General features: G+C 43.4%; 1 long non-coding RNA gene across 1 annotated transcript; it reads right to left on the reverse strand.

Annotated features, from left to right (window-relative positions):
• Positions 1 to 40,862: 40,862 nt before the first annotated feature.
• Positions 40,863 to 97,199, reverse strand: LOC103540277 (uncharacterized). The gene is made up of 5 exons (XR_542226.2): positions 97,089 to 97,199; positions 46,939 to 47,079; positions 45,511 to 45,782; positions 44,934 to 45,112; positions 40,863 to 44,752 (listed from the first exon to the last, which is right to left on the reverse strand). It is a non-coding gene; the product is annotated as an uncharacterized lncRNA (long non-coding RNA).
• Between the last annotated feature and the right edge of the window lie 46,980 nt (positions 97,200 to 144,179).

A 144,179-nucleotide genomic window follows, 5' to 3' on the forward strand; every position in this document is an offset into this window, starting at 1 on the left:
CTTAGTATATCTGATGTGTGGCCAGTGCATCAATGAGGATGTGACCTCAGCACTTATTTCCAGCCAAGAAAAGAAAACTGTTGTCCTGCACACTTCAAGGTAGAGTCCTCCTGAAACCCAGCCTCCTCTGACCCTATCCCTGGGTCTTGGATCCTGGAAACCCTGTTCCCAAGGAGCCTGTGAGTGACATGGCCATTATGGGCATGGCGTGGGCACTCGGGGCTTTCAGCATCACGACTGCAGTCAACGGCAGCAGTTATCTTCCCCATTAGAGAAAAGACCAAGCTCTACTGAACAGCCTGAGTCCATTACAAAGAAACCTAGGTCACCTCTGATTTTAACAGACAATGTGATTCTGGGTGATGAAAGAACAAAAATGACCTCTACGGAGAAATGCATCCCCAGTCCCTCCCTGCCTGTGGCTAATGGCGGGTGAGGTCTGTCACCGTACCTTCCTAAGCTTCAGTAGGAAAACATTTCTGGTACCTACTTTGTTAGTCACCGTTCTAGGCTCTGTTGGGGAGCAAAGAAGCATGAACTTGCTCCCTGGCCCGGAGGAGCTTACAGAATGAATGAAGATTGGATACAAGGCAGCACTTCCTTTTGGAGGAAGCATAAAGAGTAGGTGGGAGCAAGAGGAATGAGGGAAGAGAAGTAAGAGCTGTTCGTAAGAAACCTGATTGGTACCAAGGACCCAAGTGTCATCCTGAAGGCATGATAGGGAGCTACTGTGGGTTTTATGCAGAGACCTTGATTGAGCATGTCTGTGTTGTATGCACATTATATTCTCATATACATATGAATGATATTTATGAGTCCTGCTGCTTCTAGCTGAGTTTATGCTTTGTCAGGTCCTTAAAGGATCCCACATACCTGTGGGTGCACCTGACCCACGAGTGAAGGTCCTCATGGGGCAAAGGTGTCCACCAAATCCCTCAGCAGAACAGTAGGTCCCTGCCCATCTGTCACTTAAGAATCACCCAACACCATCTTCTGAACTTTAAGGAATCTCTTTCTTACCCAAACCGAGGCTTGGTCTAAGCGTGGCTGGACTTGAAGGTGCACCTTCTCTAGCGTAGCATCTGGTCAAGAGTTGCAGGACTCCAAGGTCAGTGCCCCATTCCCTTCCATATGCTGCAGCTTGGTTCCTCCTGTAGTGTCCGCCACAAGTTCCAGCTACACCATTAACTGACATTGGCCTTGGCATTGCCATCTTGGAGGAAGGGCACCTGTATGGAGGCAGGAAAATAACTGCCCTTGACCAGCTCAACCACTGGAAAGTTGTTCTTAACCGTGAGCTGAAATCCACCTGCTGGTAACTTGCATCCACTAGTCTTAGTTTTCCCTTTAGAGTCATACAGCACATGCCAGCTTCCTCTTCAGGGGGGCGTATTTATTTATCTGATTCTCCCTGAAATTGGAAGTCCTTACGGATGGAGATGTGCCTGATTCATGTGGAATCCCCAGAGTCGAGCACAACGCCTGATGTATAAGTGCTCAGCAAGTGCTGGCTAAATTGATGGATGTACCCATGATAAATGAGATTAATAAATGTATGCCTTGTAAATTATGCTTCATGAATGTAAAAACAATATTTGTGGGTTGTAGTCATGTCCTAACTTCTCATAGTCCTCTCTTCTCATGACTGTTAATTGTAGGTCAAAAATTCTCAAAAATAAGTTTTGGGTCTTCAAGCTAAGACCTTTCCTTAGTAGCGCCAATTCAGACCAAAATATTCCATTTGAGTGGGAGAACAGGCGATACTCTCAGAGCCCATTTTCCTTTATAACGTGGTCAGGGTCTCCAATTAGCACTTTCTCACCTGGGGAGAAAACTAGAGTCAGGAAATGCAAGAGAGGGCAAATCCATTTGGCTGAGATAGATGGAGGCTAGAGGCGTCAGAGAGGGTGACCTTGCTTAATGAGCTTCTTTGTCACGCCTTTCCTGTGCTCCCCAGAGAGCAGAATTCTCCATTCTCTGTGCCAACAAGGCATCTCCCAGCTTCCTCCTTCCGCTGTTGCACTCACACCGCATGGGAACGATCTGCCACGAGTCGGCCTGCAGCCGCAGAGGAGTGAGCTCCACAGGCGCAGGCAGCTCTGTGTGTCTGATTTATCTCTACGTCCTTAGCCCGACACAGGGCCTGGCATACTAAAGAGCAAACTGAATGCTCCCAGTGCGTGCACCCAGAATTAACTCATGCCCTGCCAACGCAAACCACCATGGGTGTACGTCTGCCCTTCAGACATGGGATTGTGTTGTCGGATGCCTCTGAGGGAAAGTTCCCACTTCCCTGTAATATTTCTACAAAGGAAGAACATTTTCATTCCCAATAATACATGCATCCCAATTTTCTGCCAGAGTCTGCAGTTTTGTTCTCTGCCTTTCTGAACCTGTACATCCACTACTTGATTCAGGGGGCCTGGCAGACGCTAGCTCAGCCCTTTGCACATCTCCAGCAAAGCCGTGACAATTGCATCATGTCACTTTGCTGCTTTGCTCCTTAGACTTGGAATAACATCCCAACTCCTGACTGGGCCTGCAGGACCCAGCACAAGCTGCCCCTGCCTCCTTGCCAGCTCGTCTCCTGCCACCCCACCCTCTGCTCACTAAGCTCTGGGCACACTTGGCCCTCTGCTAGTTTCTAGAACATGCCAAGCTCCATCCTGCAGCAAAGGCTTTATGCTTGCTGGTCCCTCAGGTGGGAATCATGCTCCCTGGCGCTTCTAATGGCTGACTGTTCTCATATGTCAAATGGGAATTTAAATGCCATCTTTCCAGAGAGGGCTTTTTCTAAAGTGAGTCTGCCCTGTTGTTCTCGCTCGTAGCGTTATGCCTATTTCTCTTGCAGTGCTAATTTCAAGAGTAATTACTTTGTTTAGTTACTTGTTTATTATTTGCTGTCCCTTGACGGTGTGAAGCCTGTCTACCTGGTATTTTGCCTTGTCTCCAACACAACAGAAGAGAAGGGATTGCCCTTGGAGTAATCCAGCTGATGATGATGAAGGATTCGTTAAAGAACATGGTCTTTACATTTTCGCTACAAATATAAGAGCATCCTAAGGGTAATGGATAAAAACAATAATTTGGAAGGTGCTCTTTAGGTTGTGCAAATTCTCTGTCATCTCTTCCGCAAGTCACCAGACAAAACCAGAGATGAATAAGACAGACTTCCTAATATCAAGGAATTCACAGGCCAGGGCTGACCTAAGAACATCTGTGGTCCTGTGGGAGGAAAAGGAAAGGCGAAGTGAACACAATCCTAGGCTGTCGTCGAGGACACCTGAGTTCTAGTCCCGCCTCGGAATCCTTCCGCAGCCTGCCCAGGGTCTGCAGCTAGGGCCCCACAAGGTACTCGGAACGTGGAGCTCAGGTTCCAAGCCCTGGGCTCTTTACATTACGAATAAATCAGCTTGTCAGCGAGCCACTCCATCCCCCACCTCGGAGGCCCACAAGCACATCTGAAGCAGTTATCCTTATTAATAATTGTTCCTGGGCAAGCCTCAAGGCTTGGAAGCGGACTGCCTGCAGCTCCAGGAGCGGAACCGTCAGACAGCTTCACATTTTCTTTCTCATGAACTCTCGTTACTAAATGAAAACATTTGGAAGCTTGTATAGCAAATGGATTGGTATTCAGAGTGCCCAGACACTAGAGTGTGGAAACTTCCACCATCCTCTCCCGCTCCTTCTCTGTCTCCCTCGCCGTCCCTATTCCTCTCTCTCTCTGTTTGTGCAAACCATCTGTGAAGATTTCTACACTTGACCAGAAAAAGAATATGAGAAGTCGTTTTCTTCATTATAACTAATGACCTGGTTTTCGTCTCATTATGAATCCAATGCACATTAAAAAGCTGTGGCGTCGGCCTCCGTTTTTCCTCACATAAAATAATTTCTAAGTTCTCCTCCAGCTCTGCCATTGTGCACTTCTCCCTAGCCTGAATCTTGAGCTGCAGAGGTCATTACTGCTCCCATGATCTGAGATGTTTTAAAAGTCTTGAGCCGAGATCAACATTCTGAATAACCGTACTCAATTCTTTCACTACGCTTTTCAGTTTGTACCTACACCGTGGGAAGCAAGGATGGAGGTCATGGTTTGGTTTCCACCCTCAAGATACAAGAATAATGAGGTCCTCACAGACCTGCAGCGACTCTTATCATTTCAGATTCAGCAGAAGCACCCTCCCCTCATCCCAAATCAGAGGGATGCACACGTCCACAGGTGCATTCGCATTATTAAGAGGTCGCTCTGATTACAGACCTTACAGGACTCACATTTCATCCTGAAGAATGTAGGGCTTTCATAATTTCTAATGTCCAGGCAGAGAAAAGGATATTTAAGGACTCTGAAATAACGTGGCAGGAAATTGAGATTCGCTTACTGCATACAAAGTGACCGAAAAATCTCCTCTTTCACTATCTCTTTTCCCCTAGGGTCTGTGGTTCACAAACTGCAGAGCATAAATCGTGGAGCAAACCATGCTGGAATATCAATAAACCCACATCGACTCGAGGCAGGAACTCAGCATGCAGCATGGGGATGTTTTTTCTTTTTAGACATTGGTTGGCAGCCAGGTTGATGAAAGGAGAAACCAGAGAGAATAACAGCTTTGCAGCAGCAAAAAGAGACGTTAGAATGCAGGAACTGTTATCCATGTGCCTCTCTGTAACGTCATTAGAACGAGGTTGGGGTCAAGGGGGTGTGTGGTAAATAATGAAAGTGCCAACACTGTGCCGGAGGCCACAGGACCCCAGGTCTGGGTAGGCCCCAAGTGTTATAAGTTGAACTATGCCCCTCTCAAAATTTACTTGTTGAAGTCCTAACCTTCAGTACCCCAAAATGTACTTGTTTGGAGATGGGGTCTTTACTGAGGAAACTAAGTTAACGTGAGATCGTTAGAGTGAGTCCTAATCCAACATGACTGGTAATCTTATGAAAAGGGGAAATTTACACACAGACACTCACAGGGAGGCGTCGATGTGAAGACACGTAGGGATAAGACGGACGTCTACAACTCAAAGAAAGACCTGGAACAGATCCTTCCCTCACAGCCCTCAGAAGGAATCAACCTATCCGACACCTGGATCTCAGACTTCCAGCCTCCAAAACTGTGAGACAATAAATTCACACTGTTTCAACCATTCGGTTTGTGGTACTTTGTTGTGGAATCCCTAGCAAACGAACATACCAAGATTCCAGAAAGGCCAGAAAAGGAACGAGAGAGCTGCCATCTTCTTCTGTAGGCACCCTCTACTTTTAACTCCCAAATGGATTATTTACTGAATTCCCCCCACTCTCTGTCACTTTTCAAATAATTTTGCCCCCCCCGAAAAAGGGCCTGTATAAAATAATAACTAATTTGTGTTATCATTCTATAATAATCAAAGACAAAGCTAACTGTCCTCAGAACGTCTGGTGAACATGAAGAGCAGGTGTGACCACCATGAAATAATACGATGTCACCTGAAGGCGAAGAAATACGAGATTGACTTAGTTTAGACAGATTCTTCATGGAGAAGGGTCGCAATTCCATCAGGCTTTCAGAAATGCGGGAAATACTTCAAGACTCTCCTTCCCCCTCCCCCATATGACCTTCATGGACGCCAAGGTGGAAATCAGAACCTAGGCCATGTTTCTCAAGGGCTATGATGGGCACATGCAGAACTAAAAGCCCAATAAGTTATTTTCATAAGCTGCTGTCATGACTCCCACACCCCAGCCCACGAACACCAGTTTCTTCCCATTTTTCTTTGACAGATGAGAAAACTAAGGCTCTTCTATTCAGCCAACATTTCAGCAAGCGTTTATGAAGCTCATACTGTGCGGTCAGGATGTGCCAGACGTCAGACGCTTTAAGAAGATCCAATCTTTTTCCCGCGTAGCTCCCCCTCTTGTGAAAGATTCAGACATTAAAACAGGCCATGATGGTGCTGGGTTGTGTGTGAAATGAATGCCGGGGAAGGTCTTCTCATCAGACTCAGGGAGTCAGCAAGCCCTTCTGAGAAGTGGTTCTAAGCAGAGGCGTTAGCTGGGCCAGCAGGAGGCGAAGAGGACAGCCTGTGCAAAGACACAAGGTGAGGGGGAGCTGTATGCGTGTCTGTGTGTTTGTGTGTACATGCACACGCATGCCCACAGTGGTACGAGCAGTGCTGGGAGTGAGGAGAGAGTAGACTGTGGCAGGGGAAATAGTAATAGACCATTAACAGCTTGAGTTGCTGCAGAACCAGGTGTGATGTAGAGAGTGGCATGAACCGGACCTGCAGGCAGAGTCCAGGTTGTGGAGGCCTTTTTAGGGCCAGCGAGGTTAAGAGACTTACCCAAGGCCATGTGGCTGGTTAGCAGAGATGAGACTTCGATCTTCTTTCTCCCAGTGCAGCGCTAGCTCCATTAAGTAAGTGTAACAACTAACACATATTAGTAATTACGATAAGACATTATGTGCTTTAAATCACTTCATCTTTACAACAATCCAATAAAATAGTTATTGGTATTACTAACCCCACTTTTCCAATGAAACCACTGAGGCATAGGAGTTTAATTATTGCTCAAAGTCTCTCAGCCATCAAGCAATTATCAGTTTTCTTAACCATTATTTCATGATTCCTCTGTATAGTTTTCTATGGAATAGTATGTACAGAAAAAGATCAGTTTTTATATGTCAGTTTATATATATATCAGTTTATATCTGAGATCAGGGGAAAATATATGTAAACGCAATTGTGCAGGATATGAGGTTATCTTCATTGAGGAGAACAGTCTCGTTTTATCCATTTAATTCTCAACATGGTGAGAATTTACGCTAATTTCAGGGATGTTGAACATTTGGCTTCAGCGGAACAAGCAAAACAGAACGCCAGCCAATTTCTCTCCTGCTGAGCTTTCCACGTCCCACAGTAGGGCGTCCTGAGGAGCACGGTGGCCGGATGTGATTTACATGCTTATGTATTTATCTTTCAGTACCTCGAATATGTCTAGTGTGAGATCAGATAGAAAAGGAGGCTCTTAAGAAGGAAGTGATTGTGAAGAAGAAGACTAACCTGCAACTCCTTTCTGGACTGATAAGCATCATTTGTCGGCAGTCAGGGCTGGGCGAGAGGATTGCACGTTAAACGCTATGAGCTCTGATTCCCTGCTGTTCTCTGTCAGTGATGTGGTAGAATGCATGAATATACCCCATCAGAATAATGACTTACCAAGAATTAATAAGAATAAAATATGGCCATCATTGTTTTTAACACAATGCCGAATGTGTATGTATCCCATGCTTGATGCTCTGGGAGGCAGAGGGAACAGAAAACGGCATTCTCCTCTCTTGATGTCGAGCCATGATGAGGAAAGGAAAAGCTGAGAAAACGAGTAAGATGTTGGATCGGCCGAGATGAGACACAGTGGAACAGAAGAAACAGGCCAGTGACCGAAGACTGGGGAATTCAAAGTGGAAAGAAGTGATACAAGCAGAGATTGTTTCTAGAAGACTGACCTGGCATTGGAACTTAACGTATTATTGCAAGTTCTGAGCTTGGAGCCACAGCAAAGACTAAAGAGGCTATGGAGTCGCCTGAGAGTAGGCAGATTAAGAGGGGGCCAGGGCAGGGGCTGGGTCTCTTTTTTCTCTCTCTTTTCTTTTTGAGATATAAGTGACATAATATTATATTAATTTCAAGTGTACAAGATTTGGTATTTGTATATATTGCAAAAGGATCACCACAATAAGTCAAGTTAACATCCATCACTATATATAGTTACAAAATTTTTTTCTTGTCATGAGAACTTTCAAGATCCAGGGCAGGTGCTGGGTCTGAATCAAGGGGAGAGCTGGTCTGTCTGGAGTCACAGGCCTCAGTGTGTCTTCACCGCTGAAGCCCTGATGAAGTCAAGCCTCCTGCATTCAGATCTATGAAGCCACTTAATATTTGAGCTGAGGCAATTACGTCACCTCTGTAGGTTTTAGCTTCCTCATCTGTAAATTTATGATAAATAAGAGTCCTGATCTGATGGAGACTTGTGAACAGCAAGTGACGTAATTTCTGTAAAACACTTAGCATGGCCCTGTCCCCGGGTTAATACTCTTCAGATATTAACTATGACGTTGATGATTCGAAGAGCTGATATGTGAGCTGAGCTGTGAAAGATGGAGAGTATTTTGCTAGGTGGAAAAGGGTGGGGGAGGACATTCCAAGGAGCAAGATTAACATCAAAATTGATTTTCCAGGCCAAGAAGAAAAATACCTCTTTTGTGAAAAGTTCCTTTTTTAGCTTGACTGTTGGAAAAAGCCAGCCAAGAATTTCACATGGGAAATGGGATCTGCAACTCCACCTTTCATTCTGAAATTCAAGAGATATAAGTTTGCATTTTATTATTCTCAATTGGTTAGTCTTTTCTTTTCCTTAACCTCCTTTCCACCCTCCCACCAAGTGCTCTGCTAAAGCATTTCACTCTCAAGCCAAGAAATGCATAAATTATTTTGGAACATAAAGGGTTGATACAGCGATGCTGATAAATGAAAACAGAAGCCATTCAGGTTGATCAGGCCTTTAGTCATTTCATTTGTCAAACATGTCTTGGGTTTCTACTCTGTGCCAAGCATTATGCTCAGTGCAGCGGGTATAAAGGTACTTACATCATCATCCCTGCCCTTGAGGGGCTCTGACTAGTGAGGGAAAAGGACAGGTAACCAGAAAATTTTAATATCAAAGGACAGAGAGACAAAGCAAGGTGCCTGGGAACAATAAGCCCAGGCTGGGGGACCTATGGAAAAGTCACATGACATTTAAAATCAATATTAACATCCTTTTAAATCCTGCTCTTGAAAGAATGTTGGGGTTACAACCGACTATGGAAGACGAAGGATGTTCTCCGGGTATCAGCTGGAGTGCATTATGAAGGATGCGTAACTCAGCCCTACGTATAAGCCGTAAAGAGCTTCTTTCCAATTGATAACCACATTTTTTAGAACCTTTTCCTCCCAACCTGTGTTTCATACTTTCCATTTCCTCCTTCTGAAAGAAAAACTTTAATCAGGGCTGAATTAAATTAGAAATGTTAATACTGGGATAATTACCACTGCTTTCAGAAGAATTATCTTTAATAACGCATTTCATTCATCAGCCCTAAATGCAGTTTTGATCCTACCATCTCCTGATGTGGCGGAAGCAGTTGGATTTCCATACCGAACTGTAGCTCTGAGGCATTCATCACACACCACAGGCTTGTATCCGGCATAGACGGTGGTGTCCAGTCACCGCTCATTGGAGTGTTAAAATTCAATGTACAGTCGCACAGCTGCTCAGGGATTCTTTGAATTTAATGAAGATGACTCACAGAGCTGGGAGGCAGCAAGGACAGACTCAGGCTGTTGCAGCAGTTGGGGAAATCAGGGGAAGAAAGTTTAATCAAGCGTCTTGGGCCACCTCCATGGGGGCAAGTCATCTGAGATAACGTTTTCTATTCTAGTCCTACTGACTCTTTTCCAAGCTGGAATGTAGTGCACACAAGCACACGAGGCAGAATCAGACAGCCTTGCCCCAACCTGTTACCCGACCAGCTCTCACACTATATGTATGTTGCCTAAATTCGCTAAAACCACGGTTCTTTCATCTGTAAAATGGGTTAATTAAATCTACCCTATAGGGTTGTCATGATGATAATATAAAGAAATACTGCCTTGACTGCCAAAAACACTAAAAAAGAAAATAATAGGTGGTGAGTAAACATTGCTGTTACTTACTTATTTGTTCCTAGGATAGATAGAGAGCGGGACCCATGCTTCATTCTCTTGGGTGCCCCATGTTCTAACACAGCGGGGGCCTGGGGGATATTTGATGAAAAGTTGTGTTGTAGGGATATCTATGTAGGAGGCTTGGGTGTATGAATCTCTGTTACGTCATTTTTATTCTTACTGCTACCACCATAGACTTTGCCTTCTACTCTAGCTAAGAAAATTGGCATCTGAGAAGGGTGGAGAATATAACTTAAAGTTTACAGAACTGGAGGCAGGAGTTCCAGATCTCCAAGTCATTTCACCTCCTTGGGCCTCAATTTTCCCTTTATACAATGGGGAGTTTGGACTTGGGGATATATTGAAGACCTGGCAGCCCTCCCCTCTCTCAGGAAGGAAGGAAGCCAATAGCTGGTGAATGCCTATTACATGCCAAATCCTGTAACGAGCATCTAGACATGTTATAGCATTTAGTACATTTCAATAGCACTGTTTTGGAAATCATAATGATTTTTACAGGTAAAAGAACAATGATTAAAAGTATACGTTAGTCAGAGAGTTGTTTCCATTGCAAGGATAGAAACCTACTCACGCTAACATAAGGAAAATCTGGGGTTTATTATCAGGGTCACCAAGAAGTCATACAAAATCAGGGGGGAAGCAGGGCTATCCACCAACTATGGTGGCTGAAGTCCAGGGCTTCGCCCTCTGAATCCCTGTTACAGGACACACTGACTGTGTTCTTCAAACTCCTGACTTTGGTAGGAGGGTTAAAAATTTTTCTGTGTTTGCTGACCTTGTCTGTCTCTCTAGGGAATACTTTTGATGATTTCCTTTTGATTTTGCAGGTTTAAATATATCAGATACTTGAGAATGAAGTTTTGGTCGTTGAATATCATGACCCAACAGAGTTCTTATCACTCCATTTTTGGAGAGTGATGAAGAAACTCTTATAGAGGGTCCAACACATTTGGTCAAGGATGCTATCTAGAAAACACATAACACAAATAAGATAAAATTTTTAAAGGGCTCTGAGGAGAGTATTCTGAGTTGACAGTTTTTTTCTTTGAGCGTGTTGAATAGATCGTCCCACTCTCTCCTGGCTTACAAGGTTTCTGCTGAGAAATTTACTCACAGACTTGTCTGGAATCCTCTGTATGTGATGAGCGCTTTTCCTCCTGCTGCTTTCAAAATTCTCTCTGATTTTTGAGAGCTTGATTATAATGTGTCTCAGTAAAGATCTGTGTTTGGGGTCTTTAAATTTCATGTACATGGGTGGCCCTATCTTTCCTCAGATTTGGGGAGTTTTTAGCCATTATTTCTTTGAATAAATTTTCTACCCCTTTCTCTTTCTCTTCTCCTCTGGGACTCCTGTAATTCAGATATTGTTTCACTTTATGATGTCCCATAATACACGTCTGCTTTCTTCACTCTTTTTTTATTCTAATTTCTTTTTTCTCCTCTAACTGGATAATATCAACAGATCCATCTTCAAGTTTGCAGATTCTTCTGCCTGATTGAGCCTGATGTTGAAAATTTCCATTGTATTTTTCATTTCATTCACTATATTCTTCAGCTCCAAAATTTCTATTTGATTTTTTTGTTATGATTTATATCTCTCTGTTGAAGTTCTTATTTTTTTCATGTGTTATTTTCCTGAGTACATTGAGTTCTCTATCTTTTTTCTCTTGAATCTTGCTGAGCCTCCTTAAAATAATTATTTTGAAATTTTTTTCAGGTAATCTGTGGATCCCCATTTCTTTGGGGTCAGTTACTGGAAAATTATTATGTTTCTTTGTTGGTGTCACGTTTCTTTGCTTTTCCATGTTTCTGATGGCTTTACGTTGATGTCTGCCCATCTGAGGGTACAGTCACCTTTTCCAGCCTTTTCAGACTGGCTTTAGTGGGAAAGAAGGTGGCTGCAAGGTCACCAACTGGAAGGAATTCAGCATCCTTGGTTCCTAAGAAGGCTAAGAAACCTAGTCTCCATGCAGCTCCATCAGCTGAGGTCAATGTCAGTGCAGCTAAACTCAAGATATATGGCATGAGATAGATAAATAATTATAATTCCCTGAAATGAATAATAGAGCAATATAGGCAGTGATGTGGAAACATAAAGGAAAGAGTTAATAACTATGTATCAGAGGCTTTTCAGACAAGATAGCTTTTGAGAACATTTTTGAAACCTAAATAGATAATTCTACATCAATTAAAATATAATCATCTATTTAAGTCTTTAATTGTACCCAAAGCAGGAAGCTTTCGATGAGTGTGAAAAAATATTTTTGATTTGTAGTTTATATACACACACATTCATTCCTCAAACATGTTCTAATTGTTCCTTATTTGCCATGTACAAGACCATAAGTCGTGGTCCCTGCCTCCAAGGAGTTCATATTCTAGGAAGGGAGACAGAGAAGTAAGTTAGTTGAACAACAGAACAGTATGGTGTATGCTAAGAAAGATGTACGCACAAAATGTATGTAACAGAGGAGAAAATCTGTTCAGACTAGGGAAATCAAGATAACACAACCTTCTAAACACATTGAAATATGGGCAATATGCTCATTAATGTTTTACTGAATTCCAATACACTGTAGGATAGTGAAATAGGAGTTACATTCATACAGACCTAGGTTCCAATCCCAGCTCTAGCACTTACTAGCTGTATGATTTTAACCAAGATATTGAACCTCTCTTAGGCCCAATCTCTTCACCTGTAAACTAGGAAACAATAAACCTGCTTCATAGAATTAATTGAGCTAGTGGACATGAAGTACAACTTGTTAGAAAGCACTCAATAGATTTTAGGTATTGTTTTTAATGTTGTTATCAATAACAATACATTCACCAATTAATTTCTTTCAAAATGAAAAGAAATATTGACTCACTGGCAACCATCCAATGTGCTGTCTTCTGTCATCGTGATAGCTACATGAAGGGTCAGTGTTGGGTCCTTTGAAATCCTGAGGGACATCTTTGTTTCATTCTCATGCTACTCAGCCAGGTTACAGATATGATCAGAGTAAATCTGACAGTGGTTTTAGCCCAGAGACGTAGTTGGCACCCAAAGGAATCCTTGTTTACCAAAGTGAACCTACCTGTCAAAGCACCTGACACGTTACCCCTCCACAGAAATCCTCGATAAATTCTTGCCAAATGGATGAATGAATAAACAAATGAAGAAGGGAGTTCAAGAATGAACAAGAGTATGAATAAGTCTTTTCCTTTTGGGCAAGCTTCCCAAACTGAACAAATCATTCAGTGTGAAGTCATCACCACTGTTCAGAATTAGATCCACCAGCGCATTCAAAGTCCTGTCATCCGAAGTTTTCATGTAGATTGTCTTCATTCCCTTTCTCAACAACCCTTTGGATTAGGATGGCATTTGCCCCCATTTTATGAGGTTGGAAATTGAAGTCCAGAAAGGTGAAAAGTCTTATCCAAGAATTACACTGCTGGTTTGGCAGAGTTTGCGTCCAGCTAAGTACATTCTCTGTTTAGAGATGCAACTCTGAGGAAAACTGTGAACTCAGTGCCTTTCCATGTTTCACTTTTCTCACTTAAGGCTTAACTATCTACAGTCCTCTATTCTAGCGACCTGGACATCAACTGAGACTCCACGTTTCCCCCACTGCCTTTCATTGCCAATGAATTACCGATATCCACCAATTCCTTCTCCTAAAAATCTCACATATCTCCCCCATTCCCCTATCCTGCATGCTTCTTTGTTCAGCCCACTGTCTTCTTTCTCCTCATCTAATTTAAGTGCCCTCTAACTGATGTTGAGCCCCTTAGCCCTGTCATCTTAACGCCATCCTCCATACAGCAGTCACAATGGTCTTTATGGAACACATGGATGATCACCTCACTCTCCTGCTTTCATTCTTCAGTCAATCCTCTTTCCTCATAAGGAAAACATCTCACATGAAGTTCATCATGGTCTGATTCCTCCCACTTTGTCCATCCCCTGCTATTGCCCTGCCCCCACCATCACACATGGCTTACTGTATGTCAGTACTGTGTATCAAGAACTATTCTAAGTGCTTTACAGCTAATAACTCCTTAAGTCTCATAACAAATTGATGAAATAGTGAAATCTCTAGGAGAAGAAACCCTGTGGCCATGTCTTATTCAACTACTCATTCCCAATGCCTAGCACAGGACCCAGTCCGTAGTAGGCACTCAGAGAACATCTACTAGATGGGTGGATGGATGGATAAATATAATATGACATAAACGTGTCTAATTCTGATGCTAAAAATAATCTAAAATTAGCTGCTACAGCAACACTGGGCACAGCTAATCAGAACTCTGTACTCTCCCTTATCCAGTTTGAAATCTGTAAATCAATCATATTTTCAACATACCAGAAATATAGATGCATAAAAACTCCAGAAGTTAAAGATGATAAACTGATGGTGAATGGATGTAAAATATTGCTTGTTCTCTCCTTTCCCAAAATCTTGTGAAGTCTTGCCAAGCAACCCAATGAGAAGAGCACAGTCACTCATGAAGTCTGTGTGTCCAACCATCTGCATTCAACCAAGACCAGGGAAAGCAGATTTACTCTGAAGAATAGCTGTTTCTAGAATCTTTCAGTAATTGAGCTGATTTGCATTTTCCCTTCAACATGAACTGATTTTAAGTGGGAGAAAAATCAACTTCTGTTTTGTACTCTAATGAGAGGATGAAAGTTATACAACCACGAATTCCACTGTTTAGAGGTGCCTGCTCATTTTCTGCTGCCTGCTAGCCATTTGGGAGCATTTTAATTTAACTTTCCACTTGCATGTTCTCCATTAATATTTATGAAATGATTACTAGCTGCGGCTCAGTCTTTAAAAACTGGATTTGAAGCATTCTGCAAAATACATTTGCTAGTAGTTGTGAACAAATAATGCTATAACAACCTGTTACGAAACTTCCATTCCTTCATGTACCCCTTTTTTCCTGAAGCTAAGATAATTAAAAAGCAGTGTGGGCCTAATCAGCAGGTAGTAATTTTAATAATTACACTAAACATTGTTTATTACAGGAATCCTTAGACCAAGTCCAATTCCTGACTTTGAGCAGAATCTGTGGAGTCTTAAATGCCCATTAAATAAACACAAAGCTTTATTCCCAAGACCTACGTTAACATCATACTAATAACTAGGATGCATTATGCTCTTTATAGTTGAAAAGTTCTTTTTCACATTTTTTCAAATTTTATCCTTACAATTACTCTATGAGATGGGTGTTATTATTCCTATTTCACAAATTAGAGTTTCTAGGCCAAGAAAGTAATGTCATTCATGTAATAACCACTGTCTGAACAGCCGCCATGTGCCAGACTCCAAACCCAGCTCTTTCATCTAGAGGGTACACATCACAGCCTGTCCATCGGAGAGCTCGCGATCTCTGCAGAAGTGGGGCACGCAAGTAAACAGATCACTGCAGTGGAGTGAGGGAAATGACTGACAACAGGGGAGGGCTGCACACGGTAAAGCACAAAATCAAAGCTGAAGCAGGGAACAGGAAGAGGGGTCCTGGAAAGCTAAGAAAGTTTTAAAGCTGAATCCTAAGGACAAGTAAGCAAACACAACTCAGAGGCACGAAGCCCCCTAATTTTCAGGCATCTGCTTATGGCCTGATGCAACAGCAGACAGCGAGATGGGAGGGGCTGCTGGAGAAGCAGGCATGAACCAGATCACAAAGGGCCTTCTGCTGGGTTCAAGTTTCATTTTTTTAGCTGATGAAGAATCATTTGAAAAAATGGAAGCAGGGCAGTTCAATGATGAAATATGTGGACTGTGTAGGTTGTTCAGCAACAAGGACTGATTAAATCAGAGAGTGAGAGACCAGAAGCAAGGGGACTAGGTAGAAGTTCAGGAAAGGAGTGACAAAGGCTTGAAATTGGCCATGGGGCAGGGACAGTGGGGATGAAGGTTAAGGTGCCAGAAAGTGGCAGAACCCATTATTGGACCAAATCTGTGTCTCCAAATAGCGTGCTCTACACACTACAGCACACTAACGTTATAAGACAGGCTTTAAAAAGCATCTCCTGTAGACACGAAGAAACCAGTAAAATGGCATCAAAGAATGATGAGACACCCCCCCCCCCCACTGGATATCAAAGCTGAATGGACTGCTTCCTATAATAAGGCAGAGTTACATTGATCAGGCGCAGTCTACAAGTCCTCTGTGTGCAAGGCTGGCTCGTGCCAAAGTCAGAGGAGAAGAGCTCTTTGGCCTTCTCATCTCTTCTTCCATGTCTAATGATAACACTTTCATCAAAAGCATCTTCAAACGTAACCTCACTCCAAGGTGGACTGTCATGAAGAGCACTTGACTACTCAGGTCCAAGACATTTCATCTCTGTTGGTGGAAATTCTGGAGCATTAAGAGATACTGGGAAGATCGGAGGCCACACCGGGGAGTCAAGTTTGCAGGCATTGTTGAGGTGGCACTGTTTGAGAAAAGACAGACTATCTCATTTGTACACACACGTGTACAAAGATGCACATGCTTGCACACACACACACACACATGTTTCTTCAGGCAGGAAGGACTTGGATGAATCACCTGTCTGCTGATGACTTTCTATCACGAGACTGTTGTCTGATGGTGACCACCTTTTTCAAACCAAAATCAAAACTCACATTCTAGAACGCTTTCCCTTTTATAATTTCTCTTAAGTAAAATAATATGTTTAATAAAGTCTGAGTGATTTTCATGGTTTATTTCACCTGATGCCCAGATGAACAGTGGTTTTTGCCAACTCCAGTCGCCTCCTCCCACGCCCCTAGCCCTCCCCCTCACCCTTAACAGGACTTGCCTTCCATTTGGTATAAACACTTATTCTCTCTTTCTTCTCAAATTATTTGTTTCTACTCTACTCCACCTCCTTTTAGGACAGTGAAATGGTATAATGGATCGGGAGTCTGATGGATCTGAGACTGAATTCCAGCCCTGACAGTGACAAACTGTGAGCCAAAGCAAGTTCTTCCACATTTTTGAGCCTTGGGTTTCTCATCTGAGAAGTGTGGCTAACAGCCCCCCTTCAGCTCCGGATACATGAGAAGTGCTCAATAAATACTGGCTCCCATATCCCCGCTTTGCCTTCATTTTCACAGCCCTGGAAGTCTCAGTACCATTGTTTTCAACTCCAGTGTCTTCCTAACATTGCTGCTGCCCTTTGTGCTGCTGCTTCATCAATGGCATTTACTGAACACACATCAAGATCCAGCTCCAACATGGCCACGGTCCTGTAAGAGATGGCATGTGAATTTCTCTTTTTAATGTAAGCAAACATAACGCTGATATTCCACATGCTTTTTCACATTAAAAGACAGTACTTTACAGGAGGCAAGAGCTTCTTTTATTTGGTCGTGTTTTCATTTTTGTTTTTTTAAATCTCAATGTTTTTACATTTCTGTAGTTTCTCTGAAATCAATAAAGCAAAACCCATTATTTTCAGTGCTCATTTTAGCCCTTATAAAGGAGAAATGAGTACATTAATGCTGGAATTTAAAATGTTCACAGTAAGGAAGGAAGCACTGATCATTTTTCATTTATGCACTTTGAAACCGTAAGCCTGAAGCGGTAATATATTTATGAGCTGCTCTGAGAATGAATGCAATTATTAACTGAGCGCCATGAAAGAGAACTGATTAACTGAAGAGTTCTTTTCTGTGCTTCAGATGCCACACACCACCTTGTAAACACTTTAAAAAACGCTTATGGCTTAAAGGCGCCTCAATTCAGTTCAACTAACACGGACTAAACTAGCACAAGATACTTTGTGTGTTGCTTATTAGAAAAATCACGTGTTCCCCTCCCCTCCTTATTTCCCAAGCTTTTTATTCTTCAGGAGCTGGTTCAGATGTCTAGCTGCCATCTCCTCCAACATTCTTTCTCTGATCTTGGTAGCTGGGTTAAATGCTGCTGCTCTCTCATCCAGGGGGCTGTGTGCTAGCGGTCGTCACAGCCCTGCTGCATTGCGTTGTCATGCTCTATTTCCTCATTTGTCACCCTCAGTAACTGTGAGCACCTAGCCCAGGGGCTGGCCCTCATAGGCATTCACTAAATGTTTGTTTAACAAACCAATAACTGGATGAGTCAATGAATGAATCAAAGAATGAGTTGAAGAGTCCATTTAATCAAGCATTTTAGTGAAAGATACACAGAAGGCGTGCACTGAACTCGAGCCAGTGAATGGCTAACCAACTAGGACAAGATGCCGAACTCCAGAGAGGTTAGAAATCCTTTTGAGATTATTTTCAGTGGTATCTGTGAGTCTCTATGTTTCCATTAGCAGCTGCTATAATGTGCTTCTTGCACTTTAAAAAAATCATATTTTAACGTAAGATTAAATATGATTCAATCATTTTAGTAATAATAATGTATTGTAATATTCCTGTACACCTGTCCAAAGCTTTACATTTAAAAATGTTTCAAATGTGTCATCTCATGCAATTTTCTCCATTTCACAGAAAAGGAACAGAACTCTGAGAAGCTATGGAACTCCCCCCAAAATGAGTCCTGTGGCCTCCCAGACTGTTTATGACACTGGTTCTACATTGGTCTCATACCCCACTGGAGGGTGACAGTGCCATTAGTGATTACTATGAGACTGAGTTATGTGGGAAGACACACATGTTTCTCTGAAGTCAATGACAATTAAAGAATGAGTTGCCAAAAATAAATTGACCAAAACAATCAGTATTCAGTCAAAGCCTTCTTGAAATAATGGCAATTTTTGTACACAATGGGCCAATATTCAAACTTTTTTATGAATCTTTTAAATATTTGAATCCATTCCTCAGAATATACTTTACTTTTTCAATAATTATGAGTATCTTTATATTGTTATAGAATTATTTTTCACACTTTACTTTCTTATTTCTAATTTATCTTTAGACAATTATCCCAACTTCTACTTTTCTAAGAACTGTATGACATTTCTAGTTTTCATCTAAAAGAAAATATTTCAAAAGTAGATGCTGAAAATCACAACTTCAAATGTTGATAATTTCTTAGCTCTCTACATTGATTTTTTAAATCAATTTTAAAATAATTTGTCCATTCTCCAAGCTCTTTAACTAAAATGTATTTTGATTTTAAAGTTATCAGATAGTTATTCTTATTTTTCTTCTTTTGTTTTCACCATATTACACAATAAATTTATTCCAATTACTTTTACCTAATGTGAGCATAAATGTGGTTACCTCATGACGTTATACTGCCAGCATTTGACAGGACTTCTGAAGTCAGAATTAAAGATCTCATGAAAGTTGTGTATGAGGTAGATTTAAGGACAGAGCCTAACCACAGGCTTAGAAAAATAAACTAAAAGGAATGCTACCAATGAAAACTTGTGCAAAGATTCATAAATGATTAAAAAGAACGTGCAAAATAGAATGAATGCTTGAAGATAGGTAGAAATTTACAAAATTTCTCCATGGTGCACCAAATTACCAATACATAAAAATGTTTGATTTTTGCTCAATTTGCTCTTTCAAAGTCATAGTGTAGGTTTATTTGTGGGACATCTGAATCTATAGCCTAATGAATGAGTCTCATGATATTGTAGTAGAAAACTTTAGTGACAGATTATTGAGACCCTGATAGGTTTTATTTATTTGTTCTTTTGTTGTTGTTGTTGTTGTTTTGGTGAGGAAGATTGGCCCTGAGTTAATATCTGTTGCCAATCTTCCTCTTTTTGCTTGAGGAAGATTGTCGCTGAGCTAACATCTGTGCCAGTCTTCCTCTATTTTATATGTGGGATGCCGCCACAGCATGGCTTGATGAGTGGTGTGTAGGTCCACACCCAAGATCCGAACTTAACCACTACACCACTGGGGCCAGCCCCATTTGTTCATTTTTTACAAGGAGCATTTCCTCCCTGAAGGACGTGTCAACAATCCTTGCCAAGAAATGTTGGGGAGAAGATACTGTTATTATCTCCTTTTTACAGATGAGGAACATGGTCTGATGATTACTGTGTATATAACTAGTGATAACATAAAGCAGACTAAGTAAGTACTAAAGAGAGACAAATAATGTAGCTGGGAAAGAAAAAGAACAATTAATTCTGGCAGGAAGGACAAACCCAAGAAGATGTAATAGAAAAGGTATATTTTGGCTGAGACTCAAAAAATGACAAAAAAATTTACCAGCTGTAAATAGTTACCTGTAAAGCCACATTGCAATAATAGCACCAATATCAGGTCAACTCCAGTGTCGGATAATCAATAAAGGTTTGTCTACTTGACCCGAGCAAACTTTTCTTGTGTACTTGATAGGCTCCAGAGGGGACAACAGGTAATAAAACGATTTCTCATTTAACCCGTAATTTTTGTCTACCTTGTACTTACACATTATGTTTCCGGATGTGTAGATGCTGTGCATGTGAGTGAACAAAGAGCAGAAGACAGCATTCTCCTTGCATTCCAACACAAGTCCATTCATTGCTGGCGTTACCCTTGGAGAGAGCGTCAAGGAATTGGATCCAGGAAGCTCAGCTGAAGAGGGGAGACGGTTTCCCAGAACAGAGGGAAATCAAATCATAGCTGATAAGGGAAAGAAGCTGTAGCCAGAGTTAGTGCCAAACATCAGGCCTGAAGGATAAGACTACACTCAATATGAGAAAATGAATCATGAGGGCAAATCTAAAGACGGTCAAGATGCGGAGAAAAAGGTAGAGATAGAAAAACTATGAACATGACAGAGATGTAGATTCTCATCTGTGTGGGGCTTTTCTGAGCATCGGATCTTATCTCTCTGATGATCTGACTGAGATGGGGACCAAGGACATGGCACAGCTTATTCACAGCTGTGAAGCAAGACATGGCTGCCTAAGCCGAGAGACTTCCAGAATTGGAACCTAGACTGAACACAGAACGAGTTAAGAACTAAGAGGTTTAGTCTGGAATCTCAGTCACTAAATTCAAATAAGATAAATCCAAAAAGAGTTGAGGTCAGATGCATAAAAGGTAAAGACCTCAAGGAGACAAGGAAAATATAGCTCAGGTCCAGAGTATTAATCAAATTGGCCATCGACGTATTGCATCAGGGTAAGCAGCCCCCATAATTTGGAAGGGGGTTAGGGAGGTCCCATTCCAGATGTTCTATGGGAAATGGACACCGAGCTTGTAAAGAAGGTGTGCCCCATGCCCAGTGACCCTCACTAAGGGTTAACAATTTGGTTGTCAGTATCACATGCAGTTAATCTACTTTAAGTACTTAACTATTTATAATTTTCCATGCGTATTCTTTACTGGCATCTCATTTGCTTTGAAACCACCTTGTGGGGAGGAGAGAGTGAGTATGATTGGTTCCATATACCAGGTATGACTGTGCCAACCTCCTTGAGATTCCAACCAGTAAGGATCTTTCAATTGTTCTCTTTTCTTTGCAAACGTAAAGAACCCTATCGCTAAGGAAAGCAAACATACTGTGCGCCCACTCCCCTATCTACACTGCTACAGAATCTTCAAAGTAAAATTATTGATTCCTTTTCTGCTTCTTACCCTCAGAAGGATGATTATGCCCACGTCATGTGAATGGGCAGCAGGATGTTGGAATTCTCTTTCAGGATGCTAGCATCCTCTTTCTGCTTCCTTCTCCAATATTATTTTCCACTTTTTGAAAGCTCTTGGCTTTGTGAACTCACAGCAGCAAACCATGAATGATAGATGAGAAGAAAAATTCTATCCTTTCCAATATTAAACTGTGAGAGTCCAGACAATGCTTCCATTCTCTCCGACAAACCCAGTTATTCACGGGAATAGCAGTAACATAAAGAACAACCAAAATGCTAGTTTGGAAAATAAAATTATTTCAACAGGGGTGGAGAAAGGAAATAAAAAGAAAAGGGAGAGTTAGAAAAAGAGGTAAACAATTTATATTGCAAAGGGGATAATTTATTTTCCTTTAATATTTCCAACACTTTGGAATGAAATGGACTTGGAATAAAAATTGTTTACACACCCCAACTGCCCTGTTTAAATTGATCTTCTTTACCTGCTGTGTGACTTTTTAAAAACAGGTCTATTTTATTTTCCATTGTGGTCATTTCAATTCAAACCAGTGTTATGATGGGATAATAACTTTGTCCTCGTCGAGGTAAGCACCACACAGCTCAGCCGTCCTGACTCGCCCTGCAGTGCTGGCCTCGTGAGACTGACGCTGACTCGGGCAGCACTGAGCCTTCCAGGTGGCTCTTGTCCCGGGCTGTGATGATGAGATGGATGTAGGGGGGTGTGGAATGAGGGCCCAGGGTGCTGTAGGGGAGCTGGACCACTGGGCACCACAACCAGACCCCTCCCCTCCACACAGAGAGCTCAGAGTTTTGTTTTAATTCCCATTTGGCCATTTACCAGTTTTATGATCACAGACAAATTACTTAAATTCTGTGAGCCTAGTTATTGTTTCCCACCAATAAATGGAGGAAAGTAATACCAGCTTAAAGTCTCGATTTGAGGATTAGCTATGACATAGGCAAAGCATATGGTATCTGAAATATAATGGGCATTAAATAAATATTAGATATTAAATCAGTTTTTTTAATATTAAAAATCAGAGATTCAATCTTCCTTGATTAGGGAAATCAGTTATTATTTCATTTATTCCTATAAGTGCCTTTTCTTGGTTATTACACTTCATTTTTTTTCTTTAAAAGGAATATTGTAACTCCAGTATCCGAAGATGAAGTAATCGGTTAGCCAACAGTAAAAAAAGAGGGAATATTCTCATTTCTTTTTTAATATTATCAATCAACATTATATCTTTAATGGAAAGTGAATTATAGACATCTGCTCGTGTTGTATTCTGAAGGTGAGCGAGCACTGAGGAGAGAGTCCTTGAGTTGAAGCCAGGAGGACCTGACTTTGACTCTAGAACTTGTCTCTTAATTGCTGTTTGCACTTAGATAAGTCACTCAGACTCATTTTAGTTTGATGCAAAAAAGTATCGATAGTGATCCCAGACCTGTGTTGAAGGCTAGAGATACTGTGATGATGGGGTAAAGTCTAAGAGCTTCAGTTTCTTCGTCTGTTTTATTGAAAACGTACAAGCCCCCATCATCTCTTGCCTGGACAACTGAAAGAGCCTTTCACAGCTTTCTGTTTTCACTCCTGCTCCTGTTCCGCACCTGCCCAGCTGCCCATCTATTCTCTCCTCAAGATCTAGACAATCAGGTGAAACCCGTAAATGGCAAATCAGGGCCCTCCTCTGCTCAGACCCCGCCAGTAGCCTCTTAGCTCAGGTAGAGAGAACTCTGGACTCCTGAGCACAGCCCCGAGGCCCCCTGGCCTGCCCTGCTGCCTCCAACACACCTCCCCTCACTGTCCCTTTGCTCAGCGTGCTCCAGACACACTGATCTTCCCTCTTCAAACAAGCTGACCTATGTTCTACTCCAGGACCTTTGCACATGCTGTTCTCTGTGTTTTTCCCCTTGGACCATGTATGGTTTGTTCCCTCCCTTCAGTCAGCTTTCCCTTCAAATGTAACGTCTCAGAGACCCCTTCTTTAGCTTTTTTATCTAGAAGAGCCCGCCACATTCTGTCCACCTCCTTGTCACCCTCCTTACTCTTAACCTGCTTTATTTTTATTCATAACACTCACCATTACCCTGAATTATGTCACACATCTGTGTATTTCATTATTTGTGGTCTGTTTCTCCCACAAGGCTGTCAGCTTCACAAGGGCGGGATCTTGATGACGTGTTCATTACGTTATTTTCAGTACTTAGAACAAAATGGGTGCTCAATACAACTCTGTCGCCTGCCTGCACAAACAAATGTCCCCAAGGCTGCCTGATGATTAATGAGATAAGATATGCAAAGTGACAGCAGTGAGCTTGGCCCCAAGTGGATGCTTAATGAATGAACTAGAAAGAGAAGATTCTTGTACGGATTCCAGCAAACCATGATCCTTCACGTGGGATTTATAGGGACACCCTAATTGTCTTATAATCTTCATATGCCCCATTACGGTTGTCCACACACAGCAAGGGAGAATGGGAAGTCCTTCTCTTAGGAAATAATGAGATTAATAATACTATATTGCCTATTTGAAAGTTGCTAAGAGGGTAGATCTTAAAAGTTCTCATCTTAAGAAAAAAATTTTGTAACTGTGTCTGGTGACAGATGTTAACTGGACTTATTGTGATGATCATTTTGCAATATACACAAATATTAAATCATTGTGTTGTACACCTGAAACTAATATAATGTTATATGTCAATTATATCACAATTTTTTAAATTAAATTATGTTCATTCCAGGATGAAGCACAGACTGCAAGGGCCAGGATGAGGATGAGCTGGAGCAGGCCAGAGTGGAAGGACATCCGAGGCCAGGGACTAGGAAGTTGGTGGGACAGAGGCTAAGAAATGGCCACTGTTTCACAGCAGGCTGGCCTGGGAAAAAGAGGTCTTCACCAGAAAGAGTTAGACAGCGATTCCTTGGGAGACGACCATCCAGGCTTTGGGGACATTCGAGGCCCAGCCCTGTGTATGAAATTCCTCAAGGAGATGGGAAATTCCTTTTACTGTTCTCCACATGAACTTTTTTCTTCTTGGAGACTCTCTGTCTCCCTACCTTCTTACATCAGTCACCTGGCCAATTGCAATGGCTTCTAAACACACCCAGCCATCAGTCCACTCCCCACCCGCTGAAAATCTCTACTCCCCAGTCCAACCTCCAAAATGGATGCCTCTCCCCATCACTCTTGGAAGGAGATAAAATTCAAACTCCTGAGTATGCCTTTTATAGGCTGGTTCCTGACTTTCTCTCCTGCCTCACAGTCTACTGTTTCCCCCAACAAATCATATCCTCCAGCCTGACAAAATTACTCATTATTTCCTGAACACGCTACACCTTTTTTTTTTTTTTTTTTGGTGAGGAAGATTCACTCTGAGCTAACATCCATTGCCAATCTTCCTCTTTTTTTTTTTTGCTTGAGGAAGATTAGCCCTGAGCTAACATCTGTGCTAATCTTCCTCTATCTTTTTTTTGTATGTAGGTCACCACCACAACATGGCTTGATGAGTGGTATAGGTCTGCACCAGGGATCTGAACCTGCAAACTCAGGCCACCAAAGCAGAGTGTGCCAGACTTAACCACCATGCCATAGAGTTGGCCCCCACACTACGCTTTTTTCTTCTGCCTTCAATTCTACTCCCATCTTTTTGCATATGATACATGCCTCTCCTGGTGCTTTCCTAGTGACCTCCCTGTACCACACATGGGAGTGAGAGGCATCCACATTTTTATCACCACCTCCCTCTCATAGAAAATGGTGGTAGCTCTAGTTTTGTCTAATATGATTATCAATTTCCCTTCTCTATTAATCATGTCAACCAGTGCATGTCCTTCTCAGAGCAGGGCTGAGCACAAGACCTAGATTAACAGGTGAAAATACTCCATCCATTGACCACAGAGAATTTTTCCAGGATGGGCACAATTTCCAAGCAAGGTTAGTCAGTTCTTCCCAGGGGACTGATATACAAGCACGGGAAAGATAAACATCTTGTGTTTGGCTGTTAAGATAACAGGATGCAGGTCCAAGAGCAGTGATGGTCACCTGGCCTCCCTGAGGTCAGACCTTGTTTACAGAATGAAGCCACACAAAGACATGCAGAGCTGAGGTGGGGAGACACAAGGCCCTGAGGACGTCTGGCAGAGAAATCGACCCTGAGTGTGGATTCAATAAGTACAATGAACATCAAAGTGTTGATTGAATAATGGACAGATGGATGTGGATGTATGGACAAATAGAATGACCATGGATGGACAGACAGATGGATGAGGAGGCATACACCTGTGCCATAACTGGGGCCAGATGAAGAAAATAGAACCATACATGACGCAGAGTTCTCTTCTTTCCTGGGTGTAATACACCCTTCTAAACAGCTCAGCACCTTCCTGTTTGCTTTGCAAAATTGTGTTGAACTCCATGTTGTGTGTTGCTGGGAGTGTTTGTGCTTTTCCTACAGCTGCCATTGTTGAATCGGATGAAAGATTTTGCGAAATGTCTCATCTGTGCATGTTTCTAACAGCTTTTTATGATTCATCATTGATCATCTCAAGATCACTCTGCATGGCTCTAATTGACACTATATTTAGATTTATCACCATGGCTGACTTTATTTTTTACACTTTTAATTATATTGTCTTCTGATGGGAAAATATTAGAGCTTGAGTAGAATTATATGAAGTCCAAAAATCTACAGCAAAAGATTTCAAAGATTGATGATACTCAATATTGTCATGGGGGTGTAGAGAAGGGAACCCACATAATCTGCTGATGGAAGTTGTATTTTAGCAAAACTTTACTGGAGGACAACTTGGCGATATGTGTCAAAACCTGAAATGCCCTAGCAATGCCGGAAAGGGGAATTTTTGGCTAAGGAAGTAACTGAATAATTGTTCAAATATATATAAAGTATATTCATTGCATCATTATTTTTAATAGTGAAACACTGAAAACATCCAAACCGTCTATCAATACAGGATTAGTTAAACAAATTATAGCACATCTAGGTTATGTAATATTATATATACTTTAAAAAGATAAGATATAGACAAGCATATATATGGATACAGAGATGTAGATATAAAGATAGAGAAATATATGTGTATGGATATATAGACAGACACATAGAGATGAGAAGATTTTCCTGATATATTGTTAAATTTAAAAATTAAGTCACAGACAAGAGTGTATAACTCCACTTCTTTTGAAAATAATATAATATTCATACATATATATTTATACACATCAAAAAATCCAAAAGCCAAAAGCATATTTGCCAAACTATTACCAACAGTTCTTTCAGAGGAGTAGATTATAAGGGGTTTTTATTTTATTTTTTATACATTTCTGTATTGTTTGACTTTTAATGGTTAGTAGGTACACTTTAATAATAAGATAAATGGTAAAAAGATTTCCGTTTGGGGAAAAATAGCTCCCATATGTTACTCTTCATTCTTTGGGGTGTTTACTGATTATAGTTCTGTCTATATTTTATGAAGTGGACCTGTGCAAATACGAGGCTATTCTGTGCTCACATCTGTAATGCATCCAGCTGTTTAGGAGCCTGAGTGTGACCTCACTTAGAGTTTGCTCTGATGCTTGGTTTGGGACAGATACCAGTATAAGACTGTTAGAAAACATAAATTTATTTCTTAATACATTCATCCCTTGATATTGTAGGGATAAAACCAGATGGACTCTAAAATCCAATATGAGAACGTATGTAAAGATTAAACCCTGGAATCAGACAAGCTTGCGTGTCTGGGAATGAAAGAGAGAAATCAGGGGTAGGTTCATCATTTTTAGCACAAATGATGAAAATAAAAACTCCGAAGAAAAGCCAACATCAGTATGAGGCTGGAGGAAGTCGAAGGAGGGTGGCCAGAGAGTAGAAGAAGTTTCTGAGTGATTCTACACCCAGTTAAGACTGTCGCATTTCTTGTTTCGATTTTAGTTTCTGGTTTTTTAAAATCTGTTAAAACTTCTCTTGTCCTTCCATACTTGCCTAAGGCAATTGACCTTATTTGAGAGGAGCGTGGTTTAATAGAGCGCAATGTCTAAAGTCACAGGGCTGAGCTACGTGTTAACGTCACGATCCTGACTCTGCTACCGAGTCCCTGAGACTCAGTTTCTTCATTTGCAAAACAATCGGAAGCGGCGCCTCCACAAAATTCCATCCAAGGTGTGTATGTATAGGGTTTTGTAAACTGTAAAGTCCTTGTGGAGATGTGAGCCCTCTTTATTTTTGTCATCATGTCCCTCTAAACCTCCAGAGGCCACCATGGCCCCTGATTCTCAGGAGATTAAGAAAAAAAATCTCATTGTTTGCATCCAAGTGGACAAGATAAAGAGTTTAGAGAGACACGGGCGCTTGTCTCACTTACACAGCTTACTTGACGAATGTCCACAGGCAAGCCCACATGGACGTAGAGACACGCACCCTCTTCTAAAAAGCTGGATTTCTAATCCCTGCTGCACAGTGTGGCTGTGTGGCTCCAATCAGACAATGGTTATGGAAATGCTTTATCAACTGTTACATGACAGACGATGTCAGCTGTCATCATAACATCGGTATTGACAATTGTTAAAGAAAACCAGAGCAGGACCGTAGTTACAGTGGTAAACACAGATTTTATTGAAGAACTATTGCAATAGAAGAAAAGAGACCTCAGTGTGGAACTGGGCTCAATGCCAAACACAAGAAGGAAAAGGCGGGATTTATACCCATGGTTCAGGTCGGGGGGTTGGTGGATAGAAAATGACTGAGAGGAGACAGCAAAAGGAGGGGGGTTCTTCCTAGACGGACCGCAGGTCTCTCGCTGGAGGCAGGCCAGGGCATCAGACATTTCCTGGGTGGACACCGGGGGATGTGGAATTTGATCAGCTATGGAGGGTGATGGGATATTGAGAGTTGGGGATTCTGGGTAAACTGACTCAGCAGGATTTTCGCTACCGCTGGGCTCTTGACCATAAAGCCCAAGGATAGCCCCTCATCAGAAAAGGGCCCAGAGAAGCCTGTCTAGAGTTTAGTCATGGAGAGAGTCTCTGTCACAATATATGCTAGTTGTTGATTATCTTAATATTATGTTAATGATATCAGTTAATACTGCTTATAAGTATTATAGAGTAATAATGGAACTCAGGGTCCTGTTCTAATAACCTAGAAGCTTCAGACTCAAGGTTCTCAGGAGATATATTTTGATACCTGAAGCACATTGAAGCTTTACCAGGTACCTTTGAGGGTTCAGCTTTTTCTAGGAAATGCAGTGTATATAGGAAGGACAAATGCTCACCAGGCTGGAGTGTTTTAGTAAGCACAGAGAAGGCCTCGCTCTCACTGCTGGGATCTGCACCATGAAGGCCTGTGACACAGAACCAACGCGAGACCTCCCAACTTGAGCCAAGAGATACGAGTTTGGACAAGGCAGAGCCAGGATGCTCATCCCAGTGTCTCCCAGGCCAAAATCTGTGTTGGCCCTTCCTGACTTACTTCTCCTTTTTAGACAAGATGTGAGCCCTTAGACAGAAAGGGCATCTAATAAGATAAAATGATGTACATAAAAGCACTTCAGCGTATAAAGAGCTTATACTGATGTTGGCTTTCTGCAAAGATTTTATTTTCACCATTTCTGCTAAAAGCTTTACTGGGAGCAGACTGAGCCCCCCCCCCCCCCAGCAGTCTGCAGAGCAGGCTCCTCACACTGCTCACTTCTCATGCTGCCCTGGGAATTTTCGTACGCGGCTTTAGCAGCAGCAAAGCCAGCATTGTGACTCTTATCATCAGGATGCGAACTTGGCTTTATCCTTTTGTCCAAAACATCTGCCTGAAAGATTGTAGCCCGGAAGCAACTGGTAAAACGTAAGAATCTAGCTCAGCCTGTCACTGGCTTGCTCAAATTAAAGCCATTTGCATTTCTAAAATGTATTAGTTCCATTCAAAGCCAGCCATAGAAATGGAAATGGTCTTGGGGGAACAGCCTGTTCCTAATCAGTGATCCTGGGCAACGAGGCAGGCGCTGACTTTAAACCGCAGCCTCGATTCTCTGCAGGAGACCCCAGATGCCAGTTTCCAAAGGTGAGCGGGTGTGAACGCCACTCGCCTCCTCAGTGTGACTGATTCCCGGGGCTGTGGCACCAGGAGCTGTCAGCGCTGATTAGAGAGCCAGAGGGCATGACTTTGCTCTGGAGGATGCGAAACAAAAGTTACAAAACAATAACCGCAGAGCAAAAAGCCGTTCTTAAATCTTCGGGGAACTCACTGGGGATGGGAAGGGCAGACGCAAACCACTGGTCAGAAGTTGAATGGTTTCTAAAATTCAAGTCCATAAGGAAAAAGAATAATGGACAGTGAAACCCAGAACACAGTCAGTAGGGGAAAGAATAAAAGTATTTCAAAAAGCGAACCACTAAGAAGTGCTACTGGGAATCTGTATCTCCCAAACCAGCAGTGACCCATGAGAGCATCATCAATCCCTTGACACCTGTCTATGGACAGCGCCGCCCCGAGTGTCACCCCAAGACATTAGTCATCACCCCAGGTCCAGACAAATACCCCCCACCGTTCGTTGATGCCTGAGGGAGTCTCTAAACCTTAATCTGTGTTTCTCAGAGCCAGATTGCTCTAGGCTCACAAGAATAAATTACTGCCATCGATTCATGATTTAACACCATAATTTCTTCCATACCCCAAAAAGTCCAAAAACCCATAATGACTATTCATTGCCGCTTTGCTGAGCATCACGGAGACTGTGGACCTGCCAAGTCTCCAGGATCATGAGTGAGCTGAGCTGGCTCCCCAGCAGCCCCATGTCCATGTGGCTTTGGGATTTGCCATCCATCACTGTATCCACAACAAATTTTGTGAAAGAAAAAACGTTTCTGTATGAAAAACAGCGCTCACATGGAAAAATATGGCATTAATAAAATTTAGGAGATTTCTCACCTAAAGATATACCCAGGAAATACGTGCTTGTGTATTGAAATGTGATTTAGGATAAAGTCAACAATCTAGTCCAGCATTTTCTTATTCATGGATTTAGATATTTAGGAAAATTCTCAGGATTGCCTCACTGTAACTGCTGAGGACCTGCACTATTTATGCCACCTGTTGTTTTGGGAATTCCAAGCTCTCTTTAAAGTTTCTTCTGAATATTTCAAGGAGCCTACAGGAAATGCCACAAAATACCATCAAGAACTAATTATTGTGCACCTACTGTGTGCCATACACTGTGTCAGGAAATGGGAGTGCAGTGGTAAATAAAACAGAAGTGGGCCTTTCTCCCACAGAGGGCTCAGGTGGCATCATAATTTCTTTCCCTCCTGTTTCAGCTCCCACTGGGGCCAAGTGTCTGATTCTCCGGAAATCTCAAACATTGCTGATGGTCATGAAAAATGCCATCATTGTTATATTCATTTCCTATTGCTACTGTGACAAATTAGCACAGACTTCGTGTCTTAAAGCAACATATCTATTATCTTACAGTTCTGGAGAACAGAAATCTGAAATGGGTCTCATGCAGCTGAAGCCAAGGTGCCAGCAGAACTTCGTTCCTTCTGGAGCCTCCAGGGGGGGATCCACTCCTTGTGTTTTCCGTCTCCGACAGGCTGCCCACATCCCTTGGCTCCTGGCTGCATCACGCAAACCTCTGCTTCCATCATCACTTCTTCTCTGACTCTGGCCCTCTTGTCGCTCTCTTACATGGAGCCCTGTGACTACAACGGGCTCACCAGATAATCCAGGATAAACTGCCCGTCTCAGGATCCCTGGCTTAATCACATCTGTGGAGTCCCTTTGCCATTATCTGTCTCCCACAAGTGCTAGCTCTGCTAAGACTAATGAGAAACCCTACTGTGACCTCTAGTGCATGGGATAAGAGTATCACTTTTTGTTGCTAGGAAAAATACGCTTTCACAATCAGTCAGTTTCTTCTTCCTGAAAGTATTTGTTAACTACCTGTTACGTGCCAGCATTATTCTGAGCGCAGCTTAGTGATCAACAAACAAGGCAATGCTCCTGCCCTCAAATGGCCCATAGTTCTCATCTGAGGGGGGACTAGCATTAATCAAGGAAACCATAAGCAACATAATTTAAGTATAGGTAAATTCTGTGAAGGAAAAAAGCAGAGTGACATTACGGAGTGTTACAGGGGAGGTGCTGACCTTTGGAAACATCTCTGAGGAGGTGGTGTTGAAGCTGAGACCTGGGTGACATAAGGAAGCAGAAGGGAGCAAGGGCAGGAGTGCCCCCGACAGAGGGCACGCTGATGCACAGGCTTGGGGTAGGAGGGAACTTGGCACGTTGGGAAAGACCAGTGTGGCCAGAGGGTAAGGAGCTCAGGGGAGGGTGGAGCAAGATGGAGATTAGCAATGCAGGCTGAAGCCAGATCACAGAAAGACATGGTTCAGAATTTTGTTTTTGTCCTGGGAGCACTGGGATGCCAAGAGAGGGACTTCAAGAGAAAAGTGACCCATTCTAAATCATTAAACGAACCCTCCAGCTACTGTATGGAGGCAAAAGTGGAAATAAGGATATGGGTTTCAATATGAGTTCAGCAGTCCAGGCAAGAGACAATGGCCATTTGATTATGTGTAATGGAAGCTATGGGTAGATTCAGGATATTTTTTTTTATATAATTAATAGATCCTTCTGGTGGATGAGGATGCAGAAAACAGACTCAAGAATAATACTTGGCTTTTTTCTCAAGAAGGTAGGTGGAGGTGGCACCATTTACCTGAGGGAGAATGGAAAGACAGGAACACAATTAGATTGCAGATTGGGGTTGGAGGGCAGTGGGAGTCAAGTCCCATTTTGAATAAGTCAGGTGAGAGGCTTATTAGACTTCAAAGAGGAGATTCAAATCAGCAGTTAGATATCTGAGTCTGGAACGCAGAAGAGCGGCCAGGGAGAGGAAGATTGACGGGAGTCATCAGAGATGCTCAGGCATCTGCATCATCCTCGGCAGGGGGCACTCTGCTGGCACCACCCGATGCTGCAGAGACACTTTGAGAAAGAGGAGAAGCCCCTGGGCATGGGGAGGCAGCCGTGGCCTAGATGGCAACCCCTCTTGGCGACCATCAGCTGCAGCTGAGACATCCTCTCTCGTGTCAGCACCGTGCTCCCTCAGAGTGACATTAACCCCTGCACCTTAAATAAATAAAAAGCCAGATTGTGCAGAGTGAGAAAGTATCACTGCTCCTTCCATCAGGCTCAGAGAATCACCTGCCAAAGATTGCCACTCTGCAGTATTGCTTTACTCCACTAAACAGGGAGTAAGATCTGCTGGCTTTGAAGACCTAGTCCTCCACGAGGCAGCTTGCTAGCCCTTCGAGATTCAGGGACGTGGTTCTAAACGGAAATGAAAAAAGCATCCAGCACTTCTCCCACAATTTTCTAGTATAAAAGAATTTTTTTGTGTGTGCAGAAATGTGGTTCAAATGATGCCTTGGTAGCAGCTTCTAATGCACTCTCTCCCACTCCCCCCGGCCCCAGTGCCTGCAAAAAAGAAGAAAAGGGTGAAAATGCAGAACTCACTAGGGAATCAGCCTGACAGGCAACTGCATGCCACAACCTGGTTAGAATTTCCCACTAGTTAGAACTGATTTTAAGGAGAAAAAAGCCAAAGTTCAGTAAATGGTAAACCCCCATTTCTCTAAATGAACATGTATGAAGCCATTTCATAAATCTGCAATATCATCCTTTGGTCCAGAGACCCCAGGCTTATACTAACCATGTGCAGCCATCTCCCACCTTAACCTATCACATAGTGATCTCTTCCTTCAATCAAAGCTATAGCCTTAACTTCCCAAACTGAGTCTAGAAGATGAAACAATAACTAGACACGGAGATTATGCAGAAGAGCACTGGGACATTTGTCTCCTAGGTTAGTTCCATCAAGATTACCTGAATGTCGGGGCTGGCCCCGTGGCCGAGTGGTTAAGTTCGCGCGCTCGGCTGCAGGCGGCCCAGTGTTTCGTTGGTTCGAATCCTGGGCGCGGACATGGCACTGCTCATCAAACCACGCTGAGGCAGCATCCCACATGCCGCAACTAGAAGGACCCACAAGGAGGAATACACAACTATGTACCGGGGAGCTTTGGGGAGAAAAAGGAAAAAATAAAATAAAAAATCTAAAAAAAAGAAAAAAAGATTACCTGAATGTCAGAAGGGAGTCTCTTGCTTTTTGAATATCTGGTTAAAATTAATTCAACCTCGCCTTCCATGGCCTGGATATGCCAGAGCTCTTCCTACCATCTCTATGCACTCCATGTCTGCTCTCATTCTCTAGATCATCCTTTTCCTTCTGGCTCAACCTGTGTTATTTCAGCAGTGCATCAACCCAGAACCAAAATGCATCCCTTTCCTTGATTCAACAGCAAAAATCACTCATACAAAGTACTTGTGAGCAGAGTGGAATTTGCTAGAGATTTGCTTGGTTGGAGACATAGAGAATGAGGAAGAATTTATAAAACAGAACCGAGCAGAATCAATCAGGTAAGACTAAATTAACAGATAACTTCCAAATCTTAGGGGCTTCCAATAATAAAGTTTTACTGTCTATTCACTCTCCATGTTCATCACGGTTTGACTCTGGCTCTGTTCCCATTTTCTTCTTTGTGGATGGAGGCTGACAGAGCATTTGCTATCTGGAACACGGCCAGGCATCAGGGAAGAAGGGATCACTCACTGACTCTTAAAGCTTTTGCTTGGAAAATGACACACATCCATTTCACTCGTGATTTATTGACCAAAGCAAGTCACGTGGCCAAGCCAGAGTTCTGAGACTGTGGGGCTGCAGAATCCTCCCACAGGAAGTGGCACCAAATATAGATGAACAGTGATACTATCTATCACATCAGCATTTTTAAACGCAATTGTGGATGTCATCATCTTAAAGCGCACTCCCTTCTGCTCATCTGGCCCACTCTCAAGAGCCAAAGAGTTCCTCCCTTGATCTCATGCAAACCTCCTTAAATTCTAGTTCTGATCAACAAACAACCCCTCTACACCAACCACCTGTCAAACTATTTCTTTCAAACAAAGGAATGCGAGTGTCAGCTGTTAAAATAATAATATTTTCTCTGCCGAATTATACAAGAAACCTCTGTAAGTAAGATTGGAGAAAAGAAGAACCCATCACCCTGAAAATGGCACTTTTACATCCTAATTTGTAACAGTTCCAAATACCCAGAAACCCACAAGTAGGCTGAAGAGAAGGTGCCATTTTGGTAGCTCAGAACAGTGTCAGCTGGGAATGGGGTTGAGAGCTGCTCATGCCCACCTATTTTCCGGCTGTGGCTCCAGCTCAAAAAGGATTTCCATAATCATGCTAGTAATAGAGAACAAGACCACGGCAATCAGGGGCAAAGATTTATTCAAGACATATCTTCATTTGTTTCTTGAGGTTGATTAAAGAAAAGAGTGTCGTTTCATGAGTTTATGGGCCCGCATAACTTCTTTGGTGGAATGTCTATTCAAACAATTTGCCCAGTAAGAAAAAAATCAAATAATTCTATTTGTAAAAAGGACAAGAGATTTGAACAGGCACTTTGCAAAATCGGATGCTTAAGTTTCTAACAGGCAAATGGAAAGATACCAACACTCATCTAAGAAAATAAACTAAAATTAATGAAAAATACTGTAGTACTAGCTTTTGGTGAGGATGTAGTGCAACTCAAATATTGACATTCATGGAAACACATTGGATATCTGCTTGGTTGTATCTACTAACCCTAAACATAGACCTACCCTATAAATTGCCAATGCCACCTACAGCTTTATCCCCAAGAGCAATGAGTACAATTGTCCTTCAAAAATTATGAACAATATTATTTATAGCAGGTTCATTCACAATTGCCAAAAGCTTGAAACAAACAATTACCGGCAGAAGAATGGACACATAAATCGTGATACAGTCAAATAATGGACAACTACATAGTAATAAAAAAATAACCAGCCACTGATATAACACGGATGAATCTAAAAAACACCATTTTGAACAAAAGAATCCAAAGTGCATATTGCATTTATAAGAAGTTCACACATAGGAAAATCTAATTGGTGGTTATGTCACGGGTGGGGTATTGATGATCAAGGGGCAGAAAAGAACCTTCATGGGGCTTAGAAATACTCTCCATTTCAATCTGCTTGGTGGTTACACAGATGTGTATAAAATTTCACCGAGCTCTACTTGAGGTAATTTCTCTTTATACATCAATTTTAAAAATTCAGTTCAGGCTTCTTATTTCACCAAAGAATGGAAACTCTGCCAACTCCTATGAGAAAATAAATTTTCCCATTTGAAAAATAATCTTGGAGTTGGAAGGTTTAAAAAAACTTGCGGTGCATCTTGAAAGATTAGTAAGAATTGGTCAGGTGAAAAAGGAAAAGAAGTTTCAATGACAGAGAAACAAGAGAGAATAAGAACCATTAAGAGGATTACAAGCAGGATGGATCCCACATCAAAAACACATGAAAAAATCTGGATGACTAACACCTTTAGAAGCATGCTCTTGGGTTTCCAGAAAATGGGAATCATTAAGAAAATGAGAAGTTGTCTAACAGACCTAGTTCAATGATTCATTGACATGAATTAGTATTTTACTTTGGAAAATAAACAAAGAAACTGGTGCTCTCTTATTTCTGAAGACGGGATCCAGCAGTTTCCAAAGGAAACCAGATGAGTCTGGCTTGAATTTTAGCATCTATATCCTCATCCCAAATGCACTGGGCAGAGGATTAATAAAAACACACTTCAGATTGTTTTCTCTGTAGCCACCAGCAGTGTTCGTAGATTGTAAGAATGAAGTCTTGGCTTCCCTTATTATCATTCTTCTCACCCTCCTCAGTGGTCCCTGGGCAGAATGCCTGTGGGATATAGACTAGTGATGAAAAATTTCCTATTCCTCGCCATGAATGTCAGCCTTTCAACTCAGACCAAGAAACCCTGAGCTATGTATGCAGGGGACAGACAAAGCACAGGCATTCCACAGCTAATAGTAAGCTATTGCTTCAATGGATTACGGCAGCACCTTGGCCTCCCAAATAGTGACTGACAGAGGCAGGCTTGGGAATGCTTATCTGGTAGGAACAGACTAGATGCCATCCGGTCCTGCTGTATAACATCTCTGGGTAACATCTCTTCTTTTGGCCAGAGAAAGTAGGTCAGAGGGGGAGGGCCTGGGTGAGCCACAGAGGCTGAGTGGGAGGCTCACATGCCTGGTCACATCATCTCTGTGACACTGCCATTTTCCACTCTGGTTTTCCCGTTTCCCATCACTGGTTATAACGTGGGGCCCACCTGTGGTTTCAGCTTAAATTAGGAAGGAAAGATTCATCACTTCAACTGCCTGCTTGATCTGAAGATACTGTGGGTCTTTATCTCCCAACTGCAAAAACCTGATAAGAAAGCAGAGGTGATGTGAGAATTTGTAACTGATTATAGAAATTTTTCAGCTAAACAAATGAAGAGGGGAGAGAGAGAGAGAAAGGAGAGAGAAGGATAGCTGGTTACAGCTATGGTATATATCTCTTTATTCTTTCATGTCTTTGGATTTTGCCATGAAAAAGGAGAAAAGCCCCATTATGCCTTTTGGGTTTAACTCTGGAAGACATGGGAATCAGGACTGACTTTAACGTTCTCTGAATGTGGGTCTTCGGGAGAGTCTCTCCAACTAAGGATCATCTGTGTAAGAAGATCCTCGACAAGAGGCCCCTGTGGGTCCCTCTCATCTCTGAATTCTCTGATCTGTGAATTCTAGAATTCTGTGAGCTTGTTTTTGCTTTTCAGAATAAAATATACAGGAGTCAAATCCAGTAACTGAAACAGAGCAGCGCCCTGCACCCACAGTCCGCTGTGGCATTGTCATCCTCACGCTGCCGGACAAGTGCGGCGGCTTGCCTCTGCTCTCACTTCCTGGTGGTGTGAATTGGGCTCTCTCCTTAAGGTCCTTACCTTTGTGTCTTTACTTGTGAAAGGCAGCTAATAATCCCTGCCTCTCAGAGTTGTTATATTTCCTATAAAGCTATGTAAGGTGCCTGACTTAGGATAGTAGCTATTATGACTATTCAACGTGTACTGGAGGACAGACTCTGAAGCCATAATTCTTAGGTTCAAATTTGAGCTCTGCCAGTTTCTAGCTGTCTAAACTTGGGCAGGTTAGCTAACCTCTCTGCCTCAGTTTCCTCATCTGTAAAATGAAGATAATAATACCACCTACCTCACTGGGTTGTTGTGAGGATTAAATGAATTAATGCATATAATGTCCTTAAATAGTGTTTGTCACATAGTAAGTTCTATGTAGGTATTCTGTAAACTAAATGAAATATATATATATATATATATATATATATATTCAAACACATATATACATATAAATGTGCTGGTATAAAATGTGCTTAATAAATATTGGGTGTGATCATAATGATGATGATGATGACAACAGAAACCATTTTTTTAGGATGACGAATGAAGCTTTAGAAACTGGTTCCTGTTGTGGCACTGTTGGCAGAGGGGATGGAGAAATGGGGACATGTTGCAGGAAAAGCTATGAGGCAGGTCAGCAGAACTGATAGCCGAGTGTGCTCGTGCTGGGGGATCGAGGTAAGGCAGAAGGCTGAATCAGATAATCACTCTAGATTTCTCTCTGGGCAACATGGTAGATGGTGATGCCATTAACCGAAAGAAAACTCTCGAGAAGGATAAGATTTGAGGTGAAATAAAATAAAGTCATGTTTAGATATGTTGCGTTTGAGATGCCTGCAAGACATTCAAAGGCAAAAAGAAAAAAACCTTTATCCAAATAAGACCTGAATGAAGAATGAATCCTCATAGAATCCTGGCCAAGATGAATTCCAACAACCACGAGAGCCATTCCCTTTTACCTGTAACAACTTAGCCTCAGTTTTCAAAAATACTGACGAAAATCAGTGTTAGCACTCATCCCCTGTCACCTGCCTGGAAGGCACTTTGGAGGTAGCAGGTCCAACTTCCTCATTAGATCGATGACCTTTGACATCGTTCAGCCATTGGTCATTTACACAGCATTTTCACATCTCTGATCTTATCTGAGCTTGTGACAAGATCACACTCCATTTTATCGACAGGAACTGGAGCTGGAGCTAGATCCTGGTCCCCTTTGTCCAGAGCTCTCTTTGCCACCACTTAATTAGTGTCAGTTGGTCCTGCAGCTCTCTCACATACCAGATTTAACCCAGATTATCTAATTTACTCCTCAGATCAACCCTGGAGATGGATGCTATCAACTCCATTTTCAAATGACCTAAAGGAATTTGCACAAGGCCACATACATGTTAAATGACAAATTAGGGGTAAGTGAGGCCAAATTTGTGTTATATTTTGGTGCTTTTTCAGGGATTTTATCATAGTAATATTTAGATGGTAATGCAAGTTTCTTCAAGACAAACTATTCTTCCTAGATTCAAATCCTGGCTCCGTCTCTTACTTGCTGTGGGACTTCTCTGTGCCTCAGGATCCTTACCTGTAAAATTGGGACTCAAAGGTCTTAAGAAAAACAGTATAAACAGATTAAAAAGGAAGGAAGGAAGGAAGGAAGGAAGGAAATCAAGACAAGAAAATCAAGGCAGTACTTGAAGCATCATTGTCTGTTAAACTATGTCGTACAATGTTGTATATTTACAAGGTTTGGGTCACAAATTCAACTCTGAATTCCTAGCAGTCACTGCCAAGAGGGACATATGACCAGAGAACCCAAAAGATGAAAGAAATGCTCAGGAGAGGCACAGCTAGTCTTTATGGTAGTCAGAGAGGACCTGCTCCCGTTGCTCATAACTCAATGAACACTGGGCAAGGTGCTCATAAGTGTCCCAGTGTAGAATCCAGCCTGGCCAACAGGTAGCGATCTCTTTGGAAGTCACTGGCCCAGAAGATTCCACGAGAAAGCAGTCACGATGGATCCACAGCTCTGTCATGAGAATGGTTTTGTTTTGACCAGAACTCTGAACCCCTTTGCTCCACAAGAAGGCCCTCCTTTCACTTCTGCATTTGTTTGGTTTAGGGGTTTAGCTGTAAAAAGTAACAATGCCAACAACTGAATCAGCCTCAGATACCAGTTGTGTAGGGTTGGGGTCCCCTGGACTTCTCTGAGGTCGCTGATGTGTTGCCTTCATTGTTCTTGAGAGGCCTGTGGAACAAGAAAGAGCAGAGACTTCGGGGTCCAGCAGACCCCAGGAGTCTGGGTCTCCTCATGTCTCAGGACACCAGAGAGGCAGGCAGCTCTCCGCACACTCATTGTTTTGCCCCAGAGGCATTAACCCCCTCCCTATTTCAACTTCTGGAATTTCTAGAAATGCTGGGTCCCTCAGAGTAGTCTCAGACGGATAACACGCGCGTTTATTTCTCTCGAGATCCTAGTCCTTTTAGTATTCAACTGGAGTTGGTTTCTCCTGAGATGGGCGATGCTCTTCCTCTCCCCAGCTGCCCTCCCTTCTGATCATGTCCTCAGCTTTACCATCACTAGCAGGCAGAACCCCAGCACCAGGTTCCCCAAATAACCCACACACTTCTTTCCCTGTGGCCCTTCCCTTATCAGTAACAGCAGTTTATACAACTCCATCGAACCCCTGAAAGGATGTAAATAGCTGATGCGGAAGATGTTAATTTTTAAAAAGTCATAACACTATTAAATTAAACCTTCCATATCTCTGCCGTAGACACAATCTCTCCCATCTCTGAACTCCTTAAGCATCTTCATTCCTTTAAACTACTCGTCACACTTTGCCTGGTTTTGTAGTTATTCAGATTCATAACTTAACTCTCCCTTCCACACTATGCTTTTCCTGAGGCTAAACCCATACAAAATCCATGCAAGTGCTCCTTAAATATCTAACGAATGAATAAATAAATACTTGTAAGTCGTCTTTGGGGGATAGGGCAGTGAGTGGGGCATTATTCTGAAGGAGTTTCTCATACGATGGGGGAGACAGATCCAGGAGCATAGTTATAATTCACTCTGATAGACACAGTGCTAGACTAAGTTAAGTATCTATGAAAGCATGGAGAAGGGATGCCCAAAACAGCTTAGGCAAATGAATTATTTATAGCAAACATAATAAAAAGGACATGAACAAGCAATGACAGGGGGCTAATGGGAGACACTGACAATTAACGTAATACTTGATACTGAACATCCCAGCAACCAAGTTGAAAAGGGAAATAGAGTGCCCTTTACAGCTCTGGGTGTCAAATCAAACACCCTAGTTTACAGAGAACCCAAACTTTTTTCCTTGTTTGGTCTGACTTCTGACAACACTTTACCTAAAGGGACACTGAGCTACATAATGGAGAGCATCACAGAAATAATAGTTTTAAATGGTAGAAATGACAAATTCGAGGGCGTATTGTCGATCCCTTTGGGGAAAGTAAATCTCCATGAGAAACTGGAGAAATAAAAAGCTGGGGAGGATGTGGAGAAACTGAATCATTCATATTGCTGGTGGGAATAGAAAATGGTGCAGCCAGGCTGGAAAATCATTTACAGTTTCCTACAAGGCTAAACAGGCAACTATCACATGACCTGTCAATTGCATCCCGGATATTTACCCCGGAGAATAAATGCTTGTGTTCACACAAAGCCAGTACACGAATGTTTATGGCAACTTTATTCGTAATAGCCTAAAACTGGAAACAACTCTGACGTCCTTCAACTGATGAATGGTTAAACTGTGGCCTGTGGCACTCAGGCCACGGATTACTATTCAGAAATAAAATGGAACCAACTACTGGTGTATGTAACAACCTGAATGAGTCTCCAGAGAACGATGGCCAGCGAAAAAACCCAATCCGTAAAAGGTTACACTCCGCATGATTCCATTTATGTAACAGCCTTGAAGTAACAAAATTATAGAAATGGACAACTGATTACTGGTTGCCAGAAGTTAAGGAAGGGCTGGGGTGGGGGGAGGGGGGGTGGCTGTAAAAGGGCCACATAAGGAATCCTGTGGTGGTGGGAATGTCCTGCACCTTGACAGTAACATTGTCACTATCCTGGTTGTGGTATTGTACTGTAGTTCTGTGAGACGTTACCACCGGGGAAAACTGGGTACGGGATTCAGGGGCCCTCAGGATCTCTCTGCATTATTTATTACAACTGCATATAAATCTACAATTATCTCAAAATAGAAGTTTAATTTTTAAACAGTGAAATCGCTGAAACCACACAGCCATTTTGAAAAACAGTTTGGCAGAACAGTCTGTCACAACTACTCCACTCCGTGTTGCAGTGTCAAAGCAGCCACTGCCAACATGTAAACAAGGGCCATAGATATGTTCCAATAAAACTTTATTTACAAAAAAAAAAAAACCCAGGCCTTAGCTTACTGACTTGTGGTATAGACACCATGATCCAGGAAGGGTATACAAGTTTAAAGTCGTATAAAAAGCATCTTCATTCAATCCTGTCAATGTGTCAACTGTACAACCTCAATTAGAAATATTACTGATGTTTAAATTTGAGGCCCTTCCTGGAGGTAAGCCCAGGCCCGAAGATCTGAATCCTGTCCCCACCCAGTGATAAGTCTGACAGGTTGGTTAAAAAAAAAGATAGTTTGGCAGTTTCTTATAAACCTAAGCACAGATGTACCATAAGACCCACACATAGGTATCTGCCCAGAGAAATGAAAACATTGATCCACACAAAAGCCTGTGTACAAATATTTGCGGCAACTTTTCTCAGTCCCCAAAAACCCAATGTCCATCAACTGGTGAAACGATAAACCAGCTGCGAAACATCCACACAATGGAATAATACTCAGCAATAGAAAGAAGCTGCTGATAGGTGCAGCAACGTGGATGAATCTCACACGTGTCACACACGTGAAAGAAGTCAGACTCGAGCTATTACCCACTGCGTAATTTCATGACATTCACAAATTTCATACTTATGTGACTTTCCGGAAAAAAGAAAAACGATAGGATAGAAAACAGGTAGCCAGGGGCTGCAAGTCGGGGAAGGTATTGACTACCAAAGGGGCATGAGGGGACATTTCGGGATGATGGAAATGTTCTCTGTCTTGATTGTGGTGGTGGTTACAGGACTATCAGCATTTTTTTCAAAACTCATAGAACTGTACACCTAATAAGGTGGAAATTTACTGTATATAAATTAAGCCTCGAAAAACTTGACTATAAAATAAAAAGGTGCATTATTAAGCTTGCCGTTGTTGTGAAGCTGGAGCTCAGAGAAGTTGGAGGAGACTGCGACACACATGCCTCTTTGCTCGTGAAGTGTGGACTAAGTGGGACACTGTGAAACGCACATAACATGACATCTGTGTGATATTCACACCTCCTCTGTGCTGTTCACTTGATTACTGAGGTAGAGAGATTGTGAGACACCTATGCAAGGCCTCACCAACAATAAGATGCGACAGACCTGGAATTTCAAGCCAGATTTCCCCTCTATGACACAGCACCGTGCGATGTTGCTGGGGAGAGACTGGAGTGTATGAATTTTAAACCATTAATTGCAGAGTAATTGTTGAGTTGCTGATGGTGTGTGCATTTAGCTGTGAAACTGAAGAATCCAACTTGGACTTGAAATCCTGATATGGCCCCTCCCGTGGACTCGGAGATAAACGGGCCACAGGCCTATACGCTGGGCCTGGGTCTGCCTAGGAAAGGAGCTTCAGATCAGTCCTACTGAGCAAGGAGGACTCGCACTTTCCAATCCGTACTGGCCTGGGGTCCCAGCCAGCCTGCTGAGTTGATGCAGGACTCAGGCAGCCAGGATTCCACACCGAGATAACGAGAACACAGACCGAGGCCTGCTGCAGATGAGAGATGCTGGTGGGAGGGGAACAGAGAGCTACCCTGCCACGTTCACCTCCTCTTAGCTTGTGGTCAGGGCACAGAAGCCCCAGGAGGAAACGCTAAGGACGATTTGGAGGGACAAAGGATGCGATGGTTACAAAGGATACAACTGGGAGGGTGATGAGCCATAAGACCGGCTCAAAATAGCCTGACAGCACTCATTTTGGCTTCCTGCAGGAATGTCATTTCCAGCATCCGTTCATTCAACACATGTTTATAGAGAGCCTGGAATGCCCAGTTGTGAAATCGGGCAGTTCCCAGGTCATTCGTGGGGTATGACAATCATTTCCACACAGAGAGAAGCCTCTGCTTTAGAGGAAATTAGAAAAGGTGGCCCCCCAGGTTTCCCATCCTGACCTGGGAAGGCCCCACACCCTTCCTCATCCCCAATGCCCACTCCCCGCCATTGCCTGTTGGAGCTGTTCCCAACCATCTCTTGAATTCCATCCCTTCTTTTCCACCTGTACTGTCTCTAAATTCTCCTTATCACTCAGCCAGATTTTAAAGGAGGTCTTGATCCATCTCCCTGATCCCACTACCCTCTCGAATCTCTTCCCCGGCAGCTTCTATCACATGCCTTTGGCCAATTTCACACCCCTGTCTCCCGCCCTGTTGCCAGCAGGGTGAAGTCCAAACGCCTTGTAAGGCATATGAGGTCTGTGGCTGTCCAGTCCCCACTGACCCCTGAGCTCTCACCTCCCCGTGCCCCCACTGCACCCAGCCTCCCCACTCCTCTCTGGTCCCGGAGCACTCTGGCGTCTCTCGGGCCTCTGTGGTCAGTCAGCACTTACGGCTCCCTCTTCCTGGAGGGGCGCCACCATGACTCTCTGCGTAACTCCTCCCAGTGTTCGGGAAGATGCCCTCCCCTGTAGGAAAGCTCACCTGCCTCGTGCTTCCTCTCCCACCTCCCCCGACCCAGACAGAGTTCGTGGCTCCCTCTTTTGTGTCTCTTCCACAAGACTGTGACCTTCTCAGGGGCCAAGACTAATTCTTCCTGACCTCATAACCTTTACTTCTAACCCAGTGTCTGGACTATAATAGAACGTTAATATATATTCTCAAGTGAATGAGGGAAGTAAGGAAGGGAGAAATCAAAGAGGGAGGGAGAGGACATCACTCTCAACTCCCATGATAAGGGCCAGCACAGGTAAAGAAGATGAAGTTGATTGCTTGAAACATGAGGCCTAGGAGGCCACAGTGGAATGAAACTATCTTAGGTAACTATAGATTCCCAAAGTACACTGAAAATTGGGGAGTGATCCACAGACAAGTCAGAAATAATAATGTTTTCAAGTTATCAATCATTCATTCCATAACTATTTACCAATGGCTTCCTCTGCACCAGGCAAAGCTACATACATTATCCCATTACTCATCCCAAAAAGCAAATTAGTAGGTATAAGCATATTGATTCTATTGGTAAAGAAACTGAGGTTCAGAGAGGTTAAGTAAATTACCCAACATCACACAGCTAGTAACCCCAGAAGCAGGATTGGAATTCAGGTCTCTCTGACACAAAGCCAGTGAGTGTTCCACTGTGTCACTCCACTTATCCCTCCCCTGTCACTGCTTTGCTTCCCTTTTCCTCCAATTTCTGCTGCTTCAAAAGTCAATCTCAGAGCGCAGTGCATTTAAATCCAGAACAGAGCAGGGTCTCCTGATTCCTGAAAAGCAAAAGGCACAGCATCTTCACTGAAACAAGATCATCCAAACATTTGCTTCACATAAAGTTTATAAATTCCATTTCATTGACTTATATTTTCACAAATGACTGTCATGTCAAAGTTACTTTTATAGAAGTTAGGAAAATATAAAGAAAGGAAGTTTTAGAACAAAATAACTTACGACATGTTTTAGTCCTCTCTCCTAAGTGTTGTAAGGAAGTTCAGAGGTTTCCGAGATGAAACTTGTAGGTCATTTAACACGGTTCCTCCTGAGACCCCAGCCCCGGGCCCAGGCACTCGGTTACTCTGGATCGCCGACAGCTCTGTTTCTCTCTTTCAGAGTCCCCAGCAAAGGTCTTCCTGGAATTAATGAAGCAAAAGTAGGCCAGGTGGGGGTCCCAGACAGCATTCCTAAGATCCCTAAGGGGGAAAGACACTGCATCCTGGAAATGTAAATCGAGTACTTTCACTTTATTCTTTTTCAACACAACTTGGCGCTGAATGTGGATCTATTGCAAGGAAAGCTTGCCTTTGCCAAAATGTCAGAATCATGCAACTGCAAATGCACTTAACAAATAACTGCTATTTCCTATTCATACAAACTTTTCTTTTTCCAAGTTCCAAAACTTTGAAAACCTTCAGCAATTAGCCTGTGCGCATCTGTTTCAAAAGGGCTGTCAATAGGAGTAAAGATGCGGTTACTCTTAAATGACACGATTCCATGAACTCCCTTAAAAAAAACTTGTATTAATACTTACCTTCAAACTGAAAAATCTCAAGGAGAAATTCTTTGTAATTTGGTGGTTATAGAGAAAAAGAACGCTACTATGTTTCCAAACTCCGAATGTTTAGAGAAAGCCTAAGAATTGTGCAATTCACATTGCACTTCAACCAGGAGGCATGAATCTTCCACCTTGTCCAAGTTCTGCCACCCTGAGCAGGTCGCGTCTCTTCTCTGGGCCACAGCTCCCCACGCGTAACAGGAGAGTGATTTCTTCTAACACGATTCCGTGAATCCTCTGTGACAAATCTAAAGAATCCAAATATATGAATGTTGGAGGTGTATTTAATCTTAGAAATAAACAGTGTCCCTCTCGTCCCAAAGTATACACTTTCTTTAGAAAAAGAAATCTCTCCTAAGAAAGTATGGAAGACATTCTCTTTTATAGACCCTTCTAAAGTTATGGCGCCAAGTGTTTCCACCTGTATCCAGCAAGGACTTGGCCACTTAATCAAGACTTGATTATCCGGCTCAGAGTTTAGCCAGAGTATATGTTTTAAAGACATGAAGAGCTGAGCCATGCGGTTAATGTAAAGAATTCTGGTTCCCAGAGAATCGTCTAGTCCAAGTCTGTTGGGAGTGAAGGTACAGAAGATCATGGGCTTTCAAGGACAAAGATAGTGTGCCCATAATTAGAAAGGATTACCAGCACACACGCTCACCCATTCTGTTCCCCTGCTCAGAGGGTCCTGTGGCTTCTATCTCCACGATAAACGAGTCTGTTGCCTGAGGATCCCTCAGTTTTGCCCTGGTTCAGATCCCCTTTCTTCTCTTTTTAAATTAATGCCCTTGATTCCAGTTTCCCCCTTTGTAAATCATCCTCCATGTAGCCGGAGTAATATTTCTAAAACAGAAATCTAATTATATCACTTCTGGGTTTAAAAACCTTCCAAGACCACCCCAGAAGATTAAAGTTGAAACTTTCCAGCATGACTTTCAGAGACCTACATAATATGGTCTCTCTGCTTTGTACTCTAGTCTATGGTTGCCAGATTTAGAAAATAAAAACACAAGATTCCCAGTTAAATTTGAATCTTGGATAAGCAAGAAATACTGTTTGTAGTAGAAGCATGTCTCATGCAATATTTTGGACATGCGCATGCTAAAAAGTATTCATTGTCTATCTGAAATTCACATCTGACTGGGCTGCCTGTATTTTACCTGGCAGCACTGCTCCAGCTACACTTGTCTAATCATTATTTCCCAAACCACGGATTTGCCTGCCCTCATGCAATTATTCACCATTTTCACAACCTAAAATGCTACTTTCTCCTTCTCAACCAGAAAACTCCTATTCATCCCGTAAAACCCAGCACATCTTCTGTGACCCCTCCCTGACAGTCAAAAGCATAAATAGTTACCCCCTCCTCTGCCCTCTTTTATTTCTCTCTGCTTCTATACTCACCACAGGGAGTTGTCTTTACAGACGAGCCATTTTCTTCTGCTAGACTGGGAGATCCTTAAAGGGCAGGGACGGACTTTTGCCCACCTTTGAACTCCAGGCCCAGCTCAAAACCAGCACAAGACAGATGCTCAATCAAATGTACTGAACGAATGAAGAGTAAACAGCTATGTAAATCATGGGTGGGACTTTAACACATTCCCCCACTTCCCATCACAATATCATTCTGCAAAGAAAAGATGCAATAATTTTGAATTATTTAAATCCTCTTTATCAAGACATAGTGAAGGAGGCCCTGGGGGAGGGCACTGAACAACAAAGTAAACATCTCCTCCCCAGAGTACTCGCATCCTTCGGGCTCAGCCCGGCAGTGGCCGCGTCCCATTGAAGGTCCCCACGAGCAGGTGGAATCATAGTATCCGCTAGTCCTCGGCGATGCTGATCACGGCAGCCCTTTTCCTGGATGTGAAAGTGGGATTGTGTTGGCCCTGAGGGATCTGTCTTGATGGCCCAGAACCGCCCACACCCGCCAGCCTCCGCTCTCCCGCAGCACTTTGCCAGCCTCTCCACGGTGGCAGTTTCTCCAACTTCATTTGGCTTTGGGCTGTTCAAAGTGACAGGTCCGTCTCTAATATCACACAGTCAGCACCCAGTGAGGAGACTCACTGGATCCATTCACAGCCGTCCCCCGCACAGTGTCCCTGGAGCCATTTGCACCCTACTTGTTTCCCTTGGCCTGAGCGCCTTGTCTGGCCTGACCCAGACTGTCCTCCGTGGTAAGTCCTGTTCACCTCTCAGACTGTTCTCTTTGACTAACGTGCCTGCCGAAGCCCCTTTCAGCAGTTTACCATCTCATCCATCTCTATGACTCCTCTGGTTTGTTCACAGTATATTTTTGTTAAATGAATAACTGAGTGCGTGAATCTTTCTCACTCAAGAACCATTCACGGAGAATCTAATGTGAATCCGACCCTGGGTAAATAGTAATGACTATAACACAGTTCCCGACTGTGAGAAACTTGACATCTAAGGTACAACACTGTATGCTTACACCCTCCTAGATATATAGTCAACTTCAAAGAAAAATTAACCCACAGAAAACATCTGGTCGGTAAAATAAAGAAAGGGCATTTTTTAAGAAAGAGCATCTTGACTGCTAATGCGTTTCCTCAAAATGTAAGTGTTATTTCTGAGTCTGAGATTACTCAGAACCACCACTACTTCCTCGCTTTGGTGAGCATCTCTGTGGCCTCTGGCAGGTGAGCCAGAGCCAGAGGCAATGAAAGTCAGATGGTCCAGTGAGGAGTGAGAAATGCAGAGAGAGAATTGCAGCAGCAGAGGGTTGCTCAACTCTGGTAACAAGGCTAGACATGCTATCCATCTAAAATAGATCAAAAGGAAGGATGCAAAATTGTGGTACTTGGACCTTGGAGGGCTGGACTGGGAAATTCACAAATGTGCTATAGCTCATTTCTTGATTATAGTGACTAAATGAGCCAGGACCAGACTTTATCTACTTTGTAGATTTATGTCTTTAATTTTTCAGAGATTACTAAGCAAAGGCATTGCTCCAGGTATAAAGAAAATATCTGCAATGTGTGTTTAACTTTAATGAGTTTCTGAAGCTGAGCATGAGTATGAGGCAATGGAAAGAAACTTAAATTGTTGGACACCTTCTATGGAGTAAGTACTATGCTCTCCCTCCATCCATATTATCTCACTTGAATCTTATTACTGCCCTGAACATCGGCATTATTATCCTCTGTGTTCAGAGGAAACTGCAGCTCAGAGATCTTACACCTTGCCTGAAATCACACAGCTAACATGGCTCTTAGTGTAACTTGAAGCTGAATTCTCTTTCCAAAGCTTCTGTCCTTCCCACTCCACCACAGCAACTTGCTTAGAGCCCTAAGGACCCTTCTCACAATGAAAGAAAATTATAATCAGTCACTCAAGCAACAAACATTTTTGGAACATGTAGTGAGCACATGGCAAGAGCTGTATGCTGAGGGCCACTCAAGAAAATATAATAAGCACCTGAATGAGTACTCTAGGATCCTGGGCTTAAGCACCAACCCTCCATCAACAAGCCATGTGGCCTCGGGCAATCCCCTTGGCTGGCCGGGTCTCACTCTCCTAATAAGTGTAATAGTGACAGCGATAGCATTCTGCTGTCTCATAGAGTTGGTGTGAACACGGCATGAAACAACGGTGAGGAAATGTTTTAGTAAAGTGTTAAATGCTATAGAAATCTGAAGAGCAAACTTGTTTTTTCAACAAGTCTTCGGGTAAACAGAGACTTGAGTAATTACTGGAGGTTTTCTAGAGCAGGAAGTGCAGCGGGAAGGCGCAGGCTAAGGAACCCTGCGTTATCAGGGGTCCCGGCCCTTCAGCGAGACCGCGTGGTGCACAAAGGAAGCTGAGTCACCCCTGCTCGGCAAGGCCCTGGGGCGCTCAATAGGGTCTTCCTGTGAGAAAGCAGAAACCCAAATCCTGCTGTCCCGGCAGCCCCTCCTGAGAGCTGGCCCCTGTGGTTGGCCAAGGTTGGTCTCAGGGCCGTGTGGTTCCCTTCTGCGGCTTGGCTGACACAAACAGCCGGCGTGGTGTATACCCTCCAGCCCACAGCCTCTGAGGGGCTATGGTGAGGAGTCAGAGAGAGTAACGTGAACCAGAGGCGCCAAAGTGACCCCCTTTGGACTTTGCCCACTAATGAGCTCTCAGACAGAAAATGTGTCTGTCAAGCTCGCTGTGCTGGTTCATCTTTGGTCGAATGGTGCTGGACACTCTCGGAACACCATTCATGATGAGGACCCATGGAAGGCAATGGAAAGCTAACTCTAGGGGGCCTCTGAAGGTCACTCTTCCAGCTACTTTGAAAAGTGATGAATCCTCCACAGTCTTGAAGGCCAGTGCACTCTGTGGAGAACATGAGCATCCCAGAGCCCCTACACAGGCAGCACACGGCTCAAAGCCCAGAGAGCCGCATGGAGTAGAACAGAGGAACCAGTGTTCCAAGACCTGGGTTGTCTCTGTCTCAAACACCCCTGTCTTCTGGCAAGAGGACAGAAGGATTCAAGGGAGGCAATGGTCACTTAAGAGGATGATTTATTCTGATATCAATATGAACAGGGAGCAAAACCTTCCTAGAGCTGCCCCCACAGTGCTTTGGCTGAGGGGGAGCAGGGAGATGGAAGATAAAGACTGTGGAGTCAGATACAGCAGGCTGCAACCCCCTACTACACCACCTACCAGCTGTGCGACCTTGTACGAGTCAGTATAAACCCTCCGGGCTTCTGTTCTTTCTCCTGTGCCAAGGAGATGCCATCCACTGCCCCGGTGCAACCTACACAGTGGGCCTGTCATGAGGACCAGAGATGACGTGTCTAAAGGAGATGTATCTGTGAGGGGCTGAACCATATAGCTACGTCTACTGCTATAAGGAGCAAAGTGAACTCAGACTTGATTTGAATGGATCCAGATGGCTAAAGAGGCAGTCTAGGGCCAATGCTGGAAGTGAGACAGTAGCTGCCTCAGGGTTTCAGGTATGGAGTAGAGCCTAGAAAGCAGGAACAGACTTGAGCCCTTTGGGAAGACGTCAGGGTCCTGTTTAACAGGCTGGAGCTCAGAAATGATGAAGCAATGTTCTGGTAGGATTAGAAGCTGAAGATCTACAGCAGAGCCTCAGAGGGTTGGGCTGACCCTCTGGTTAAAGACTGTCTTCCCATCTCCTTCCCTGCTCAGGTGAGGACCCCAAGAAGCCCCCAGCCTTGTGCATGTCCATTGCAGCCCCCTGCAGTGCCAGCCATCTTGCCAATCCCATAAACCCCCCAGCTCCCTAGCCTGGTGTTACGAGTTGAACTGTTTCCCTCTAAAATAAGACATGCTAGAGTCTTAACACCCAGTACTCAGAATATAATCTTATTTGAAAATAGGGTGTTTGCAGATATGACCAAGTTAAGATGAGGTCATTAAGGGTGGGTCCTAATCCAAATGACTAATGTCCTTATAATAAGGAGAAATTTGGACACAGAGACACGCACAGAGGGACAGTGATGTGAAGACACAGGGAGAACACCATGTGGAGGAGAAACAATGGAGTGACGCGTCTACAAGCCAAAGAACACTGAAGATTGCTGGCAAACCATCAGAAGCCAGGAAGAAGTGGGGAAGGATTCTACGCAGAATCTTAGAGGGAGCATGGCCCTGCCAATACCTTGATTTTGGACTTCTAGCCTTCAGAAAGGAAGGACAATAGAATTATGTTGTTTTAAGCCACCCAATTTATAGTACTTTCTTACAGCAGCCCTAGCAAATTAATTTACATAGGAATTTGATTTATTTCAGTTCAACAAATATTCACTGAGCTCAGTGTAGTGGGTAATAGACAATTCCAATCCTTTATGAGAAATATGGTGGATGATGGTATATTTTCAGAAGAGAATACAGCTAACTGGGGAGGAGGAAGGGGTGGATATCCTATAATTAGTTCCTTTTTACTGATTCAGAATGGCATTCCACCATTGCTGAGGTTTGGCTGAAGTCTATATTTAAAGCTCCTGAGAGTAACACTCGAAGCTGCATCTCACCCTCTGCCTGCCCAGCTCTCGTTTAGACAGCCCTCCTGAGAGCCCCCTAAGCCCCATTCATTTCCTTTACCATTGACCCACCCCAGCGCTCTGGGATTGTCACTTTCACATCAGCTACAGGCCACGGGCTCCTTACTAGGTGGATTGGCCTTTCCCATCACTGGATCCCTGCAGCCCACCTAGGACGTGGTGTGGAGTAGTGTTCAATGAGTGCTTGTCAAGGACATTATCAAAGAGCAGCCATCCCAAAACTGATCCAAATCACTGTTTCTCACTGGAGTCCTCAAATCCTTGGAATTATGAATTCAGATTTGAGAAGCACGCTGCTAGATAGTAATGGGGAGATGGTTACAGCAGGATTACATGATGTTAGATATTTACCTAGCTTATTTCCATAAGCACTGCTCAATTGTCTATTTTGCATCTGGTATCGTGCTGACAAGGGAATATGGGTAGAAAGACATGTTGCTGCCCTCAGTAATACATGTTTCTATACCTTATTAGTTCGCAGAATGTCAAGTCAGAAAAAAAAAAAAGCCTTAGAGATAAACCTAATTCCATCTCCTTTCACGTTGCAGGAAGAGAAATTGAAGCCAAGAGAAGAGAACGGAAAGAGCAGAGCACAGAGCTGCAGAGCTCCAGATCGGGAGAAAAACCAACACCCAACCCTTCCTCGTGAGACTTCGGGATGTCATTTACTCTCCTTGAGCCTCATTCAGTTTATCTGCAAAGGGAAAATAGCCACCAACAAACAGGGCTTATGATGACTGAATGGGATGGCACATGAAACTCTGAGCTCAGAACCTGGTATATAGTGAGAGTCTAGTAAAGCTTAGCTCCTGTGGCTATTGTCAAAGCCACACAATGACTTAGTGGCAGAGCGGAGACAATGAGCAAAGTTTCTTGACTCAACATTCTGAAACATCATTGTGCTTTCCACGCAAAGCTTTATAACAATAACAATAACAATAATCTCATTACACTTTAGGAATATGCAGTGCTCTTTTTGCATATATAATAACATTTGATTATTTAAAAACCCCAGAGCTATTACAGTCCTTTTTCAGATAAGAAAACTGAGGCTCAGAAGCATAAATAGCTGACTAACGGCAAAGGCCAGTGAAGGATGGAGCCAGCACTGAGGTCCTTGGTCTCCCACACTCTCCCTAGAAGACACTCCACTTTTCTCTGGGACCTTATGCCACCCCCATATTGATGTGGGTATAGAACCCCCACGTTGCCTATATGGCCTGGACTTTTTTTCATAGTACTAGGCTAAATTCATAACTAGGCTCCAACAAAAGTTTTAAGTGCTTAAATGTCCCTTTTCCAGTGATCCTTGAAATTTATTCTCCCATTTTAAATGAACAGATGGAAATTTGAGCTATCTTAGAACTCCACGGTTCACCACCTGGTTCAGTTCTGTATAGTTTCATGATATTTACTAAAAATGACATGTGCATTGTTTCCGCCTGCCAGATCAGCCTCACGCCGTTTCCGGACAGTCAGTAATTCTGATGGGCACACAGATCACCTGAGGATTTTGTTAAAATGCGGGTTCTGATGCAGGAGGTCTGGGATCAGGCCTGCGCTTTTGGGGACCACACTTTGAGCAGCTTAGGTCACAGAACTCCAGTCCCTGACTGCTCTAGACGCAGCCATTTCCTCCTCCTTTGGGGTCTAGAGCCCTGGGTACAGCTGCATTGCATATAGTGGTGTTCTGGCCTGATCACCTCCAGCTCAGCTTGAAGCTCCCTGAGGACAGAAATCCGCCTCACCCTCCAGTGCTTGTTTGTGTCTTCTCTAGAATGCAGGCTCCTCGGGGCCAGGGCCTGTGCCTCACTTGTCCCAGTACCAAGCACCCACAACAGCACCTGGAACATAGCAAAAGGTCACCATTTGCTGAATAAGTAGACAGATGAATCTTTGCATTGACCCCACAGTGCCTGGCATATAACAGGGGCCTCCCCAAAATGTGGGTTCCATAAAATTCCTTGTATCTAGGATGTTGTTAAGACAAATGTCTACATTACAGCTACTTGTTTTGACACATGTATTCACTTATCAATCAGTATTTAGTGAGTGATTACTCTGTACCAGGCACCAGGGACAGCATAACAAATTAGAGGTGCAATGCCCCCGCCTTCTTGTAACTTACATCCTAATAACAGCAGCATTTCATTGAGCACTTACCATGTGCCTGGTGTTATGCTGAGTGCTCTATGTGTACTAACAAATTCAGTCCTCGCAACACCTTTGGGAGGCGGGTACCACTATTATCCCCATTTTACAGCTGAAGCAAGCTGTCCAGGGCCACACGGTTAGTCAGTGATGGTGCCAGAATTCAATCCAAAGCAGACTGGATCTGGGTCACCATTCAGCCTTGACTGGAAGAGACTAATGACAAATAAGTAAATAAATAGACAAGCTGGTCCAAGATGGAGATAAGAAGGAAACCAGCAGGTTGGTGTAGTAAATAATGGGGGGAGTGGAAACTCCACAAGGGAGGCCGATCAAGGGAGAGAGAGTTAACAAGCGCCCCCTCCCCTGCATCCATCCTGCCCTTCCACTGACACCATCCCTCCCACTGGGTGATTCACAGCAGTGACATGACAGGAAAGAAATGAAAGAATGCTGGGGTCAAAAAGAAGTTGCTTGAATATCTCCCTTGCCTAAGGAAGACAATAAAATCAACCATTTATTTACTCTAAAAGCATTTATGGAGCACTCACTCTGTGCCAGGCAGCATTCTTGGCACTGTGGCTATAGGTATGAACAAAAAAGGCAAAATCATGACCTCAGAGAGCTTATCATCTAGTAAAGGGAGATAGACATGAAACTAACTAACTGATCAGATAAATAAATGGACTCGTGAAGACATGAGCAAATACACAGAGGTGAAATTCTCTACAGAAAAAATAATGCGTCGAAAGGGAACAGGCAGTGTTGGCGTCGGGAGTGGGGAGGGGGCCTAATCGACAGTGCATCGGCTTCCTTTGATCCCTCAACATTCTTCTGTATCGTGAGATACTTCCCAACCACTATACTGTTTACTCAACCAACCATATTGAACGCATACTGATTTAGCACCTACTGTGTGTCAGATGCTGCCGCCCTCCCTTGACTGTCTCCTTCCATGAAAGTTGCTTCTCTCCTCCCCTCAAGTGTGTGATCAAGCTGGGACCCTCCTTCCCCGGCTGATACAAGAGAAAAGGGGAAGACATCTTATGTCCATTAAGCATTGATTGAGGAAATATTTGATGAGTTCCTAATAACCCTAAAAATCATGCGCACTGCACTTATTGTTTATAAAACACTTCCACAGCTGTGATCTCCCATGGCTGTCCACCTGTCCCACAGTGAAGGCAGAGTAGGAACCATTTCATTCATTTTATTTATATTACACCCCTTTTGAGCAGGACTTGAAGAAATTTATTAAAAATAATGACCAATGGGATTATTATAACTTTAATAAATGAGGAAACACAGTCTAAGAAAATCTATGAGACTTACCTGACACCATGCAATAAACCATATAGCTGGAATCAAAACCCAGGTCTTTCACCCCAAACCCACACTCTTCCCTCTACCATATACAACTTGCCATATGCAGGCCTTTGCCAAGTCCCCTAGGTTCTTGGATATACAATGATGAAGCAGAGGCAACTTTATTCTCACTACACTTAAACTTCAGTAAAAACTATAAGCCAAGACTTATAAAACTATAAGCAATGACAGGAGACAAGGACAGACGTGATGCTTTAAGGCATACATGGAAGCCCAGAGGAGCACGAGCTCGTATGCAACTTTGACTGGAAAAAGCCATACAAGAAAAGCTTGGAAGAGGAGGTGGTAGGATACGGACTATTTGGAGAGACAGGCAAAAAAAGCACTCCAGGTTGAAGCAATATTAATTGACCTAAGTATTAGAAAACACTGGGCATATGCCAAAACCATCATCATGATACCCCCTCCCTTATTCCCATAAATTACTTGGCTTTCCCAAACTACCGTAAGCCAGAAGTATCCCAGGGAATGCTCTTCTGGTTCTCTTTCACACCTAGGCTAGAACAGGCTTTCAGATAAAGAAAGGAGAATGGGGAGAAATGACCATGTATTGTGCATCGACTAAATGCCAGAAACTGTCGGGTGGTCTACAAGTGTTGTATCAATAACCCTCACAATAGCCCTGCCAAGTAAATATTATTCCCCATTTTATAGATGAAGAAATCGGAACTCAGAGACTAGTTGATGTGCCCCATGTCAAACAACTAACAAGCAGAGCAACTCCGATTTGAACCCAGGACATTCGGAACCCAAAGTCAGTTCTCTCTGTGACTCCACACTTGGAACCATGTTACGCAGCCAAAGATCAAGAAGTGTCTGTTCTGTGAATTATGGTGAGGTTATGAGCAAATAATTCAGCTCCTGATGGAGAATCAGCAAGTCAAGAAGATCTGAAGTAGATTTAAGAACCTAAGTTGCTGGGAGAGAAAAACAGGGAGTTGCTGCCCAATGGGTATAAAGTTTCTGCTATGCAAGATGAATAAGTTCCAGAGACCTGCAGTACAGCATCGTGCCTGTAGATAACAATGCTCTTTTGTGCACTTAAAGATTTGTTAAGAGGGTAGATCTCATGTTAAGTACTCTTACTACAGTGAAACAAACAAACAAACTAAATCACAAAGAAAATGTTACAAATAAAGAAAAATACGCAATCCAGTGTATCCAAGCATGATTCTTCCAGCATAATTCTTCCTACAAGATTGTTGCATGTGGTATAAATGTTTCTTTGATCACTAGATTTTTCTAAATGCCCTGAGGAAGCCTTCTAAGATATTGTGAGTCCTGTTTATGTTTGTGTCTGTCAGATCACACAAAAGCAATTACAATAGTTCACTGATTTATAAACATGAGTGTGGACATCATTAAATATTTACACAAACACACTGATGACTTAAATTTATATGCCTATGAGGAAACACTAGGGTGTTCCTTAGCACAATGTTGGGAAAAAAAATAAGGCTTTTGCAAATACAGTAATCAGCCCATATTCACTACTCATTAGACTGACTCGAAATAATCTTCCGTTCATTTGCAGAGAAGATTCAGATCAGCACACAGCACATCTGTGGCGGAGCAAAGCACGTGTGTACAGAGGGAGGTGTGCTTTGGGCTACAAATCTAGAGTGGCTTTCAGCATTTTGGGGCTTGGGAAATACCCCACAGTAGCAGCAACAGCAAGCACGAGTAACAGCAACAGTAAAATTCATTTCTAGCAGATCAGCTCTGACTCTCACAAACCGTAGGGAGGGAGTGAATGGTCCCAGAAGTGTTTGCATATTATAGGACTGTTGAGTAGAAATTGTGGCAAAAGATATTAAATGAGTTAAATTCTTATCTATGTCCACTTTATTTAGTTTGGATTCTGATGGTAGAATGCCTTCAAAACTATAAAATGCCCAGATGGTCATTAGTATGACTATGAATTTGATGCTGATACACACAGCATTTAATTTCTATTTCAAAGTATGAAACTGACATAAACAGTTATTTGCTTGTTTACTGATGTCTACCTGAAGGTTCTGGAATTGACAAAGCATCCCTATGAGTGAGCAGGTAGGAAAATGGAGAGAGGAAATTTGGACTTGAGGGTGAGTTAGAATCAGCTGCAAGGCCTGCTTATCCACAGATTTCCTGGACTTGTTTATTCCCTAGCGCTGCAGAAAAAGGGTTTGCAACTTTTGTGTAACCCTCTTCCCATCTCATCCCATTTCCTAAACCAGTTTAACAAGAAAAAAGAAAACAACCTAATGACAATCTTAATGCCAAAGGCAAAATTTATCCAGAAAACATTAATGCAATGATTATACTTTCCTTCCACAGTTGATATTTGTTGGTTGCTGAAGTAAATGGGGCCGGTGTGGGGGGGGGGGGGGGAGTGGCTTGTGTGTTTGTGTGTGTGGTAAAAGATGAATTTAAGTTAGGAAGTCGACTACTTTTGCAACTGAGTGACAAGGACCATTGCTGCCAAACTAACATGGCAAGTAAAAGTTTCGGCTCTGAAAATGAAGATCATTAGAAATCACTTCCTGGGACCGCCTCTTAAGGTAGGCTAAGGTCAAACAGAAGAAAACTAACATACTTAGAGTACCTGTTAGTGCCAAGTAACATGCTAAAAACCCTCTGTCCTACTTGGGGTCCCTAGAATCCGAGGCCAAGATGGAGAGTCGTGCGACTGGAGCACGCTCTCGGGAGATGCACCTGTAGGGAAATGAGGGGGCAGGTTTGGGCAGAAGGAGAAACTGAGCAGTAATGCAGCCCACTGAGCCCTCAGTGGAGGACTTTCTAAGTAATCTAACAATTACTTCCTAATTTCCAGGGAATTGGCTCATGTGGTTGTGGAGGCTGACAAGTCCAAAGTCTGTAGGGAGTCCCGGAGGCTGGAGCCCAGAGAAGAGTTGACGCTGCAGCTTTCTTCCTCAGGGGAGGTCAGCCTTTTCTCTCCTGAGGACTTCAACCGATTGGATGAAGCCCACTCACATTAGGGAGGGTAATTTGCTTTACTCAAAGTCCACTGAGTCAAATGTTATTCTTGTCTAAAAAATACCTTCATAGCAACGTCTAGACTAGTATTCCACCAAATGTCCAGGCACTGCGGCCTAGCCAAGGTGACACATGAAATTAACAATCACATCCAGTATCTATTCTAGTTTCCACTCACCCTCACCGGGTGCCTCTGCTGGTCCAGAGAGTTAACATGTGGTGACCCGTACCTTCAACACTGAAGGGTCTGAGCCCTTGGTTAACTGGTCACTGTGCTTTTTAACCCAGCTGTGGGTGCTAGTCTTGTCAATTTACCATTAAAATTCATCATGGTACATCAAGAGATGCTCCAAGGGATTGTGGATACCAAATATATTCTTCCTTAACCCCATTGTATAGCGAAAGCCTGATCAGTATGGTAACTCCTTCCTTGCCTCTTGTGTTCTTGGTAGGTATAACAGAATGCAGCTCACGATGCTCTGGCAGCATAACACTTGATGGCCCACGTTCAGACACTTGTCTCTACCAGGACCCAGTAACATGCCACCCAGGAGTGCTTTCGAAATGGGATATAGTTGTTCTTTGTTTATATATCAGGTGACATGACTTTGCTCCAGAATCCTGAGGGTTTATATTATGATTTTTCAAATCAATAATTGCCCAAAACTTGACATGGAAACTTTTCCCATCAAAGATACTTCTGGTATCAGAAGACCTGCCAGGTTGAATGGCTCCATTGGCAGGGCTCTTTGCACTAGTTCCTGGAGCCGCAGAGCCCCTTCCTGCTCCGAGTCCGACTCAGCGCTGTCAGCCTTCTGCATCACTTGGTAAACGTGTCACAGAAGTATTCTTAAGGGTGGACTATCCTGCCTCCAGAACCTGAAGAAGCCAAGCAGACGTTTTGCTTCCTTCTTCCTTCTATTAGACACAATAACTTGTCCTTTACTTTAGAGGGGATGTCCTGGCATATCCCAGAACACCAAATCCTTAGAAACTTCATTGATGCAACAGATCCCTGGATCTTTGTAGGATTTATTGCCCATCCTCTAATCACATGTCTTACCAAGCTCTCCATGGAATTTGCCACTTCTTGCTCATCCAGCCCAATTAATATGATATCATCAATATAGACATATGTGAACTAATGTGATATTCTGTAGAATGTCCAGATGATCAAAATTCCTTCAGAATATATTATGAAAGAGGGTAGAAGAATTAATATAACCCTTGCCCAAACCATAAATAGCTACTATTGTCCATCACAGACAAATGCAAAGTACTTCTGATCTTCCTTTCTGATAAAGATGAAAAAAATGTATTTATGAACTCAGTGGCCTCATACCAGATGCCAGAGCTGTATTAATGCTACAGAAAAGATATTAAATGTTTTAGATTCTTTTTCCCTAGAAACTGTCTCTGAGGCAGGAAGTAGCATGCAGATCCCCTCATCGTCCAGTCATTGGCTGTGTGCCATCCTCTGGTCAGGGTCATAAACTTATAGCCAAAGGCAATTTCTGAAAAGGGACACAAGTGCAAGCTGTCAGCTGATATTCCCAGCAGCTGAGAGATACGTGAATCTGCCTTAAAGAGGAAAATCGCACAGTGTTCACTACCCTATCTATGTTCTGATGATTCCAGATTTCTGTCTCCACACAGGACCTTTCCCCAGTACTCCATACTTGGATATCTACTCATCTACCCAACATCTCAACCCATTATGCATACATAATGGGCCTCTCAAACCCAGCCTCAAAACTGAGCTCCTGATCTCCACAGCCCTGCAACCTGCTCCTCGCCCATCTGCCCCATCTCGATAAATGCAACTCCATCCTTCCAACTGCTTCCACCAAAAATATTAGAAAGACTACAGACTCCTCTATTTTTCTCATATTTCATAGTCAATACATCAACAAATCCTGTGAGTTTTAGCTTCAAAGTCTGTCCAAAATCATACCTTTCTCACTAATTTCATTATTTTCCTGTAAGCAATGCCTCCTATCTGGCATCACCGATTCTACCCTTGTCCCTGCACCCCACCCCCACACCCACCACCCCGACTCTTCTCCACTCAGCAGACGGAGTGATCCTAGTAAAACATAGATCACATCATGTGAATCCCTTGCTCACAACTCTTATGCCTTCCCAAAGCAGTCAGAGTAGAAAGTTCTTAAAATGCTTACAAAACCCTACATGACCTACTCCATACCTCCTACTTCTCCACCTTCTGGTATGTTTTCCCCAGACCCTCCACTGAAGCCCCTCTGGCCCCTTTGTCTTTTTTCTTAAGCCAGACAGCCCGTTCTAGCCTCATGGTTTGTGCGCAGCCTCTTCCCATGGCTGGACTCCGCTTAATCCAGGTGCACACAAGGCTTCTCCCTCACTTGCCCCAGGTATCTGCTCAAATATTACCGTAACCATTGAGTGTTCTCAACCTGGGTGAAATAAGACAACCTTCCAGACCCCAATATCTCTATCCCCCTTACCTTATTTTATTTTTTCCGTTACATTTATCATCATCTGACATTGCACATTAGCTTGTTTATTTCCTGTTTTCCCCCATAGAATGTAAGCTCATTGAGGACAAGTATGTTTTTCTTATTTACTGCTGTATTTCCAGCATCTAGCATAGCAGGTGCTCAGAAAATATTTTTTTGAACGAATGTTTCCTGATTGCTTTTTGTACTTTATCTCTTTTAAACTTTATATTTAACCACAAAACATCCACGGGAGTTATTGGAAGGTACTATCTCATCTAACCCTCAGGAGAAATTTTTGGGATATGGTACCATTTTTCACCAGATTTAACAGATGAAATTGAGGTTTGGAGAGCTTGTGTAATTTAGCTGAAGTCATACAGCTGGCGAGTGTCCGCCATGGAAAGAGGACTCACTCTGGCCTATTCTGAAGCCTTTATCCATTCTACGCTGCTGCAGCTCCCAGTAGGAACAGGACCATGTGAGACTCGCAGGCAAGCTGACCAGACGTCAGAAGAAGCACCTGCCTTTGGGTTAGAAGGAATGAGGGTGAATTTTAGGGGACGGGGCAGACAACTTAGCTTCCCACAGAGGAAGGTGACCTGATCCAAAATAGAACAAGATCCCAGGCAGAGGGTGTACCAAATATTCTGCTACCATCATTGATATAAATGGGGCCCAGGCTGCTGAGGAGGGGAGCTGGAGGGAGGGAGCGTGGAGCCAGAGGGTGACGCTGCCAGAGGCAGAGAAATAGCAGGACCAGCCCCGCCCCTTCCTCAATGCGTGACCTCCAGCAAGTTACTTAACGTTGTTTCTTAGTTTCCACATGTGTAAAATGAGGATCTGGTACTTACTTTGCATGACTATTATGAGAATTCTAGATAATGAATATCAATTACCTGGTACACAAGAAATCCTTCAAAAAAAAAAATATAGCATTTAGTGCCACTATGCTCACATAATTGATTTTTCTGGCTTCTTGCACTTGAGCAAAGCTAGCTCAAATGTGGCCTTTGCTGACACCAGCAGGCCAGGGCGGCCAACATGGGGGACACAGAACATACTAGTGCTCCTGTGCGTGTTAACTTCACTGGTTGCAGCCCAGTGACCATAAAGCCAAGGTATCAGGGCCTTCTAGAACAGAAGCCAGGTGGCTTCACTCTAGTCTGTGACCACAGACTCCAGAATCAGCTGCAAAGTACAGACAGAGGTTAGAAGAGAATGTGAGCATGACTCAAGGGAAACCCAGCCCACTGCCGGGAAACTCCTCAAAGTGGTTGCCTAATCAATGGAAAGTCAGTAGTATCACTCTTGCTCATGAAAAATGCGCAGGCATTACATTAGCAATCATTCCCCCAGAGCCTACACTGAGCCTGAACATCCTGTACTGAGGGCTGACGTCTCAGAGACACGTCACACACCGTTCTCGCCTTCATGAGCACATAATCTAGAGGAAAAGAAAGATAGGTAAGCGAATCAACGAGTTCCAACATTTCAGAAACTTTGCTTAGGTCTGCACGGGATGCAGAGAACATAGAAAGGAGAAGGGATCGATGCTCCCTGGGCACTGGGCAAGACTTCACAAGGAAGGTGAACCAGGGTGTGGAAGCAGCCTGAGCCAAGGCACCGGGGACATGAGGTGTGTGGAGCTGGGGGAGATGCTCAGGTGTCTGTGCTCACAGGGCCACCTGACTTCTCCCCCAGACAGTCCACAGACACCTCAGCTTCACTGTCCCAGCAATGACCTGCTTCTCACCCTGTTTTCTCTGGCCCCATTAGTAGTGACACCACCCCCCTGACTGTCACCTGAGCCAGAAACCTGGGAGTCATTCTGACTCCCTGTTCTGTCCTCACCCCTCACATCCGGTTGCCAGGTCCTCTGATTTTTTTCAACTACATATTTCTCAAATCACTCTTTGCCTTTAATTCCTACTTCCTACCACCATTGTGGCTGGAAGTCTCAGAACCTCAAGGAAAGAAGAAAGGAAGGTCAATTTCCCCAAAGAAAAGATGTCGTTGTTACCAAAAGAAGAGGAAAGGGATGCCAGAAATCCAAAATCAGCAGATGTCCACAGCACTAATAATAGTTAAAGTACCAAGTTTTAAAATGTTACTTTTTTCATAAATTAAAGCATATTAAAGGTTATCCCTAACAAAATGTCACTCTCACTAGCATACTAATATGTGTTTTAAAGTGGGGGAGGAAGGAGTGGAATAGAGTAAACAACATGAGCCTGGCGGTTGGGACAGGTAGACGCGATGCTCACTGAGCCCGAGGGCCCCGGTGGTGTGCTGGGCACCTGGGAGGAAGCAAGGAACGAGATACCTGTGCAGCACCCGCTCGGGGCCACCGCAGAACCCTGAGTGAAGTGACCCAACCAGGCAGCAGCCAGCAGGCACCAAGACCTCAAATCATTCAGAAATGACATCTTCTAACTCTGTTCTCAAAAACTGCTGTTCCGTTTTGCTTTCGTCTTTGCTGACTTCCAGTTCAGGAAAAGACCTTTGCTCAGCTAAATTGCTGTCTGAGGCTGTCGGTCTGTTGCTGTCCCAGATCCATAATAAGGTCCCATTTCAAACCCCGACCACAGCCACTGGGATTTTCACGTTCTGCTTGGGGACTGTGGGAATTTTTTTTTTTTTTCGTGATCTTGATGAAAAAAATAAATAAATAAATTGGTGGCGTTGCCACGGCTGTTGTTTTGAAATGTTTCGGTTTTATTTTGAGACTTGTATTTTGTGAGTATCTGTTTCTACATTTGGAGGCTCATGCAATATGCATGGTTTCTTCATGAGATGTGACATGCATTTGCGGAGACGGGGTTGTCTGCCAGACTTTGTTGAGAAAATACATTTCAGTTACACCTGACCGGAAGACCATCTGCCTCTGCCTCATGGACACGCGGCCAGCGCCGGGATTGGCCTGGGAAGCGCTGACAACAGCTCCGAGATCTCTCACTTGGAGGACCACCCGGAAGAGAAATGGCAGATTTGTGGCAGTTGACAAACACTTATCATTTGAAACAAATATTTATTTTTAATGACTTTTTCTTCCTGGAAAAGTGACAGGGAAATAAAGATTTTGGAAGACGGCAAATGTTTCCAATTCCTGACTGCGAGGTCATCCTCTCTAAGTTACATGGGATGTAAGCATGGGAGCAGGAGGATGAGTACCCAGCCTGAAACAGAACTGAAAACATGGGGGAAACTATTATGAGTGTTGTTGTTCCTTAATTCCTACTCTTGTTGCCTGGTACAGCGCCTGGCACAGCGCCTGGCACACACTGGGTATTTGCAAAACAGCAATGATATCATTACTATTATTAACACTGTATTTGAACCCTCACTACTTAGCTCAGGACCTGGGACACAGTACGTGCTTAATAAATGCCTGTCAATTGCATGAATGAAAACCAGGTGGAGGAGGCATTTGGCCGCCAACTTGTTGGCAGATTATGATACTCATAGTCTTTCCCTTGGCTTAGCTGGGAAGCATGCAGGTGATGGGCCCAAGAGAACCTCTCTGGAGCCTGTGGGCCCACCAACCCTGAAGGATCCCGGAGCCCTGGCTGAATCGTAGCTGTAGATGTCGCATGTCAAGCCAGCATTGGAGTAACATTTTCCAAGTCCCCTCAAGCCTTGAATTCACTCCCTGCCAAGGGCTGAGCAAGCTTGGCAGGAAGCTGGAGACTGCTTCTCAATTTCTATGAGATGCTGGCTGAAGATCTCAGCTGAAAACACACTTTGTACATGCAGAGCACACCCATACGGGCTTTAATGACTGTCCAAAGGAAAAGGAACTTGCTTTGTCTGGTTGCACTGAGGCCTCTCGCACATCCTCTCCAGGCCGGTTGGCAGCCAAGCCAAGCCGGGAGCAGCGGAAACCCTCTGGGGTGCTCATCTTTTCATGCATGCAAATGAGAAGAGAAAATAGATCCCTCTTGTCTCCTTTTCATCCTGCTTCTTTTCTCTCCCCATGTCCTCTCCATCTCTCTCTCTTTTGAAGTCCTCAGTGAATGTGACCCCCTAGATGATAAAGCCCCCAAAACGATCATAATAGTAAAAATGGCAACTACTATTTCAAGGGCACCCAGGAAGAGGAGGTGATTTCTTCACATTGACCCCAATCCACGCAGTGCTACTACAAGGCAGACTTTATTATCCCCATTTTAGACGAAGTCACAGAGTCTAGTGGAGCTTGAGTTTGAAACCAAATTTATCTGGCTCCAGAGATCAACCTTCCCTAAACTTCATAACTTCCGGCGGGGGGAGATGAAAGCCTAAATATCCATATTTACCATGAAGGACTAGACAGATCTCTGATTTTACGACACGTGGAGAAGTTCTTAAGGAGTGGCAGGGTCGGGTGTTCCCTCTCTTTTCATCTTTCCATCCAACAACCCACTCACCTGATTCTGTCAGATGAACGTTTTGACCATCCTCCCTTTTAGGTTCTTGGCTTTCCCACATCGTGTCTCCTGGAATTCCCTCTTCCATCTCTGGAATAGGGCGAAGAACTCAAGCACAAAAGCAAAGAACACTGATTCAAACCCTTGCTCCTGCACTTAGGATGAAGAGCCTTGGGAAAATTATCTTACTTCCTCAATCCTCCGTTTCCTTTTTTGTCAACCAAGAACTAAGTGATTCTCCTACCTGGCAGAGTTTCTGTGTGGAGTGCCTGACCTCCCACCCTATGAGCTCCAGGGTCTGAGGGCATTGCCCCAGAAGGTTAGTCCTGACCAATTCCTAGAAGATGCTGAAGAAGAAAGCTTGCTTTCATGGCTAAGAGATGGAGCTATGGCATTTATCCCTTCGCTCACACCACAGATGATATCTTTCTCCCAAATACGTGTCTTTGTGCCCTGTTCTTTGGAGTGGTGTTTACTCCAAGGCCTAGTTAGTCTATGGAGCCCAGAGCGGAGTGAGCTTCTCCAAGGGACCAAGTCTCTGGAGCCCCAAGCTTTTCAGGTGCCTGTGTTCTAACGTCAGTCCTGCCTGCGAGGATCTGCCCTCAAAGCCCAGGCCCCTGAGACTGAGGGCAGCCCGAATCAAGCCCAGCTCCACTGCCTCCCTGACACTGCAATTTGTCTTGTTGGCTTTGCACTTTAGGGACAGACACTAAAGCCTCTTGCTCCCTTCTCCTAGCACCACTCTATGCCCTTGGTGCAGAAAATGCAAGGGCGTGAACTCTGAGGTTAGAGACGCCTGAGCTCCTCCAGGCTCTGTGCTCCTCCTCTCTAGCCAAGTGATCTTGGGTAAACTATTCATTATTACTGGTCTTATGGCTTTAATGGCTGAACTTTATACAGATGTAAAACAGCTGGCACACAGTACGTACTCAAATAGGATTTGTTTTTCATTATGTTCCCTCATCTTTCTTCTAAGATCATTGCTCAAGGTCCAGGATTCTTTCTACCTAAATTCATTCAATTTAAGACATGTTCAATAAGAAACATTATTTGAAAATGTCTGGCATGTAATAGGAGGTCAATAAACACCAATTGTTGCTACTAATACTACATTTTCATCACCACCACCATCATAGTTGACTATTTGTAGTCTCTTATATGTGCTAAAACCTATACCAGGCACTTAAAAAACACCATTTCTAATCACCGTAACCCCACAAATTAGACATTGTTGTCCCTTTTTCTGCAGACAAGGAAACTGTGGCTCAAGAGGCAACGTAGGTGACTCAAAGTCACACAGCTAGTAAGTGGCCAAATCAGGATTGTCTGATCAGATCTACTCAATTTTAATCTTCCCTAAGACTCAGGTGAAAGAGAAACAGAAAAAATGAGGGCATGACGTAACCCCTGCTCTCCCAGGAGAAGGCCTGGAAAAATGGGGTTACATCAAACAAGAGCCAGAGCTGCAAGGCTATAAAGAACTGAGATCTGCACAGGAGAGGAGATGACTGCTCTCTGGAGAAACCAGGGCAGCTTCAAGGTCAGAGCTGGCTGAGCTGGGCCTGAAGGAATGAGAACAAAGAGGAGCTCTCAGGAGCTTGGGCGAGAAGGGTCAAGGATGGGGTGGGAATGCTGGGGAGCGACCATAGATGTTCACTGAGCATCTGCTGTGTTCCTGCCCAAGGCTGGACTGCACACATGCGTTTGTCCCATTTTACCACGGAGGAAGCGTACTCACACAAACAACAAGGGGTGAGAACAGAGATGGTAATGGGCAGGACCTGTTCAGGAAATGGTTCTACTTTAGCGCATCACCTGGAAGTCTGTCTTTACGAACGACTCATGAAGGAGCCACGACCCGGTCACCCTCACCCCAAGTGTGTAGCATAGTTTCAGGATTTCATTTGGTTCTCATTTAGAGAACAAAGGTGCTCATTCTTTATTGATGCAACATGGTGGATTTACATGAATCCATTCATTCCCTCAGCCAACCCACCTTCACGGAGCCCCTGTTGCGGGTCCTGTCAGAGACGCTGGGACACAAAGATCAATTGCTCCAGAGACTCTTCAGAACTGAGCCTTCCACACTGCTCTCACGTGGCTCCTGAATTCATGTTATATGCTATGCTATTGCCAGATAAACGCAATGAAGAGTACAGCAAGTCTTGATTACAACATGCAGTCAATTCAGCTAAACTATGCTTCACCCTCTATTTCCTTGGTTGTCCAATCTCTAACCCACTGACCAGCTATAAATACTTATAATTATTTTCTTTCATCATGCTCAAAACCACTAATTAAAGTCATTACTGCAAAGTATAGTTAACATGAATCAAGCTGGTGTGAAGCAAATCATACCCTTTTTCCCCATTTTGGCTTTCCTCTAAGTGTTTCGTCTTTTCTTGATTGGCTTCCCAAGCCAGACCCACCCACTTTGCTAAAATGTCTGAATTCTCTGGGTAGGCCGCACCTTCCTAGCCTGCCCTGCCTATCCCGAGGCAGGGTGAATGTGGAGAGGAAGAGAACATTTCCACGGATTCCTATCTGGCTGGTCAGATCTCTGTTCACTTCTAGCTCCCCTGCAACCACCTGTGCTCCCTCTAGGTCTGTTTTATGGCCAGTATTCAGTGTCTGTTGCCTTGTCGTGAGACTCCCATTAGCATGAAGATTTATCTTTTAAAGACGTTGCCCCTGGCACACAAAGAGAAATGGCTTTGCTTTAGCAAAGAGAGCTTGGCTGGAAGACAAGGCTCCTAGCACTCACTCGTTGTGGAGCTCGCGCAGGCCATTTCCACCTGCTGACCCTGGGCTTCCTCGGCGGTACAGGTGAATACCAGTGCCCATCCCAGAGCATGAGCAGGATGTGGACGTGAATGTATGCACTCTCCCACTGAAACTGATTGTGTTCACTCTGGAAAGCTCTGACTGTATCAAATAGGGAAAGAACTGGCGGAGTCCATCATGAAAGAAATTTGTCCCATGATGGATAGTGTGATGTCAAGCTCATTGGTGTTTCGATGTTGTTGTTGCTGTTGTGTTGTGTTGTTTTAATGGGTTTGTTCTTTCAGGAAGTCACCCTGCCTTCCCAATCATCTTCCATCCTGCCCTCAAACAGGGCACGAGAGCAGGGTTGCAGCCTCCCGGCACCCCCTCCCCTTCTTTGCACTCACTATGGCACTTCCCTTGCTCCACCCCTCTACCAGCTCCCTCAGAGCAGGGGCCGTCTGCTTCCTGCCTGTTCCAGTCTCAGCACAGTAAAAGCTACAGGGCAGCTGCCAGCTCAGAAGCAAATCTACTGTGAAGCTAATGAAGCTTGTTTCAGGGCCCTTCACTCACACAGGCCCCTTCCAAAGCCTTGAACCTCATTTTGCATTCATAACATTGTATTCTGTTGTGGACTGAATTGTGTTCTCCCCCAACCCAAAATTCACATGTCAAAGCCCTAACCCCAGGACCTCAGAACGTGACTGCATTTGGAGATAAGGTCTTTAAAGAGGTGGTTAAGTTAAAATAAGGTCAACAGGGTGGGCCCTGATCCACAATGGCTGGGGTCCTTATAAGAAGAGGAGACGAGGACACAGACATGCACACAAAGACCATGTGAAGAAACAGAGAGCAAATGGCCGTCTACAAGCCAAGGAGAGAGGCCTCAGCAGAAACCAATCCTGTGACACCTTGAGCTCTAACTTCTAGCCTCAGAACCATGAGGAAATAAATTTCTATTGTTTGAGGCACCCAGTCTGTGGTCCTTCGTTTCGGCAGCCCTGGCAAACTAATGTGTATTCTTTTTTAAATGATGACCCGGATTGTAGAAGCATCAAGCCCCACGAAGCCCGCCCCGCCCCGGTCACACTGTAAATGCATGACCGGCTAACACTTTCACGACTGGTCGGTGCATCACCAGCACAGGCTTGGGGGACGGTGACGGCGAGAGAGAACTGTGCTGTCAGAGTCAGAACAGGCGCTCCATGAAGGGAAGGGAGAAGAGTTCCCGGAAGGAAGGGCCGAGCCTCAGTTTGACTCAGGTTCCCACTGCGGTAGACTTTGTTCTTGAGCCCTGGCTCCCCCTCTTCCCTCTGTCAGTTCGGGTCCGCGTGGTCAATGTACGTGAGATGCCACGTGGGACGGGACCCAGCACCTGTCGCTGCTCAGTCAGTGTGAGCTCACTTTCCTTGAGCCTCTGAAAAGGAAGGACAGGTCGAGCCAGAAATGAGCTCACATCACAGTGGCAACTGCAGAAACTCAAAGCAGTTTCTGGAGGACTATCTGAAATGCTCAGCTCACAGGGCATGGGATTACAAAGAAAATTCTGATTTAGGGAAATTACAGGCCTTTTAGCTTCTCAAGTTATCTTATAATCATTGAAATGAGAGAGAAGCAGATGGCAGTATCTGCCCAAGAACTTTAAAAGGAAAAGCTGCGGGTAGAGGTTAAAAATAGGTATTATTTATTTCTCAGAAGGGAAAGAATATTTTAAAATATAATGACAGTTAACACTGGATGGTCCAGTGTGCAAAGCCACTTCATCTCATATAATGTTCTTGATGACCTGACAAAATAACGACCTTAGTGTTAAGCAGACAAGGAAACGGACACCCACGTTGACACAGACAGTAACATCGTTAAACCTCGATCCTTTGAATCCAAACTCCTTTACTTGTCATCACAGCGATACGTTTGTATATGTAGCCCCTCCTATGTAGGGTTGTAAAGTAGTTTGTGCATATTATTTTTAACAAGAAAAACATAAAATGTTCAATCAGAAACATTTCTAGGGGTCTACGTTTCCTAATATTCAGGCTAAGACTGACTCCTTCTGCCAGCACTCGGAGCTGGGGTCCTCCCAGATGGAGACTGTGTCTTGCTCTCCTCTGTGCCCCGTACCCATCTGGGACCAGCCCTCCAAGGTGCCCTGACCGTCTGCTGAGCCCTGAGGTCCTGGCCTGGGGATTCCCTACCAAGGCTAACGCCCCCACTGCTCTGCTCCTGGAGGTCCATCGCCTTCCCAGCCCTGGGTCTGGCCTAGAGCTCAGCTGCCTCTGATCCCGCCATGCGGGTGACCCCTCACTTGTGCGGCATTTGACCCCCCGGACCTGGACCCGCCTCTGCTGAAAGCCCTGGTGGCTCTGGTACCTCTATCACGACTAAGCTGACCACCCCCCTTTGGTACTCCTGCAGAGGCCCTGCCACTCTCTAATAATGACAATCAAAATAACAGACATTGACTGATCCCTTACTATGAGACAGGTACTACAGGAAGAGCTGCTTACCTGTAATCTCAATTAATCCTCACTATATCCTTGCTGTTGTAAATGGTATGTATTATGGCTCTTGGGTCAAGTACTATAATCTCTGTTTCACTAGTAAAGAAACTGAAGCACAGGGAAGTTAGGGAATGTGACTTAGGGACAGGAAGCCAGGAGCTGAAAGTGACCCCTTACACACCCTGCTGTTTGCACCCCACCACATTTACAGAAACAGAGAAACTGAGGCAAGGGCTTGTAAAGACTTCCGCACATCTCACCCTTTGTGCTGAACACACCCAGGGCTCAGATCACAGGCTCTCTGGCCCCAGAGCAATGCTCTGCTGTGCACGCCCTGCTGTCTCCCTACTCGAAGGTCTTGGGCAAGGTGAGGGCTCCCAGAGTGTGACAAGGATAAACTAAGTCTGGTGCTTTGCTCAGACCACTCAGCAGGGCAGAGTCCAGCAAGCCAGCCAGAAGGGATTGTCCATGGAGCAGTGACATGGCTCAGGAAGGAGGGAGGGAGAGACAGGAGGGCTGGGTACCCCAGACATGAGCAGGGACCAGGTACAGCAGGCCTCTGATGAGTTTTTTAAGCGTAAACATGCTGCCCTTGGTTTAATGGCTCAATTAGACATCGAATGACCACCTTTGAGCCTCATCCTAAAGGACCCACAGAGGTTCCAAAATCTCCTTTGCCCTAAATACCAGGGGTAACCTTAGGATTCTACAGACCTTGCTCCTAAGTGTCTGGAGACCCACAGACCTGAATGGGAAATTTGGCTTTAAAAAAAAAATGTGTATATCTGTGTGTGTGTGTGTGTGTGTGTGTATACCATATATATATAGCTTCCCCCACATCCTTGCTCAGGGGCAACCCGGAAGTGCCATTACAAAGGCCCATAGATGAGGAAATGCCAGAGTCAGTCAGTCCAGCTTGGCTCTGAAGGAAGAGCTGGCCTACCCTTGCAAACATGGACAAAATAATGATGAATCATACCTTTCCTCCCAGATGTGAACCCTGAAACACAGCCAAGAACTGTTTGGGCTTTTTATTGATGGAGTAACATGGCTGCACCCCAGGGGCTTGGCTCACTCGTTCATGGAGCCAAGTCTTGGTAAATGTTTTATGTTCGCAAATCTTTGAGCTTGATGAGCTGTGACGATGTTTGCCCATTGCAGCCCGTCCTGTGTGCTGGGGTTTGGGCCCTGCTCACACACAAGTGGCATTTCAGCACGTGACCCACCAATAAACATAGATAGCATCTGCCCTGAAGGATTCAAGACCTTTGTTATGGTTGTTATCATGGCGGGTTGTGGTTTTCTTTTGTTTTATAAAGCCCACAAAATTATTGTTATACTTTTCTTACAACAGTACCATGTTGTTAGAAAATTTTGAGCTGGGATTCAGAAGGCCTGGGTACTAGACCCAGCTCTGTCATTTACTAGCTTTGTGACTGGGAGGAAATTGATAAACCTCTCTGAGTCTCACCTTTCTCATCTGTAAATAGGGATGATAATACTCATCATCATGGGTAGAATGCATGCCCTTCCTGTCCTTCCTGGATGATATAAGGCCAAAAGTCAAAACATTCATGAAAGTACAACACAAATTGCAAATCACTTTGTAAATGTAACATATACCGTTTTCTCAAATTTGAACCCAAGAAGGGTATATATACTAGGCCAGGGGACACATGTCTGAGAGAAAGGTACAGCCATGTGGATAAATGGGGTATGTCAGAGGAAAGTCTCTAACCAGTGGGCCTACCTACAAGGCTGTAAGAACCTAAATTATTGACCCCTTTTATGTACCAGATACTCCTAGGCACTGAGAATACAGTACTGGGTAGTATAGCTCTCTCTGTGGAGAAACTCACAGTGCAAACTCTAAGTGAATAATTGGAATGCAAAAGCTGTCCTCAAGAAATGGCTCGTGTTCTGAGAAACGAGCAGTGCTTCACAAAGGAGAGGACACCTGAGCAGGATGTCGGAAGGTCAGAAGAAATTTGCTCATAAACCAAGCAAGTCTGTGCAAAATACAAAGAGAGAAAATGGTCAAGGCCTTTCAGAGGAAGGTGTTGGAAAAGACACAGAGTGTCTGACAGTGCTGGTTGTTGGGGAAAGGAAGGGGCAATGATATACAATGGGCAACTCAGCCTTCCTGCCAGTCCCAACCACCTCACGCTTGGTGGGGAGAAAGGAGATGAGAGATTTCAAGGAGAGGCGACAGGAAACAGTAAGGGGTAATGGTTGAGTGTGAAAAGGGGTTGATAAAGAAAGACTTGGTCAGGAAAGGTTTTCACCGATTTAGTAGTGAAGGAAAGAGTTGATGCAAACTCCCACTTTGGTGTTTCCCACTTTAGCTTAAATCCTTGACAAACAACAAGTCACTAGGCTTCTCAGAGTCTCTGTTTTCTCAAACGAGAAAGAAGAAGCAAATGGTCAAGAACTACTGAAACGTTACCATTATCAGTGTAGGTGGTAGATTGCCAGTAGACTCACAATTGACTACGTAGTGGAGAGGCCTTAGTTAGTATTCCCAAGGTGACATAATCTAAAGGAAAGTTCAAGTTTCAGTGTTGCAAAGTAATTTTATCATTCAGTTTTTGCATCCTAATTGGTGGCTTTCGAAACATCTTCTCTCAGTCCTTATTTTCTCCGGCTGCAAAGTATACTTTGGCATGAGAATGGGCAGCTAAGGCACATTAACTGGCCTCGTTCGCTCTGGTGGATGAAGTGTCTTATCCTTAAACCAAAACCATCTGTGTAAAAGGACCGGGAGGCAAAAAAGTGCCGGAACCACAAAATTCCAGCTTTGGTTTTGGCTTTCTGGCAAAAAAAGAATGAAAACGCAGCTCTTATTTCTCCAAATATTTCCTTCTCCACGGTCTACTCTGGGCGAACTTCAGTTCTCCATCAGGAAGCACTGATGTTTTTGTGGCCCACTCTTTCAACTGCCTTTGGAGATATCGCTGGAATGCACCTTAAGGTCATGGTATTGGCCGGGAGTGAAACGATTTTTTTTAAAAGGACAAACTTCATAAATCCTGGCTCATTCCTACACAGGTGTATAGAAGAAACAGAAGAAATTTTTTTGTGTGGTTAGGTTTTGCCAAGACTCAAATATGAAAAACATATAAGACCCAAATATGAATTCTTTTTTCCTCAGAAGGTGTCTGTTAAGACACTTGAAGTGAGTCCAGAGAAAGTCAAGTCATGAGCTGTGAAAATATCTTGCCCAGTATCTACCAAGAATGGCCAGCAAGGTTCCTCACACAGCATCTGCCCACGTTATTATCATCAGGGGCTGCCGTGTGGATCACCTGATAAACTGCAGTTTGGACTGACAAGGAGGGGTGGGACCAAGATGTTTACAGAGATGAGGGAGGGATGTTGGAAAATGTGCTCTCCTCCACACCACAGGGAGGCTGAAAGACTCAACCCAAACCAGACCTGGTTCAAGTGTCAGAAGATGAAAATAATGTGGTTTGGGTGCACAAACGTTTTTAGCTATAAATACCCTTTAGATTGTTCCGATGCATTGAGCCAAAACCTAAAGGCTGTGAGGTTTCACCCCACCAAACGGTTCCTTAAATAAACACAACGCAAGGACAAAAATTAACAAGATGAAATTGAAAGAATGGAGACTGACTCTAACCGGATGACCCAACTGAAGAGAGAAAATACGTCCAGGCCTCTAGTAGCAAGTGTTACCTGAGTGCCTTCAGTGGACTGGGCACTCGTCAAGCTCATTCATGTCCATCAGCATATTAAATCTTCCGGAAATCCCATGAGAAAGATATTAGTGCCCTGCACTGTAAAGATGAGGAAAACAAAAGCTCCTGACAGTTTAAGAAACCAGCTCAGGATTGGCAGTCAATTCTGATTTCAACGCCCGGGTCAAGCTTCTCCTGCTCTGCCTGTAGAATCTTCCATTTTGTTTTGTTTTACAGAATAATTGATTTTTCAAGAATTTGACTCTATTTACAAACACATATACATTTTCCATCCCACCTCCAAGATGGCTATAAATGAGGATGCTTCTGCCCAAGAAGATAATATTGTCAAATACATATCAAAAGTGGCTGATAAAGCCCCGATTAAGGAAACTAGAAAAGTAACTAGGAAAATGTAAGCCCGTTCAGGCAATAAGCATTTGCATATACCGTTAAATATAATTTCCACCAGGTGCATGAAGCACACGAGTAATTATAGATTAGAAAAAAATGCAGTGATAACCTTTTTTCAGCACGGCCAGCGCCTCCTCTGATGACGCGGCTGCGCCCTGAAGAGTCACCGCCTTCTGCAGCTGCCAGCTGGTGGGGTGATCGCAGCCTTCGCTGCTCCTCATTGCGGCCCAGGCTGCACGCGAAGCAGTTACACGGGGAATATTTTACTCTCCATTTTCTTTCATCTCCCTGGAAATTCATGGTCCATTTAAGCTTGTGGTGCTCAGAATATACTCCAAAGAACCTGGAGTTCTAACGCTAAAATCAGAGAAAGCTTGTCTTTTCCCAATTTGCAGGGAGAAGAATAAGCAAATGAATAGAAATTTCTCCACGTTAAGTTTCCTTCTGTAATTTTCCTTGTAACTATTTGGAACCCACCACCTTTGGCTTGCTAGTAAGTACCAGAGATGACAGAGCAAATGAGCTAGTCTATCACCCTACTATTCGCACAGCTCCATGTACCATGCCATTACCCACTCCTGCCAATAGGGGGCACCGCCAGTTTGCATTTCCGTGTCTATGCCCCCCACCACACTCTGGTGTCTCTGACGTTAGGGGCCCTGCCACTCCAGAGCCGTGTATGCTTAGCCCAGGGCTGGGCCTCTGTGAGCTTGCAGTAAATGTTTGCTGCAGGAGTGAACAGATGAAAATGAAAATCAAAACCACAATGAGATACCACCTCAAACCCATTAGGATGGCTATTCTCCAAAAACCACAAAAAAAACAAGTGTTGGCAGGGATGTGGAGAAATCAGAACCCTTGTGCATTGCTGGTGAGAAAGTAAAATGGGGCAGCCACTGTGGAAATAGCACAGCACTTCCTCAAAAAATTAAATATAGAGTCACACATCATCCAGAAGTTACCCAAAAGAATTGAAAGTAGAAACTCAAGCACTCATATATCCATGTTCATAGCAGCATTAGCACAATTGGCAGAGGTGGAAGCAACACAAGCGTCCATCAATGGACGAATGCATAAACAAAATGCGGTAGATGCATATAGTGGAATATTACTCAGCCCTAAAAAGGAAGGAAATTTTTACACACTTTACAACATGGATGAACCTTGAGGACATTAAGCTAAGTGAACTAAGGCAGGCACAAAAGGACAAACACCGTATGATTCCACTGATATGAGGGACCTAGAGTAGTCACATTCATAGAGTTAGAAAGTAGAATAGGGATTAGCAGGACCTGGGAAGAAGAGGAAATGGGGAGTTATTGTTTAATGGGTGCAGTGTTTCACTTCGGGAAGAGGAAAAGTTTCCGAGATGGACAGTAGTAACGGTGTCACAACAAGGAGATGGTACTTAAGGCCACTGAACTGTACACGTAAAAGTGATTGAAATGGTAAATTTCATGTCATGAATATTTTCCCACAATTTAAAAAGGAATGAGCTGATGAATGCAAACATTTAACAGCATTCTCTAGTAAGCATCTGGCTTCTAGTAGCCCCATCACCTAACAAGCTTTAGAAACTTGAGAGCAGAGCTGCTAGGGTACAACTTGTTGGTATTTTAAGAATGTTCAAAAAACAAAAAAAGACTACAACTTTTTTTAAATGCAGAGATACAGAGAGAGAAAAAACATTGGCTCATAATTCCACCACTCAAATAATCCCAATTGACCATATTTTTAAAAGGACAAATAATAACATGCACTTACTTCGAATATTTAGCAGTGTACAACGTTGTATGATGAAGAGTACAAGCATCCTTTCCTTCCTAGTCCCTCTCTCAAAAGATAATCACTATTAACAGTTGCTAAATGTGTCCTTTAAGAAAACAACAACAAATGGTATGCTTAGACTAGTGTTATGATGGCGCATATGTGTGTGCATATATTTTTAAATTTTCACTTAGCATGTTTATGTTTACATTTTACTTTATATTTACAGTTTGAACATTTACACAATTTGGTTCATACACTGTATACTTTTCAGTATTTCACGTTTTTCCCTTGAAAATCTTCTTAGGGATTTTTCCATCTCAAGATATACAGAGCTACTGGGTGACTGTTTAGAATTCCTGATGAAACCTTTAAGCTGCTTTTAAGCTTTTTTGTGTTTTGTGTTTTGTTTTGTTTTTTGACGCTAGCAAGTTTATTTATACAATGGAACTGGTAGATCAAAATATGAGCAATTTGTATTTTAATTAAACATTGGCAAATTACAATGCATAATAGTAGCAACAGCCTAAACTCTCACAACCTGTGAGTGTACCCGCTCCCCACACACTCCCCGTCAGCAGCAGCCTTTGCAGGAATCAGTGGTCTAACTTTTGCCTCTCTGATGAAGTGGCGTGGTGAATGTTTATTTCAATTTCCTTAACGAAGTGGCATACTGAGCATCTTTTAACATGTTTCATTTCCGTTTTTCTTTTCCTTTAAATTATTTGTTGATTTTACTGAATTTTCTATTACTTTGTCTTTAAGGATGAAGGAAATTAGGCTTTCATTTGTGATATGTGTTGCAGATATGTTCCCCAGATTTCTTTGTTTTACTTTGTTTTAGCTCTTCTGTGCCAATATAACATAATAACATAAATTCAAAATTTTATCTAGTCATCTGTATCTGTCTTTTCTTTTACAGCTTCTTGGTTTTCTATCCTACTCAAACAGTCTTTCCCTCCTCCACATGTAAAAACAAACTCATTCAAACTTTTAGGTAGACTATCTTTGCTCTGTTTATGCAATAAACAGTACTGTTGCTTTGAATGGAATAAAATATAAGAATAGTGAATGGATCCTAAAATTTGTATGGAACAACAAAAGACCCCAAATAGCCAAAGGAATCCTGAGAAAAAAGAACAAAGCTGGAGGTATCACACTCCCTGATTTCATAATATGCTACAAAGCTATAGTAACCAAAACAGCATGGAATTGGCACAAAAGCAGACACACAGATCAATGGAACAGAATTGAGAGCCCAGAAATAAACCCACACGTCTATTCACGGCTAATTTTCAACAAGGGAGCCCAGAACATATAATCGAGAAAGGAAAGTCTCTTCGATAAATGGTGTTGGGAAAACTAGACAGCCACGAATAAAGAATAAAAGAATAAAAGTAGACCATCATTTAACACCATACACAAAAATTAACTGAAAATGGATTAAAAACTTGAATGTAAGACCCGAAACCATGAAACTTCTAGAAGAAAACCTAGGCAGTACGCTCTTAGACATTGGTCTTAGCAGCATATTTTCCAGTTCCATGTCTGACTGCACATGGGAAATGGTAAAACAAAATTAATGAATGGGACCACATCAAACTAAAAATCTTCTGCACAGCAAAGGAAATCATCAACAAAAGAAAAAGACAACCTAACAATTGGGAGAAGATATTTGCAAACTATATATTTGATAAATAGTTAATATCCAAAATATATAAAGAACTCATACTTCTCAACAACAAAAACACTAACAACCCAACTAAAAACTGGGCAAAAGATCTGAACAGACAGTTTTTCAAAAAAGATATATAGATGGCCAATAGGCACATGAAAAGATGTTCAACGGGGCCGACCCAGTGGCATAGCGGTTAAGTTCCTATGCTTCACTTCAGTGGCCCATGGTTTGCTGATTCAGATCCCAGGTGCAGACCTACGCACCACTTGTCAAGCCACCCTGTGGCAGGTGTCCCACATATAAAATAGAGGAAGATGGGCGCAGATGTTAGCTCAGGGCTAAAGTTCCTCAAAAAAAAAAATGTTCGACATCACTAATTATTAGGGAGAGCAAATCAAAACTACAATGAGATACTACCTCATGCCCATCAGAATGTCTATAATTAACAAGACAAGAAATAGCAAGTGTTGGAGAGGATGTGGAGAAAAGGGAACTCTCACACACTGCTGGTGGGAGTGCAAACTGGTGCAGCCACTAAGGAAAACAGTATGGAGATTCCTCAAAAAATTAAAAATAGAACTACCATACGATCCAGCTATTCCACTCCTGGGTATTTATCCAAAGAACATGAATGCATGAAGATACATTCACCCCTATGTTCATCGCAACATTATTCACAATAGCCAAGACTTGGAAGCAACCTAGGTGCCCATCAAGGGATAAATGGATAAAGAAGATGTGGTATGTATACATAATGGAATACTAATTGGCCATAAAAAAGGATGAAATCTTGCTATTTGTGACAACATGGATGGACCTTGAGGGTTTTATGCTAAGTGAAATAAGTCAGAGGGAGAAAGTCAAATACCATATGATCTCACTCATAAACAGAAATAAAAACAACAACAAACAAATATATAGAGACAGAGAGTGGATTGGTGGTTATCAGAGGAAAAATGTGGAAGGAGGAGGGCAAAAGAGGTGATTAAGGCACGTGTGTATGGTGGTGAATTGTAATTAGTCTTTGGATGGTGAACATGATATAATCTACACAGAAATCAAAATATAATGATGTACACCTGAAATTTACGTAATGTTATAAACCAATATTACCTTAATAATAATAATAATAATATAGTCAGTAAAAGAAAAAATAGTGAATGGGAATGTTGAGGTCAACTATTAAAATGAAGATGAAAAACATTATGTCAACTGATTTTCAATAAGCAAGCCGAAGCAATTCAATGGAAAAAGAATAGTATTTCCAACAAAAGGTACTGGGACAACTGAATATCCACATGCAAGAAGTGAAGTTGGACCTCTACCTCACACCATACAAGAAATCAACTGAAAATGGATCATAGACCTAGATATAATAGTTAAAACTATAGAACTCCTAGGAGAAAATATAAGAGCAAATCTTTGTGCCCTTGGGTTAGGCAATGGTTATAGTTTTTTAGGTGACTCCAAAAGCACATGTGACAAAAGAAAAAAAAATAGATATATTGGAATTCATAAAAATTGAAAACTTTTGTGTTTCAGAGAACACCATCATAAAAGTGAACATACAACCCAAAGAATGGGAAAAATTATTTGCAAATGACCTATTGATAAGCGATTTGTATCCAAAAGACACTACTTCACATTCACTAGAATGGTCAAAATAAAAGACAGCCAAAATACCGGTCCACAAAAACATTGAAAAGCAAAATGAAAAATAAGTTTTGGCAAGGATGTGGAGAAAGTGGAACTTTGATTCATTGTTGATAGAATTATTAAATGATACAGACACTTTGAGAAATAGTTAGGCAGTTCCTCAAAATATTAGGCATAGAGTTAGCATAGGACCCAGCAATTCCATCCCTAGATATATACCCAAGACAAATGAAAATACATGTCCACACAGAAACTTGTACATGAATGTTCATAGAAGCATTACTCATAATAATGAGAAGATGGAAACAACCCGAATGTTCATCAACTGATGAACATATAAACAAAACGTGGTATATTTATACACTGGAATATTACTCAGCAGTAAAAAAGAGCAAAGTACCAAGTCCTGTTACAACATAGATGAACCTTAAAACATCATGCTTCACAAAAGAAGCCAGTCACAAAAGACTACACGTATGATTTCATTCATTTGAAATGTCCAGAAAAGCCAAATTCATGGAGACAGAAAGGAAATTCGTGGCTGCTTAGGGCTGGGAGGGGCGTGGGGTAATGGGGAATGACTCCCAGTGAGTACGGGGTTTCTTTGAGGGTGATAAGATTGTTCTAAAATTAGATAGCAGTCATGGTTGCACTGCTCTATGGATATACTAAAATCCCCTGAATTGTACACTTTACAAGGGTGAATTTTATGGTATATAAATTATATCTCAATAAAGTCGTGTTTTTTTAACTTTATTTTTAAAAACAGGCAGTAGGCCATAGTCTGCCAGCTTCTGTGCTAGTCTTTCAATATTTTGTACTTTTGAAATATTTGATAACAAAAATGGAAAAGAATGAAGAGGAATAAAATTGAGTGACAAGGAGATGGTGGGGGGGGCAGTCAGAAATGGATACAGAGAGAAAACTCAGAGAAAGACTGAGAGAAAAAAAGCATCTGTTCTTCCCTCTGCATATACACATCTGTAGATAAAACGCTCCCAGCATCCAGGACAAACACTGGGCTTGAGAGAGGGGATCTGGTGAAGTTTGTCACCAGGAAACGTGGAGTAGACCAGTGAACAAAGCCCTGTATGGAGTCTAACCCTGCTCCCACTGTTCCCTAATGGTGAACCCAAAGCCAAGTCACTTTGCTGTCTGGGCATCTGTTTTCTTATCTCTAAAAGGGTGACGCTGGGCCAGCCCCAGTGGCCTAGTGGTTAAGTTTGGCTGCTCTGCTTCGGTGGCCCAGGTTCAGTTCCCAGGCACAGACACACACCCATTGTCAGCAGCCATGTTGTGGTGGTGACCCAGATACAAAATAGAGGAAGATTGGCAGTAGATGTTAGCTCAGGGTGAATCTTCCTCAGCAAAATAATAAATAAATAAAAAATAAAATAAAAGGGCAATGCTATCTTTACAAGCATAAAGCTCAAACACTTGAAAAATACTAATACATTATAAAATGTGTATATTTTTAGTATAAAACTGATGTTTCTCTGTTGACATGGTATGAATGAAGGCTTCTTATTAGAATTTCTGCTTCTTAATAAGAATGCAAATATGTCCAAAGCAGAATAAGAAACTGATATCCATTTTCCAAATAAAATTTGATATAATTCAAAACAATGGATGGAAGTTCTAGTCCAATCTTTGTAAGCCTCAACCCGGTGTAAATGTGATCTGGGCCACCATTTTCTCACCTGACGAGAATGAAGTGGGAGAATCAGGTATCTCTTTGGTGCCTTCCAACTTTGCAATTCCAAGAAGTCAAAATGCCACTTAGAGCCAGACCCTCTCATAATGACTGGCATAATGACTAAAGACAGTATGAAGCCCTTGTTTTTCTGAAAGTGATTGGCCACTTCCAATAGGAACATCGTAACCTTTTACAGAAAATAAATGCACCTATTGCACTGTGATCCTTGGAAAAATTTGACTAACTCTTTTATCTTTGCTCTTCATGTTTACTGTGACTAAACATTACTTTAGGGAATATCATAAATATGTACCAGAAAAGTGGACAGGATAGCAAATGAAATGAGAAGACTGGATAATGAGACCCGGCTTCCGAGGCTGGGAGACGTTGAGTGTGTCCATCACTCCTTCCCTCATTTTTCTCAAACTTTCCTTCTTTTTGGCCCTTCTGCCAGCCTCTGGTCTCAGATTGTTCCCTAAATGCCACTTCTTATCAGATCTGTCAGCTCAGTCACCAACACTCGGTTCCTGACGTTGGCTTGTCTCTGGTTCTCTTGGTGTCTTTCCCCTTGTCTGTCCTTAGTCAGGCCACAGCTTCACATCCAACTTCTTAATTAGCACCAAAAACACAAAGACACGGCTGCCCGTGCTGCACACTGGCTACAGTGCTCCTCCTGTGTTCCCTTCTCTCTGGATACAGAGAAACTAAAGCGTGTGCAACTGTTAGATAAGAAAGTTTCAGGGTCACATAAGCTGGGACTTCAGCTGCATAAACCTAGGTGCTACCATGGCCAGTCCCTGTGAATATGGTGGCAAAAGAGACACCTGTCCAAGAAAGGCAACAGAAACATTGACTGACCCTCGGGGATGGAGATTTTGTGGTGGAGCTCACAAAATGCAGCCAAAAGATGCTCTGGACTTTGTCACTTCTCAAAGCCTTCTTTGAGGGATGGGCACAGGAGCTGGGGTAAGGAAAGTTGGGAAAACCTGCACGTGACTGTCTTCGGCCCTCTTGCTCACCCACTGGTAAACCCCTCGTGGACCATCACAGAGAGGAGACAGGTTTCTTCTATAAGAAGGAAGAATGATGAGGCATCTCCAGGTCCTTCTGCTTCTGGGGGCTGTCAGCCACTAGATGTCCTATTTTTCCTTTTTTGTCACAAGCAGAGCAAATGGAAGGGCATCTCCACGCACCAAAGTCCCAGGCAGGGCAGGGCGTGCCACCGACTTGGGCCCACTTGCTGGTCTTGTGGGCACCCAGGACCAGGCTGCGGTGGAAACTCTGCTGTAACCAACCCTAACCAACTGGAAGCAAACGAGGGGACAGGATCCCTCATTCCCAAGGGTCCTCCAACCAGGGGTCAGCAACCTGTCTAACCCTGCCACCAGGCCCTTCAAGAAGCCGCCTTGTCCTTACATTCCTTCTGGCTACCCAAGTCCACTCTAACACCTCACTGCAAGCTCTGTATTGCGGTTTGTTCTCCAAGAATGGCCGTCACCAATTCTTTCTCTTCTCTCTCTCTAATTAGCTTTGCTCCCTGTGAAAATCCAGTGCTGCTCGGGTCTCTGGGGAAATCTGTTTCTTCAGGAAGCTTTGGCTCTCAGTCAGTTCTGCTCTAACTGATCCAGGCTTTTCAGATTCTCCAACCTTCCCTTCAGTGACCTGGTGGATGACCTACTGTGAAAGTTTCCACTGCAACATGGATAGAGAATGACTTTCTCCTGCCAGCATGTAGCTATGAAATGCCCTGGAATCCCAGCAGCCATCACCATGGCTGTCCACTCTTCCTAGAGGGTGTGTCACAGACTCAGAGGTCCTGGTGGCCCTGCTACATAGAACATTGCTAAGGCCAGAACCTCCAGATGCTTCTGTCACCTCTTTTGCTTCTCCATTTGTGCCATTTGTCATCCCAGCAGCCCTGCATTGCACTTCCTACAGCGGCTCAAGTTTGTCTCACCCATCCCTGGCAGTATCCCTCCCATGTTTCCCCAGCAGCAGTGAGCTCAGAGCTCCAGCCCATGGCCCCACCCTCAGCTGGCAAAGCAGCCCCAAGCCTTCACCCAGTCCAAGTTCATTGGCCACCAATCTCCTCCCCTTCCAGGGAGCATTCAACTTTGTTAAGAGATTGGACATCCATCAGGCTTGTGCTTTTGCCAGGAGATTTCTTAGACATTCTCATGCAAGCAAATTAGTGTAATGCTATATAAACCCAGTTCCTTATCTGAAATGTTCAGCCCTGAGTGGAGAATTACCTGATGATCATGATTCCCTTCATTAAAAAGATAAAAAGAAAACAATCTTTGTTTCCCATCTCAGCATCCTTTCCATTTTCCCTTTCTCTTTGGGATGGTATTTCAAGGGCCGTCATGGCTCACTAAACAGGTCAGTTCCCACTCCCTTGCACCCTAAGGCCAACAGAAATATTGAAGGTGTATTCTTGATTTGGTCCTATGGCAACAATTTATTAGCAGTATCACTTAATATGAGTCAAAAATCCAAAATAATTGCTCCCTAAACAGAGCTGCAATCCACATTGTAGTTGGTGCCAACAAGGTGTCACATGGCAAATCAGCAGCCACCTGTTAACAGCACACATCGTGTCCCAGCAGGCTTTACAGGTACTGCCTCATCCACGCCTCACAGCAACCCTACTAGGTAGACGCTATGACTAACTCTAGCTTGTAGATGATGCAACTGAGGCATAAAGAGATTACCTACTTGCCCAAGGTCACACCACTGTGAAGTGTTAAAACTAGAACTCTGGCCATCTGGCAGCAAAACTTGTGCTCTAAACCACTCTGCGACACCGCCTTGAATTCGAAAGACATACCTGATCCCAAGGAGGAAGAGAAGAAGCTTTGAAAAGCACCTTCAACATTGAAGGGATTTTTCTCAGAGATGCTAAAAGGGAAAATTACCTTATGAGACACGCAGAAAAAATTCTTTATAATTTTGTTATCCCCAAATCTTCTGCACCTTGGCAGCTGCTCCTCTCAAAGTCTCACTTCTCTGATCCATTTCTGAATTTTCTCCGAAATCTATAGACCGCTTGGATCTCAAATCCCTTTCCATATATGGAAGAATTTAGACTGTTTGCCTTCTTTCAATTCTCCTCTTCTCTCGTATCCTGGTCAGCAAAACAAAGCCGCCAAAGGCAGACTGCGTTCAGCAGGGAAAGGGTGTAAAAGCTTTTCCATATTTTTACATCCTGGTCATGTTTATGTGAATTGTGTCGTGAAGTCAGAACCTCAAACACACCCCACTGGAATTTTGCTACTCTCCCCAACACACAAGATGGACCCTTCATCCTGCCTATCACTCCTCCAGCCAGAAGGCGATGGTGCCGGTGGATCTGTCTTCCCAGCTCCCTGGCACTCCCTCCAGCTCGCCAGACCCTCATCCACAGACGAGACTGCTCCTTTGTCTCTCCCAAGGCTCCAAGGCATAGGACAGCCTATCTAAGTTCCACCATCAGGTTTACATCTCTACTTCTTTGTCTACTATTACTTCTTCTTCCTTTCTAAATCGCTATTGATAGATCGCACTCAGATTATCTATAGAACCGACAGAATCAGCAGAGCCATTGGCTTAGACTGGCTGGGGAGCCTCTTCTGCGGGCACTGTGATTTTGTATTTAAAACCAAGACTATAAAGTTGGCCCTGTGTGGATGTGTTATCTATCCAGCCACTGCTACGCCCTGACCCCAGGCTGCACTGCCTCCCCCGTCAGGCTCCTCTCAAATATGGGCAATAAGTGCTAGGGCTGGGCTGGGAGTACCCTCAGACCAGCAGGGATAATTCAGCTGAAAACCAGGGCCATCCATCTCCCCCTGATGAGTCAGTCCATCACATCCCAGTGGGGAGCCCTGGATCTCAGCGCTGAAATACTTTCTATTTCAATGAAGTGCAACCCCTGACGTTCTTGCTCAGTGCTCTTGCAGCCACGGAAAAGGGCGTTGATGAGAAGATGAGAGGGATGAATTGAAATGTGGTAACTCCGGTGATGTATCGCCTCCTTAGCGGATGAATCTCAACCTAAAGAGGCACACAGTTCCTTAGGAGGGTGAGTGGGAATCTGCAGAGACACAGATAGCATTTGAAGAACTGTATGTGATATTTAACGTAGATGTGTATCACCGCAAAACTAAAAATGCATACATTTAAACTACAAAGGACATCAAGTAAAGCTAATAAAATCTTGTTGGGCAGGGAAGGTGGAATGACAGGGGTGAGAAATATCACCTGCGATGGCAGGCGCTGGGCAAGGAGCACCACGCCCAGGGTCTCGTGTTTTCCCCACTACAAGCTCAGCAGGGACGTGGCTACATAACTTAAACTCAGTGACTTCGTTCCCTACTCTGAAAAAATTAGAATAAAAGCAGCACAATCCTCATAGAGTTGTAAGAATTAAAGGAGATAATATGTATTGGGCACTTCCAACAGTGCCTAGCACGTGGTGATCACAGCATAAGGACTGATGGTTATCTTCAGCTCTTAGCCTTCCCCGCCCCGCAGATGGAACAGATGAAAGCCACCCGGCCTCAGAGCAGCAGAGCTGAGGTTTCAACCTCAGTTTTCTGAGTCCAAATTCTAGTCAACGCCACAGGCAGACTTTCTGTTACCTTTCCAGAAAACATTCTAAATGGGTGATTTGGTCTCAATTAGCAATAACGCCATAGTAAGACAGGAATTGTTCTAAAGAGGAAAAAGCTCTCAGCCTGGAGTTGGAGAACTTGTGGTCAAATGCCAGGTAACAGAGGTGGAGAGAGACACATGGAGCACAGGTGTCTGGAGGAGAGGTCTGAAGTTCAGACAAAAATTCAAGGCTGGAATATCTGTAATGAGGAGTTGTTAGTTTAGCAACAGTTACTGAGCCCCAGGAACGAATCAGATGGACCAGGATGAATAGATAGAGTTTAGAGAGAGGAAGGCATAAGACAGAACACAGGACAGGACACCTGACCTGCTGGTGGAAAATAAAGATTTGGAAAATGCCAAACGCACCTTGATACTGCGGGTTCCAAGGTGCTGATGCAGAGCAGAGAAGGCGCGCCCTTGTTCTCCCGTATAATTGCATCTCACACTTTCTGCGTGATACAGATTTGCTCTGAGATAAGCTATCTAGGACTTTCAATTTCTCTGCTGGCTGAGATCCAACTCAAATTTGGTATTTCCCGGAGTGTTAACAACCATGTCTGTATTTTGGTTCTGTACTTATTAGGAGTTCTCTGAAAATAGCCTCTAGCAACTTCTGCTCTGCCTTTCTGAATGTGATGCTGAAAACTTGCAGCTGAATATCATTTTCAGCTCTTCGTTTCTTCTGAGAAGTATTGGGGTGGGAATTCACCTTGGTCCCTTCAAAGCCCAGAGATCAGCACCCCCTCGTCCTGTGGAAGCCACATCCACGGTGGAGCAGTGCCGGCTCGTGGTTGGCTATGGCAGATTGCATACTTCTACGTCTTAAAAGTTTATCACGGGTCCCTGCCCACTCTCAAGTGAAAATTCAGGCCCATTAGTCGGCCACGAAAAAAGAGAGAAATTACTAACGTTTCACATAAATTCAAATCCTCCTAGAAATTATGTAGAAAATAGAGTACGTTGAAGAAAACCAAAGTGGAGAGAAAAGCATACATGAAAAATGAACCTCCAATATGTGATGACTAAATGAAATGTTAAAAGAGAAAGGTTATAAATTCACTTTTCTTTTGATCAAACAAGTGTTTTTGACATGTGCTAGGATCCAGGCACTGTCTGGGCATCATTGCATGGACTCTCTTTAGTAATCACAACACCGGAAGAAAGGTTTTTGGCACCACTCCACAGATGGAAGAACCATTTTTCAGAGAAATTAAGTAGCTCTCTCTGTGTCACACAGCTAGAAATTAATATAGTCAGGATTCAAACTCAAGTCTTCCTGGCTTGGAGAACATGCATTAAACTACACAGACATGCAGGGCCCCACATACCAATCATATCTTCTAAAAGGAGGCACATGCACACACTTACTTGCAAGAGACTGAAACAACACACCAGGGTCAGGACAAGGAGACCAACAGGTCAAAACGCAAGCCTATTGAGTGGCCTGTTCAATCCTGGAAACAGAGAGATCTGGCTGGTGCATATCAGCTCTTGAAGGCACAAAATGAGCAGTGAGTATTCTCGAGTATGGAAATATCGCGAGGAGATCGTAGAGGGAAAGCAATGTTTGAGAAATGAGGAGGAGGCTGCTGCACCAGCTGAGGCCCTGTGGTCATGAAGCGGGAAGCTGAGCTGGAAATAAGTTGGGACTACAACACAAAGAGCTGTAGATGTCATGCAAAGAGCTTGGACATAGTTTTGTAGGAAATGGTGGGACAGAGAGCTATTGAACGTTGAAGGTGAGGGCCGTGACTTGTTTTAGGTCTCATGTTGGGGCAGTGAGAAGGCTGGACGCTTAGGGTAGAGGGGCACAAAGTCCTATTTGGAGGCCTCATTGGAATGCTCTTGGTGACCCTGGTGTATGGCCTATAGCAGTCTCAGCCGGAATGGAAGAAAGGACAGACATGGGAGATATTATCAGGAGGGAGCAGAAGTGACTAGATTTGATGACTAATATGGGTGGTTGGGAAGATGTGGTGGTTAATTTTATGTGTCAACTGACTGGGCCACAGGGTGCTCAGATATATGCTCAAGCATTATTCTAGGAGTTTCTGTGAGGGTGTTTTTGGATGACATTAGCATTTTGGTCAGTAGACTGAGTAAAGCAAATGGCCCTCCTTCATGTGGGTGGGCCTCATCCAATCAGTTGAAAGTCTGAATAGAACAAAAAGGCAGACTCTTCTAAGTAAGAGAGAATTCTTCCTGCCTGACCACCTTTGAACCGGGATTTTGGCCTTTTCCTGCCTTTGGACTCAAACTGAAGCACTGGCTTTTCCTGGGGTTCAAGCCTGCCATCTGACTCACCCTGTAGATCCTGGGACTTGTCAGTCTCCATAAAAGCATGAGCCAGTTCTTTATAATAAATCTCTTTATATAAAAACATCCTATTGGTCCTGTTTCTCTAGAGAGCCCTGACTAATACAAGATGACATCAAAATTTTAGCCTAGGTCAATGGGAATTGGTGACCATCTCAGAGATCAGAGCAGAAGCAGGTTTGGGGGAAGATGGCCCACTCAATTCAGACATGAAGTTTGAGGTGGGTGAGAACTAGGAGATGGGTGTATGTATGGGTCAAAGCCCAGGAGAGAAATCTCAGATGGATCCAGAGATTCGGAAGGCCTGAGGAGGTGTGCACGGCTGGGGGCCGAAATCACCCAGGAAAAGGATCTAGGACACAGCACTCTGCTCAGGGCGCAGTGTCTGGCCTGAAACCGATGACTCAATGGCATGGCGAATGGTGGCCCTGAATATGTTCCTTCCAGGCACACAAGACCTTTCTCCATTTCTAGGAACTGGGAATAGGAACTGGGATAAAAATTCCTAAGTCACCTTCCAGGGAGAGAATCTATGAGATGGCTCCACTGTTGCTCTCTTACACGGAGCCCTGACCACTGTCCAGGACCTGCCCAGCCCTTCAAGGTGTCATTTCTCCTTTTTCTGGCATTTGATGTTGAGCTCCCTTAATATGCCATTGTCTAAGTTCACGGTCCCTGCCATTCCAGAAAATAATTCTTCACTCTGTCCCTAACAAATCTATTTCCTGCTAAGGTGGAGGACTTCTCTGTTTGGGTCCATTATGATCACTGGGAATCCATCAGGCAGGGCCCACTGGAATTTTGGGAAATTTGGACTAAAAGAGATCTCTTTGCCCACTTAGACAGAGGGGAGAGTGACATGCTACCAGGATTTGGAAAACACCACTGCACAATAGAGATACATTTCAAAATTAGTGTTGAGATACTCCAGGGCGCCTCATTTCGGCCATCCGTGCATTCATCCATTCATTCAGCAGACATGTATCGAGTGCCCACTGTGCACCAACTGCCCGCTGGGTGGTACCCACAGCAGTCATAGAGCAAGAACCACATCAATAAAATGGGGTTAACAATGCCTACTTAGAGGTTATTGCACAGACTGAAATAACATATGTAAGGGGCTTAGCACAGTGCCTAGCCTGTGTAGGCGCCCCTTAAACTCCCATATTTCCCCCGTCTTGTCCCCATGTCCCAAATCAATCAGTAAATTTGGCTTTTTTGCTTATTTTCTTTTGATACAGCAGGTTCCTCCCACTTTGAGTCTCTCTTCCTTCTACAATTCTTCTTATATAAGGTAGGCCACTGTCCAGTTGCATTTACAACTGGAAAAGCCTGCCTCTCAGAGGAGCTAAGAATTAGACAAATGCAGCCAAAAATAAACAGGAGCAATTATAAGTGCACCTGTGCAAGGCCAATGTGGGGAGAGGTCCCTGGGCACCCCAAAGCCCTGTGATCAGCAGGAGAGTGCTGACTCCCACACTATGTGTGAGTGTGTGGGTCAGTGCACCCATGTGCACAGCCCAATCGTTCAACGTCCTTTCCACTCGAGAGCAAACGTGGGCACAGGTAACATTCTGCATCATGCCTGCGAATCAAGGATCTTCCAGCCGTGCTACGTTTTAGACTCCAGTGAATTAAGGCTGTTGGAGACCAGTGGACAGTTTCTTCTCCTTGATAAATGACTAGGAGAGTGAATAATATTCAGGCTCACCCACCTCGAAGGCAGCTGTTCTTAGGGTTAATTGGAAGGTTGGCCTGCTTAAGCCTCCCATATTTCTTTGGTAAGGAAAAAAGTCACAAAATCATATGACCTTCATATTTGGTTCATGACTAGAAACAAATCTTCCATGGCTGCTATTTCCAAGAATGCTCATGGGGAAGGGAAGCAGTGGCCATGTTTACAGGGCACTAAATTGTGTGATTAACAAATGTGGTTGGACAGTCAGAGCAGAAAATGTCGACGCCAATGTGGATTTGCAGCCAGAATTCTGCACGTGGTTATTCTGCCCCTCGTCCACGCTGCCCGCCCAGGACGTCGCCTCTGAGGCAGTGACTGGGGAGACAAACTCGGAGGAAGAGAAGCCTGAGAAAAATGCCTGCAAAGTGAGAAGAGGAGTAAAGAGGAGCCACAGGGCTCAGGAATTCTGAGCCACCGAGTCCATTCCTCTTCTCAGAGATGGAGGAACTGAGGCACAGAAGGGCAGTAACCTTCCCAAGATCGTACGTTGTTTAGAGTGATAATTCTCCCACGTTTGTGGTCAGTCACAAACTGATCCAGAGTCTCTCTGCCCTTCTCTGTTCCCCTTTCTAGCTCCACCCCAAAACATCGGGAACATGCACACAAACACACACACACACAGTGAAAATGCAACAAACGTGTGTTTGAGAAAAGATACACGGAATTGAATTGAACCAGCAATGGAACCCTGACTGGCCAGCGCTGGGGCTTGCAGGACCTTGCACCTTTTGTGTTTTTTTATTTGTTTAATAATGTAAAGGACTTCCATGACCCAACAACCTAACCCAAGAACTAGAACATTCCCACTAAGTAACATCGGTCTTCTGTTCCCTGCATATGTCATCTTCCTGTCTCTTCTCCCCCAACAGAAGTAATCAACATTCTGGATTTTGTGTTCACTGTTATATTGCATTTATGTGTATACATAACAACAGATCATTTAGTTTCCTTAATTTTTAACTCCACAGAATCATCATACTGTTTGTATCAGATTTATTTTTTCCATTCACAATCATGCTGTCATTTATTCAGACTATGTCATTAAAGTTCATTCATTTTCACTGTTATGTAATATTCCCTTGTGTGACTATACCACAGCTTATGAATCCATTCTCCTGTCAACAGACTTACGGGCCATGTGAATTTTTTATTAGAAAGAGAACTGCTATGAATATTCTCATGCACATCTCCTGGTCCACACGTACCAGACTTTCTCTCAAGTACACACCCACGAGAGAATTGCTGGATGCTACTATGTGTGAATGTTCAAATTTACAAAAGTATCGCAAATTACCTTTCAAAATGGCTATAGTTGTTTACATTTCCAAAGTAAAGTAGCAGAAACACCGTTGACCAACGTTCCTTCCAAAACATAGAAATGTCAAACTTTTTCAATTTTGCCAAATAGATACAAAAAGCTATCATATTGTAGTCTCAAGTTCCATTTTCATGTGTTTATTCATCAAATGTGTCTCCTCTTCTGTGAAATTCCTGTGTGTGCCTTTGCCCACATTTATTGGGTAGATGTTTTGTATTGATTTGAGTTCTTAATACTAAGATTCTGTCAGTTGTTGATGTCACATTTACCATCTCCTAGTTTGTAGCTTGTCTTTTCATTTCCTTTATGGTGTCTTTTGAGGATCAGAACTCCTTAATTTTAAAGTAGTATAATTTATCAATCTTTAATTTTACAGTGGTATATTGAATTTTAGCCAGCCCTGGTGATCTAGAAGTTAAGATGTGGCACTCTCAGAACTGTGGCTCGGGTTTGCTTCCCAGTCAGGGAACCACACCACCGTCTGTTGGTTGTCATACTGTGGTAGCTGTGTGTGGCTGCGGATGCTGAAAGCTATACCACCAGCATTTCCAATACCAGCAACGTCACCCATAGCTCACAGGTTTTAGGAGCTTCCAGACTAAGACAGACTAGGAAAGAGGACCTGGCCACCCACTTCCAAAAAAATTGGCCATGCAAACCCTGTGAACAGCAGTGGAGCATTGTCTGATACAGCTCCAGGAGGTGAGAGAATGTGCAGAAAGACCAGGCAGGGTTCTGCTCTGCTGGACACAGGGGCACTAGGAGTTGGAATCGACTCGATGGCACTAACAACAACGATATTGGATTTTACTGCCCAGACCACTGCCAATCCTGTATTATAGTTTACAGTTTACACTTCTCATCTTATCTGTACCCCATAAACCTGGCGGGCAAGGTTTAACATTAGCCTCATTTTGTAGAAGAGATAAGTGATTTGCCTGAAGTCACAAAGCCAAGAAGCAGCTGTATGAGAAACGGGGGTCAGGTCGTCTGATCATCAGAACTGCTCTGGTTCCATCGTCCCACACTGCCTCTCCCCGCCATGCCAGGTATTCATCCACCCATCCTCATGACAAATGCTTATTTTAGGGTCCTATGGGCGTTATGCATAGTGCTAAGCCCTGGAGATAGAGAGATAAACTGGATGTCTACCCTTGAAAAGCTTGTATCAGAAGGACTGTGCCCAGAGAAGGCTTTGCATGAGACAGCTGAGCCTGGACTTCAGGGAGAAGCAGGGTTTTCCAAAGTGTGGGGAGATTTGGAATGCGTGGGAGCATTCTAGATGAAGGAAACAGCATGAGCAAAGTTATGGAGGCACGAGAGAGCCTCTGTGGTAAGGCAGTGAATAGCATGCTGTCCCACGTGGGGCGGGTGGGGGGAAGTAGTGGGAAAAGAGGCTGGACCACAGGCAAAGGTCAGATTGTGAAGGGCTTTGTATGCCTCCCCAACTGTCATTGTCCTGTAGGCAATCCATCTTTGACTCTGAACCTCTGAGATCTGGCCTGCAAAGCCACTCTATCCTCTGATACTCCTTCCAAGATTTCCTTCTTGAAGATTTCTACCTGACAGGAAGGGCATTCCTCTCATTGGTCCTCTGGGTCCAAGGGTTTTCTCCTCAGTGTGGCACTCTGAGACTTGATAGGCAAAGCTTCATTCTGGACTATCAAGAAATTCATAGAATTCCACCCTTTCTACCCTGCTACCATCCTCATCATCAACTACTCAGTGAACACGTGCTGAGAGTGTTGACTTCAGATGGCGGCCTGGCAGAGCACATGGCGAGATGGAGAGAGCAGAGTCTTGGGTTGGATTTTCAGCATTGCCGCTAGCCGTGTGGCCGTGGGCAAGTTTCTTCATCACTCTAAGACCACTTTTGCCAACAGTTATGAGGATTGAATGAGATACTGAACATGTCGAAAGCAAAGGGAACCTCCAGCAGATGTCAGTTGACTCCCCACCACAACATAAGTCCTAGATCACGCCCTTGAGAAGCATGCAATCTGGACAGAGAGAGAGGTCCCCTACTGAAACCAGAGACACTAAGTGTGGAGCCTAAAAAGAACTCCCATCTTAGGAGAGATGACTGAGCCAGGAGCCCTGATGCCAAACTCCGGTCTTCCCCAGGGGTCTTTGGCCTTTAAATTCCGACTACCCCATGCTGGCTCATTTGGCCCTACAACAAGGGGACAAAAGTCAAAACACACAGCTCTCATCTTTCAGAATCCCCCTTCACAAGAAAGCTGTCTAGTCTTACTATGCAAGAATCACAATAAAAGTAGATGTAATGTGGAGGAAGCAGCTCAGACTGCTGGCAGGTTTCAGAGGCCTTGACTGGACGTGGAGACCCAAACAGTCAAAATGACCTAAAACTGTTCTTTCTCCAACAATCATTTGAATCTGCTTAAAAGAACCATTTCCCTGAAGTTAATGAGTAATGGAGAAGAATTGTAATGAAGAACAGACAGAAATTTTGTTTTAAACCCACACATACACATGTACAAGTGTGCGCCTCTGAAATTTGGAGAGAGGAAATTGGAAATCAGGATAGGTGGTGCCTAGACTGGGAAAGTGCCCAACCAAGCAGAAATAAGAGAGAACCATGCAAAATGCACTTGTTCTCTTACACGTACAGAATAGCCTCAAAAATTTATCATCTACTAAGCCACAAAGCAAGACTCAACAAATTCCAGAAGAATCTATTTTGAACACTGGGTGGAAGAGTTCCCATAGAGCACTTCTGCATTTGCTTCTGATGTGTATCCCTAAAAGTTTCAACAGACCCAGTTTTGTGTTATTTTTTTTCAGCTTCGGATTCCCATAACATGCAGGTGACAAGCACCGGGATGCCACTGTTGAGCACTTCACAGGATTTCTCCCAGAAAACTCCTGTCTCCTCCAAGTTAGAGCCCCTAGCAGAGGGAAGCCTCTTGACATCTCCCATGGGGTGGGATTTGTCTTATGCAAGACCCTCTCATTCTGCTCCAATTTAGCAGTGCTGATGGGAAATTATGTAATTTTCTATATTCACCTTCTTTCTCTAGAACATTCTGGGGATTTGGAGGGGGGCATGGGTCAGAGCCATACCAAGATGAGCCAGGATCTTCCGTTTCCTTCCTCAGAGCTGCCTACCACGGTATCGAACCTCACATTCTATTTCTTTGTGTGTTTGACGACTTTGCTGCTGCTAAATCTTTCTTGGCTTTTACAACTTTTGTTCCTTCAGCTGGTCCTTGAGAGAGGGGGATTTTGCAATCCATCCTTATCTCACCACCATTGCCTGACAGTCCCTGTATCAGCAAGAAATTATTAAGAAGTTTTCTATCCCCCAGCCTGTGCCAACCTTGCCGGAAATCAAGGATAATTAGACAAGATCCGTCCTCAGCAGCTTATTTTGATCTAGTTATTAAACTATAAAGATGTGATCAGAAGCTACAGTATTAGGGCTTAATAAATAGAAATGAAGAACAGTGTCCTAGGAAAAATCCTAAATTGCACCCACCCAGACAGCATCATCGTAACCAGCTGCACAGCCCCTCGTGGGTTTCAAAATGCGTTCATGTTCATGATCTTGTCTGAGCCTCGCCAAGCCCAGTGACCTACACAGAATAAGAAAAACCGAGTGACTTGACTGAGGTCAGAGCCAAGGGTGTGAAGGAACTGCAGGTGGGGGGAGGGCCTGGGAGGACGTGGGATTATCACACAGAAAAATTCTCCCTGAGCTAAACCACAGAAACCAGGGCAGGAGAAAGCGGATTCACACAAACTCCAACCGAGGGAATTATTACTTCGTCAAATAAAATTTAACAAAATGGATTTCTTTTTTTGTGGTTAAAGAGTAAGTTCTGTTGCATTCAATATGCTTTTCCAATGCCTGCAAATCGAATTATACGCAACATTTTCAGGAGTAAAGCTGTTGCATGAATTCTGGCTACAGCTGTCTGTTTCAGAGCAAGAGAAAGTCTAGAATGTTTCAGCAGCAAAACAGGTCATAGACGGCCCAGAGGATCTCACACCAGCTTGAATATAACCTTTCTCTTTCTAGTACTGGATGCAAGTCTAGACTTGATTGCTAATTAGAGAAACCATGCAGAAGACCCAGAGAGAAGCCATCAGAAAAACCAGATGTATGATTTCCCAGATGGGTGATTTATGATCAGAGATTAAGCACGGAAGAGGAGACACAGCAGGACTTTGGGGTTTGGATCCCAGTTCATCCTCTTTGAAGTAGGAGCGACACACTCAGAATTTTAAGGAATATTTAAAATACAGGCTGCTTGGGACATAGCAGAGGCTCAATTTTTAAAAGCACGTATTATTTAGATAAAGGAGGGGGTTCGTTTGCGAGGGCTGGCGCAAGAATCACAGACTGAGGGGCTTAAACAACAGAAATTTATTTTCTCACAGCTCTGAGGCCAGAAGTCGTAGACCGAGGTACCACCAGGGCTAATCTCTGAGACCTCTCTCCTTGTCTTCCAGATGGCTAAATACAACACGAATTTCCTCCGGATGAGTGAGGCAGCATGAATGAGGATGCAAAAAGTGATATAGCATCTTCCTATTATAGGCTTGAGCTGTGTCCCACCAAATTTTACATGTTGAAGCCCTAACTCCTGATGTGACTACATTTGGGGACAGGACCTTTAACGAGGTAATCAAGGTTAAATGAGGTCAGAAGGATGTGGCCCTAATCCACCAGGACGAGTGTCCTTATAAGAAGAGAAAGAGATGCTAGGAATGCACACGAGTGAAAAAAGGCCATGTGAGGCCGCAGGAAGATAGCGGCTGTCTGCAAGCCAAGGGGAGAGGCCTCAGGAAAAACCAGCCCTGCCGACACGCTGATCTTGGGCTTCCAACCTCCAGAACTGTGAGGAGATAAATTTCTGTTGTTTACCTCCCCAGTCTGTGGCATTTTTTTATGGCAGCCTGAGCTGACTCACACACTTCTTTTCCGAGGTGATTTGTTAAAAACAAAATGTAGATTTTCACCTGTTTGGATATTTTAAGTCGGGTTCTCTAAGATGTATCAAAAAGTTAAAAACGAAAAAGTGAAAGTAGTCCTACATGTTGGTGTGTGGATGGGGTGGGGGCGGGGGCACGTGCTTTAAGCCAAAGGGTTACTTTTGTCCACATATATGGATTGAGACAACCAGCCATGTGCCAGGCACCGTGGCTATCACGTGTCGTCTGGTTTAACCCTGTCCTTTTCCTCATAATGCTACCAGTGTTGGGAGTTGACATCCCCATTTCCACAGATGGGGAAAAAAGAGACTCAGAGACCTTCTGTGACTTGCCCCAGGTCGGGGAAGAGGTATGCGGCAGAGCTGGATTCCAAAGCAGGCCCATCAGACTGAGAATACTTCACACGCTCCCAGCACCACACTCCGGCCTTCCTGATATGAGGAGAATCACAAACCCTTAGCACCTACAACGTCCTGGGTCTGTTCCCAGAGATTTACATATTTACCTTAAATTTACATATTTAATTAACATTTAAAACTCACTTAATCTACACACAACCCTTTGAAGTGGGTGCTATTACTATTCCATTCTACAGATGAAAACATATGTGATGGAGAGGAGTCAAGCAACTCAACCCAGGTCCCACTCTACTATGTGAAGGAAGAGCGTGTGGCAGCACTGACATCTATACTCAGTTGGGGGACACCTGGGCCATGAGCCATGTGTGCTTTGGTGCAACAGAAGGAAATGAACCCAATAGCTCCCCAGACCCTTTCCCCTCCTTGGATCCTATTGCTCCGAATTCAACTGGGTCAACAAAAACAGACAAGACTAAATGTTAGATGGGTTTTATCCACATAGAGATTTTTCTCTTTAGCAAGAAGGAAGCTAAACCCTAATTCACTCTTCTTTTAACACAAAATTTGACCGCAATTCCCCAAAAATTTTCTTATTTTGCATTTTTTTACAGATCACCTTTATAGTTGAAAAACTCACCGATGGCTAAGAACATTCAGATGCAGAAAGCCCCCCTGTCTCTCTGGCGAGTCACGTCTCATCACAGTGTTAGCTTCTCCCTCCGCTGAGTGGTCACGGGACCCAAAGGAAGAGGCGCCTGGATCCAGTCTTCTATGACATCATCCTGATGGAATGTGGACTCAGGGTCTGCAAGGACTTTCTGCTTAAGCCTTGTTTTATTTAAGTTTATATTGTTCTTAAATCTCGTCCACAGTTGCTTGGAATCCAGGCTTCAGCTGGATTATGGAAGGGAGGCAGCAAATGTGCCCTCCTCAAAGCTGAACTCAGCGAATAGTTAGCCAAAGCCATCCTGCCCCCAGGCTCAGAGCGAGTCTTTCAGCTCCTTACAGTGTAAAGATTGCCAGCAGGCAGCAGCCTCTAACATTTACGTAACCCCAGTTATATACAGTGAAAGCACGTGCCCGTTATGTAACAGATGTTCATGTGAACTGGGTAAAATAGGACAGGTAAATCAGATGTGGAAAGCCAGAACACAGAGGCTCCCAACAGCTTTAAACATAACATTCATAACAAGGGGGTAATTTGGGTTTTTTTTTTTCCTGACCTCTCCAAGAATAACAGACAACTGAGTGTCCACAAAATGCCAGGCACCACGCCTCACAGGAGGAGCCAAGGCTTCACAGTGAGGTCGGACTGCTTGGTTATATGACATTCGGCAAGTTTCCCCACCGTGGTTTACCCACCCATCAAACAGAGAGAGTCACGCCTACCTGACAAAGTCAACGTGAGAATTAGATGGAAAATGTTGCCAAGTGTCTGACACGATGTGGGTGCTCAGCAAAAGATAGTTTCCTCGTCTGTGGCCCTTATCTGATTTTATTTACTCCTCCTGACAAGCCAGGGAATTTGGTATTATTATAATCCCCATGTAACAGGTGAAGAGGCTGGAAGCTGCTGCCAGCCTGACAAGCCTCCTGAGTGGCGAAGGACTATGATGCACAGCTCCCTACGGGCGTGGCTCAGTTTTGCAACGGCACAGGTTATCCCATTTGTGGTTCGTGCAGGTCTTTCGACTTCTCTGCTTTTCCTTCTGGCTGCCTGCCATTTGGCACTTTCCCTGCTAATTAGCACCTCGACCACAGTACAGCAGGGGAAATCCAAAAGGGTGAGGCTCGGTGAGTAGCAGAATTGTGTGGTTTAAGAGCTTTGGGGGAAAGATTTAAAAAAAAGAAAGCTTGGTAAAGGAAAAAAGAGGCGTCACATCTAAGCAAAGACATGAGTATTTTAAAGTACATTTGGAGTTCCATTTGTCTCATATCCTGGCCTTCCACTAATAAGTGATTGAGAATGGATGATTATTTTTAATGCTCCTCAGGGACATTAAAGTTCATTGGGATGCAGAGGCATTGAGAATGTTTCTCCAAATCATGTCAGAATTCCTACTCATCTTAGCCCTTCCCACCAGACCGCACTACTCCATATTGATGGTGTCTTTCATCAGCAGGGAGTTTCGTGTGCCATAGTGATCACTCACTATGAGGTAGAGGGACTGGCATCCTGTGCCTAGCAAAGCCGAGGCCACCGATGACGAAATTAGGTCAGTCACTGGGAATTCTGGGTCAGATTGCCTACATCCCTATTCAGGCAAATTCACATTAGCCCAGACCAGGAATCCACTGGCGGGGAGGGGGGTGGGGGGGGCAACGTCTAACTTTGAAACTGGTTTGCAGTGGAGAAGACAGTGATCACTTGAGAGAGTCACTTTTCAAAATCCAATAAATCATCCACGTTCACTCCCAACTAGATGGTCTACACTCACCTTTTGTTTACAGTTAAGTCCGTATATATCATCTTGAGGAATACAGCTCACCAAATTAACGCGGGCTACCAAACTTGTAAACCCAATCTCGCAAAAGTAGGCGGAAGCAGCACTGTGCTAATGGTGTTCTAGAAAACAGTTTGGCAAAACGTACAAAGGTCCTTAAAATGCTCATAACCTTTGATTTGATAATTGCACTTCATAAAGTCCGTTCTTATGAAGCAACTTATAAATGCAAATAAATACGTTTCTTACAGAACTTACACAGATAACGTACAAAATTAGAAACAGGGAATGTTCCCAAAACAGGCATGGTTAAATTCATTTATTCAATAAATATTTATCGTGCAGCTACTCAGTACAAACATTATTCCAGGCAGTTCTCCCCCAGAAAGAGGAGAGAGGGGAGGGAGTGTGGGCACAGGCGTCCTAGGGCAGGTGAGGGTGGTGGGGGAGCCTGGGCAGCTGTCTTCTGGTTGCTGAAGTAATTTGTGATAAAGCTCATCAGTAAAATGTTCCATAGCCACTAAAAACCGTGTTCATAAAAAATTTCAGTGAGAGGACAAAAGGCTCAGAATATAATGCCACATGAAAAAATATCCTACATACGTGCGTGTGTTTGTGTGTCTGAAGATCTGGAGTGTTTGGGGATGAAGTGTCCTGGCGTCTGCAGCTTATTGCAAAATCCGTAAGAAATTAAGATAGATCGATGAGTAGATAGAGGGGTGGATAGGTATGTGCTAAAGCAAATAGAGCAAAATAATGATTATAGATTCTAGATAGTGGCTTTATGGGGGTTCTCCATACCATTCTTTCAACTTTCTGTATGTTTGATAATTTTCATAATGTAAAACGGAGGAAAAACACATTTTATGTGCATGTCCACGTGTCTATATGCCCAAATGTTCACAGTGGTCGCCTTTCAGTGATGACAATGTGGGTGATCCTTTTAACCGTGTTTTATAGATTTAATATGTTACCCACACCCTGCAGCCTGGTCCCACCTCATTAGTGAGAATTTGGTCTCCCTGAAGCAGTCCCGCTTGCTTCTGGATGCTGCCTCGACTGTACTCTGGGACAAGTTCCTCTGTTTCTTCTCCGGCAGCCCTGTCGGGCGGCATCTGCACAAGCTGACTCTGTGACAGCCCACTGTTCCTGGGGGCAGCTGGCCGTTCCTACCTGGAACTGCTTCTGCCACCTCTGTCTACCTCGAGGGGAAGGCCATCACTCGGCTTGCCCAGTTCTGCTGCACACTACCTGAGGCAAAGCCTCTCCTCTGCTCTCCACTGAGCCTCTGCAACACTTGCACTCAAATCTCACCTCCGACACCCACCAGCTGTGGGACCCTGGACTAGTTGCTTACCCTCCCTGTGCCTTAGTCTCTGACCTGCAAAATTGGGAAAATATTAGTACCTAACTTATAATGTTGCTGTGAGGACAAAATGAGTTGACATCTAGTAGTCAGAATAGTACCTGGAATGTACTAAGCCCCATATAAGAGTCTTATTATCACGGTCACTCTCATTACCACTCCTAGTGTTACCACCATATCTACTCCCACCACCAAACCCAGACTGCAACACGCAATAAGACACAGAGCATTCCGGGACAATGGAGGGAAATGGTGTGGACAGAATCATTTATAACCCCAGGTCCAGCCCACCCTGAGCTCCCTTCCCAGCCCAGAACCCAGGGGCCTGGCTTCTGGTCTGACCCAACAAGACAGTGGCACGTCACCCACCACTAAACCACACCACGCTTCTCTGTGCCCCAGAGACTGGGCCAGACTGACCACTGACCCCAGGGAGTTTGTTCTAGAAGAATTAACTTGTAAAACATGTGTAAGGACCATCTCCTGAGCCCTCCTTTCCTGCTCCAAGATTTATATCTTCCCAGGATAGTTGAGGCCTAGAACATTCGCTGGATAGCAAACCTCTTCCCTGCTCCCCGGAGTATGGTCCGATCTCAAAGCCCTCAAATGGAGGCTGACGTGGATGTTTTTCTCAAAGTCTCTGCTATTCAGTCTTATCATGGTCATCACACTAAAAATATTTTCCAAATTTGATGCAATTAATAGATGCCACTTTCGTAATAAAAAGCAGACAGTGATTGTGAACATTCTTGGTATTGCTGTTAAGATGCTGCAGATTTCTACGTAGTTCCGCGGAAATCAAACAGACTTGTGTTCCAAAGTCTGGGAGTGGTCGTTGGTTATCTTGAGGACGTTTGTGTAACTATTTGCCAGCCTGCACTAGAACATTCCAGCTCCTTCTAGGAAACAGTTGTCAGAAGTCGGAGATGTTGTTTCCTCCTAGATGTAAAAACAATAGCGATTTGCCCTTCTTAGCAGTTCCATCTTTTCTAGGCCTATCAGAGTCAATAATTTGAACCGAGGCAAAAATAAGAGACTACTTTTGTATTCAGAGTTTACATGCTCAAGATCATAACCTTTGCCAAAAAAAATTCAAAAAACAGAAAAGAACTGGTTGGTTTGTAGCACAGGAATGTCATTCAAACCCTTTAATTCAAAATTACTTATGCTTTTCCAAGTTCCACTTATTTTTCCAAATAAACAAAGATATCTTTTTCTACATTGTTTCCACCCAACTTTTGAAACCTGCCTGCTAAATTTCTCAAATAACATATTGCATGTGTTTCCTGGTGTTGGGAAATGCCCGGAAACCAGGCCAGGGAGTAAAAAGAGTTCAGGGAGCTGGCTCGCGCGAGAGAATAAGTAACGACCTTTCTACCGTCCAGAAAATGTAAAACTCTCCGTAATTCTTCAGGTACCAACTCAATAGCCATCAAAACTGTCTTAGTCACTTATTTCTGGAGCACAGCTTACAGGTGTGAGCAAGGAATTGCACTTATCTTTGTGAATATACAAAGGAATGGACTGACTCAATCAGTGATTTATCTGTCAACAGGGAAGAGGTTTCAGAATAAAACAAAAAGCTTGGTCTGTGAAAGCTACAAGAGTTCCTGAGGATTATTTCATTAAAGCCCAGAGAGGTGATGATCTTGCTCTAGTTCACACAACAAGTTGGCTTGTGTGGCTGGAGCATGACTGACTTAGGATGTTGTGTCCATATATAAAGCTTCACACCCATCAGATTTACGTCTATCAGAGAAGCAAAACCAAATGAGGTGAGCCCCTGACTCCATCTCAAGCAGGCCACTGAACTGCATCTTGGATCTTATTAGGACAATCCCTAGATACCTTTCTCAACACACAGACCTCATACTCCATTTGGACCGTAGGTTTTATTTTTAACATAAAAGGGTAAGAGCCAGGGACCAAATGTCCATTCTATGAAACCACTTTTTTAGAGAAAACAACAACTGTCTGGGACCAAAGGAGACCTTGGAGCCTACCTCTCCACCTTCTTTCCTGGCAGACATTCCCTCTGGTCAGATGGGCACCATGGGCGTCAGTCACAAACATTGCCACTCGAGCAGTCTGCCATTTTACAAGGCAAACCATTCCATCTCTGGGGCTGTTCTTATTAGAAATCTTCCTCCCTCAAAATCCCACCAGTTTTTACCCTCTGGAGTTGCACAGGCTGAAAATGCTCCCTAATCCAGCTCTTTAAATATTGGAAACGCTGCCAAGCTCTTCCTAAGACCTTCGGATCCAAGTTAGATATTCCCAATCCTTCAGCCACTGTTCACATGAGAGACACCTTGAGATAGGCTCTATGAGCGATCCATTTTGGTGCAGTTGCATGATGGCGTCCTGAACATAGGAGAAGCTTGATAAATATTTGTCAAGCAAATTGATGAATAATTAAATGCTTTTGAAAACCTTCTCACTGATCTGTTTACTCAACAGACAGGTATAGAGCACTAATGGTATTCTTCTGTAGGCAACAGAGATGCAAAGGTAAGTGAGAAACAGTCTGTGCCCCAAGAAATCCATGGTTTGCATAGACACCGCCTGTGAATGACTGTCATGGATAATGGGCAGCATGTGCTGTAACCCAAGGTGCAAAGTGCATAGCTGTCCTTGAGGGTCCTGAGGGAGGGCAGCACTTCCCGAAGCAGCAGCTTTTAGGAAAGTGCATTCCCAAGTAAGCGGCATGGGCGCCCCCCCAATGATCTGTCTGGCTTAACAGGACGCATTTCGTTTTCATCTGTATCCCTGCAATTGAACACAACACTCTAGTCAGAGCCTTCACCAAGCAAATCGCATGAGCAAGAACATTTCTCTTAAAAAGTCGTAATTCCTCTAATAACGCGTTTGACTTTTGGATTTACTTTTCTGTAGCCACGTCACATGGTTGGTTTATGGAGAGCACATATTCACCTCAAAGCACTGGGATATTTATTGAAATAGCTCCTCTTTGCTAAACCCCACGTCTGCCAAGTACAATGGACTAATTTTTCATTTTGCTTAAATATAGAAGTTTGCCTTTCCCACTATGACATTTCATTTCACCCTCCCAACCTGTGCTTCAGTCACCAACACTGAACTACTGAGTCAGGGCCTTCCTTCGTGAAGAATGCAAGATGCTATGATTCTGTACCGTATGATCAGGAAATTTGGGTGGAGATAAAACTGGATATTTGGGTGAAACCAGTATTCCAAAGGCAGCTGTCATTTCTGACCTTTCCATGTTACGTTGGAATCTAGTTAACATCAACATTATTTCTGTAGTAGAGAAGAAAGTCACCTAGGTGCAATGGCTGCCTCTCCGCTTTCCTGGAGCAGTCTCAATTTTTAATATTCTGCCTGCTCCGTTGTCTGTATAAATCACCAAATGTCCTAGAAATTACAGTACCTTATTGTCTATATTTACTACATCTCCCAGACTGTCTTTGCATCATAAATATCCTTTGTCAGATAACACATCCCCAGTTTTCTCTGAAAAGATCATTAGAGAGGATTTGAATGATGTTGCCTGAAAAGTCTTTTAGGGAGCCAGCGAGACTGAGAGCGAGACGTGAACCAGAAATCCTGGCAAGCCGCATTCCAGCCCTACACCCTCCGAGAAAAAATGCGCCAAGTCATCTGATTGGTTTCCTTCTCCACTGCAAAATATGCCTAAGCCCTCTGACTCCATTTATGCATGGGTTTCTTTGTTTTTTTTTTTTAAAGATTTTATTTTTTCCTTTTTATCCCCAAAGACCCCCGGTACATAGTTGTGTATTCTTCGTTGTGGGTTCTTCTAGTTGTGGCATGTGGGACGCTGCCTCAGCGTGGTCTGATGAGCAGTGCCATGTCCACGCCCAGGATTCGAACTAACGAAACACTGGGCCGCCTGCAGCGGAGTGCGCAAACTTAACCACTCGGCCACGGGACCAGCCCCTATGCATGGGGTTTTTTTTCGGGAGATAATGGGAAGAGGAGATGGGAAACAGTATTTACCATCTCTTTTCTGAATCAGTGTATTTTATGTACATAAGCCCACTTAATCCTTATAATTTTGGGGTGAATATGATCAACTCTATTTTACAGGTAAAGAATACTGAGGTTTAAAGAATTTCAGTAACTTCTCCCAAAGCCATACAGAGCCCAGGTCTGCTGGGTTTTGAAGCCCATGTTCTTCCCATACACTACGTACTTGATAACTATGGAAAATCTAAATTTGGAAAAAATCTTGGAGGATAGCTCTTCCAAAGTGTTTATTTTTCAGATGAGTAAAAGTAAGCCCAGAGAGTGCTGGAGACATTGGCCACACACTGGTGTTAATTAGGGGCAGAAACACAACCGGAACCTGGGTGTCCTGAAACCCCACCCCAGGCCCATTCTCCTCCATCACAACAGCTCATCCTCAAACAGAGGACTACTCAGTGGGAAACATTGCTTCTTAAGTTTCACCTAGACCACACAGCCAAGAAGAGAGAAGGCGCTGCTGATTTGTAGAATAATATTTTGAGAGGGCAGCAAAAATGTAAGTGAGTAAAGATTTGTGAATAATTCAATGTCAGATACAAGAAGCGAAGAGCGAGACCTTGAGAAGGCGACAGATAAAATGTGTCTGAGTTACGCCATGCTCTCAACCAGCAAAGGTCGACTAGGTGGGCGAGACTGGAGGGGTCTTTCATGCAGCCCCTTCTCTGAATTCTATCAAAATACTCCCTGAACCGGGAAACCAGTATAGTGAGCGTCTGATATGATGGTTGAATGGACAGTTTTGGGTGGAAAAAATGAGGTCATCCCGAAGAATTTCACCTGATGTGCAATATTGTGAACCAGAGGTTAATTTCTATTTTTTTTATGATGAATCTCTTCCATATGGCAATCGGGCAACAAAAATCGTCCCTTATATAAAACCACCTAATAGGAAAATATGCATAATGGAAGAACTATCAAAAAAATTGTTCGAGAAACAACGTATAAGTGACAAAAGCAAGTTCCTTACAAATGATGGAAATATTTGAACATGGAAAAGTTCCAAGAAGCATTTTCTTTCTCTAGGCTGAACAAAGTGGGAGAATCTGGAAGTGATGCTCTGTAAAAGAGTATGATTTTTATTTAAATGGATTTTCAAAAGTTCCTATGCTGACGGAAATGCTACTGATAACTAATTAGCAAATAAGACTGTAGAGAATCAGCGTGGTCCTTGGGGTCGGACTCCCTTTGCAGCCGGGTATGTGTTTGCCTTTAATGTGATCATTGGTAGTTAAAGTCGCTGGATTAGGTTTGTTCCAGATGAGCCAAGAGGCATTTCTAATTCTCTTCTCTCCAAAAGTAAACCACAATCAAAACTAGGTCACAGATGCTGTTTGAAAATAATGACTAACATCTGCACAACCCAGTTATGGTTTAAAGAGTAAATTCACATCCATTATCTCATTTGATGCACATGAAAATTTGTGAGGCAGATATTATTATTCCCCCACCAGAGTTTAAATGACTTGGCTAAGGATGCACAATGGGTAAGTGACAGAATCAGGGCTCCTTCTGTTCCCCTGCACTCTACCCCTCAAATACACCATCAACCAGAACTATAACTACCCACAAAATACCTGCGAGCTCAAAATCCCCTGGGACCTAATTAACCAGGATCTACAATGGTCTAGTTTTGTTTATTTGGTTTCTTTTTTTCTTGAGAGGAAGGAGTTTTGGGGAGCACTCTACTTTTTTTTTGGTGAGGAAGATTAGCCCTGAGCTAACATCTGTTGCCAATCTTCCTCTTTTTGCTGGGGAAGATTAGCCCTGAGCTAACATTGATGCTCATCTTCCTCTATTTTGTATATGGGATGCCACCACAGCATGGCTTGATGAGTAATGCATAGGTCCATGTCCAGGATCCAAACCCACAAACCCCAGGCTGATGAAGCGGAGCATGCGAATTTAACCACTACCATCACCTGGCCCCAAGGGAGCATTATACTTTTAAGACAGAAAAAATGGACAGACAAATAACATTCTGGACATTATAGGAACTCCTCTACTTGGTATACAGCTATTCTGACCTCCTACACTTTCTCTGGATAAGTTTTTGTTATTCTAGTAAGGATCTAAAATCCAGATATTCAATCATCAAAAAACAAAAATCACTTCTGTTCAACATAGTGTTCCATTAGTTTGTGAGTTTGGCTGTAATATTTTTTTGAAGATTTACAACTAAACAGTTGAAACAAGAAAGATTTTCTGGCTAACCAGAAAAGAGAACCAATGAGAAGCGTTCCTCGTGAGCTACAGTATCATCGCTGCACAAAGATGACCTCTGAGTCTGTTGACACATACTGGCAGGATTCTCTCTCAGCCTTTCACCATTCTTTCTCTTCTTCAGGGCTGATAACTTCAGTAAGAAAATGAGATGTCAATTAGGAATTTTCAGTTACTTTTTTCATATGTATTTGTGTTTAAATGTTGGAGTCTGGGCATGCGAAACTTAGGATAGGAAAAAAGATCCCTCTGTCAGGTGCGATTCTTTAGAGTGTTCATGGGGAGAAATAGGAAAGGCCAGACTTTCTCCAAAGGCAAGTTTCCTTAGTCCTACAACTCCTTTTGGTGGAAGACAGCTAGGTTGAAATAGTTTGGCTCCAGATAGCGTCTGAAAGCAAACCTTCAAGTAGGGAGCCCTGAAGTCTACAATGGAGATGAAATGTAATAAGTGGAAACTTTGTTGGAACCCAAAGCAGACTTTTTCTTCTAAGAGTTCCTGTGCTTAAAATCATACTATAATATTTTTTTACAAAGAAAAAAAGATATTCTGTCTAAAGTGAAACAGATTTGATATATGATCCTCAGAAGCAAATATTCCCCCAGGCTATTAGAGCAATAGACTTGAGAGAAAGTGATTTTACAGGGGAAAAGTCAGGAATGAAGGAACATATAATTAAAGTTGGGTCTACACAACATCAACTTTGAAATAACAAAATCAGTCAAATAACCAAGACTTATCTTCTTAATGCCAACAAAATGGCACGGCCAACTCCCTCCCACCCCCTGCTAAATTATTTAATTGGTGTTGGTGACCATATTGTTTTGCTTGGGCGGCCATAACAAAGTACCACAGACTGAGTGGCTTACACAACAGAGACTCATTTTCTCACAGTTCTGGAGGCTGGAAGTGCACGATCAGGATGCTGGCAGGTTTGGTTTCTTCTGAGGCCTCTCTCCTCGACTTGCAGATGGCCGTGTTCTCACTGCGTCCTCACATGGTCGCCCCTGGATCCATGTGTCTGTGTCCTAGTCTCCTCTTCTTATGAGGACACTAGTCCTATTGGATTAGGCCCACTATCTAACCTCATTTTACCGTAATTCCCTCTTTAAAGGCCCTGTCTCCAAACGGAGCCACATTCTGAGGTACTAGGGTTTAGGATTTCAACATGCTCACTTGGGAGGGACAAAAATCAGCCCACACCTCCCCACCCTCTGGTCCCACAACATTCATGTCCTTCTCACATACAAAATACATTCCCCTCATCTCAGCAGACTCAAAAGTCCCAGTATCAACTTTAAGTCCAAAATCTCATCTCAATATCATCTAAATCAGCTACGGGTGAAGCTCGAGGTGTGATGCATCCTGAGGCAAAACTCTTCTCCAGCTATGAACCTATGAAACCAGACAAGTTATCTGCTTCCAAAATACAATGGTAGGACAGGCATAGGATAGACATTTCCATTCCAGAAGGAAGACATCAGAAGAAGAAAGGGGTGACGTGTACCAAGCAGGACTGAAACTTAACAAGCAAATTCCATTAGTTTTTAAGGCTTGAGAATAACCCTCTTTGGTTCCATTCTCTATCCTCCGGACCCACCAGGAAGGCAGCACTGACCCCAAGGAACTAGGCAGTAGTTTCATCCCATGAAACCAAGGAGGAAGCAGCCCCACCCCCAGGTCTGTCCCCTCTAGGCTTGTAGTGGAACTGACAGCCCTGCCAACCTCTGAACTGCCTTCAGGGTCATTCTTCCCTTTTCTTCAAGAGTAACACGTGTCACAGCCAGATAGCTCTATTGGCCCATCCTGTAGAATCTCAAGTCCAACAGCCTTTCTTCATTTTGTCCTGTCACTGTCCCCTTCAGTCCAAGCCGGCAGCGTTTCTGTGGAGAGAGTTACTGGGATCCACGGGGCACACCTGTAATCTCTTTATAGCAAGATGATTGTCCAGCAGTATACCCTTCATATTCTCTCCAGAACATGCTTTCTCATTTTCTGCAATACGGATAGACTGAGAATTTCCAAATCTTCAAGCTCTGGTTCCCTTTTGATTAATAACTTCTTCTTTAGTTTCTCTCTCCTCTCTCACATTTTACTATGAGCAGTAAGCAGAAACCAGGCAGCGCTTTCAAAACTGTCCTTAGAAATCTCCTCAGCTAAATATCCAAGTTAATCACTTACAAGTTCTACCCTCCATGAAACACAGGAACACCATTCATTCAAGTGCTTTGTCCCTTTCTAACAAAGATCACCTCTCCTCTAGTTTCCAATAATACGTTCCCCATTTCCACGTTTCCATCAACAGCCTCTTCAAGGCGGTCTCAGCTGTTTCCAACGTGCACCTCAAAAACTCTTCCGGCCTCTGTCCTTTACCCAGTTCGAAAGCCACTTGCACAGTTTTAGGTATTTGTTACAGCAGCTCCACACTTCACAGTACCAAAATCTACATTAGTCAGGGTTCCCCAGAGAAACAGAACCAACAGGATGTAGAGAGATACATAGAGAGAGAGAGATTTATTTCAAGGAATTGGCTCACTTGATTGCAGAGGCTTGGCCAGTCCAGAGTCTGCAGGGTAGGCTGGCAGGCTGGAGACTCAGAAAGGAGTTGTGGCTCAAGTCCAGGAGGTTGCCTGCTGGCAGGGCCCCCTCTTCTTCCAGGAGATCAGTCTTTTCCTACTAAAGCCTACAAATGATTGTATGAGGCCCACCAAGTTATGAAGGGTGATCTGCTCTCCTCAAAGTCTACTGCTTTAAATATTAATCTCATCTAGAAAATATCTTCACAGGAACATCTAGAATAACGTTGACCAATTATTTGAATACTGTGACTTACTCAAGTCAACACATAAAATTACCCCTCACAGTGATGTCTGGTTATTTATTTTTTAATCCTGATACTGAACTCATTCTAAGGGCCAGAGGTGAACCCGAGCATGTGAACTTGGAAGAAATGTGACATCCTGATGAGAGTCCTGAATCTGGAGTCAATAGAGACACATTCTCTGCCAATTGACTGCTATATGATATAGCTGGTGTCAGGTTTTTAATTCACGAAATAGGATTAAAATTAACAACTACCTCATAGGGGGTCAAATGTGATGATCAACTATGAAACACTTTGAAATATTAGTCATATAATACTAATGATCAGGAAATCATTGTCTCACTCCTTGAATGGACAAAGTCTGGAGTGCACAGAAAACTTGGGTGTCCATCTTGGCCAATACCGAGACGCCATGTATGGACGACTCTCTTGCACTTATGGCACACTGAAGCCAAAACTTAAGTTATTACTGAGAGGATTGAGGTCTGACAGCAGTAAAGCCTTCTTAAATCTACTGTATGAGCAGAAGGGAACGTCAAGTTCTCCTTAGCTAGTGATGTTGCTTCCATTCTTCTGATGACATTGTGACCAACTGCACTGACAGACAGTAGGTTTGAGAAAGGCGGTCTCCAGCATTAAGAGTCTGTAAAATGTAACCAAAATCACAAATGTGGAAACAGAGACCATCATTATTAGTAAAAAGGCTTTTTTTAAAGTGAAGGAAAAACTTTCCCTGCTCCATAGTTTGGGATGAATGGGGAGTAGAAATAAAACTTTAACTTTGTCTTCTGAGGTCAACAAAACAGAGATCTGGGTAGGTGTTTTTGCAGTTTTAACCCTCTTGGAAAGAAATGAATGGAACTGACTAACCAGTAGCCTCATACTGGCTCATTGCCCATACGTCGTCTCATTGAGTCTTCCCCCAAACCCTGCAGCGTAGGGATTGTCTCTACAAGGGAGCAGCTTTGGGGGTTGCCAACAACTTGGAAATTAGGGAAATGAAGTTAATAACAGAGAATGAATAACAACACCACAGATGCTAGACCAGAGCTGGGATGTTGCAAGTTAACTTAAAAAACAGAATGACTTGTAAACCAAGCCATTTATAACTGGAGACATTAATACAATTAATGTTGAGAAGGGGTCTTGCTCATTCCTGGAGGCAGAGCCAAGGAGAGTCGCAGAGCAGTGTCAATACCAGTAATGAGCAGAGGAGAAGAAATCCAGGTCTAAGGATTCAGCCTGTATAGTCTCTGTGGAAAATTCATCTCTATTACAAAAATGGATGGAAGAGGCCCCTAGAGCCCAAGTCCATGGGACATTTAAATTGCGTAACTATCTAATCATACTCTGAACACATTTTCACCAAGGAGACTTCCAATTATAATTTATTTTCCCGTGTACTTGCCTGCAAGAAGAGAAGGTGCCATTTGGACCATTTCAAGTATTTTGGCCAGTGTGATAGTTATGTCTCCTGTTCTAATTTAATGCATTGGCAGTGTGGTTTTCACATCACCCTCACGAGTTTGGTTAATGTGAGTCCACCCCAAGAGATGGAGCACAATCTTAGTGAATTGATCCAATAACAAGGCTAAATGTCATGCCTTGCGTCATGGAAAATTTGCTTCAAATCTTAGTAGACTGACAATGGGTTTTGCTTAGTCTTTCCAAATACAATCTTATTTCAAAGTCAACACTATCACCTACTTACCTTCCTGGAGCCTGAGTTTCCTTTTCTGCAAAATAGGGATATGCTTGCCAGAAATTAAGTACAACAATATAGATAAAGTAGACAGCAAAGGCTAAGAACATAGGAGCTTGTTAATAAGCACTCAATTAATGTTAATCCCCTTTTCTTTTGGTCTCCATGAAGGCATTTTCCTGGAAGCTGAAATTAGAGAACTTACTCTACCAGGACTCTCATTCCTCTAAGTCAGAAGTTCTCCACTTCCTAAGAAATGTTTATTCTTTCAGCTAGGTTTCCAATTATCAGAACCTCTCTCCTATCTGGAGCTCCCCAAAACAGAAACAAAGGAAGTATTAAGTAACAGTGAATGACCAGGAGTAATATCAGTTTACCAAACATGCAAGTGTCAGAAGTTGCGTGGGTCCTGGGGCTCAGGAGGCTGCCCCAAAAGCCAGGCTATACTAACTATATGGATGCGAAGGGAATTGCTAGCAAACTTGCCGGGTCTGACAGAAATCCATTGGCTCCAGGAAGAGGACGTCACATGGTGGCCATGCGGAAGACATATTGTCTGGGGACCATAGTAAAGATCGCTCAGCTCTCAGGGCCACAGAAAGCATTCCTGTCCTCTTGGTCATGGGCACAATAATAAAACGGATAATTACTGCTCTGGACAAATTTGGAGTTGAGGACGGGGACACAGTGAAAGCGAGGAAAATCTCCAAGGCCATTTCCTCCCAGAGTATATTCTTTGACGTCCAAGTTGGCCAGCTTGATGAAATAGCAATCCTTGAAGCACGCTGTCTGTGACACGAATGAACTCCTCCTTCACTTCTTGAATGTTTCAAGATGTATCTTTACAGCAACAAACTAAAATGAAGATTAATGGGTGGAGGAAGACACGGAGCCGAGTCTCACCCCGGCAGGAATCATGCAATGGAGCGTGAAGCAGCCAGGAAGTCTGGGTGGGAGGGCTGCCTGGCCGGCTGTCAGAGCAGCAGTGGAAAGAATTCGCCTCCCCTGGCCGGGACTGCTTCCTTCTCACCTCCTGGAGAAAAAGATGCATTTCCTAGAATAGAGTCAAAATCTCCTACAGTCCAAGGTCACGGACACCTCTGTCCAACTTTGCTTCCGTTTACACACGAGGAAATAAGGACACTGACGCAGTCCAATTAAAGACCAAATGGATGTGGTCCAAGTGTAAGTTTGGGCCAAGAAAGTTCTTGCAAAATCTGGTCTCAGAGTTTCGAGTTCCTCCAGTGATGTAGTCCATGTTCTCAATGAAAAGAGGCCCGGAGGTGGGAGGGGTAGAGAGTTAGAGATGGAGTGATGAGAAGACAAGACTTCATCAAAGAGAGCAAGCTGTGGAGTCACACAACACTTACTTCAGATCCTGGTTGCCCTGCTAATGACTGTGTGATCTTAGGCAAGTAACTGGCCCTCTCTGAGCCTTAGTCTCCTGTTGTGCAAAAGTAAACCTGACATTATCTTTCTCACAAGGTTGTTGTGCAGACTAAATGAGATAATCTATGCAAAAGTGCATAACACAGCCTTGACACATAGTAGATGCAAGCTAAATGTTAGTTTCCTTCCTTTTCAAGTTACCTTTTCAGAATTTCTGAATGCATTGACACTGAAAAGTACTGTTGAGAAGGGTGTCTTCACTTACAATTTACAGAGAATATGAAACATATGGGAGGAAGATATTGATCCCAAGCTGCCAAAATTATTTTTGTGGAAGGAAAACTCAGAATCACTCCAGATTCATCCATACTCTTAGCTGCAGGTGTGCTTACAAAGTCTTCGACACTGTTAAGTTGAATATATTCATTACGACATAAATAGAATTCAGAGAGCTACTTCGTTCAGGCCGGAGCTGTGAATGGCACCCCCTTCTGCAGAATCTCTCCATTCGGTATGTATCAACACGTTTGAAAATGTCAGACTGGGAAGAGGAAGTTTTCTCTCGGGGATTTGAACACCTGGTGTGAGAAAATCTAACAGAAAGGTGATGGCAGAGGAAGAAGAGAATGATTTTTATCCTTTCTCTATAATATATTCAAGCACCACAGAGCAAAGCAATGGATTTTCCCTTTAATGCTTTTATTTGATAGATATTAAATGGCCTTTCAACATAATCCGTGGAGCATATGTGCATTGAAATAGGAAGTTTCTTAGCTGTGCACAGGGAAAGGGCATTAAAAATTCCATCATATCATGCACCTCCATCTGCTTCAGGGGGTGGACAGTGAAGACTGGGGAATCGGGGTTAGTGTACCGTGGGGGCAAGGGAGAAACTCAGCATTCATTGATTGTCTATGATGCACTGGCACGTGTTTGGCACTTAGCAACATTGTATCACTTGACCTTCATGTCTTTGTCTCATTTTAGAGACGAGGAAATTGAGTCCAATGAAATTTAACTAGTAAATGACAAAGGTCAGATGCGAGCCCAAACTAAGTCCAAAGCCCACCCTCTCCCACCGCCCTCCACTTGTGCCCGCCCAGGACCTCAGAGGGGCTGTAATCCACGCTCTCCCCACCTTCATGGGTGAAGAATCCCCAGGCCAGGGAAGCGAAGTGCATCGCTTGAGGTCAAACAGTGAACTCATCCTGAAGGTTGAAAGAGAACCCAGCTCCTCTACATGCCAGTACAGTCCCTGTTCCTCCACGTCTCCCTAAGTAGAAAGGCCCCTGGACACAGGCATTGCAAACCTGCACCCCCCTGGCCAACTGCATCCAGCTCAGCGAACGGAACCCCATTTACCCGTGGGCTTCAGATACCTGGAGTCCTCCTCGACACCACCCTCTAGGTCACGCCCTACATCTGATACTTCAGTGCATCCTATGGTCTCTACATTCAAAAAGGTGACCACATCCCCCCACCCCCATTGCCACCTCTTTGCTCCAAGCCCCCAGCACCAGCTCCTGCCTGATGGCTGCGGCCTCTTCACTTCTCCCTCTGCTTCAACTTTTCACTCCCCACATGCTGTTCCCCGCATAGCAGCTTCAAGAGCATTTCCCTTCACTCTCTGACTCCTTCATTCATTCAACAAACATCTGTGAGCCTTTATTGTGTGCCAGGCAACGTTTTAAGTGGGAAATCGGTCATGATAAAAATGAGCTAGACTCCCTGGCCTCGTGAAGCTTCGATTTTAATGGGAGAAATCGGCAAGTACCAAGATAAATATCCAAGACGTGTAGTAAGTTACACTGTGTTAAGCTCCAGGAAGAAAAACAAAGCAGGGAAGGGGGCTGAGCGTTTGTCTAGGGTGGACAACAAGGCCACTCTGAGAAGGTGACTCAGCTGTGAACACCTGGAGGAGGTGAGGAGAGAGCCAGGTGAATATCTGGGAGGAGGATGCTCCAGGCTGAGGGAGCACAAAGCCACGGTCCTGAGAGAGGAGCAGCATGCAGGACAAGCATGTTCCAGGAATAGCCAGGAGGCCAGAGGGCTAGGACAGAGAGAAAAGAGGAGAGCAACCATCAGAGGGAGCTCTCCATGCCAGAGTCGCTGAGCCCTACATACTTACCAAACTCTCCACTGCACACTTTGCCTGTATTTATTTCTAATTCTCGCAAATCAACAACCCTCAAAATAGCCTCATCTTTTAAATGAGGAAAATGAGATTTGGAAAAGATCAGTGACACACCCAAGGTCATCCAGAGCCAAACTGTCGAATTTCATTATGCTCCAGCTGCGTCTCTTTTGATGTGGATTTGGGCTGGGCTGTTAAGTCAGGGCACGGCTTAAGTAAAACCTCCTGAGCCATAACGTCAATCATGGGTTGAATTACGACCTCAGTTCTGAATTACAAAGAGCTGCTCAGAGCAAGACGTGAGCTCAGACCAAAAGCTCACCCTGGTCCACAGCCAAGGTTGGGTTCCATGCCCCGATTAAGCTGAGAGACCAGGAGCTCAATTCCCAAGGACCTCAGTTTCCCCAAAATAAAGTGAGATGGGACTTTACCTATTGGTCCCTGAGTGAGAGAGGCCCTTGGAGGCTATGGAACCCCAAGTCCACATTTATAGCAGGTGAGACAGTCCCAAAGAGGAAGCATGACCTGCACAAGTTCGCCTGGCTGGTCAAAGCCAGAGCAGAGACTCCCAGTCCAGTGCTCTCTCCCAGGAGTGCTTGCCTTCGTCCGCGGAGCATGTGTATTACTGTGCATTGGCTTCAAGGCACTAAAGTGAAGGGAAGAGAATAGAAGTTCAGGCAAGCGTTCCAGTCGGCTCTTTGAAGGAACCTGGTCAACCCCGGCTTGATACCCAGGCCCTCTGCACATCAAGCGGTGGGCTGAATGGTGACTCCCAAAATGATAGGTCCACATCCTAAACCCTGGACCAGTGCATCACACTTTATATGGCAAAAGAGTTAATATCACTTTATATGGTAAAAAAGGTGATTTAGGATCTTGAGAGGAGGAGCTCATCCTGGCTTGCTACGGTGGGTCCTCCACGCCCTCGAAATTTTCCTTATAAGAGAGAAGCAGAGGGAGTTTTGAGACAGAAGAGGAGGAGCCCATGTGACAATGGGGGCTGAGAGCAGAGCGATGGGACCGTGAGCCAAGGAATGCCTGGGGCCGCCAGAAGCTGGAAGACATGAGCAATGGATTCTCCCTTAGAACTTCCACGTGGAGCACGGCCCTGTCTACGCCTTGATTTCAGTTCCGGCTCAGTGAAACTCATCTCAGACTTCTGGCCTCCAGAACTGTGAGAGGACACATCTCTGTTGTTTTAAGCCACGAAGGTTGTGGTAATTTCTTACAACAGCTCGAGAAAACCAACAACCCCGTACGTGCCAACTTCTTGCTGACTTCACAGCCTCTTGACTCATTCTCCACGCCCTTGGCTGATGGCCTCGGACCCCCAGCCCCCTGCACGCATCCTCCTTCCCTGCTTTCAGCTCTCCCCTCAGCCTCAGACCTCTCTCCAGTTTATACTTTCTTCTCTCCTCCTTTCCACTCATTCTTGTCAGTCCCCAGAACCTCCCTTCCCGTGAGCTACCCCCAAGGGCACCCCTCCCCATCTGCCGGAGACAACAATCACCAATCTTCATTAGGACCGTAATGATCATTAATGTGCTGGAACCGCAATCGGCTGTCAGCGCGCCTCGGTAGTGGCAGCATGATGGATGACGGCCTGGCGCCCTCCTCAGCTGCCACTGCCTTGTGGTGAGTTTTCTGAATGAAAGAAAGCGTGAGGGAATTGCTGGGGGAAGAACCAGGGCCTGGCCAGGCTGCTGTCTTTTTTAGAGTCAGCAGAGCTGCTCCTAGGAACTGGGAGGAGGCACCCCCATTAGCAAAGCCCCCTCTGTCCGTGCAAACCAGGCCAGGAAGGACCCGGGCAGTCTGGCCAGGAAAATATAGAACTGAATCTCAGATAACAACAAATATGGATGTCCCATGCAATATTTGTCATATATTTACTCTAAAATGTATTCGTTTTGTATCGGAAATTCAAATTTAACTGGGCATCCTGAATTCTTATTTGCTAAATCTGGCAATCCCAGACCCGGCCTGGGTCTCCAGCTGGTGGCACTGGCCAGTGCCCTTTGCTTGCCAAATCACAGCCTCCCTGTAAAAGGGCCACCTGTCCAGGCTGCTGGGAGCTGCCCTTGGACAGAAGCCAAGGAGTCCGTGGCGTTTTGAGTCCTTTCCAGAATTCTAGGAACCTCAGGCAGGCGTGCCCATGGACTGAAACTCTGGCTGAGAAAAAGAACCGATCTGCTGAAGCTGCGGCCGCGGAACTCAAGAGACAGCAGAAGATGGCTCAGAAAAGCTGTGAGACATTCCTGCAATTCATTCAATTCAGCCAACGGGTGCTCCTCAAGACGCTGCCAGTGCAGAGCGGAGAGAGGCGCAGCCTCCGTCCTGAGGGAGGCAGAGGATGCTACGGAATTTTCCGCACTAATTACCCTGGACTCACCCTCAGTCACTGACGTGTCTTCTCTGCACCTCCTCGCTACTCTTGAAATCAGCTTCTAATTTCTGACCATCCCTCACCAGCAGCATCCCCCGCACCAACCAGCACTCCTGCAGCGTTGCTGCTGTTTGCTGTACGCCCTCGTTATCTCCACCTCGGGCCATCGCCCTCTAGAAACTTGCTCTGTTTCAGGTCATGTGCCACCCTACTGCCACCCTTCTGGCTCTGAGACGTCACAGACGAGATGGAGCAGCTCTTCTTACTGCCAATGACTGTCTCCCCTTTGCCTGACTAATAAAGACCAGACCCACTGACACGGCATTTAGGAACTCCAAGGCCTGCCTGTCCCTGCCTTGTCTCCCACCAGCCCACACTAAGCACCCAATGCTGTGGTTCGTGGGTTGAGAAGCTGTTTCTGGAAAGTGGCCTGCTTGGACTCCTTCCTCCTGCTCCTCTTTGGAATCGGGGACTCAGAAACTGAGAAGGGAAAAGCTTTGGCTAGAGCTTCATTACCCAATGGAGCTCAGCGTGGCTTCAGGGGTTCTCTGTGACCCATCCAGGGATGTTTGACGCCCCTGCTCCCCAACAACTAAGATCCTGTGGCTTTGGTCCTGCCCAGGTAAGCCAGTGTCGAGCAGGGTAGAGCCCCCAGGACACCTGGCCTGGCTCAGGGAGCTGTCTCACCTCAGCCAGAGCCGCAGGTGATTTCAACACTGGCCCAAGATCACACAGTTAGCTGGGTGTCAAAGCTGGGCAGTCCCGCCCCAGAGCTTCCACTGCTCCACTGTGCAGAGCCCTTGGTGGTCCTTAGCACAGGACGCCTGTGTACTGTGAGCATCTGGGAGAAGAATCCACATTCTGCTTCTGACGGCTACGGTTATATTTCTCCCCATCTCTGCAGTTACACTGCCACGCTGTGGGCCCCAGTTCTCGGTGTTCCCTCAACATCTTTGTCTTCCTGCCAATATTAAGAGGAGCTAACTGCTGTAAGTCACAAACCCCACATCTCTGCGGCTTAGCACAGCAAGGGTTTATCTTTTGCCCGGTTCTGTTTGGGGAGCTTTGCTTCAGGCAGTCATTCAGGGACCTAGGCTTCTTTCATCCTTTTGCTCCAAGCTCCCCTATGTCCTTGGAATTCTCTCCATTCAGAAGGTGAATGAGATGAGGACTATGTGCAAGGTTTTATGAGCCAGGACTGCAAATAGAGCATGCAGATAGTGTGATATGCCACCCAGATGTCCCACCAAGACTGAAGGACATACTCCCCCTGATGCGAGGGGGACAGCTGGCAGATCATCTTTAGCTGGCAACCCCCTTGGGAATTTCCCTGAGCTGAAGAGAGTTGTCCCTCAAGGCCTTGTCTCCTTCCAAGGGCAACACAGGTGTGTAAAGGCCCAGCTCCCTCACCCCCACCTACGACAACTCTGAAGAGTCATGCCAGCTTCAGAGTTCTGCCTGGGTCAGCTGAGGGCAGCCAAGCCTGCCACACTGACATCTCGGGCGAACTCGTCCCTCTGCCAGTCCTGCTTCTGGCCCTTCCCCTCCATTGGTCTTAATCTCTAGAGGACTCATGGGTGAACCTAGAGCATGCTGATCTCTGTTTCAGAGTCTGCTTCCCAGGACCGCAGACTGCATACACACATGTCACTTCTGCTCACACTGCGTCGGCTCAAACTCAGGCAGGTGACAAAAGAGCCTCGCGAGTGTGGTCGTGCGGTGTGCATAGGTCACCAGGAGAGCACGGTGCTGCTCAGCACCAGCAGTGTCGCTGCCATGAACTCTCCTCTCTTGACACCACACTTCAGCCCAATGTGGAGCCCTGGGGGTTGGGGGAGCGTTTGAAAGCAGAAGTGGAGGGCGTGTTTGCGCCCGAGAGTGTGATTCCAAAGTGCTGGACGTGGAATCAGGACGTGGGGTTTGAGGCTCGGCCCTTCCACTTTCTAGGATCAATAAAACATTATTTTTCTTCTTTCTCCTGTAAACTCCATTCCCAAATCTATAAAATGCAGCCAAAAATTCTGGAATATATAGAGCAGTTGTGAAGATTAATGAGAATCTATGCAAAATCAACTACCCCTGGACCCGGTATGAAAAAATTCCTCTCTCAATACTTAATGGGTCCAAGTCTGTCTTCTGGCATCTGCTTGATCCATCTAAAAACGTTGACCTCTTTGACTGTGAACATGTGGGTTGGGACGCTCAGACATCACATCCTAGCGAGAGCTGGCCAAATAGAAATGAATCGGCAAGCTGGAGAAATCAATATCATCCCTGTTTTCCTTCCTCTCTCACAAAACTTTGAGAGTGTTTTCCTTTGGTATTAAACCACTTGATCTTGACTCAGTATGCAACAGCCTCAACCGCCCTGGAGTTCTGTGGTTTGCATGAGTTGGACCAGGATCTGATGCCGAGATCTGGCATTGACTCGAGCTGGGCCTTTGAAGGCAGGAATGAGACTTGGCTGTCTTGAGCTGAAGGCTCTTCCAGGCTTCAGGCATCCCAGTAAAGAAGGCACAGCTCTGGTGGGAAGAGGCTAGCTGGGAAGAACAGATTGGCAGGAGTTTGAGGCTGCTTCCTTCTTGCCTTATGATTTGAAACCAAACCAGCATAAACCAGCAATATAACCAGAGCATTGAGAGCCTCTCAGAACTGAATCCAATCTATACAATACCTGGAAGGCATGCCAGGGTATCAGAAGGGTCAGCATAAACTCTGCTTAACGCTCAGCTGAGCCTCCAAACCCAGTCCTGGAACATAGGACAGGAGTCAGTGGGAAATAATATGGTGTGGACACAGCGGTGAAGAGCATGGATTCTGTAGCAAGAGCACCAGCATTTACATTCTGGTTTGCTCCTTCTTGGCTGTATGAATGCATGCAAGTTGGTTACCCCCGTGTAACTGAGCATTCCTGTCTCTAAAACGGAGATCAAAATAGTACCTACATCATCATGTTAATGTGAGCAATCCAGGAAGCTCTTAAAAAGTACCTGGCATTTGGCAACTATGCAATGAAGTTGGTGGTTGTTGTTGCTGCTGCTATTGTTAGTAATGGTGTTGGTATAAGTATTATTATCACAAAAGATGCCTTCATCTGCTTCCTGGTGTGCCCGTTGGAGACTTAACTGTCCTAGGTCTGTGCCAGACCCTGGAGGCAGAGACATCGTTCCTACCCGAGAGCTGACCACAGTCTGTTCAGGGAACAATGAAAGTGGAGAAGATTCTGTTTTGGTCCAAGTAGCTCAAGGTGATGGCATTGCACAGATGTGAGCCCCAACCTAACCTGTGAGCACATTGCTGCCACACATTTTTAGCCTGCAAAGAGCTGTGATTGCTGATGGAGGAAACACACAAGCCCCAGGGTCCCTGTGTGACAGGAGGGGGGCGGGTCAGAGTTTGCATGGACCGTATGGTGGGAGGTTCCATGATGATTAGAACTATTGACAGAGATCCTCTGCTGCCACCACCCTCCCACCCACCCTCTGAAGGGAGAACAATAATATTAGATGCTCAAAACAAGAAGGCACCTTCAAGAGAAGAAGTTTGGTGCCCAAGATGGGTTTTAGAGAAACATCATTTCGTTTTTGAAACCAACATCTCCCGTGTTCAGGCTGTACAACTAGAGAAAGGCACCTCTCTGAAACTCATTATCTTATACATAAAATGAGAGTATTAATACCGACATCATAACTTGTTGTGACAGTTACATTAAACAATATTTGGTTATTTGTTTGGTTTTTTTGACCACAGCTGATTCAATACCACAAAGGGTGTTAATCGTATATCAACAGACGTGATGCAGCAAGAAAACTAAATAAATAATAAAAAAGGCAAACCATGCATAAGAAGGAGAGAGGAAAGGCAAGGGAGAGATCAGTCTGCATAACTGCATTCCTATGACCTGGACCAGAGGTCAGTCATAGTTTTTGTTCTGAGCCTTCCAGTGGCCAAGGCAAAGAGAGAAACCTGACCAGTTACAAGATTAATGGTGTCCACAAGTTGAAAACAGTCCTGTTGTTCACGAACGAAGCATCTTTTAGAAAGCTCTTAGCTTCTACTAAAAGTGTTCGCAGCTACCGTGCTCTACTACCGCTGCGTGACTTTTACTATCATCAGCATCAGCTAATACAGTGATTTTCAAAATAAATGTGAACGCAATTTCATGTTCATGGTCAGAAATTTTTTTAATAAAATAGAATAAGACAAACAATTGAAAAAATAGGAAAATCTTTTTTGAAACATTTGTTTCAATTTTTCTTTTACAGAGAGAGAGAGAACAAAGTTGTTGCTATGGACCGAACTGTGTCGCCCTCGCCCAAAATTCGTACGTTGGAGCCCTAACCCCTATGAAGTTGGTCTCGTCTAAATAGTGGCTGTTACTGTTGCTCCTTTAGGTGACATCTAAGGACATAAATAGGACCAATGGCTGGAAGTTACAAGGAGAAATCTTTCAGTATAATGAGCATTCAGTCAACTGGAATGGCTCAAAACTGGAAAAGGCTGCCTTCTATAGAGCGAGTTCCCCCTTGGAAAGAGGCAGTGTGGTGTAGGGGAAAGAACACCAGAATTGATTCAGAGGGTCTTGCTCCCACTTATTAGCTGCATCTGAAGCAAGTCACTCAATCACTCTATTGCTCAGTCTCCTCACCTATAAAATCGAGGTAATGGTCCCACGTGTCTCTCACATGGTTGCTCGGTTGCTCGACAGTCAAACGACATAATGACTGAGGGCGTATTCTGTAACCGTTGAGGATCATACCAAGGTGGCGAGTGATTAGGTATTTAAGTGAAAGCTGAATAAAAATGAGCACCTTTCGGGAATATGACAGAAGAAAGGCCAGCCCTGTCGGAAACCCAAGCCGCGCGCCCCATAGGTCCCATCCCTGTAACACCCTGAAATGTTCAGTCGGAGCTCACGTAGACTAGCTCAATCCATCACTACCTCTCTTCTGCCAGCAAGATTACTGATTCTCATCCTCTTTGATTTCTATGCCAATTTAAAGTTTTCCCTTTGTGAGCAAGCCCTCATAGAGCCTCATTTTTATCAACTCAAACTCACTTTTTAAAAATTGGTCCACCTAGAATTTTGCATTTATTAACAATCTCATTGATAAGTTTCTCAAAAGGACTGCTACTGAGCAAACATGGTACTGTACCAAACAATTTCACAATACAACTTCACTTCAGCACACTATAAAAAGAAAGGTGGGCGGCTGTGGAGTCAGCCTTCCTAGATTTGAAACCTCAGCTCTACCATTTATTCATTGTGTGATCTCAGGTAAATTTGTTCTCGAGCCTCAGTTTCTACATCTGTTCAATAGGTGTACAAATACCAACTTTGAAAGTTTGTAAAGATTATAGTTGCAAAGTTATTAAAGTTGTGAAGATGACAGACGATGTATATAACACATCTATTATGGTGCTTAGCTCATAGTCGTGTTCAAAAAATTTAATTTTATTAAATTATACCATGTATATGAAAAGTGCACAAGTTATAAGCGTACAGCTCATTGAATGTTCCAAAGTGTATCTGTGTAATGAGCACCCAAATCAAAAAGTGGAATGTTACTGGCACCCAGAAGTCTTTCTCATGCTGTCCCCAAGGACAACTAGCATCTTGACTTCTCTCACCATAGATTAGTCTTGCCTATTTTTTAACTCTACGTAAGTGGAATTGTACAGTATGTAATCTTTTGAGTCCAACTTCTTTTATTCAGCATTTAACTTGTAATATGTTATTATATGTAGGTGTAGTTTATTCTCAATATATTTTGGTTATTGTTTTTCAGTTCACTTGTGAATTGTCACCTTGAAACAAAATGGCTATCAAAGAAAACCTCCAAATGGCTAAACTGTTATGATTGCACCAAATGATGGCTGCAGTTCAAAAACCACTAGTTTGATATTTTGAATCACAGGATGATTCACTAAGTTGCCCCAGAGCATCATACATAAAATGTGCACATCTTTTATAATAAGTGAAATAAACCAGTAGCTTGAATAAAAGCAGGCATATATCAAAACCTTAGGGGTCTCCAAGAAGAAAGATTTAATTAGAATAAGGAGAATACACATCCCTGTGCAAATAGGTAAATAAAGAGCAGAAACTCTCTCTAAAGTCACCGATGGAGTTGTTAAGAATGGGCAGGCGTGAAACTCTCTGGAAAGAACACAGACATTGACAGAACTGGGATCAGCCCGTTAGTACACTGCCCATTGAGAGTGTGCTCTGGAACAAGATACTTCTCTCCTTTGTCTCAATTTCTTCATCTGCAAAATTAAAATAATAGTACCTACCTCTTAGGCTTGGTTTGAAGATGAAATTCAATTAAATAATTATGTAAGATATAAAGTAGGTGCTTATATTATCAAGAAATGAAGAAAATGCCACCCCATATCCCTTGCTCTGAACAAACTTGATTTTTATACTTCTAAGTAAATTGTACTAAGAGCTTCCTGAGGACAGAATATGAAACTTGTTATTTCCAGACCCCAAGTGCTTAACGTTTGGTACTGGAAATGTATGTTGACTTGAACCTTACTTATCACCAGGTAGATGTGTTTATATATTTGCTTATGTATTTGGAAGGAAGACAGTGACACTAACATTTGTTCATGCTGCCTTATGTCCGCCATTGTGCCGTTCACTCTGCAGTAGGTAATGGACCTGGATTTTTCTATCATTTAATCTTTATAATAAGTCTACCAGACAGAGTTTTACAGACCAGGAACCAAAACTCAGAAAGGTTAAGCTAGTTTAGGATCCAGACTGGGACCAACTCTGCATACTTCCAAATGCGGGGTGTCTTCCACTCACCATGGTTTCTTGCTGTTCCTCGCCATCTTCTCTGCCCACGCACTAATTCAATTATTCATTCATTCATTCATTAACCAATCAATCAACAAATATTTACAGAGCACCCCCCCATATGGCAGACTCTCTTCTAGGCATTTGCAATACAGTGACGAAAGACAAATGAATCTCTGCCCTCATGAAGCTTACACCCTAGTTGGGAGGGGATTCAGATGGTTGATCTAAGAAATATGTAAATAGAGATATAACGTGGGGCCGGGGCTCCTGTCAGGTAAGACCTTCCTGCAGAGGTGACATTTGAGGTGAGATCTGAAGACTGTCCTCTTAAGTGGTTCCAGCTGACATACCCTCCTGCCTTTCAATAATACCCTCTTCGAGTTGTTCCTGAAACTGACCATGAAACATTCTAAGCTACCCCGGGCCTTCTATGGGAGCAGTTTTGAAAGCTGGATTTACAAATCAGTAGGAACAGATCCCAGCCTGCCTCCCTGCCAAAGTGCTGTCAGCGCTTCCAGATGGTTCTCACAGATTACTGCTTTCCTATCTGTCTGGGCTGGCCCTCCTGCTCGAGGGGGCAAACAGCCTGCCGGAGGTGGATGATTGGGAAGAACTTTCCAGGCATCTTTTACACAGCAACTGGCCCCTGTGGTTTTCATCCCTGCGGGAGTGCTTAACGAATATTCTTTTATCTTCCTACACCTCTCCGTCCAGATAGGGAAAAGAATTGCCAGTGACGGAGGATCTACTGTGCTCCAAGTTCCCACTTTACATACTTAAATGAGGATGCCGTAGCTGGGAGAGCCTGCACATTACCTTCTTACCTTTGGTGATACAGTCTTCCATTTGATCACAAAGATGGCAGTTGATCTTTCCTCTACAAAGTATTTATTTATAACAACTGGGAGCTTGGTGCATCGCAAGTACATTCAGAGGCAGCACTCTTACTACTAAACAGGTCATGCAGTATCACGCTGTAGGAAGAGAAATACTGGGCCCAAACAAGGAGATGAAAGTAGCTGGTGAAGGAGAAATAGCATGAGATTTGAAGTCACAGACCCGCATTCTAAACCTGCTTCACCACAGCAATGTGATTTTTATGGAATCACTTAATTTCCCTAAGCCTCTATTTCCGCATCTGAAAAACGAGGCTGATGATACGTAGACAGGTTTAAAATAGTAAAGGAAAGTGGCTGGTCCTAGCCAAAGAACAAACAAGAGTGTCCAAGGGAGAGAATAGCAGACATAAGGTGATATTTACCTTGGAAATTTACTATAATCTAAGGTGTGGCCAACAGTTTTGTGACAGTAATGATGTAATTTTTCATCCCACCAAAAGTCCACCCATCCCTCAGGATGGAATCACACTGAGCAAGTTCAGAAGATGGATGAGAAATTTTTAAATGAATATTTAAAATATTTAAATATTAAATGAAAAAGAATATGATTCTTTCCTTTTAAAATGATAAGGAAGACTAGAATTGTGATATAAACCTCAAGGTCGTATCAGCATGACCAACATTCTCCCTGCAATGGGAAGCACAGGGTAAACCAAATTATAGTCAAAAGAATGACTGATGAACATGGAATTAAGACAAGGAGAATTATGAAACACTTCTTTCAAAGCATCAGGGACCAAGTGGCCATTGGGACAAAAATATTCACAACCCCTTTCCCTGGACAATGCCTCTGTGGGCACTGGTGACTTTTGCCTCCACAACTTTTCTGCTTCCCGGGGTCCTTTCTGATTGCCTCATTCTTTTCCTTAGAAATGCTAACATGTTCAATTGAGTTTCTTCAAATCTTTTAGACCCAAGAAACTTTTTTTATGTTGAGGATTGCCTTGCATTGCCCTGTTCTGGTCTCCTGACTTTGATTTTATAATTTAGCTTGCGGGAGGCAATCTTAGTTCTATCCACAACGTTTATTCATAGGGTTGCTGGAAATAATAAATGACGTACATCTTTATATAGTGCCTAGCACATCATAGATGTTGAACAAGCTATCTTGATGATGTGATGATGACAATGATGATGATGATGATTTTGTGCATTGGTCAGAATACATTTGTGCACAGTGACATCAGCAACATGGCAGAGTGAGCTGTTCCCTTTATCTCTCCCTCGTTGAACCGCGATTAAATGGACATTCACGGACCAACAGAGAAAACCCACACAGCACAACAGGATGCCTGAGAGACTCATACAGCTATACATCTGCAGCTGGATTGACTGGCCCTCTGAAAAGTGGTGGAGATAGGTGAGCACTCCCTGCCCTTCCTCAGCAGCCCTGTGCATGCACGCAAATGCCTCCCAGCCCAGTACGAATGCCCATCGTACAACTGCACCCCAAAAGTGGGAACACACCCTGGGGCAACTGTGGAAAGAGGGGCCAGCAGCCCTTAGCCCACTCATGATCACTTTCTTGGTGGTGGGGGAGCCCACTGTGCCACTGTGGCCCCAAGAAATGTTCCTGGCTCATCCCCATGAGGAAGCCCCACCCATCAAGCACAGCAGCCGTTGCAACCCCAAGAAGAGGCAGCAGCCATTATAGGCACTGGGGCAAGTGCATTCCCTGCCTGTGTGAGTGCCCATAGAGCCACTATGCCCTGAAAGTGGAGTGGCCCAGGTTCTAAGGAAGCCCCACCCACAAAGCACAGTCAACATGCACGCCTCAACACTCTCCAGGCTGGCACAAGTGCCCATAGTACCCCCACAACTTTCAGCAGATGGGGTGGGACCTGAAACTCTGCTCCTGCTCCCCCCTATTGGTAGCAGGCAGAATCTACAATCCGCTATTACCACAAATGGGCTGACAAAAGACTAGTTCATTGAACACCATGAAAAACTACAGCAACAATTCAGACCAGAAGGAATATGGCAGTTCTCCAGAAACAATCCTGAAGACACAGAAATTTACAATCTAATGACAGAGAATGCAAAATAGCTATCATAAAGAAATTCAATGAGTTACAAGAGAACACAGAAAGACTGTTCAATGAGCTCAGGAATAAAATTAATGAGAAGAAATACTTCATCAAAGAGATTGAAAATATTTAAAAAGCTAAGCAGAAACACTGGATATGAAAAACCCAATTAATGACATAAAAAATAACAGAATCCTTAAAAAATAGAGCTGATGTTATGGAGGAAAGAATTAGTGATTTAGAGGGTAGAAATTCTACAGGTGGAGGAAGAGAAAGAACTAAGATTGTTAAAAAGCGAAGGAAGGGTCCAGGCCTGTGGCCAAATGGTTAAGTTTGCACTCTCTTCTTCAGCAGCCCAGGTTTTTGCTGGTTCGGATCCTGGGCATGGACATGGTACCACTCATCAAGCCATACTGAGGCAGCATCCCACATAGCACAACCAGAGGCACTCACACTAGAATATACAACTATGTACTGGGAGGATTTGGGGAGAAGAAAAAAAAAAGAAGACGACGATTGGCAACAGATGTTAGTTCAGGTGCTAATCTTTAAAAAAAAAAAAAAGAGAGAGAGAGAGAAGGAATTCTTTGAGAAATATCTGACTCAATTAGGAAAAGCAACATAAGGATTATAGGTGTTCCAGAGGGAGAAGAGAGGAGAAAGGAGCAGAGAGCTTATTCAATAGCTGAGAACTTCCCAAACCTGGGGAAGGAACTGGATTTACAATACATGAAACTAATAGAATGCTTAGTTACGTCAATGCTAAAAGACCTTCTCAAAGGCATATAATAGTAAAACTGGCAAAGGTCAATAACAAAAAAAATATTAAGGGCAGCAAGGCAGAAGAAAATAACTTATAAAGGAACCTCTATCAGGCTTTCAGCAGATTTCTCAGCAGAAACCTTACAGGCTGTGAGAGAATGAAATGATATATGCAAAATACTGAAAGACAAAAACTTTCAGCCAAGAGTATTTTATCTAGCAAAACTATCCTTCATATATGATGGAGAAAAAAGAACTTTCACAGATAACCAAAAGCTGAGGAAGTTCATTGCCAGTAGATCTCCCCTACAAGAAATGAGTAAAGATGACCTCACACTGGAAACAAAAAGACAAAGGTCTACAAAGCTTTGAGCAAAGAGATTAATAGACAGACAAAATCAGAAAACTGTAGTTCTCTATCAGAACAGGGAAGCAAATATTCAATTACTACTTAAAAGATAAAGAGAAGGAAAGCCTGAAAAGTAACTAGAAACATTTCAACGTAGTCACAAACTCACAATACAAAACAGACTAATTTGTGACAATTCAGAAGAGGAAGAAGAAAGGGACAGAACCTGCTTAGGCTAATGGAGATAAGAGGCTGCCAGAAAATTGACTATCTCATTTATGAGATCTTTTATACATACTTCAAGGTAACCACTAAACAAAAAATCAGAGCAGAGACAGAATTCATAAAAGAAGAGAAAACCTCTGCAGAAAACCACCTAAATGAAATGGCAATCAGAAACACAAAGTAAGAGAAACAATGGAAAAACAGAACAGCTGGAAAACAGGAGATGAAATGGCAGTATTAAGCTTTCATATATCAATAATCACTCTAAATGTAAATGGATTGAATTCTCCAATCAAAAGACACAGAGTAGCTGGATGGATTAAAAAACAAGACCCAACAATATACTTCCTCCAAGAAACACATCTCAGCTCTAAAGACAAACATAGGCTCAGAGTGAAAGGAGAGAAAATGAAATTCCAAACAAATGGCAAACAAAAGAAAGGAAGTTTTGCCATACTTATAACAGACAAAGCAGACTTCAAGATAAAAAAGACAATAAGAGACAAAGAGGGGCAGTATATAATAATGAGAGGGACATTCCACCAAGAGGACAAACATTTATGAATATATATGCACCTAACACAAGGGCACCAAAGTACATAAGGAAACTATTAACAGACCTACAGGGAGAAATTAACAGCAACACAATAATAGTAGGGGACCTCAACACCCTACTTACATCAATGGACAGATCATCCAGACAAAAAGTCAATATGGAAATAGTGAATTTAAATGAAACACTTGATCAGATGGACTTAGGTATATATAGAGAGAGCATTCCATCCAAAAACAGCAGAATACACATTCTTCTCAAGCACACATGGATCATTCTCAAAGATAGACTATATATTGGGAAACAGGGCAAGCCTCAATAAATTTAAGAAGATTGAAATCATTTCAAGCATCTTTTCCAACCACAATGCTCTGAAACTAGAAATCAACTTACAAGAAAAAAACTGGGAAAGTCACAAATATGTGGAGACTAAACAACATGCTACTGAACAACCATTGGATCAATGAAGAAATCAAGGGAGAAATTTAAAAACACCTGGAGACAAATGAAAATGAAAATACAACATACCAATTCTTATGGGATGTGGCAAAAGCAGTTATAAGAGGGAAATTTGTAGCAATACAGGCCCACCTCAACAAATAAGAAAAACCTCAAATACTTAGTAATCTTAAACTGTACCTAACAGAACTAGAAAAAGAAGAATAAAAAAAGCCCAAAGTCAGCAGAAGGAAGAAAATAATAAAAATTAGAGCAAAAATAAGTGAAATAGAGACTAAAAAAACAGTAGAAAGGATCAATGAAACTAAGAGCTGGTTCTTTGAGAAGATAAATAAAATTGACAAACACTTAGCCAGACTCACCAAGAAAAAGAAAGAAAGCTCAAATAAATAAAATTAGAAATGAAAGAGGAGAAATTACAATGGATACCACAGAAATACAAGTATGATAAGAGAATACTATGAAAAACTATATGCCCACAAATTGGATAACCTAGAGGAAATGGATAAATTCTTAGATTCATACAATGTCACAAAGCAGGATCAAGAAGAAATAGAGAATGTGAATAGACCAATCACAAGATTGAAACAGTAATCAAAAACCTCCCAGAAAACAAAAGTCCAGGACCAGATGGCTTCTCTGGAGAATTCTACCAAACATTCAAAGCAGATTTAATGCTTATCCTCCTCAAACTATTCCAAAAAATTGAAGAAGTCAAAACACTTCCAACTTCATTCTATGAGGCCAACATTACTCTGATACCAAAACCAGGCAAGGACACACAAAGAAGGAAAATTATAGGCCAATATTACTGGTGAACACAGATGCAAAAATCCTCAACAAAATATTGGCAAACTGAATACAGCAGTACATTAAAAGGATCATACACCATGATCAAGTGGGATTTATTCCAGGGACACAGGGATGGTTCAACATCCACAAATCAATCAATATCATACAGCACATTAACAAAATGAGGAATAAAAATCACACGATCATCTCAGTAGATGCAGAGAAAGCATTTGACAGAATCCAACATCCATTTATGATAAAAATTCTCAATAAAATCGGTATAGAAAGAAAACATCTCAACATAATAAAGGCCGTATATATTACAAACCCACATCCAACATCATACTCTATGGTGAAAAACTGAAAGCCATCCCTCTGAGAACAGGAACAAGACAAGGATGCACTCTCTCACCACTCCTATTCAACATAATACTGGAGGTTTGGGCCAGAGCAATTAAGCAAGAAAAAGAAGTAAAAGGAATCCTAATTGGAAAGTAATAAGTGAAACTCTTGCTGTTTGCAGATGACATTTCAATATATAGAAAACCCCAAAGAATTCATCATAAAAGTATTAGAAATAATCAACAAGTACAGCAAAGTTGCAGGGTGAAAAATCAACTTACAAGAACACACTTGTGCTCCAAGTCAGGGAATATTTCAAAAGGAACAGCAGTAAATGTAAAGGGTGGAAGCTAGGTAAATCACAAATCATGGTCATTTCTTGATTCCTTCTTCAAATGGCATATCCTGTCTCCTGACCATGAGACTGGGCATGTGACCTAAGCTGAACTAGCCATAGGACCCCAGCCCTGTAGCAACAGAGACTGGCACACAGATGAGCCATATGACCAAAACCAGCCAAAAGATGTCCTTTGTAAGTCCTCATAAGGCTGTTGGGCTATTGTGCTCTGGTGTTTTAAACCTGCTCAGAGCATAGGGGGAAGCCACATCCCTGTGGGGAAGACAGAGTATCCACTGAAGGAAGAGAAAATTCCCGTCATCTTGAGATAAGGTGTATTATGGAGCAGGAAATAGAAACTTAGAAAGAGGGGGATAGAGCTTCTTCCTGTCCTTGAGACTCATCCTTGGGTCTATATCGTGAGGAGTTAAATACACCCAGGGTGCTCCTGGGAGGAAGCCAAACAACGGTCTCTGCCACATGTAACTACTCAGGGCCAGACAGACGGAGAGAAACAGCCTGGAAAAAGCCATGTGGATGGGCCAGGGCCCACATGCTCTGAGAGCAGGCACATTTGGTACCCTCCTATGAGCTACTCTATAATTCCCCAGTGTTACCCCAGGCCTCATCTGTGCTCTGAGGAAACGGGAAGTTTTGCGAGCACCAAGCAGCAGGACTGTCTTAGGCTATTCAGGCTGCTCTAACAAAGTACGATAGACTGGGTGGCTGATACACAACAAAAACTTATTTCTCATAATTGTGGAGGGTGGAAGTCCAAGATCAGGGTTCCAGCATGGAACCTGATGAGAGCCCTCTTCAGGCCTGCAGCCCCTTGATTTCTCATTGTATTCTCACAGGAGGGAGAGCAGAGAGCAGCAAGCTTTCTCATGACTCTTACAAAGGCATTAATCCCATTCATGAGGGCTCTGCCCTCCAAATCCCGTCTAATCCTAATCACCTCCCAAAGGCCCCCTTCTAATACCATCACAGTGGGGAGTAAGGTTTCAATATATGAGTTTTCAGGGAAGACAAACATTGAGTCCATAAGGAAGAGTAAAGAGTAAGCACTAGCCCTGAGGAGACACGAGGCCCAGCAGCCACGATTGGCGAGGGGCTCCCAGGGGAAGGAGCATCTCCCCTCCAGTGGCGTAAACTCTAAGAGCCCACCTCAACTTCCAGCCATGAGCCCCCTTCACCTCTCATACTTGCAGACACAGATTCTCCCTTCACTGCCAAACCCAAGGAACGTGGTTTGATGTTATGAAGCACATGGCTATTTCTCTCCTCTAATTGCCCTACATATAGTGACACTCAGTGCTTTTATGCAGACTGACCCGCGGCTGTGGTTTTCTCTTTCTATAGGGATTGTGGAGGCTGCACTCATGGTGTTTCAGCCTAAAAGCAGACAGAACCCACAAGCCTAGAGACGAATCCTGGTATAATCCCATTACACTGGAAAAGGCAAGGTGCTAGGATGAAAGAAGGAGCAAAATTACTTTCTTAGAATATCCAAAGGGCCTATCAGTGTGTTCTATGGGGACTAAAGGAGGACAATTAGAACTGAGGGACAGAAGTTACACTAAGATGGATTTTTATCTCATCTTAAGGTACAAAATGTGCGGATCCTTATTGTTGGGGTGAAGAACAAAGGGTGACTCCTGTTTTCCTTCCCACCTCACATTTAATCCTCCAAAAGCTCTCTGAAGAGCACAAATACAAGGCTCGTGAGGCAAACTGGCAACTGTGTGAGGAGCAACCATCGCCCCAGCATTGCTAAGGGTGGCTTGTGTCTGCTGTGCTGTTACCAAGGGCGGGTACCTGCCAAGAGCTTTACAGACCTTCTCTCACTTAATCTTCACAAGGACTGTAAGAGATCGGTACCATTGTTAGCCCCATTTAAAGATGAGGAAACAGGCTTAGGATGCTCAAGTAACTTGGCAAATCAACTTATTGGGTAACAGATGAGCCAAGAATTGAAGTCAGAACTAACTGTCTGACACCAAAGTCTTTGGTGTTAACCAGTAAATTATACTATATACGTGTTTTCTGGGATTGTTTTCAGTTTATGGAGCCACTTTATGAAATGTTGCATGAAAAGGACTTGCTAGTACAGATGACCAGGTTGTACGGGAGGGTGTTGTCCTGGGATTCAGCCAACAGGAGTGCTGAGTAATCTCCACCCAAGGGCCCTGTGGGTCAGCCTTCACAGAGTTCACTCCACTGAGCTCCATACATGTTTCTTGTCAAGTGTTTATTTTGTTGCTTTGCACACTCTTGAGCCCATAAGAATCTTGAGGAGTTGGATTTCTTTCAGAGAAGAAACAGGGAGATCAGGAAAGAGGAAATATGCAGAGAGGTCCTTGCCAGGACACTGGAAGCTGCTAAAGTTGGATGAAGAGGTGCTGAGCAGGAAAGTCTGAAGGTACAAGCTGAATCCAGATGGTCGGCTGGATGATTCACATGAGAGTCACTATTTTGAGAGAGACAGAAGTTCTAAAAGATTTTTGTCACATCCCTCTAAATAGAGGCAGTTACTCTTTAGGGACTAGATGTCACACATTGTATGCCAAAGTCATACTCAGTACAAAGGATTTTGTATCGCCTGCTCACAAAAGTTTAGTATCTTCCAATAGCTTTCAATATAAAGTTTAAATGTCTTAATTTAGCACACACAATCCACATGTTTGGTCCTTAAGGAGCATCTCTCTCCCCTTCTACATATACATACTTGGCCCCAGCTACACTGAGTTGCATGTAGTTCTGGAAACAACCTACTGTTTCATGTCTTTCTTTTTCTGCCTTTAACATCCTCCTGCCCTTTTCCTTACTCAACTCCTACTGGTTCTTCAAGACTCAGGTCAGCTGTGCATGGGCCTCCCTGGATCTGTCTCTCTTCTTTGCCCGTGTGCCATAGTGTCCTTCTGTGCTCTACATACCCACAGATATTCTGTATCATCTGCATTGGTGCATGTAACACAATGAGTTCCATTAATTCTCTCCCGTCACCACGCCCACCACTTCTTCCACCACCATCAGACTAAGTGGAGGGATAGGACCATGCCCTTATTGACTTTGTAGCCCCAGGACTTTGATATTGCAAACGACTTAAAAAGTAAACGATTTTAATTTTTAGTTCAGGTTCTAATAACTTCCTGTTCTATTTCTGAGTCAGGTTGAGTAAGCACACAGCAGCCTATCTCTTGCTGAATACAACTATAAGGCCTGGACAGAACTCATGGAGTATCTATGTGAGAACTTTGAAACGTAAAGAGTAGCAGGCAGAAGGGGAAGAAGATCAGAATTCAGTGTACCAGTGAACTGGTGGTTAGCTCACTCTCTTTGCCCTCTAGTATCTCCTGGCCTAAAAAAGTGTCAGAAACCCAGAAGTGGGGAACAGGACACAGAGCGAGAGATCTAAGAGAAGTTCTCTAGTTCTGCCTTGAAGAACAGCAAAGGGAGCTCCTAACACTCAAAGAGAGTGATGGAAGCCCTGAGGGTTTTTTTTCTCTTTCTTTTTCAATTCTCTCCTGCCCCAGCCCCCAAGCAATCCTGTGGTTGTGGAGGCATGGCAGTAACAGAATCCAGACAAGTCAAGATTCCAAGGGAGGGGAGGTTAGAGCAGAGCAGTATAAATAAAACACAAGCTTTCCACCTAGAGGACCAAAAACAAGAGCACCAGGGAAACAGAAAAGAGCCGGCAGATGGCAGAGAGAGAGGAACTTGGGAAAGCAACCCCTTCATGTTCTAAACTCTATACCTCACCCTTGAGCTACATGTGTGTGGATCTTATCCTAAACAGAATACCAAAAAGTTCAAGAACTGAACTAACAGAGAGACTACCACCCACACCCCAGAGAGACCGCTGGGTGGCACATGCATAGAACAGATTCCAAATTCCACTGCAAAAGATTTGCAGACTGAACTGACATTCTAACCACAGTCCACAGAAAGTGGTTTGGAACTTGAAGACCAAGTCTAACCAAGTTGACAGCCTGCTAAAACAGAAATATAAACATGCACCACAAAATTTAAACAAGATCCAGCATCTAATAACATAATATTCAAAATGTCTAGGATACAGGTCAAAACTATTCTGCATATGAAGAACCAGGAAAATCTCAACTCACATGAGAAAAGACAATCAACAAAGGCCAACACCAAGATAAGACAGCTGTTGGAATAATCTGTAAAAATATTAAAGCAGCTACTACAAAAATGCACCAGCAATCAATCATAAGTACTCTTGAGCAATTGGAAAAATAGAAAGCCTCAGCAAAGATATAGAAGATATAAAGAAGAAATGAAAATTATAGAGAAATACAATAAGAGGAGAAAAATCTCACTGGATCATCTGAATATCAAAGTGGAGATGAAATACAAAAGAGTTAATAAACTAGATGAATAAAATTTGTTCAATCTAAACAATAGTGAGAGGGAAAAAAATTGATTTAAAAATGACTAGAGCCTCAGAGATCTGTGGGACAATAAGAAAAGGTCTAACATTTTTGTCATCAGAGTCCCAGAAAGAAAGAGTGCATTGCTGAAAAATATTTAAAGCAATAATGGCTGAGAAATTCCTAAATCTGATATGCACCTACATGTTCAAGAAGTTTATTAAATCCCAAAGAGGATAAACTCAAAGAAACCCACACCCAGACACATCATAATCAAATTGCTAAAAATGAAATACAAAGAGAAGATCTGAAAAGCAGTCAGGGACAACCAATGTGTTACCTACAAGGAATAATGATAAAATGACTGAATTTGTCATCAGAAACCATGAAAGCCAGAAGTATGTAGAACAATGTTTTCAAATGCTGAGAGAAAAGAATTGTCAATCAAAACTTTATGTCCAGCAAAATATCCTTCAGAAATAAAGATGAAATACAGATATTGTCAGGTGATAGAAAACCAAGAGCATTCAGTGACAGCAGACTTGCTCTAAAAGAATTGTTCATAATGTTCTTCAGGCAGAAGAGAAAGGAGAGCAAAAGGAAACCTGAAACATCAGGAATGAAGGAAAAGCAACAGAAAGAGTATTAACTGGGTAAGTGTAAGAGATGCTTCTTTTCCTCTTGAGTTCTTTAAAATATGTTTGGCAGTTGAAAACAAAAATTATGACATTGTCTGATAGGGTTTTAAAGTATGTTGATATAATCTTTAAGACCACTCTAACATAAAGGGGAAAGGGTGGAATAAAGTGATAAAATTTCTACATTCTACTTGAAGTGGTAAAATATTGATTAAGAGTATACTATGGAAAGTTAAATGCATATATTGTAATACTTGGAGCAGGGTTTGGAAAACCATCATCTACAGGCCAAATCCAGTCTACCATCTATTTTTTGTAAGTGAAGTTTTATTGGGACGTAGCTATGATCGTTTATTCACATACTGTCTATAGTGGCTTTCACACTATGGTGGCATAGTTGAGTCATTTGCGAAAGAGACCATGTGGGTTGCAAAGTCTAAAATAGTTTCTATCTGGCCCTTTACAGAAAAAGTTGGCCAAACTTCTGCCCTAGAACAAATACTTTAAAAAATTATGCACAGATATACTAAAGGGCACTATAGATAAATTAAAATGGAATACTAAACATTGTACAAATAACTCAAAAGAAGGTAGGGAAGAGGAAAATGAGAAACAAAAAATTGAACAGACAAAACAATAAAAAGAAAGTATAAACCCTAACATATTAATAATTATATTAAATATAAATGGTCTAAACGTATCAATTAAAAGACAGATTTTGTCTGAATACGTTGAAAAGCAATGACCCAACTGTCTAAGAGAAACTTGCTTCAATTATAACAATATAGGTAAGTAGAAGAAAAGGACAGAAACACACGTACTTGAAAGTACTGGTGATAAGAAGGTTGAATTAGCTATATTCACATGAAACAAAGTAGATTTCAGAGAAGAAAACTAACAGGGATAAGGAGGAACATTTCATCATAATAAGAGGTTGAATTCACCAGGAAGACATAACAATGATAAATATATATGAATCTAACAACAGAGCTTCAAAATACGTGATGCAAAAACTAACAGAACTGAATAGAGAAATACACAAAGGCATGATATTTGGAGACGTCAACACACTTCATTCAGTAATAGAAGAAGTAAAGAGAAGATCAACAAGGATATAGAGAACTGAACAACACTGTCAATAAACTGTCTAATTGTCATTTACAGAACATTCCACCAAACAATAGAAGACTAACACATTCTTTTCAAGTGCGCATGGAATATTCACCATGATAGACCCTATCAAGTGTCACCAAAGAAACGTCAACAAATCGAAAAACACTGAAATCATAGAGTATGTTCTCTGACCATAATGAAGTTAAACTAGAAATCAATAGCAAAAAGATAGAAAAATCTCCAAACACTTGAAAACTAAAAACACATTTATAAATGTAGGTTGAAGAGTAAGTCTTAGAGAAATAGAAAATATTTTTAACCAAGCAAAAGTGAAAATATGACCTATCATAATGTGTGGGATGCAGTTAAAACAGTGCTTAGAAGAAAATTTATAGCTTTAAATGTTTATATTGAAAAAGAAGAAAGTCCTCAAATCAATAACTTAAATTTCTGCCTTGAAAAAAAGCTAAAGAAGAAGAACAAAATAAACCTGAATCAAGCAGAAGGAAGGAAATAATACGAACGTGACAGAAATCAGTGAAACTGAAAGCAGAAAATAATGGAGAAAATCAATAAACCTGGTTCTTTGAAAAGGTCGATAAAAATGATAAACCTCTAGGGCTGGCCCCGTGGCCGAGTGGTTAAGTTCACGCGCTCCGCTGCATGCAGCCCAGTGTTTCGTTGGTTCGAATCCTGGGCGCGGACATGGCACTGCTCATCAGACCACGCTGAGGCAGCGTCCCACATACCACAACTAGAAGAATCCACAACGAAGAATATACAACTATGTACCGGGGGGTGCTGGGAAGAAAAAGGAAATAATAAAATCTTTAAAAAAAAAAAAAATGATAAACCTCTAGCAAGTCTCATAAACAAAAAAAGGGGAAAAGACATAAATTACCAACATCAGGAATAAAGCAGGGAATTTAAATACAGACCTTTCCGATCTTAAAGGGATAGTAAGACAAACTGACTTTTCTTTGGCATCATCTCATTAAAATAAAAGGATGCTTATAGGAGTTTAAACAGGTAGATGCCAATGTGTTTCTGGGCGTTGTTACGTACTCCTTTGCGTTATTCCTGATACAGAGAGCCAGATGTTGATAATGGGTAACCACAGACCTTCTCCAGAGCCCCGTCAGGTACCATTCTACCTCTCTCACAGTCTATACCAACCTGCTCATCTTCTAAAAAAAGGCAAAAATTAGAAAGCCATGTAGAGGACAAACATTTACTTAGGAAAACAATAAACTAGCAATTACATTTTTACGCTGAAATTTTAAAGTATTATTTAAAGCATTGTTTCCTCCTGGAACTCTTCCTCTCTGCAACTCCTCCTGTTGGATGTCAGTTTAAAATAGCACTGCTACATTTCTCCATCAGGGCATTTCCTTTGCAGAGACTTTTCAAAACCTTGGCCAACAGGCTCTGTCTCATTCAGGATGGATGCTACATCTAATGAACATCCTTCATATCTTTCCCACTAAGAGAAAGCAGACCTTTTTAAGTTTCACAGTAAACTGGAGAAAAGATGTGTGCATTTGTATATCATCTTCAAGGTGGCAAGAGAAGGCTTGTGCACACCCCATAGGTGATCTTTCCTTCCCTCATTTCTGAGCTCGGCTTATTTTTACTACATCAAGCACATTAAATTTCAAGGCTTTAATAGACTTAAATATTTAATGTAAGCAATTCACAGCTTCTCAACTATTACGTGCCCTGGGGCCACTCACGGTCACAGCTGCCTCTGCTTTGGGCTCTGCTGGCCCTACCTGGCCTCCTTTCAGCTGTTCGTCCTTCCAACCTGATTAGAATGAAGAGATAAAGAGGAAGGAGGAAAGTTCTGGTAGAGAGACAAGTGAGAGGTGGAAAAATGGGAGGCCAGATGATGCTTAGAAAAAGGAGAGAATCTTTAACCCACGTGTATTTTAACTGAACAGTTCTGGGAGTTTCGTCGCTATAAACTATAAAGGAGGGATGTCTGCCCTAGAGCGGTTTTGCGGCAATGGTCATGGGGGGATACACAAGGATGAATGGTGTTGCCTTATAATGAACTTTTAACGAGTTCTCTCTGGTTGCTAGGTATGTGCGAAACATTCTTTCCTTGGGTCAAAGATTTTATTACCATCTCAATGGCCAGGATTTCACTGTAATAACTGATGGAAAACATTTGTTCAGTATTCAAAGCATTGACTAAATAACCAGCTCATAAGAGCAAGCCACATTTATGGGGAGAAATCAGAGCAGTTGCTCCAGTCCAATCAGCCCAGACCAGAGCACCAAAACAGCAGGGTAAAGATGGCAGTCCTGGGGAGGCCAACCCAGGACTACCAGCCTCAAAAGCCAAAAGGTCCAAGAGCGAGAGTTTATCCCAAGATGTGCTTTGCTCTTGCATTCACCGGACCCTCAGCAGCAAGTGGAGACAGAAGCTTCCTGGATACCAGAAGAGGCATAGAATTTGATTTGGCCAAACTTAGGGTGTTGTGGTTAACCTTCTTTGTCTTTGCCTGGAGTCAGTAACTCAGTTCAAGGGTGGAATTTGTTGGATTTTAAGTTGAGATCAAAAGATCTAGATGGGCTTTGCCATACGGTCGCCCCCCCTTATCCATGGGGGACACATTCCAAGACCCCCAGTGGATGCCTGAAACCACGATAGTACCAAACCCTATATATACTACGGTTTTTCCTTTTCATACCTGTGATGAAGTTCAATTTATAAATTAGGCACAGTAAGAGATTTAACAACAATAAACAATAAAATAAAACAATTATAACGATAGACCGTAATAAAAGTTACACGAATGTGGCCTTGCTCTCTCTCTCTCGAAATATCTTATTGTCCTGTATTCACCATTCTTCTTGTGATGATATGAGATGATACAGTGCCTACGTTACGAGATGAAGTGAGATGAATGACGTAGACACTGAGACATAGCAAATTTTCCATTTCTTATTTTTGAGCCATGGTTGACTATGGAAACAAACTGCAGAAGGCAAAACCATGGATAAAGGGGATCTTCTGTATTACTAGCAAAACGAGGCATGAAGAAATGAGAGAGCAAGAGGAAAAAGTCAAAGGTGACAGGGAGAAAAAGAGAGGAAAGGAATAAGCTACTGACTATTTAACACTTACTTAGTAAACGTTTGTCTGTCCTAAGGACTTTACTTATGACACCTCATGGTCGTGGTCAAGACAAGACTGAATGAGTCTTGCTCTCTTCTGACTTCTCTTAGAATGGTGGACCCTTCAAACTAGAAGGACCTTAGCATCTGAGTGGGTTTTAACTTTATTTTTCAGCAGCAGCAGAAACGTTTGTTCACGTGAAATCATCAAGAAACTCACTATATACAAAAACAATAAAATTATCACTGATCTGAGAGGACATGAATTTCCTAAACAGGAGACAAAGTTAATGACAGACTCAGGCAAGAGCTCAGGTTCTGTCTCTTGGTCCCTGTTCTCGCCATACGTCACATCACTTCTTTATGTCGACCCAATAAAACCTTCCTGAATTCACATCTCATCTCCCCCAGAGAACATAAGCCTTGATGGCAAATATCATACTTCTTTTATGCTACTGCAAATAGACAGGGACCAACACATACACCCAGACTCAATAAATACCTGCAGACAAACTCTGGGGATTTTTCAGTAACGCATATAGGTGCAGAGCAGTTTTAAAGCTTATGAAGAAGTTGTGTTGGGGAGGGGGAATTTGAGGCCTCTGTCTGGGTGGGTCTTCCTCTTCTGAAGTAGGTGGATGTGTTCTTTCTCTGTCGGGGCAGTGTATCCTGAACAACCCATGGGTGTGGGCCATGCTGGTAAGAACTGCCTGCAGGGGTGGACACAGGCTGGGAGGCCCTACACTCGTGTCAAACAGGCTTATTCCAAATGGTGCACCCATGGAGGCACCACCCTACAGTGGATAGAAAAGTTTCAAGATAAAGGAAAATAACTCATGTGTGTGTGAAACTAGACAAACACAAAACTGAAGGATGAGCAAGGATTAGCAAGTCGAGAGGTCCAAATAGGTTATGGTAGTAATTCTGCAAAGATTGAGGAATTCGTTCATTAAAAATTGACATATTCTAGTATTGTCATTATTGTTAATTATATGAGCACATCTTTAAAGAGAGTGATCACTTGGCTTCTTAAGTTGTCTGCCTCTCCCTTTACTGCTATATCACATTATGAGACCAGAGATAGGCTCATGAGAAACAAGCCTCAGTCCAGTTCAATAGATACTTGCTGTATATCAGGCACTTTGCTAAGAGAGAGGATACCAATTTTCCGGACTTCAAGAAACAAATAGATGCTCCTTTCCTTCAAGAACAGGAAAAACACATCCTTGCCTTCAAGAAGTAAATAGTCTCTGCAAAAAATGCTCGGGTAGTTTCAGTACAGGGGACACTGCTTAGTTCAGTGTCGGGTGCCTAACAGGTGCTCACTGCATACTCGTTGAAGGAATGAATGAATGAATGGTAGAGGTATAGCTAGGGTGGTGTGGGAGTATAGAGGAGAAATGAGCAGTCTAAAGTAGGAGATGATTGTCAGAAACATCATTTGGTAAAAATTTAATAAATGCAAAAGGATTTAACATTTTAGAGTACTTTGCATTTTACAAAATACCTTTGCATAAAAACATCTTATTTATATTCACACCACCAAATAAGAAGGTATAATTCTCCCTCAGTGTCTAAATAAGCCAATAGAGAAGCAAGAAGCTGGCTGAGGTCACCCAGCTGGTGACAGTCAGAACTGGGACTCAAACCCATTTCTTTCGACTCTGAAGTTTGTGTTTTCCAGAAGCCCATGCTGCCACCAAGAGCTCCTAAGCCTCAGCTCCCTACTGGGAACCTTTCATCCTCTAAATTGGGAGGGTGGGGAATCTTATTTTCAAAATTTGGGGAGCCATCACCTCGGGTATGATGGTTTCTTTTTCTTTCCCTGGCCCCATCACATTGAAAAATAAATAATGGAAAGGAAAACAATATTATTAGCAAAATGATAACTTTAGTAAAATAGCAGTACGGGCTCCTTACCAAAAACTCATGTAATGAAGGCAAAATGATCATCAGTCATAAACACAGGAATGAATTTTTAGCAAAACAGTATCATTATACATACACAATTTTGAGGTGTGGTTTCATTAATTTACCTATGTGAGATATTAAGCTACTTTTTGCGGTTCTCTGTGAGCAGTGACTTCCTGCACTTCCTTGCATGTAAATGAGAAATAACTCGGGCTGTTAATAAGAACTCTGAACACAAAGGCAGCACCAAAGCGTGGCGCTGCATTTATGAAATGGCTATGTACATTTGTTTAATTATCTGGTTAATTATGGGGTCATAAAATGAGAATGGGCTGGGGAGTTACAGGGATGGCAGAGAAAATGCAATCAATAATCTTCTGTTCCTTATCAAATCAAGATTCGCCCGTGCATGATTGCTCCTAGAAGTTTGCTCCCTGTTGCATGTTTGGTCAAATCTAAATGAATCTGCCCAACATTCCAAAAGCCTCCAAGACTTCATTCCTCCTTTGGGGCTGGTAGAAAGAGCCATGGACGAGAAGTGTGCAGCTAGAATTTGACTTCACCTTGGAGAAGTCCCCAGCCTTCCTTGCTCTCTTCTTTCTGCTGTCCCATGTCAGGCCTCCCTGGGCACCCCAGTCAGTCTTCCAGCCAGAGAGAGCAGTCATCCTAACACACCTCCCTCTCCAGTGCCAGAATATTCCATTGATCTCCCCATCCAGCCCACTCCCCTTCCTTAACACAGCCAGTCCAGCCCCTCCTCTCCAGCTCAGTGCGGTAGCCCCGATCAGGGCTTACCTCTCACCTGGGCTGTGGGCATCACCTAATCAGCTTCCCTGTCTCCAGCCTCCATCCCCCAATGCCCAGCCTTCCTCTGTGCCACCGGAGTAATCCCCTAAACCACAAATCAGAGCAAGTCATTCTCACACCGGAAACCCCTCACTGTTTCCCACCGTCCTCGGAATCCAAGGTCCTTCGCCCCACAGCGGTGACACATGCAGCATGCATGGTATTTCTTTCTCTTTTTTTTTCCTGCTTTATCTCCCCAAACCCCCCCCCGTACACAGTTGTTTATCTTAGTTGCAGGTCCTTCTAGTTGTGGGTTGTGGGACGCCGCCTCAACGTGGCCTGACGAGCAGTGCCATGTCCGTGCCCAGGATGCGAACCCTGGGGCGCCATAGTGGAGCACACAAAGTTAACCACTCAGCCACGGAGCCAGCCCCCATGGTATTTCTTTAATTTGAAAATACCATAAATAACAAAATGACAAGCATGATATTAACAACAACAATTTAATACTTTTGAAATTGTGCTGTCTTATATTTAATATGTACAGACAATGCAGTAGAAAACTTTCTTTTTCCCCGGAAAAAAATGTCATTATTAAATTGACAGTGTATTTTAGAATCAAGGAAATGAGGTATGAAGGAAAAAGATAGCAAAAGTTTTGCTCCAACTACTGGGTCATACAGAGGATGCTTTGAAAACCGAAATGTCCCCACAATGACTTTATTTTTTTTTAAATAGCGTAAGTTTTAAGACAGATGGGCCTGAGTTCTGTAGCAATTCTGGTACTCTCTGGATCTTTGACCTTGGGAAAGTTATTTCACTTCCTGAACTTCATCTTCCTTTGTGTACTGGATATAGTATCAACCTTAGAGTGTTATTCGGAGGATGAAATTATATAAGGTGAGTTATGCACTTAGAACTCACAAAGGAAAGAGCTAATAAATGTAGCTTATTATAATGGGGATTAATATTACCGTTGTCATTTTTCCCTCCCGCCATAGAAGGATTGCCTAAATATCACATCGCTCTTTTCCTCGGTTGATATTATTTGTGGCAAGTGTAGAAAAAATATAGCTGAATGAAACATCAACAGAACTCTGGCTGTTTACAACATGAAAATACATCTTTAAAATTCCAATTTTAGAAGAAAATCTATGCCCTAGCCTATCATCCCCGTTTCAAGTAATTACAGAAATTCAGAATTTGCTTTTGCAAGAAAAATGTTTCGATGGTCTATTAGAGATGAATGTGATGAGATTTGATCTGTGTTTAATATTGCTTGGAATCAGAACGAGAGATATAATAGTGTTGCACAATAAATTTAATAAAAGTCAGGATGGACTTTGATCCTTAAGTCTTATTTCCAATCTTCTTGGACAAGGAGCAGTTGAAACTCTTCCCAAGCTTGCCCTATTCCACTTCGATTAATTCAGCAAGCAAGACAGCACTGGCTGTTTAAATTACCAGTCAATGATCAAATGGGTGTGCTTAGCACAATATATGCAAGAAATCACGGAGACAGTGCTGGTAGTCTTCGCAGCCAACCATAGCACTTGTCCAAAAGATGTCGTCATTTTAAATTAATCAGCCCATTCTCCCCCCATACTACCAGGGCCAAATGTGAGCAGAGGTGGAAAAAGGAGCACATGTCCAGTTGGTTGGATATTGCATAAATGTGACCGATGCAATGGAGATCTGAGCGGTGCCTGATGCTACACATC

This window comes from Equus przewalskii, chromosome 14 (assembly GCF_037783145.1).
Source record: "Equus przewalskii isolate Varuska chromosome 14, EquPr2, whole genome shotgun sequence".
Classification (NCBI taxonomy): Eukaryota; Metazoa; Chordata; class Mammalia; order Perissodactyla; family Equidae; genus Equus; species Equus przewalskii.